Source organism: Paramisgurnus dabryanus, chromosome 6 (assembly GCF_030506205.2).
Source record: "Paramisgurnus dabryanus chromosome 6, PD_genome_1.1, whole genome shotgun sequence".
Lineage (NCBI taxonomy): Eukaryota > Metazoa > Chordata > Actinopteri > Cypriniformes > Cobitidae > Paramisgurnus > Paramisgurnus dabryanus.
In genome coordinates, this window is record NC_133342.1 from 27,979,131 (window position 1) to 28,103,536 (window position 124,406).

The 124,406-nt window shown below is 37.4% G+C and overlaps 6 protein-coding genes and 1 long non-coding RNA gene across 8 annotated transcripts; 4 read left to right on the forward strand and 3 right to left on the reverse strand.

Annotated features, from left to right (window-relative positions):
- Positions 1-3,857: 3,857 nt before the first annotated feature.
- Positions 3,858-7,733, forward strand: en2b (engrailed homeobox 2b). Its single transcript, XM_065276436.2, has 2 exons — positions 3,858-4,737; positions 6,395-7,733. Exons 1-2 carry the CDS (start codon positions 4,266-4,268, stop codon positions 6,709-6,711), a joined length of 789 nt encoding a protein of 262 aa, XP_065132508.1. The 5' UTR covers positions 3,858-4,265; the 3' UTR covers positions 6,712-7,733.
- Positions 7,734-11,537: 3,804 nt separating this feature from the next.
- Positions 11,538-24,615, reverse strand: cnpy1 (canopy FGF signaling regulator 1). The gene is made up of 6 exons (XM_065276437.2): positions 24,395-24,615; positions 23,661-23,772; positions 19,888-20,003; positions 13,788-13,997; positions 13,001-13,097; positions 11,538-11,983 (listed from the first exon to the last, which is right to left on the reverse strand). The coding sequence occupies exons 2-6, from the start codon at positions 23,758-23,760 to the stop codon at positions 11,943-11,945; spliced, it is 564 nt and encodes a 187-aa protein (XP_065132509.1). The 5' UTR covers positions 23,761-23,772; positions 24,395-24,615; the 3' UTR covers positions 11,538-11,942.
- On the forward strand, positions 17,613-19,427 carry LOC135766925 (uncharacterized). Of its 2 annotated transcripts, XR_010541845.2 has the most exons (5): positions 17,613-17,879; positions 18,208-18,305; positions 18,446-18,531; positions 18,612-18,726; positions 18,864-19,427. It is a non-coding gene; the product is annotated as an uncharacterized lncRNA (long non-coding RNA). The 2 variants fall into 2 exon arrangements; XR_012336852.1 differs by lacking the exon at positions 17,613-17,879 and having other exon boundaries at positions 17,933-18,305.
- Positions 24,616-25,749: 1,134 nt separating the features above from the next.
- rbm33b (RNA binding motif protein 33b) lies at positions 25,750-94,613 on the forward strand. Its single transcript, XM_065276246.1, has 14 exons — positions 25,750-25,913; positions 26,148-26,187; positions 28,859-28,932; positions 31,326-31,512; positions 32,384-32,479; positions 46,755-46,845; positions 47,865-48,115; positions 49,149-49,397; positions 50,270-50,821; positions 55,413-55,592; positions 63,645-63,679; positions 63,820-63,868; positions 91,837-91,898; positions 94,460-94,613. Exons 1-14 carry the CDS (start codon positions 25,906-25,908, stop codon positions 94,611-94,613), a joined length of 2,028 nt encoding a protein of 675 aa, XP_065132318.1. The 5' UTR covers positions 25,750-25,905.
- shhb (sonic hedgehog signaling molecule b) lies at positions 66,978-71,792 on the reverse strand. The gene is made up of 3 exons (XM_065276435.2): positions 71,288-71,792; positions 69,816-70,077; positions 66,978-68,835 (listed from the first exon to the last, which is right to left on the reverse strand). The coding sequence occupies exons 1-3, from the start codon at positions 71,594-71,596 to the stop codon at positions 68,156-68,158; spliced, it is 1,251 nt and encodes a 416-aa protein (XP_065132507.1). The 5' UTR covers positions 71,597-71,792; the 3' UTR covers positions 66,978-68,155.
- A 6,296-nt stretch (positions 94,614-100,909) lies between the features above and the next one.
- Positions 100,910-107,283, forward strand: dnajb6a (DnaJ heat shock protein family (Hsp40) member B6a). Its single transcript, XM_065276438.2, has 10 exons — positions 100,910-101,062; positions 102,825-102,917; positions 103,085-103,194; positions 103,705-103,761; positions 103,880-103,993; positions 104,349-104,492; positions 104,586-104,748; positions 104,842-104,912; positions 106,519-106,650; positions 106,738-107,283. The coding sequence occupies exons 2-10, from the start codon at positions 102,853-102,855 to the stop codon at positions 106,803-106,805; spliced, it is 924 nt and encodes a 307-aa protein (XP_065132510.1). The 5' UTR covers positions 100,910-101,062; positions 102,825-102,852; the 3' UTR covers positions 106,806-107,283.
- Positions 107,284-107,304: 21 nt separating this feature from the next.
- trpa1a (transient receptor potential cation channel, subfamily A, member 1a) lies at positions 107,305-121,468 on the reverse strand. The gene is made up of 27 exons (XM_065276317.1): positions 121,373-121,468; positions 120,828-120,978; positions 120,425-120,600; positions 120,205-120,312; positions 119,695-119,803; positions 119,466-119,611; positions 119,235-119,371; positions 119,106-119,154; positions 118,938-119,037; positions 118,696-118,796; positions 118,070-118,239; positions 117,790-117,954; positions 117,434-117,548; positions 111,186-111,352; positions 111,022-111,112; positions 110,166-110,225; positions 109,982-110,080; positions 109,831-109,901; positions 109,610-109,763; positions 109,406-109,495; positions 109,150-109,319; positions 108,945-109,074; positions 108,230-108,412; positions 108,080-108,148; positions 107,890-107,994; positions 107,700-107,809; positions 107,305-107,494 (listed from the first exon to the last, which is right to left on the reverse strand). The coding sequence occupies exons 1-27, from the start codon at positions 121,466-121,468 to the stop codon at positions 107,305-107,307; spliced, it is 3,312 nt and encodes a 1,103-aa protein (XP_065132389.1).
- Between the last annotated feature and the right edge of the window lie 2,938 nt (positions 121,469-124,406).

Below are 124,406 nucleotides of genomic sequence, written 5' to 3' on the forward strand. Positions count from 1 at the left end.
ATTGACCTCTTTAACCATGATGTTATCAACAATTAGTAAGACAAGCCGTGTCTTTCAATTGATCGGTGATTGACGGCTCGGAAAAGTCCATATAAGACGTGTGTTGCGAAAACGTACTTGTGTTCTGGGTTGACCAGTCTAGATAGACCATTGTCCAAAGAGTTTCGTTCAGACAATTTTCATGTTCATTGCAAATGACCTTGTTATTTTGCATTACAAGCAAATATGCATCTAAATCTAAAAGATGTAAGTTTCTTTTTGGCAAAACATCTAAAGGCACTTTATCGGAAGATATATGGCTATATATAACTATAGCCTATGTATTACAAATTTTGATTGTCGATTAAAGTATTTTAACTGAATGAACAGCATATGATGTAGGTCTACACCTGTTGCAAGTGGTTTATTCAAAAGGCCGTAACAGCTGTCTGTTTCCGAGTCCTGTCATGCTTATAACATCCGAAGTTAGCAAATAAAAACTAACTATATGCCTTAAAATATGCTTAAAACAAAAAGCCAACGTCACATTTTATTATGACAGACCTAATAGGTCATATTGATGTTGCTACATTTTTCAACATCCAGCAATATATTTCGGAAACAAAATTATTTAAGTTTCAAGCTATTATTCGTCAGACTAGTATTCGATAAGGTTGATTTGGCACTTGTTGCTGAGAATTAGAGTTTTGAAAAACAAGTCCAGACGAGATATTTTACAACCAAGAAGGTGGCATAAAATAAACACATGTAAAAGCTAAACTTTCAAAGTTAAAAAACGGATAACCTGATTGACCAATGATTTTGATATAAATAATGCGTGTCACAGTTCATACTCAGCAATCAAAAATAGGAAATGGTCAGTAACCTTTATCCTCATCCCTTGAGTCCCTCAAGGATTTTTTTCTATTTCTTCAGTTTGTTTTGTAAGACCAACAGGAAGCTGGGAGATCCCGTGTGACCCCAGTATTGTTATAGGCCCGATATCACATCCATTGACTGGGTCACATCTGTGCTGATCTGAGCTCTATGATCTGTGAGCTGGCAAAAGCCCTTGCCCGTATTCAAAGATCCTTTCAGCTTCTGTGCACGACCTTTTGTGAAAGAGAAAAGCAGAAATTAAATCTAAAAGTAAAGGAAAATTTAATAAATAAAAAATGTATTCTTAACACATTTAACTTTAAGATTTCTAAAGCACATTTTTTTAAATGAAGTTTATGAGCAATAATTTAACTCTGAGGAAGTTTTTGAAAAACATACAATGCAGCATATGCATTTATACTTTCTTGAAAGTACAGAGGACACAATTAAGGGAAGTAGAATCTTTGCCTATTCTTTGCTAGTTTGCCCATTCTTTGCAAAAAAAAAAAAAAAAACACTTTTGTTGGTTGTTGTTCACGTATATCACGGTAAGCTAAACAAATTAAAAACGTTAATCCTTAAGAATTTCTCTGAGAAAGACAAATGTGACATGATGTGATGACACATTTAAAAAGTTTTATGTGAGACATATGTGAATCCCCCTTCAATGTGTTTATGAAATAAACATTGCTCTTGGTTTAAATTAAATTAGAATAATAAAAACAGCCCATACTAAACTATTAAACGCTTAAATTATACAATCTCCACTGAATGATGTCATTTTAGTTAAAACAAATCATCTATAGCCTACATCAACAAATTAGTTAGAATGCCATAATTCTGAACCAATCACCCTTTAACGTTTTCGTTTTATAAAGCTACATTTTATCAAGCTGCCTTTTGAGTTTATATGCCATCGTGAATATGAAAATGATGGAATTTTAAAAACAACAGGAAACAAAAGTCTTTGACTTTGCATTCAAGAATTGGAGACCTGGTGTAATAAGATTTGACTGCAATAAGAACTAATTAATGCCACTTATAACATTTCTGGGTTAATGCAGAAATCACAACATGCCAACGAGTTAAAATGTAAAACAAACGTATAACAATGATACTGTTCAAGTAGCATATTAATTTGTATAATTGTGAACAGCCCTAAAATACAGATATTATATAAAATCAACTATTTTTAAATAAAGGTAAATCTTTATTATATTAAATTAGATTAAAGTTAGTCATTGTGTATTGATTCTATGACCAGATGCCCAGTTTCATACAAACCATGCCCAGCGCTGTCTGAAACACTAACGCAGGCCTTTTACGCACACTCTATATATTTGATAAAATATCTCAAATTTACTTGAATGTTTTACTTTTACATATTGATAGTATACTTTACATGATTCTAAATGGCCTGTTATTATGGCTTAAGGAAACTCAGTACAACAGTAAGTTTTAAGGAATAGCACTGCAGACACTAAAGCAGCATTCAACGATCACGTACTCAAAAGTATCTAAATCCAAAATAAACAAAATGCATACACACGTTGGGCTTTTTAAGTGTTACGTACATTTAACGCATAGCAAAAGTAATTTTATCTTTTTGCTGTTGTAAGGGCCAAGGGTGAACCCACAGCAAACTGAAATCGCACCTCAAACATTCAAATATCACGTCACAACAAGTCACGAGCTAATGCACAATTCTAAAAAAAAAAAATAATAACAAAAAAACTTATATTCCAACACTCCGTTTTATAGTATAGTAGTAATTTGTTATATTATATTTTTGTAAATATATCTGTTACCTCGTAATTTTCTTGCTTGATGGTATTTTTTTTAATTAAACGACGCATTAGCAGATACATGCATACATTTATCTAAACTTACGGTCCTTAATTAAAGCTGAAGGTCCCTCAGTAAAGTAGTTGAAAAAAAATTTAACTTTATTTGTCCATGAGTTTCCTGTAACGAAAAGGTGAGCACAAGTTATATTAGCTCTGCTAACGCTCCACTGCTAAATGACACAATATGGGCTATGCGTGCCTTTTTAGTTTGCTCAGTCGATTTGCACTAAGACCCAAACCTGTACTGAAACTTTTAAAGAGTTAACTTCTAAAGTGGTCGTTTTGTTTTATTTTGGCGCTCCAGGACATCATGTACGGTCCAAGGACCACGTCTGGTTTGCTTCGTTGGTTTCTTTTAGAACAGAAGCCTACACGCCACCTACTTCTGTTTAGGACTACTGAAGTGAATTGCTCTGCGATGATACGTGATGACTCTTAGCAAGCCTTTTTCTGTACAAAAGTGAAAGAAAGCTATTTTTAACGAATTAAGTGTTGTGACTAGCACATTGACCAGCATCACAGCTGTTTAATAACACTAAACATAATCGGGACTGATGGGGAATCGGAATAGTAGCCTTATATTTCAATCGATAGCAGTTTGTAATATTAATAACGATATTCTTAATAACACAATCATATCCAAAAGATGTAAAATAAAATAGAAACTTCTTAAAAAAAATCTCATTCGTTCAAGTATTTGATGAGTTAGAGTGCAAAAATCACGCCTTAATTTATAAAAAAAATATATATTTTGATGCTAGCGATAAATGTAAGAAAAAATGTACTGTACTGAAAACAGCGAATAATATATTGTACATTGACGTGTCTACGAATTTGGGCAGCATGTGACCCAAGACCGATTTAAAATGAACACACCCCTCCCCCAATGCGATTAATAAACGCTATTTCACCATCCTGGTGTAAAAGACAGCAAATTTAAAATGACAAAGGCAAAAAACTAAACGAATTTGTCAAATAATTAACTTTCTCTATTAAGAGAGGTTAATTGTTTATTTGTGAAAATATTGCCATGCTGAACACTTTTACGCTACAGAGTAAGCTATAGCTTGAATAAGGCGAGGTGGGGTGCTGTCATTTACTCCACAGTCATTGGGTCATGTGATAATATTTCGCTCTGTTGATTGGCCAAAGGCACGTGTCTAGGATACCGGACTACCACGTCACTAGGGGACTAGTATTAAAAATAAGAACAAAAATCGGTAGTGAAAGTATTCCAGAGCCAGTTTGCGCTCCTTATTTACTAGAGCAGGTCTGTAGCTTTGATACTGGTATATTTGGATGTGTATTAAAGTAGACATAAAGACAATTACAAGGCTCACACTGTGGAATTAATTTCGATAATTATGTTTTTTCTTTCTGCGTGGCGCTTTCGTCGTTAACCAACAAAAGAAAAAATGACTTTTTGTTTGTTGTTTTCATAGTGTTTCACTTTTCTGGAAAGGCCGACATTTAAGGAAAATATACTACAAAAGCTGGAACTCAACCATACGTGTGTGTGAGAGAGAGAAAGAAGGGTTAAAACATTTGGAGAGTTTCACTATGGAAGAAAATGATCACAGCAACAGAGATGTGGAGCGTCAAGATTCCGGCGATGAGTCCAATAGGGCTATTTTACCCCTGTTACAGGCTCCTGCAAACATACTACCGCACAGAATAACCAACTTTTACATCGACAACATTTTGAGACCAGACTTTGGCCGCAGAAAAGAAGGACCCAGGCGTGATGAAATTAACGTAGTTGAGAGAGAGAATCGTTGCCCATCGGGTCCCGGTTTAGGGCAGGTGGAAGCTCCGGTGTCAGGGGAAGGATCCTCGAGTCCTCACACAGTAAGCGCCTCTAAAAAAACTGATATAACCACAGACGCACCTTTGAATGCCCGTGCAGAGACTGGAGATCAGTGCTTAAGCTCAGATTCGGATTGCTCACAAAGTAACGGTGTGTCGGCTAACAAGCAAATGCTTTGGCCAGCCTGGGTATACTGCACACGATATTCCGACAGGCCATCATCAGGTAAGAATATCATTTTTATACAGTTTTTTTAAAAGAACTCATAGGCCATTATTATGTGATAAATTATCGCACGCCTTTAGGATAAAATAAACAATACTCTTTGGTGAGATTTTCGTTGATGAAAGGGGCACAAAAATATATTAAATTCGCTTTATGAATGTGAAATGGCCCGCCAAGAGTCAGGGAGTTTTCTTTTGTGAACTTATAGGTCGTTTTTAAAAACAATATAAATACATCCAATATTTATAAACATTCTCATTAGATTTGTAAGATATTTTTACAGGCGGAAAAGGTAAAATAGTTATGGCTCATATTATTACCTTCTTAGTATATGTATTATTTTAAAGCAGTACTATTTATTTATTTATTTATTTATGTATTTATTTATTTATTATTATTTTGTTATTAATTTTAAACATGCATATAGTAAGATATATGTAATTGGGGTAGAACATCCTAAATAATACAAAATGCTAGTTTTATAATATGCAATACGGCCCTCCATTAACATTCGACTTGAAATTTGTTTGAAAAAAGGCAAATTGATGAAATATTAAAGTTTTAAGGCTGGTCGTTAGGTATTTTGCCTTTATTTCAAACCAAAAGAAATGGTAGTTTTGCGCCATTGTTGCTTCGACGTCTTTGTTGATAAAATAATTTGCATATTTTTGACAATGGAGTTGGGCACACCATGGAGGCTAAATGCTAAATTTGATCTTTTTAAAAGTAGCATTTGAAATATATGTTATCCATACAGAGAACGCCATTATATTAAATTAATCTTCGGATAATTTTAGACATTAAGAGAATGCGAATTAGTAATTTATTGCAGATGAATTAGTTTCAACTGAAGTTCAAAAGGCGAACAAAGTAGGAACGCAAGTTTTTGTTACGTTGAAACTTGTAATATCAATGTGTTCTGAAATAAACTGGCTCATAAATCTTAACCAATTTTAACATGCAATCTGTGGAAGCATTAAGTAAAAACTTTTTAGTCAATTTAATACAGGGGTGAAATTTTGAGCAAGGCCATATTCCCTTAAAAAGTATATAAGAAGCTTGTTATTGTGCTGGGTACGTTTAATGTTTGCCAAAATGTATTTTTCGATCGCGCGAGCAGACTAAAATCACATAAAAGCAGTCGCAGCATGAGTATACGCAAAAGAAAAAAGGTTAAGCTAAATAAAAGGTGAAGAAATAGGTTGCGAGCAAATCTCATAGGCTACAGTTACATAAATGTCAGCAGTTAGCCCCGCGGAACCATGGGTAAATTTGGGTACTATATAAGACAAGAAAAGAAAATATAAAATGAGGTGGACCACTGGCGTTAACATCAGGTGTTACAGTTATAACAATTTATTAAAAACAGTCTCTATAAATGTAGTTCCTATGGTAACACAGATGGGAAAGCCTCTTTCACCCCTCCCTTTTAGCAGTCACCCCCACCCCCACCAAATCCACTAAATCAAGCATGCATCATGGTTCTATAGTCAAAACTAAACCAGATTAACAGAAACATATCATATTAATAACTCATTTTTTCAGTTTTATTTCGTTATTATTTTTATTATGGATATGAACATTTAATTAACACAATTCACAATTCAGCTTGTGGCATGAGCATATCGTAACCCTTCTTGTTGAATTCCAAATATAGGACCAAGATCTCGCAAACCAAAGAAGAAAAATCCAAGCAAAGACGACAAGCGTCCAAGAACAGCTTTCACAGCGGAGCAACTTCAGAGACTCAAGACTGAATTTCAGAATAACCGGTACCTGACAGAGCAAAGGAGGCAGGCTTTGGCCCAGGAACTTGGCCTTAACGAGTCTCAAATCAAAATCTGGTTTCAGAACAAAAGAGCAAAGATTAAAAAAGCTTCGGGAAATAAAAACACACTTGCATTACACCTGATGGCACAGGGACTCTACAATCACGCCACATCAGGAAAGGAGGACAAATCAGACAGCGATTAACGTGAAAAGAGGACATCTAAAATGCAATAATTTAAAAAGGGCCAGTGTACAAAATACCAGCATTAACGGATGAAACTTTATGTGTGACATGTGACTTTGCAATATTATATATGTATATATTCTTTATGTGTACGGTGGTGTAAAACTTTTTAATTAGTATCACTGCTGTACACTGAAACTTCAGAGAGTCTGCGAGGAAAAGGACGCTTCTTTATTTAAAAAGCGATTTGATTGAAACTTGACATTGAGCCACATGTGACCGGTTTAATCCATGCTGAAGTCCAAAGATTTTACTGCTGCATTCAGGCAACTGTGATTTAAATAATAAATAGTCAAATGTTTTATCATATTTCAATGTTTTTTTTTTATTTCCAAGCCTTATGTTATTACTCTGGACGAACGTTTGACTTGAATTTTGTTACGGAGACATGGTATTTAAGAAGACAACATTAATTATATCATGCTTAAAATAATTCAGTATATTGTATTTAAAGATGGTCTATGAAAACATATAGCTACAAATGTCTTAACATTTTCAGAAATTATACTAGACATCTGAATACATATGGCAGTAAACCCTCGAATCACAAATTTCCAGTTGTAATGCAAACACTTGACATTATTTGTTGTCGGATGAACTTAGCTGGGAATGTACAATAAAATGTTAATCTTTTTTCAAATAGATTTCTGGCAAAGCATTTGACGTTTTTTGGTGTCATGTTTTATTTATTTTTCGTATTTTTTATTATTTTGAGTGTGGATATATATTTTTTATTTAAGTCTTATATAAGCAGTACAATGTTGCCCTTTATATGACAATTTGAGATTTTGCACCAGTGGATATTAAGTTTCCGAATAGCAGTTTCGTCCACTTTCTCTAAAACATCGAAATTTACATATTATGTCAACAAAGGAGCCTTTCTATCACCAGCATCAAGAAATCCTGCAATACATTTTGTAAATAAACGTTTTGAAGTATCTGAACGTTCTTAAAAAGATTAAATAAATTAATTAATTTCAAAGCCTATACTTTTTCCACAAGAGCAAGCACTTGGGGCGAGCTTAAATAAGTTTTGACTGTCACATTTAAAAACAAAGACGCATATGAAAAAGTACAGAAGGTAACTTTATTTTCTGATTAGGCCACTGGTTTTTCATTACACAGATGTACATTTCTATAACGTTTACTTGTGTAACGATTTCAGACAAGAAAATAAAGATTTATTGTACCATTGTGGAGGGTTGACAAATATTGTTTTTAAATGGAGGGAAGTAATGTATGCATGGGAGTTGAAATCCATTATTTTAAATCTGAAGCACGATTTGTTTTTCAACACTGGATTCAAATTCAGCTGCTAAAGAAGGCGGGGCATAAACTTGAGTGTGGAGATTGGCATCAACAAATATATGAAAAGTTTAAAATAGGATAAGTAAAAACAGTCGTATGTCCAGCAATTAGAAAAATTAATACATTTAAAACATGCTTAAAACATGCGTATATCGAAAATTTAAATGACTCATTATTATAAGCATGCAGTAGCCTATAATTGCACAAACGTTTGAGAATGACACGTTGAAGGGTACGTGCTCCTAAACTGTCTATAGCACCAGCCCGATCTCAACCAGGGAGTCTTGAATGTGAGAAAAAACACCTGAATAATAAAGTTTGGTCACTATAGATCATTATGGGATATGTTACCCATCTGGTCCGCTCCAAAAATATATCCGGCGTCTCCTGGGATCTGGTTATAAATAAATAAACAAGACTTTCGTCCAAACTCAGATTTAGTCCAACTATCAACACTTGGGGGAGTCAAATGCTGCTTTTAAATGCAAGTTCAGTCAGAAAAGAATTAAGACGGCAACAGCAATCCAATTTTCCCTCAAAACTGAAATACACTGACGGCGGTAACACTTAAAAACTGCAAGTTATTTCTAACTCAGTTTAAAGTTTTATCTATTATTATAAAATAATAACGTTTTTAAGCGCTTTTACCGTTAAGAACTTTTTCCGCCAGTTTAAAATACATGTTTGGGTAGTTATTCAAGGAGTACATAAACAATTAAAAGCATAAATCAGTGCAAAATTAAAGGTTATATAACATTTATGATTCATTTCATATAACAATATTAAGGTAATTTTAGTGTTTGTAAATAATGCTGTGATGTACACTAGTCAACATTTGAAATGGATCAAAACAATTCATAAAAGTTGCCTTAAGACCAATACCGATTTAGTTTTAGGGCAACTTCATGAACTTTTTTGATCCACTTCAAACGTTGAATAGTACATTTGCAAAGTGGGCATAACCCTATGGGCACTGTTCAACAACAAACCAGAAAAACCTAACACATTCTTAAGTGTTACCTGACGCCACGAAAACATTTCTGGAAAAGTCGCATTAGTGAATAGGTCCAACACAAAAGGCGAACTATCTCTGAGAACCATTCCCAGCATTGACCTGTTCCTCAATGCCACAGAGTCTCATCTGCATTTCTATTCTTGCCAGGCTTGTATGTGGAAGTTACGCCCAACGGCCACTGACTCGATGAGTTTCACCAGGAAGAGAAAGGCAGTTGCTGCTCAGACGCACAGCTAGGCTTCTGAATAAAGTCTGTGGCCGGGAGACCCCGTTGAAGGTCAAAGCCTCCTGTCACAGCTGCAGGTGGCTCATTTCTTTTCATCCACATTTCATCACCTCCTTCAACACAGATCTTTAAGGCACCTCATTAATAGCTCTCACTATTTTGAAACTTATATTGAAATGAAAGTGTCTGATATTGGTCTTGAAACATTCAGTTCTGTGAGGCTAAGTGGGGTCATTTTTAGGATCTAATAATAAAAATTAAAAATTCCTAAGCTGTTTTGTCCAAGAGTCAAAAATAAAGCTGCTTCACAATGCTATAGAACATTATTTTTTGTCTTAATGTTTTTTAAAGCACCTTTAATATCTGAAGAACCTGAAGAAGGTTTTTCCGATTATAAAAATGTATAAAAGAAATGGTTATTTGAAGAACCAAAAAAAAGGTTCTTCTATGGCATCACTGCAAAGAACCTTTCAAGAAGCTTTATTTTTAAGAGTGTACTGCCAACCTTTGGGGTTCGCAAATGTTTGGAGTTAACAATCCAAATGATCACATAACAAACTACAGTTAACTCTAAAGTCCAGCAACTTCACTTCTTCAGTGTTTCAACTTACCTCATGAATGCACATTCATATTTTCTTCTCCCTAAAGAGGTCTTACCAAATTCTGAATGGCTGGGGTTCCTAAGGCCAGTCACTCTAAAAAAGAAAATACACATCAGAGCAGTGTTGATCTCCCTTGTCTGCGTATCACAGAAAGGCCTATCTTGTCACCTTTCCAACTGAGTCATTTATCTATAGTTTTTGAATGCTTCCTAGTCAAACTTGAATATGCAATGAAGAGCTGGGCTTTGTGGCGGAAATATAATTAAGGCACTGAAAGATGTAGAGGGTGAAGAATGGGGATGACATCAGGCCAATTTCACACTTGGCACTCGGATGGCCAAGCCAAAGCCAGGCTCTTGCCACGCAACACAGATCAAAGCGCACTGCCAGTTCAGAAAAAGCAAAAAAGGATTTAAGTATGCTAATCTCCAGGACAAATATATTTTAATCTTGTTAGAATACAAGTTAACGCCACAGCTCAGCAGTTGAACTTTATAGTGAATTTAAGAAAGAGATCAAATTTCATTTATATTTTTGAATGTGCATACCTTCTGGTCCATTTTGACTAACTTCACAAAATGGCAATGAAAGCATTACTTTCATTGGAAATGTCGTCACTCTTAGTGAAGTAAAGGTATGGGGTTTGTTGTCATCAAATCAAGCATTTCCCATGCATGGGAAATTAATGCTTATAGCTGTTCAGTTCTTTTTGTTTTAAGTCCTAGCCAACAACATAGTGGTAACACTTGATGTGTAATGTACTTAAGCTCAAACACAGTGTAAACACAATAGAAATAAGCAGCTTTCTAAGGCTACAACCAACTTTTCAAACAAGTGGCTTCCTGCAACCTGAAAAGAAAGTTGCGAGGCTTGGGAGTGTTGGGGTTCCTTATATACACACAGGATTTTAATTCAACATAAAAACACAAAAGGAAGAAAATGCCTAAACATCTTGGTAAAACAGCAATTTAAAGGTCATTGGCTGTTATAGTATTTCACACTGCAATGATAATAATAATTCACTTCATAGCAAGTTCTATTAATATTTTACCTCAGAAATTAAGTTTTGTTTTAAAGATCGCGTGTTAAATGTTTAATTCACAAAATTGCTTTATCTAGAAAACAGTCAAGCATTATATTTCCCATATGAAACTACATGACAATATTGTCATGTAAAATTTTTTAATTCTCCACTGCACACAGGGAACAGGCTTGTGTTAAACAACCTCACAATATCAAGGAAAGCCGTGAGTACTGTCACTTTCCTCTTCGGCGATTTGGCTGACACCCATATCGGCCCACTTGCCAAGCTAAGCAATCATGGCGTCTCCTGCTCTTTACACTCCCAAAACAGGACCTGCCCCTGTGCTGCTGCCACACTGGCGCATGCGTAGTTCTGCATGAAGGGAGCTGTGAGGGAAGGGTGCGAAAGACATGCCATCATGCTTACCCAGCGGCCATGTTCAAAAAGCCGACTTGGACAGACATGGGACATCAGAACAAAACAAGCAGACTGTGCTGTGAAATGATTTGGGATGATAAAGCCTGTCTTGACTATTTTGCTACTTACATTTCTTAACAGTTCTGAACAATGAAAAACATGCCATGTATGAAAAGATGCATTTAACAACCATATTTGATAAACTTCATATTTTTTATTTTTATGTGTTATTTATAAATTAAAAAAAGGTTCATTCTTGAATTAAACCTACATTTATAGATTAAATTGAATGCGAACAATGTACATTAAGTGTAGTTTAGCAATTTTCTGTATATATTTACACAGAATTTATATAATACATACAAATGCTAGACTATGTCCAGGATTTCATTTAGGAAAAATACATAATTTTCAAAAAAGAAAAAGAAAAAAAGGCTTTCACATCTCAGCAGTGAAAATTTATAGCAGTCTTTTGGTCAATTTATATTTTGTTTTGCTAACCTGCTAAATCATAATTGCATGAAAAAACAGCATTAAAAAAATTTAAGGTCTTGGTTTTCTGTGTTTTTGGTCATTCTTCAGCGGAGGTCAATAATAAACTAAAGTTCACTGTGCTGGAAAACAGAGCTCTTACAGTGACCTGGATATGAAAACAAAACAAAAAGGAACAAAATTATTCAAACATTGAAAAGATGCCATGATTAAAGAAAATAATTACTAAATTATCGTTTCAATTATTTAAAAATAACAAAAAAATTTCAAGTTATTGTGTATGAGATTATTTAAAAGTATTTGTGTCTCTGACAAACAAAACAAATCACTAATGTTTGTGACCTACTGTACCCTAACCTAACCTAACTAAGACACTTAACCCTAACAAAAGCACCCAAGAACAACATGCCTTCTTTCTTTCTTTCTTTTAAACGCCATACCAGCCAACATGCCTTCTAAAGTTCAAAGCTAACAAAAAAATCAATGCACAATATTTTTTAAACTATATCAAAATCATGCATTTGTATTAGTTATGTTCTATAATTGCAAATTCCACTAAACAAATGTAAACACTGCATTAAATGTAAAAGATAATTAAAGACAATTATTAGTCTTTTGCTAGGAAAATGTCATTGAGGTGTAATGTATTGATCTATTGGTATTATGGTGTAATTTACATGTTAATATTTCATGTTAATTTTTCTATATGCTTTCTTTTTCCAATCTTTGCCAACAACAATAGTGTTGCTTTAGTTAATCACATATTTTAATTACTTAAATAAATTGTCTACAATAATTTATGCATATCTTGAGGGTTAGAAGCATAAAAACATAATTGGATCACTTGAAATTCTAGCTATAACACTATAAAAATACGTCCAGTCCCCTTTATATCTTTATTCTTGTAATACACATTTGGCTTTTATTAAATATTACAGCTCATACTCCCAGTGTTATACACATAAACTGCAATGCTTTAAGCATTGAGAAAGCATAAAATGCATATAGTAGAAAACAATTATAGTAGAAATAAATTTTATACATTTATTTTATATTTTTCTCATACTTCAGTATGTGCGAATGTATTAGTTTCCTGCATACTCATACTTATTTAACAACCTTGTGAATGAAAGGATGTGTGTTACACCAGCATGTAAATATATACCTGATAATTCACTGCACAGCGTCTTAGCCACATCATCTGACTCAGTGGCAAAGAAAGAGATGATATCATCTTCCAGTTCTTCTACGATGCTTTCACACTGCAAATCACATTTTGATAATATAGTTAACAAAAAAAATGTCAGATTGACAGAAAAAGCTGAAGCAGTGGCCATTAAAAGTCAAAATTTAAACCGTAACAGGCAGCCACCTTTAGTAGTGCTGTTTGTAGATCTGCCATCTTGGATGGTCTAGAGGCAACTTACTGGCAAATGGCATCTAGCCATTTCACTGATTCGGCATGTAAAATAAAAATTATATATTAAAAATAAAAAAATGTGTTACTCAGATGAGAACACTTATATGTAGTCTACACTACTACACCCTTTAGTTTTTGAAGTTTTATAATTTAGAGCAAATATAAAACAAGGCTTATCTGAAAACAAATAGTAACACAATTTCTCTAAACTTACATTGGGGAACATTATACTGGGATGTAGGAACGAAGCTCAGTGTTGATGATTCGGAGGTTGTGCAAATAAAGAACGTAACAATTCCTAAACTTTTGATTCAAAGTAGTGTTTCGTTTAATTTAGTTTGTGAGGATTAAAATATCATTTACTCAACTCTCAGTTAACTGAAAAAATTATAAGCATTTACACTGAACATAATTTAACATTAAACAAGCGAACAAACAAACAAACTTGTATACACCTCAGCTTTTCATCTTTATTCATACCGAAATTAAAATGAACTCCGTGAAAAAATAAATAAACTGAATTGCTACTCACAGCAAATTTCAAAGCTGTGGAGCCCTCTGGTCCATCAAATTTAAAATTTTTAAAATCCGGAAAATTCCCGCCATCACTTTCTCTGGGTGCAAATCTCTTGTAGCTCTTTTCTTTGGAGACAGGGTCTTCATAGAGAGCATAATCACTCATGCTGTTACAAACTCCTTCCAGCAGTTCTGTCAAGTGAGTCTCTGACCTAACAAGAGGAACCTATCGAAAAAAATAAAACAAGAAAATATTAAAGAATTACTAAGTGACAAAGTTATCAAATCGACCCTTTTCCATTTCTTAATAGCAGGGCGGCAAGGTCACTTAGATGACCTTTTCCTTCCTTCCCTATCTAAACACATCCCCTGTGCCACAAGACTGACTTTTAACCTGCATCTCCAAAGTTAGAAAAGTAGATCCCCTTGCCTTGGCAACAGAACAAAAACACACTGTGGTGTCTAGACAGGTCAAGGTGCACCCTGCTCCCGCCCCTATGGCCTTCCCCGGAAGGAGAAAGGGGAAAGGGTGACGGGGGGCGGAGTGAGTGAAAGAGCTGGAGAGCGGGGGGTAACCGGTGGGGAGGGGAGTTGTCAACAGCAGCCAAGTGCAGGGTAAACAGTAGAGTCCCATCCTTTGGTTCTCTCGGGCAGCTCATCTCCTCCACCCTCCAATGATCAAAGCAGGAAGTTTTCCTTGTCAGGCCGGTCAAAAGAGGTGGCGGGGTTGGTCAGGGGTGGGGTGGGGGGTTATTGGAAAGAGGACAGGTTGCAGATGAGCTGGATTTTCCTTGCGATGTAGATATATCCCTGACCCCATTGTCCCCTTTCAGACACAGTATGGACCCTTCCGGTCTCACTGATTACATTATGAGGGCGTCTCTACCCCCTCCTCTATCGTGAGGCTTGGTGACATAAAGAAGCTTCCGTGGCTCACTGCCATCTGGTCACAAATAACATAAAAGGTCCCATGGAAGGACAGCAACCTAGCCACACATCCCCCATCTTTTTAATTAAAAAAGCTGAATGCACTCAGATGGACCAAAAGATAAGACAATGTATGATCAAAAATCTGTGAACTAAAATCTGCCTCTCTATCTATGCAGGATAAGGAAATATTGTTCACCGGGCCAAATAAACCCTATCAGTATTAAACATTTAGCATATAATGAAATCTGCTTTTTGTGCTTTCACATAAATTGGAATATCATACTTTTAATCTTCACCAATTGAAGCTCTAAATTCAACTCATTAAACTTCAAGGTACTTCAGCCATCTGAAAACAACAGGAGAGGATCTGTCTTGTACAAAAGTCAAAAAAGCAATCACATCTCCCCATTGGATCTAACAGAAAGGATGGGTGCATCCTCTGCCGAGTCCTTATCATGCAATCCTGAAAATGGTGGGGAATTAAAATCCTCCCCGTAACAGTCTGAAGGGTTTGAATAGAAGCTGTCAATAAAGAATTTCTGTAGGAATAAAGAAGGGGGGTCCAGGCGGCCCAGCCAGAGAAAAGGCTTCTCAGGGATGCCATCCTTCACTGAATTCCTATTGGAAAGCCAGGCATCATTGTGATGTTGGGACACAGGCATTTTGCCTCTCTTAACTTTGCAAAACTGCTTAAACACATGCTAAACATAGAAAAAAACAGAAAAAAGATGATCTGAAATTCACATTGGTTTATATACACAAAAAGAGACAGCGATGCTGTTAAAAACACTGCAGAGATTCACCTGCAGCTCCGGGGAAAGTGAACCTAGCAAAGTATGAAAAGAGAAACAGATTTGGGGAGATTTATTTAGCATTTATTTCAAAGCGAAGCCGATCACAGGGAACAGTGAGCGAGTTCTGCTACAGTGCTTCGGTTTCGCTTCCTTAAGATTGAGGAAAAGCTGTTTGTTATGTATTTTCATGATTAATTCTTACGATGGTTGTGCGCAATGTATAAAAAGATACGATAGACTTCATATAAGTATAATCTTTACAGTCAGCTGTCACTCTTTCTCTTTACAATGCTTATCATTTAAGTCAATCTGAAATGAGAAGGATGATAAAAAAGTACTTGATTTGACACCAAAATGTAACTAAATTAATGATTTGTTATAGCTTCATGAGTCCTTGTAAGAAATGTAATATGTAATTAAAAAAATACCTTTCTGACTTCACCCCAATGAGCTGATAAATGACTAAAATGAGGCAAAAACAGATGTAGTGTGTGCATCAAACAAACATTAAGTACTTCATTAATCAACTGTTTCAGCTGCAGTGATGTGAGACACAACAGATTTTTCAGGTATTGTAAAACTGAGACAGAAATCTGCAATTGTTGTGTATTTAAAACAGGCTTCAGTCCCACAAGCAATTAGCTGATGGTACATTTCTCATCAAAAAGGTTGACAAACATATTTAACCCACAGTTAAAACAGCCTGAGAGAGGAGGGGAAAAGTCAGACCTGAACAAACACTTATTAGGCAACAGTTACAATCAAAAGGGGATTAACCCCTGATCAATAGTGGAGTCAGGCACCTAATGACAGTCCCTGGATACCAGGGGTCAGGGCTTTAAGTTCATTTGGTCTGACCTTTACACATTGACACCACTTGCTGAAAAGGAAACTGTGAAAATGGCTTCCTTTACTCAAGCAAACAGTACAAGCTTGCAAACACCAGGAAATATTAAAGAGCTAACTACAGTAAACAAGCAACAACAAAAACAAACAAACCAAAAAAACATTCAAAGCAAACCATTACATCTGTAAAATGCATTTTAAAGTACAAATCTGTATAATTAATTAATATGCTAGTTGTGACATCAGGAGTTACTGACATTTCGATCTCTCTCTTTTAATGTTACTGGCATAAACAAGACATTTAAACATGATATACAGGGACTTTCCCTGTTTTTAAGTATCTGCTAAATAGCACAAAACTTATCTTAAAGATGAACATTTCTGTTGTTTAAAAAAATCTATTCGGTTGGTAACATGTTTAACATCACAAAATTAACTACACAGCAAAATCACCAGTGTTAAATTTTCAGGGATGGTGTTAAATACACAGTGTTGATGCTGTTTTAACACTATCTGGTAATAAAATAACACTGCCATTGCTAGGTCAGTGTTATATTCACGACCGTGTCAGTGTTAAACAAGGGTGTTATCAGATTTCACTCTGAGCGGTGTAAATCAAGCCACGCCTCCACTAAACATTTCCTGTCAGGGATTTTACCGCCATTTTCTTTCACAGGAGGACTGAAGAGATCAGGTAAATCAGTCTCATAATATTCACATGGTTTGGCTAAATTAAACTGTTATTTCTCTGTTTGACTCTACGCAGCCATATGCCAAAAAACCTAAATAAGATATTTTTCCCATTTTATTTCCCCTTTGTTCGTTATTTGGTTCAGTTTAATCAGAGCTACCTTGTGTTACGTTGTTCCCTTGTTAGTTTAGTATAAAGTTAAACTGCTAGCTAAAAGTTTAAAACCAAGAAGGGTAATTTTAACAGGAGATATGAACGAAAGAATTGAACCATGATAAAATGCGACATGCACTACAAATTGAAGGTATGAAATTAAGTTAAATGAAAGCTCGTTTATTCACCATATGATGCTCGTTATGAGGTAATCATATAGGCTAGATACCGTGAGTTAACGAGGTCGTTTACATGCACGTGAGTGCACGGGTATCGGTTAATTATTCAAATTACTGAAAAACACGGAGAAAACCGCAACCGCATCGTCATATGTTTTTCTAAGATGTATGCAAACAGGGGAAATATCGCCAAACCAACAATTAATTTGACCAAAACCTCACAATATATCATCAATTGTATGCACAGATTGGATGCATTGTGTGTTGTAAGCTTTTCGTGGCGCTAGATGTCAGACAGATGCAAATGGCAAATACATACGAAAGTGTAAAACGTGTATGGCGAACATTTGTTTTTTTCTGTCATTATAGATGCTAGTTTGGTGAAAGTTCACACTGAGTGCTTCAAATCATTCAGAAGAGATGCTGTTTTTATGGCAGTTTATTAAAGAAGACCTGACATGGATGACTTCCAATGAGAAACGACTGCTAATACTTATATCAATTCATTACAGAAGGTAAGTTTATATATTTATACATATAAATCATTTTATTTGACATAACTGAACAGTTAACCAATCTTTTTAGTATATGTAGTTTTGTACATATTATTATTATTATTATTATTAATCTGGAAAGAAACTCACATGACCTGCTGCCAACTTTAATAAAAATATATTATCTTCTCATACATCGTTTTGCTATTGATGTCATATTAAATAGCAATCAAATTGATTACTATTTTGAAAATGTATAAATGAAGATTCATATATTGTCTTGAGTGCTGTTTTTAATATAAAAAGAATGTTGAGTTTTCAGAGTCTTTATTGTCATTTTTTGTGATAGGACCCTACCAGACTATATTTGAATACGGCATACCCATGAATTCTGGAACTGTTATTCCTTAACCCAGTTTGGAGGATAAGAGCTTACCAACTAGTTATGTGAGTACACACAGTACATTAGTACTGTACACTGTCTCTAACATGATTTATTATACTGAGATGATTTTGATTCAAATAACTGTTAAAACTGCACCCTTTTTGGTATTTTCTTGACTCTTTTTGTCTTTGAAAATCTGCAGAAATATGCTGAGGTGATGTATTGCAAAATAGCCAACATACAACAATATGGATGACCCTCTGTCTGGTCAACAGGAGTTTAAATATGGTAAGTGTACATGGGTTTGCTACTTTTACGGTTTTAAAGTTTAACTGTATACTCATGGTGTTTAAATTCTGTTTTGCTAGGACGGGACAGTGATGTGGCAGCTCTTCCCTGGCTAATTCACCTCTTGCCTTCATTTGTGAAAGGAAGAAAGACTGGAGAGGGTCAATGTGCAACTGAAGCTACTGATTGTGCTGTGTAAGTTTTTTAGTATTTTGTTCTAGTTATTTATTCAGCAGTTAGTTTGCTTGCATTGTTCACCCCATGTAAATGCATACAAGTTCATAAATACACATCAAATACATTCATCAAATACACTCTTTTAAAACACTTAGGTGATGAGCATCAATCCATGCTTTGAGGGGAATGAATCAGCACAGCCCTGCCTGCACTGCGTTGGGAACAGAAGTTGCATCCAGAATTTTTGCATCATTCTGGACCAAAAAGCCATTCCCTCCATGATGAAGACCACTGATGCAGCCTTCCACTACATCATGAGTAAAACAACTACAGAACTAAATACCAGGTTGGAACGTATTTAAGAAAAATGAAACGTCTTTTGAATTGAAATGTCTGTTTTGTTATGGAAAAATCTTTAGTATTGTGAAGGATAAGCATTTCTGCCTGCCAGTAAGGTAATTGCAGTGTATTTTAATGTTCAAGTTTTGAGTAGGGTGGCTAATTTTTTTTAAACTCTCATTTGATATATTAAAGACCTTATAATAAGTGGTTTTCATGTCACTGCGCTGTGGTATAAGATAACTTTCATTATTCCATACTGTATTCTGTTTCTAATTGTAGCTGAGGTATTTAAATAAGCAGTGTTAAATGCAAAGTGTTGTGTGTATCAATGTAAATATTAAATGTGATGTACTTTAATAAAAAGAGGTTTTGCAATATTTCTTGTCATTTGTCTTTTATAGAAACAACCCATTAGCAACAAAAGTGGCTATTAATCAGTATTTTAACACTTAACATTGTTGAATTCACATTACACCGGTGTTGACTTTAAATTAGGAGTGTTAATTTTTAACACTGTATTTCTGTGCCAACACCAGTGTAGTGTGGAAACAACAATGAATAGTGTTGAACAAAGTGTAAAATGTAACAATATTGAGTGTTAAATTAACATATAATGAGTGTTGTTAAATTAACACTACACTTTTGACTAAATTAACACAGTGTAGTGTGGACACATATACACACTTTTCCAGTGTTAAATTTGACACCCTGGGTGTTATTTTAACACCAGTGATTTTGCTGTGTATTTTTGATTTGCATTTTGAAGTGTGACTAGTTGCTTACATTGTAAACTGATAAAAAATAATAATTGTATTAGTTGTAACAACTGAACGATACCTTTTTATCAGTAAGACTTCCGTCGGGGTTGAGTCTGAATCCACCAACATGAATTGTCTTTTTTGGATCAGTTTGACTGATTGAATAGTTCAATTCATCTGCAATTGCCAAGCAGGCTAGAAAACAAAAACAAACAATAATGGAAAAAAGTACAACTTAGCAAATAAAAAGCAGCCTTTACTAATATGTTGATCTCATTTATTAAAATCGGTCAGATATCAAAATATTTTTACCTGCAAACTCATCAAAATTGGGAAAAATCCTAAAAAAGTAGCATGGAAGTTGACAACTTTGGTGTTTGAAATATTAGAGGCCAATTTCAACAAATATACAAGCCTTTGCATTCTAAGAATGTTTGTACTGAAATCTTTTAAATGCAAATAATATTTCAAGCTACTTTTAACTGGATACAAAATGACAATAAAAGGTATCACAGACTATTGCTAATAAATACACAGCGCTAGCTTTGCTTCTGTTAAAAACATTAGTTTGGTGTCTAGTGCTTAGTCATGCTTGCTATATTTCCATGGCAACTGCCAAGCCTGGGCGGAGCTAAAACTAGGCTTTATCTGAGCCAAGCTTTTTGCACCCCTTGAATTTCCAAAAAGGCTTGGTCTCATCCCTAGTTTTCAAAAGTTTTATTTTGCCTTTTTAATGCTAGTAATGTTAACCAATAGGTGTCATTTTAAAAAGCTTTTTAAAAGAAAACATATTTAAGTGCTGCAGTAAGAACCAAGTGAAACACACTTGTGAATTGTATATATTATTTACCAATGAACCTCGGAAGCTTCTTACTGAGAGTAAGAAATTAAATCAATTCAGATAAATGATAGCCAATTCAAGTTTGGTGGAATGTTTTGGCTTTCAAAAGATTTGTCAAGATAATCCATATAAAATTTGTAGCTGGAATATTTGCTCAATATAATTTACTTAAGGCTTTATCAACAGTCATCTGAAGAACATACCAAAAATGTATACCAAAACTTTCATTGGAATTAGACACATTAATGACTGGAGGCTATGTTACACTATTGTTCTAAGAAGCTAACAAGTGACATGATAATACCCAACACTGATGTTGCAGATTTTAATGTAAGTCAATTTTTTACTCTAAGCTGTGGCAGACAGAGTCTTAATGCTATTAGATTTAATCAAGATTAGTATAATAATGATTTTAACATTTTTATTAAAAAAAAGTTAACCTTCTAAGACCTGGTGTGTCCACATACGTGGACATCAAATTATTTCTTGTTTGCACCATAATACTTAATTCTGTGAAACTGGAAACTGTTATACACAAAGGTAGACAATTACACTGCTTCACGTTCAAAGAAAAATATTTGGTTTAAAAATGATATTAAAATTATAAAATAAATTATATTTATTGGTTCTTCCTAACCCCAAATAGCTGGAAGAAATCTAAAATGCAAGCCAAACCAAAGCTCAGGTCTTAGGAGGCTTATGTAAGCAGTAGCCCGAATCTTTGTTTTGACTAACGTTTATTTAACATTAACAGATTCTGATTATTTCAATCTAATATTCACTGCAGAGTGCACACTACAGAGTTTACGATCAGATCAAGCTGAGATTATCAATTCTTTAAATTGCTAGTTACCTTTTAACAATTTTTTCATGTTTCACTTTTTAACAAAATAAAGGTGAACAACATAATAATAAAGCAATATTTAAATAAAATACCTACTTTGATGTAGAGGTAAATATTATAACACCCCGATTAGATTCTTTCAGTATTGTTTGGTTGAGTAAATCTTTGAGACTGACTCGGGAAAAATTTATAAAATATTATGTATCAACCTTTGTAAAACTACATTCATACTAAGCTAAAGTGTCAGATAAGATGCTCTTTCTATGATAAGTCAAGTTCAATGCTTTATGTACAATTTCAAAGAGAAAACACATTTCTCTCAAAGCAGAGGCTTCTGTTTGGTAACTATCCCATAACCACTTTAAAGAGAATAGAACTGACAGCATTGATCGCTTAGTTGTCAGTTAACCTCCTTAAAATTCTGTTCAGCTTATTCACTCAACTGTGAACTGAAGATTTATAAAAAAAAAAACTAAAAAAAAACTTACAAAATATTTCCTTATAATTTTACAATTATTTTAAAGACACTACTCCGAAAAAGAACATGTTTGCATTTTAAGCCATCTATTTATCAAATCATTTATTTGTCATACAAATGATTTCTAACGAATCAGCATTTACTGTGCATGGTTCCCATCATCTGCCCAGCTCTAATGTCATTTATAACATAATGGTGGCAGCAATTTGAATAGACTATACAGAGAGAGATCAAGTAATAAAAACACAAAAAATATATTAACCATTACAAATTGTACAGCACCTGACTTTTAAAATGAAAATTCAACAATTCTTTGGAATGTGTGAAATATCTGGGTTGGAAAATCAAGATGCAATATTGGGATAAATATTTGGATTGAATATTGCATGCAGAATACATGCAAATCACAGACCCTTTTATAGCCCTATATAAAACCAGCTACTAACAATTCTAGGCTTTTTAACAATTCAAGGTTTCACAGCAAGTAATTAACCAATAACCAAGAAATGGCTACATTGTTTTTAATATAGGCAAGATAATGATTGATTGTGAAAACAGCTTAAACTCATTACTGATCCATCATGCTATATAATTCATGGGGGTTTTTATGTCCATAAAACTGAAGATATATGATAGGGGAAATCTAAGGTAGAGACATGGATTTGAAACCACACATACAAGCTCCATAAAGGTCAGTACTGCCCATCTACTGTACCAACACTAAAACCTTCGGTAAAGTGAGCATTAACTGTGTCATTAAGGTTATTGAAAAAAAAAACATTTAAACACCACTTGTCACATTGTGCTTGTTATTTTGTGAAGTAAAATAATACTGAAACAATAAAGTAATCCTGTTTAAAGTATGTAAACAGAGTAAAGTGATATAGATGGGAAGTATTTACAGTAATTGACTATTTTCATGAAAATTAATGCAAATCATAATATTAAAAATATTGTGCAACTTCAGCTGAAGGTATCAGAAAAATGATTACATGTCAAGCCACAATGGTGTGTTAACCCTGTAGTAGGTCTATATCATCAATCCTTATTTAAAACTGAAGACATGCAATTTACTGAAGTCCTATAAAATCAAGCAACACCAAACATTTATTGTGACTGCAACAATACTGTATTATACCATCTTAAACATTAAGATTAAAAGTATTAAATAATATTAACAAATACAACCTTACTGTAAAGTGTTTCCTCTTATATGTATTATATTTATAAAAGGATCAACAGTCTAATTAGATATGACATAACAACAGAGTATCAGAGTATATGATTAAACACATAAAAAATTAGTTGGGAACTAACACCTTCAAGTAAAATTCAGTCACTGTAAATTACTGTTGAGGAAGCTGATTGTCTGATTGCATAACGACAATATGATATTTAGTAACAATAAAATTTGTATTTTATCGATTTGAAAAATCATATACACAAAAACTCATTTTTAAATGTACAGAGAACTATGTTTAAAAGAGCTTCAAAACACTAGTCACTTTCATAATATACTTTGATAGAATATGCATTGTACAACATGCTGCATACGTAACTTGGCTGCCGAAAAATGGTGGTGTATGCCAGCAGGTGTGGTCTTAAATTGCCCACTCAAAATAAACAACACTTGTTTAGCACATGGTAATACATCCGCATTTCTTCCATAGATAAGCTGCAAAATCATACCTGAACAGTAGAGCACTTCATCTTTCTTTGACTGAGTTGTTTTGGGCAAAATGAACACTGCCATAAGAAAAAGGCCAGCTTGTTTAATCAATGGTGACATTTTGGTCTCCTCCTGCATGAAAACATATGGGTAAAGAAAATCTCATATTTCAATATTTTATGTAATACATCAATATTACTCAAATTAAAATACATTGTAATAGTCTAGTTCAAGTAAGACGTCGTTAGAGCAAATACTTTTTGTTTACACCTGGTGGCTTGACTTTCTAAGTCCAGTCAGTTGAACTTTTTGAAAGATAAAGCTGTGAATGAACTGGCGCCCCCACCTGATCTCGACCCCTTTTTTAGTCATCATTTCTGTTTACCATAGGCCTAGCAATGTGTCCTTATTCTCTCTCCATTCATCACTAATGACATAAAGGTACTTACACCAAAGCACTGGCGAGATTGTTCTCAACACTCTATTATGGTATGCACTTCGTTTACTCTACAGCTAATGCTACATGAATAGCACTGAATACCGTGTGCAAACTCATGGATACATATGCCAGTATTCCACCTGCTGCACGTGTGACATATAATAAACGGTTATTTTGTCTGTAGTGCCGCTTACAATAATAACTAAGAAATCATAGATATTTAGAATTGAACGGGTACTTTGGGACCAAACTGTGGCCATATTTTTAATTTAATTAACACATCCTGAACAGTCAATAAGGTGTTTACTGCCTTACCTGAGACGACACGTGAGAACAACAACAAGAGGTGAGGCACGGTTTAAAGTTTTCGTTGCTTACAAACTAACGTTACCAAGACGAAGCAGACTTGAAGATACCAGGTCGTTTACACAAAACGTCCCAGTAACCTTTTGAAAATGTATTACACAACCTCTATTAATACAAAAGAAACAACTGTACGTGCCGGTTTGTCGTGCTGCCACGACCAGCAACCTTGCTGGCCACACTGTGAATTGACAGGTGCAGCATCCAATGAGACACAAGAGTTCCGCCGGTTATCCAATGAGAGCAACGCATTGCCTAGACGTCAAATACCCGGATGTGTCTCCAGACAACACCACACGCAGGAAAAAAAAAAGAGATAAAATACCAGTGCACACTGCTCAAGCAAGCACTGCCATTCATCAAGCGGAGGAATGTGGAATTGTTAATAATTCCACATTATTGAGTGAATAAGTAAATAAATAAATACACAGCTAATCGTTTAAATTGTAAAAGGACACTTCAAGGTAAAATAAATCCAGAGATCCAGAGACAAATCCACCCTTTTACATATTTGTTAAATCTAAAAAGTTACAATTGATTTGTTACAGTAATTTAAGAATTACTTCGTGCCACAAAAGTAGTTGAAGATAGCATTCTTTCCTATGGGGTAAGTTGGACAATGAACAGTGGTTCTCAATGCATGGTGCATCCCTTCGTGGCCCCCAAAGAAAATTAATGAAAACATTCCAAATCTTAAAATAAACAAAACATATTAAATAATACAATGTAGTGGTGTTGGTTAGTAGCATTATTTTTCCGAGGTTTCATTACACGGAATATCAATTCTTTTTTATATATAAAATGTCATTAAAATGTAATTTTTATAAAATTACACGATCTCAGGGGGCTACGGACTCCACTTTGAGAACCACTGCGTTATGGTATCTGTTCTGGGAACGTTCTGGAAACGTTAACACTTGGGAACCAAAAATTGTTAGCTGGGTACTGCAGCAGGTGGTTTAGTGTTCCCCAGTCTCGTGGCTCCAAAACTTTTAGGACAAATTTATATGGGTCTTGTTTTAGACTTAATCTTATATTTAAAATAAAATGGTCTCACTTGGTTTAAAATAAAGATTTAATTTAAACATGTAAATCAGCTCATAAGCAAAAAAGCGTTGCATAAAGTGACAAATTTTCTTGATTAATTCTGAATACATTTTTTAAATAAAAACTTTGTAGTGTTCTTGCTTGTGGAAAAGAAAATAAAGAAAAAAGTTGAAAGACCAGCGATAAGAGAACTGCGCATGTGTAACGGAAAAATAGTCCCGTCAAAAACAGGTAGTGATTAACGCATGCAGCGTGTTTAGTGATGCCGAAAAGTGACAGTATAAAACTGCAAAACTGTTAAAGTAAGATCAAATATAGATACAAAGAAATGATCATTTAGGTTTGTTCTCAGAGAACAATGAAAGTTACGACAAGCCAGGCAGAGATCCCTCAGAAAGCAGCATCAAACTCGAGATATGAACAGGTAACTTAATGCTACGTTCCGTGCCATTTGTTGAATAATAAATCGCGGTTAAATTTCAAGCGGTTAAAAGCCTTGTATAATATGGGACTCTTGTATTAACATTCTCTCATAATTTACATGTGTTTATTCATGTATTTTCTCCAGCAGTAAATATTGTCTGAGCATAATTGCAAATCCGTGTATTTCTAAATCCTAGTCCCAGGCCTTCATTTAATTCTTATTTTCTTTACACAGTGATTCAGAGATGGTGGATGATTGGCTAACAGCCAAACAAGTGAGTATGCGCATGCAACACCCAAAACTCACTGATAACATAGCCTACTTTTAATAGATATCAGCTCCATTGCTGGTTTACATCATTAATCAAAAGCACGTGAACTGATCTACGTACTGATAAACAAAAGTAAATGTCTTTTAAAATGCCAGCTTTGAGGTGATGGTGTCACATTCTGCCTCAGGATTGTGACAGGTGGCATCTTCACAGGGCCAGCTGTCCCTTTTTTAGCTAATGGTATATTATCTGCTAAATGTGTCCTATGGCAGAAATGTGTTCTGATAAAGACTTACTACTAGAAATAGCTCTAATAGTGGCAGGTTTGTGGTCTCTTGAGGACTGGTCAGAATTGAAGTGAAGGAGACTATGAACATTTACATAGCTGATGACTATTAACTTACATTATTAAAGAACCCCTTTTTTTCTTTTCCTTTATACATTTCTTTTGGTGTGTTAGCACATGTTTACGATCTGCAAAGTTACAAATCCCAAAGTTTACAATGACACGAGTTATTGTCTCAAACTGAAATCTCTTTTCTTGGACGACAATCAACTGGATTGTAGGCAGCAACGGTTAACTTCCGTAATGAGTCGATGTGGACTTAATGCAAATTATCAAAATTCCGCTCGGTTTTTACTCACAGCCTGTAAGAAGCATATGTTTTTATGTTTAAAGAATTTACTACTGACTATTCAAACCATGATTCAAATGTAAGTTTTGCACAGTCTAGAGTATGCAATGGTTTTAGTATCCTTACATTACCAATCTTTTATGTTCTGCTCAAGCCGCTCTGGTAAAGATTAATCAGGTTGGTCAGTTGCATTTTCTGGATCAGATTCGGGCCTGTATTAATAAGGTAGTAAAATGATATTAGATAGATAGATAGATAGATAGATAGATAGATAGATAGTTTATTGTCCTGTAAACAGGAAATTTGTTTTCACAAACTGTCATACAGTACACGCAGATAGTACAAACATATATACACAAAAACAACAACAACAAAACACAAGATGGTGAATGTTCAGCTTTGTAACTTATTCAGGATTGAGATCGCCGATGGTACAAAGCTCTTTTTGAAACGAGCCCTTCTCCATTTCAGGGTCCTATACCTGCGGCCTGAGGGCAGGAGAGTGAAGTTGAAGTTGAGGGGGTGCTCTGGGTCCGTTGTTATAGATTGGGCAAGGCGGGCTATTGCTCTGTCATTAAGTTCTGAAATGTTAGGTGTAGAGGAATGTATTATTTTTGAAGCTATGTGTGTGATTTTACTGAGTTTGTTTTTGTTAGTGACTGACAGCATAGTGTAAAAACTGGTGGAGCAGTATAACAAAATGGGCTGGATGATGCTCATATACAGAAGTAACAGAAGACGAGGGGCAATGCAAAGGGAGCTGAGTTTTCGTAGAACATGCAGACGTTGTTGTGAGCGTTTTTGGATGTCTGTTATGTGATGGTCAAAAGTGAGCTTGTTGTCCAGGGTGAGTCCAAGGTATTTGAATTTCTCCTGTTCTATGATGTTGCCATGAATGGAGATCTGACTGAGACTGGGTGCGTTAAAGACCAGTTCTTTTGTTTTCTCAACATTGAGATGGAGAAAATTGTCTATGCACCAGTGTGTGAAGTGTGATGATATGTCTTCCAAATATGGTAAGGAGCGTCACATTTAATTCACATGCTTGAGGTATTCAACCAATCACAACACACTGGATAGCTGGCCGATTTCAATGGCCAAATTGAAACTGCAACATTCCAAAGCTACTCTGCACTGCACAAAACTCGTGTTTGACTCATGGTTTAGTCAGTAGTAAATTCTTTAAATACAGACAAACATAGACTACTTAGAGGCTGTGTTTCAGAAATGTCGTGTCCATGTCAACACCAGGCCCAGTAAGTAAACTCTTGCCTACAATCCATGTGTTTGTCGTAGTCCAAGAAAATAGATTTACGTTGAAAACAAACATTTGAATCTTTTGCATATCATTAACATGCACTAACACACACTTGCACACTAAGGTAAATGTAAAATTATGAATCGGATAATATAGACCCTTTTACTGTTTGTACACAATGATGACGTGGCAGCGTATGCGCACGCATTTAGGCAACGGAAGTATCGTAAGAATCAACAGTGAAGCAACACAAACAGTAAGTTATTTTAAAAAAATTGACTTTATCAACATTTTCAATACAGCTACCAGATCCGTGTACTATAGTGGAGTGGATAAAAGACGTTAGCAGATGGCCAAAAATAAAGTTGCCAGATACATATATACGTATATTAGTATATTATATTAGTGCAACCAAACGCAACAACGGGACATTTTGATGTTGAGAAACCGTTTTAATAAACTTTCTGAGTTGATACCACGTTAGAACCAATGGGGAATAACACCACTTCTGTTGCCAAAATGCGCGCACAGGCTATTTGATCACGTGAGCTGTAAAAGGGTCTATTTGTTTTTAATTTTTTTTATTGCCTGTACGTATGATCACATTATTTTATGCCATCGTAATGAATTAGCTGCAAGGTACAACAGCTTGGATCATGTACTTTTCAACAGATTTATGATTTATTTAAAAGGGATGTCATTATTGAGCAAAGTATTTCAGAAAAGATCAACAACTTTAAGCGTTGAAGTGTTGTGCCTTAATTGAGCGTGTATTTCCTAGGATACCTTGGACACATCAGATGAAGAGCTGAACGATGACCTTTTGTGTAGCGATGAAGAGAACGAAACTATGAGGTAGGGTGAACTTTTCCTCTCTCTGGAGCAGCCTATAGGTGAACGGTTAGATAAAGGTTGATTCTTGATGTTCCCCAGAGCATTTGTTCTGAGTCCTGCTTAGTACAAACACAGCAAAAACACATCACACATAATGAGAATGTTGTTTCAAAATGCCCTTATCTTGCTCTGGCAAATTTCCAAACAAGAATTGCTCTGCTTCGAGAATACTGATTCAGACATGGCAAGAGTCTTGCTACCACCTTAATTTTGCACCATATAATGGTTTCTTTATTTGCCTTTGCTGATAAAGTAGTTGTGTTGGACCAGTACTGACAGCATGGCACAAAAGCAAAGGATTCAGGTGCTGTTATCAATGGCACTGTAGAAATGATCTATTTACTTTCAGCTTCAATTAATTTATTTTGCCACTCAAAGTGACATTAACAGGCGGTTACTATAATAATGCGAGTACTATTTAGCCGGTCATATGATCTTAACATGGCTGACTGTTCTATGTACAGTAAATTGAAACAGATGATACATACTGTCCTCCAATAAAACACCACCCCAAAGGTTGTTTGTGCAAGCAGATTAAAACGACCTACAGTTACGTTTTAAAAGTTTAAACACCCTCAAGCAGGAGTAAAATATGACAGCATTGTAATGCATGTGACATCATGAAACAACGTGACCATTGCCACCAATCAAAATGCGGGTTTGTTTATATATATACACCATAGAATACCATAGAAATATTATACATGGTCCCTTAAAGCAACACTAAAGAGTTATTGCTCTTTGCTCCCCCTACAGGTTAGACGCGTAATTGTTCATTAGTACTGTCATAAATACTGCAGCATAGCTGGCTCTGATTGGATTGAAGGTCTGCCGTGAAGCAAGTTTTTGTAGTTTTCACTCGAACTACAGGACCACTACCCGACGGTTGGAAACTTCTTTAGTGTGGTTTTGGCCGATAGAGGGCTGCAAAGCGAATGTGAAAGTGCCGTTCACCCTGTTTTGAGTGGATGAACCACTGAAACTTTTTTGGAAACGTTATTTTAAGGTAAAAAAAACTCTTTGGTGTTGCTTTAAGAGCTCATTATAATTGTGCGTAGGTCCTACGGCGTAGCCGCGATGGCATAGGTTACGCATCGGTTTTCATATATACTTCTGCATCGTCGTCCACATATAGGGATGGGCGATAATTTGCATGCGCTATCATGCGCATCTCGTCAGTAAAGCCGATAACTTTTTTTATTAGGAAATCGCAATCAGCTGCTTTCAGATTTACTACACAAAGCCGTAGTTCACTGAAAAGCTGGGCCATATCGCATACATATAGCAGGAGATACATCCGCAATAATTAATGCGAAATTGCCCCGATTGTCAGTGAACAACGGCTTTGTGTAGTAAATGCCGCTCCATCTGAAAACAGCTGATGGCGATTTACTTCTAATCACTGAACAGTCTTCACTGACGAGATGCGCAATGACCGTCACATGCAATTTATTTCCCATCCCTAGTTCAAACACACATGTAGACTGCTGTTGGGCAGTATCCACACGTGTAACCACAGTACCAGCGCGAGACCGTCAATGAAGAAGCAGCTTGGAAAGTTTAACCCACAAACGAAGAAGAAACAGCAACTTGTTGTGTATGTTTTGAGAAGACCAGCAGTGATGGAAGTAAATAAACAGTGACTTATGTTGCAGTTTGAGTTAAATCGCTCTTCAACTTGGCCCATCTTTGTTCTCACTGTTGCAAACGGAAATACCTATGACGCAGTTTTTTTACCTGATGGGAGGGGTTCTAGTGGACCAATCACAGCACCTGTGGTCTGCATAGAACTGACGTGCTGTTAAAAATTTGGCGAAGTGCATGTCAGGCTACGCAGAGCTACGCACAGGCTACGAATAACCTATGACGCAGCTACGGCATAGACCTTACGCACAACTATAACAGGGGCTTTACACCCCCATTTTTCCAGTTTTTAATTCACAAATTTTACTTTTAAATGTATGCATTTGGCATAAGCAATGTACAGTGAATTAAAGGTTTACTTTTAGCTGTATATGCATTCTCTGAGATCAAACTTGTGACTGTTGTGCTGCTAACGCGATGCTCCCCCAACCCAGCTATGGGAATTTCCGAGCGGCTTTCAAATGAAACCCCACACAGCATTAGGGCAAACGTTTATGTAGCATCGCCTGCTGCCAATTAGGCATGGGCTGGTTACTGGTTTTAAGGTATACCGAGGTTTTAAAGAGTCAAGGTTTTAAAAAAATCTCATACTGGCCCATGCCTACTGCTGATAAGAAAATATTCCTATATTTTTTAACTCAAGACCACAAAGCACTTTTTGTTTGTATTGTGATTCATTGCACAAGTTTAATTTATTGTTTTCTTCTCAGATGTCACGGCGAAAGCATTTCTCATCCAAAGCGGCAGGCAATTGCAAAGCCTTTCCTCGTGTGCAGGACCTCACATTTTGTTAAAGAACAAGCCACATGTGCTGAAGAAGAGCAGACCGAGATAAAGGTGGACCCCGGTGAAGTTTTAGACATTGAAATCAATGCTCCTTCTGGAGATGAATTTCAAGTGAGTTCTCCCTTTATCTGCTTCGATGGCATTGGGTTTGTTGTTTGGTTTCTTTCCCCTTAAGCTCTTTGGATGCTTTGGAATCAGGTCCCTTGAGGGGGCAGACAGAGGGAGTGACAGGGAGGTGAAATTAGATCTATTATCACTCTCTAGCAGTTTATTTGTCTGTGCCCTGACAAAGTTAGTGCTGACAGCTTGTTTGGTGGAAGGTAATGCCCCCCTGTTGTCTCCATGGCAGAATTGAGATCTGACCTTGAGGCTCGCTTCCCCGTGGAAAAGAACTCTTTGTGTTGTAGGAGAGACTCCTCGCCAATTATCAGCCGCAGATAATGCATAGGCTTCTATCAAGCTTTAAACCAAATCTGATAACGGCCTGTGTAGGTGAAAAGATTATTGACCCTTTAAAAGATATCTATGTGGCTTAGATATGGTGACCATAAGCGAAACACCTCTCTTGTTTTCCTGTCCATCGGAGAAAAAGATTTCTCCTAATATGGGTCTGATATGCTTTAAGGTCAATGATAAGGTCAGCGTATTATCATTCGAAAGACGTTCTTGTATCATTATTTGAAGGACATCCAAGACTTTCCCGAATAATGGGCTTGTGTTTAGTTCTTGGATAGAGACACCTTTTCATAGGTGATTGAAAACCAAACAGGGTCAAATAAGCTGTCACCGATAACCCAGATTGAATAATTCAATAGTCAATAGCTTTATTCAGAGGTACTATGTTGGATATGTTAATCAGATGCAGGAACAGCTTTATCCAAATGTCAACTGGTTAGATGTTGGACGGTCTGATGCTTGATCAGGAGAACATGGAGCCTTAGAGTCAGAAACACTTATATTTTATAACATTTATATTTTGCAGGACGTTGGTGAATGCAGTGACCATCATCAGACCAACATAACGAAAGATTGTGATTTAAAAGTGCTGTGCACCTCATCCACACAGGAATCAAGTAAGGTACGATGTTTTAGTCTTTCTGTTGACTGATATTTCAGGAAAAAATGTACACTAACTAGTGCATAATGCTGTTGCTGACAGTGGTTTTTGACCCTATTGGTTAAAGGGTACACCGATGTATGGCGTAATAGATTAACACTAGGATTGGCTATGTTAAATGAAAAACAGTACAAATGTCACAGTTTTAATAATATTTAAAAAAATTCACTAGAAGACGTCAAAAAGTCTGTTACGTTACAGCAAGGTTCATATGGTAAACATTTATACGCACACTTGAACTTTAAACTTACGTTAGTGAATTTGGAGTGTTCTACGTGTGCGGCCATGTGGACGAGGTTGCATACATTTTTGCATAAAACACGCCCAAACTAGCTCCATATAAGGGCTTTCCCCAGCACAGCACTGGTCCACAGAAAAGTTTAGAGCAGTTTGTCATAGAAGAAAAAGAGCTTGAAAAGAAATCCATGATCATATTTATTATCGGTAAAGTTTTTGTTTTGTATTTTTTATTTGGGAGGTTTTGCTGTTGCTGGAGAAAGCCAGTGCTGTCCACCGACCGGAGTAACATTAAATAAGTATAAGATGCTTTAACAAATATGAAATTTCATTAATACGACAGAGATGTGCATCTTTATCTAAAATAAAACAGACAGGAGATCAAGTGATTGATGTTTGGACTTCTCATTACATTTACATGACGTTTACATTAGGCATTAAGTAGACGCTTTTATATAGAGATTTAAAAAGTGAGGAAGGAAAGCGTGAAGATTTGTTATTACGTGCATCTTCATATGTTTAGAAAAAATAATAAGGCTATAATAATATATAATATAATGTATATAATAATAGTAATATAGATCATGTTTAATAATGCATAATATAGAAAGTATTATAATATAAAATATCATGTACATTTTAAATATCAACATTATTATAAACATTATAATTATAGCCTAGTATTTGATTATAGCATACATGATTATAACGTACAAGTGGTTTTATGTTTTCTGGAATTTTTTTGTACATTTTAGAAAAAAATTTATTCAAAGGTTTTCATTGAATCATGATTTGTTTGTGAACACATCCGTACGCACATCTCATGCACAAATTTGTGCATATACGCATGCTTAATGAATAAAACCGAGTGTCTCCTGTTTAGTCATTTCAATATGAAACATAGAGTAATATAAATTATGATCAATACAGAAAACATACAAATTAATGATGATTAAAATAAAGACTATTTGAGAGGTTAGAAGGTGGGATAAGGGAGTAAAAAACGTTCACATGAAAAACTATAGATCAGAGCTTCCCAAACTTCAGAGTGGTAAGCCCCTAAAAACATAGCAAAAGCTCCACAACCCCCACTTACTCATTTGTATATTACATATATTTTTAATAAAGCAGATTGTCTCTTTGCCCAAAATTATCAACATTAACCAGTTTTTAAGAATCTCATGTGAATTATGGGAACTACGAGAAATATTTAAAAATATTCTGGTAAAAGATGATATAAACATTATTTAATACATACTTTCTGCATACTATTTACCATAGTATTTAGTATAGGAAACTATAGAATTATTTCTCAACAATCATTTCAGAATGCACTATGCCCAAAACATAATGTCAGCCTCTACAGCTTAAAATGAGTATTACATGTAGTATTTAAGCATAGTTCAGGCACACTTTACGGACCCACATTGTGTGTTGGACAGCAAGCAGTGACGCTACATTACCAGAATTGCTTATCAAGTAACTTTAAGCAAAAAGTGCATAAAATGAAACATTTAAAAGCATTTACATTGATGTGACCCAACATCAGAAATATTGTGTTACTGTATGACGTAATGCTGTTTTGGAAAAGTTTTTTCAAGTTTTACACACTTGACAATAATTAATCACCTTCCAGGACATTTTTACAGTTAAGTTTTGCTAAATCTCTATTTGGGACAAAAATGTTATTTATCGATGTCGGAGAGCTCTGCTGGCTAAAACAGTACAGTACACATTAATGTGCAAAACTAAGGGGGTAGGGGTAAGGGGTTAGACAGAGAAATGGGATTAGGCCTTAGTCTGACCAACTAGCAGTAAGTCAGGGCTAATCAGTCTTTTGCTTGGATTTAAATTTACCAATCTTCCTTTTTATGGGTTTTGGCTAGATGGGGTAGGATCTTGTGTAATATTGTGTTTAGGGTTAGGTTTGGAGGTCGGATTAGCATGACAACAGTGCTTATCTGGCGAGATTTCACAAGATTTTGTCCATAGCTGTATCCCTTCTAGCCACAACCCTTTTATGTAACAAACTTTAACACTGTCTTGAAGAAAAAATAAATTTTAATACATTTTAGTTTTAGAAATGTATGCAACCAGTCTCAGAATTACCCTTACCACCTTTAAGGTTTAGCAGGTAGAAGACGAAGCATCCAACAGTGGACTTTTGATCCAGTGCACACAATGCATTATAAAACTAAAACTAAAAACACCCCTTGAGATGGAACCTGCAAGGGAAGCAAAGCTCAATTGACATTTCACTTTATGTTACAAATGTAATTTGCATTTTGTCAGAAGTTATGACCCTGTGTAGCACCCTATTTCCATTGAAAGGATGTGCTCCTTACCTACTGATTGGAGATGTCATGCGAAACCATTCTGTTACACAGAGCAGCGAAATTGATTGTGACACGTAGTGTGAAGGAAATAATTGCTGATTCATAGCCTGTTGGGAAGAAGACAGGTTTAGATATGATGCATGATGTATAGGTTTCACAACTGCCGTCACTAACCATTAGTGCAACACTACCTCAGATTTAAGCATTGGTTATGCATAGCTATGTATATAAAGTTTTCATTTTTCATCAACATTACCTGTTTGTGCACGTCTACACTGATCTGTGGAAAAAAATAAGTTTTGAATGATTATGCTGGCACAAAGATGGAGATAAATGAAGAGTAGAAACTTTCGTTTTTGCTTTGGAATAGAAAGGCTTTGGGGTTCATTCATAGACAAGATACGGGGATTGATAGACCCCCTTTCACAGCAGGGCAACACAGAGTGGGACATTATTAATCTAGTAAACAAAATGCTGTTCCTAACAATTAGCATGTATTAAATGCATAAACATGTAAATTTGCATTCTTTAATGTGTGTGTCTGTCGAGGTTTCTGAATGTGTTGAGAGGTTTTTTGCCATGTTGCATTATATAAGCATGGTGGGTTTGCTTAACAAAATTATTTCAATTATCAAGGTTTATTGCTCCACCGACTGGTATTGATATTTGGATTATGCAAAATAACTTGGCAGTTTTCCACATTAAGTCAATCAGGTGACATTAGCTTTGTGTTTTGCTTTGGATTAAGCGTCTCACATGTGGTAAAAGTCTTTGCATAGGGCATAGATTGCTTTAATTTATAAAATATAAAAGTTGGTGCGCATTGTGATAGCACTGTACTTTTCTTGTAAACACCCCTCTCTGATTGATTCATTGATGATGAGGATAAACTTCTTCCTCTTCTTCTCGATCTCAGGCCATATGTGGAAATGAAGTGATGCTGGTATAGCATTGACCGAAACTGATCGTTTAACATGTCAGGAGGAGCGAGAAAATGGGTTGTAAATTATGCATAGCTCCGCATTAGCATTATGTCCAATGTAGCTGAATGGAGTTGTGGATATCTTCATCTGTTGTAACTTAAACTGCTGTCTGATGTTACAGTATAGTGCATCAAGTGTGTATGTGTGTGTGTGTGTCTGCTTTCCTTACCTTCAATATATTCTTAAAGTAAAATGCTTATAAAGTAGTATCTATAATAATGATATAGTATATAATATGTGTTTATATTTGAAAACTTTCAGTGTTTATGGAAAAATATTTAGAATTTATTTTTAGTTTCTTTTTCAATTTTTCAGGCTTAGAAAGCATAAAAAATAAAAAAAAATCATAAAAAAGTGGAAAGGTTTATAATAGGAGTATAATTTCTTTAGTTTTACTTTGCTCTAAGATATTTACTTGGCTAGATATTCCAAGCTACATGCAAATCCCGGGATTGGGAGGTTTTTTATCTTATGTATTGCTAGTGATAATAATAATAACAGTAATATTCATATTTTTTATTTTAAGAACTGGTACCTAAAGCACAAATATAAACCTGGCCGACTTTGTAAAATAACTTCTAAAAGTTAAAAATCCTTATCCTGTAGAACGACTTCATGACATGGACATACAATACCTTGTTTGTATTTGTACTATAAAAATGTAATTTGAAGTGTTTTTTTTTTTCAATTGTTACACACACTTTACTGTTTAAAATGGTTCAGTTTTCTGTCTTTGTCCTTTCCTTTTTGTACTTTCCTTTCTTTCTCTCTTCCCATGTTCCCCTTAGTCTCTGTCTCGTTCTATCCCAAAGTCACGCTAATCTGTGATCATGGCATTAATAGACACAGACAGGCGGAGGAGAGGTATCACAGCCCCTCCCTCTTCCTCTCTACAGAACGAATGGCAGCTTCATTGTCTGCATTGGAGTAAAATGCTGAATCGCTCAGCTATATTCAAATTAAACCACATCTGATAAAGTTATCTTTCTAGAACATCAGAAATCATATAAAGATCTGACATTATTGTTACAGGAATACAGTAGCATTTAACATTAAACACTGTTTTTTTTTCATAGCAGCCAAATGTGGCCTTTCCCCTTTAATTGCACCCCTCAGGCAAGTGCAATTCACCCGTAGATCCCATTAGATCCCCAAGTCACACCCTAGGTCTCGGTGTCTCCATACACTTTTATCCAATCACCATCCTCTCCATGACCAGTGGAGCCCTCTTCCAGCAAATTCAGACTCAGGCTTGCCTTTGCTTTTTGCCTAAGGCCTTCTTAATGTTACTTCATTTCATCCAATATTATTGCTTTGAATTAAACAATGAGCATGTGTTGCATGGGGGTGATAGAGATGTAAGTAATTGCATAATAATAATGATGTTAAGTATATAGCCACTGAGTGCTTTATTTATTTGCTTCATGCAAATGCAGAGCAACCCACAGTATCACAATTTGAAATTCAGAACAAGGTTTAATTCAGTTTCCTGTTATTTGTGGAAGTTGATGTGGCTGCAAAAAATAAGTGTCAAATAAGCATTATTCTTTTCATTGCGGTGCCCTTGATGTCTACACAAAGCCAAGCCAGGCCTGCTGTGGATCCCTAGAGCATCCAAGAGCGTAGCAGCTGCTCGCTCAGTGTGTGTTTTAGTGTGTGTGCACGTACACGCTTGCAGACACGGCTGTGTGTAAATGTTTTCTACTTCTATTAATCACGAGTGCCGGGCTAAACACTGTTTGAGTTGAATCTGTAAACATTGATAGGCGTCCCTGCGCAACTGGAAAGGTTTGATATGGGCTTCAGGCACATGTTTATTTCATTTCTAAAGAGGAGGGGGATTTAATGCTAAATGGGATGTGAGGTCACGGGCTTGGAATAAATCCCCCATCCAAAAAATTTTTCAAGTTCTGTTCTATTCAAGTCATAATCCAAATGTCAACCCTATTTATTCGTCATGCTTAAAGGTGCAATGTGTAACTTTGGAAAGGATCTCTTGACAGAAATACAATATAATATGTAGAGATCGACCGATACAAATTTTTTTTTTAAACAATACCAAATATTTGTATGCTTATGTGCCCGATAACCGATATGCTAAACTGATTTTTATATACTGTTATACTACTGTTTTTAATACAATTACTACAACACTGAACTGAACAAATCCTTATATAATAATAATCACAATCACTCCATCTTTGCATACAAAGTAATAAATAGAGGGGTATGAAAAAGTGAAGCATAATATTTATTTAATGAATAATATCACTGGAATAATACATTGTCTGGAAAGTAACAAGCGAAACAGCTATGTGTCATTGAATTTCTCAACTGGTATTTTATGTCAGAATAATTAAAGGTCACGTTTTTTTCTGATCCCATTATTTAAACTTAAGTTAGTGTGTAATGTTGCCATAATAGCATAAATAATATCTGTAAAATGGTAAAGCTCAATGTTCACTGCCAGGCGATATATTTTCTTTAACAGAATTTGCCTTTCAAAGCCTACAGCGAACGGCTGGTTTGGACTACACAGCCCTCTACTTCCTGCTTTAATGACAACAGTAGAACATTTTTTTGACTAAACTCCGCCCGCAGAAATCAGTCGCCAGCTAAGCTAACAGCAAGCTAAGCTGCTATCGAATCACAATACACTAAACAAACGACACAATCAGAATCAGTGCCATTGAGCACGCATTTTTTTTCGTGTCACTCAACACAAATTTCTATAAATAGTTTTTTTTTGTTTGTGGCACAACTTTCTTTTCGTGTCATTTTTATGAAATATTCGAATATTCGTTCCGTGGGTTGACATTCGATTTTCAGTTTTGAGATTCGAATATATATATATATATATATTAGTGATGCACCGATCAGTGCTTTAAGTGACCCAAAAGAGGTGCCGGTACTCTATTTTTTTTTGTGGTTTTTTTGCTGATTCGACTCCTCCTATATTTAAGGGGTTTTATATTCAGCAGTCAACAGACGACCCTGTAAAAAATATATTTTCTGCGAGAAACCCTGTGACTGTTATGTTAAATGTCCCGTTCTTTCTGAGTTTTTGAAGCTTTGATTGTGTTTACAGTGCGCAATATAACAGTGTTCATGTTTCACTTGTGAAAAAAATTATATGTTTCACACAATTTACTTATCTGTATAGCGCTGTTTTCACTGTCCTCAAAACGGGCTGATGTCTTCCTTGTTTTATGAAGTCCATCCTTCAGAAATACATATAGAGTTCTGATTGTGTAGCTTGTTTAGCGTGTTGTGATTCGATAGCAGCTTAGTTTGCCGTTAGCTTAGCTGGCGACTGACGCATTCCTGTGGGCGGAGTTTAGTCGAAAAACTGTTCTACTGATGTCATTAAACCAGGAAGTAGAGGGCTTTAGTCCAAACCGGCCGTTCGCTGTAGGCTTTGAAAGGGGAATTCTGTAAAATAAAATATATCGCCTGACAGTGAACTTTGAGATTTATCACTTTACAGGTATTATTTATGCTATTATAGCAACATTACACACTAACTTAAGTTTGAAATATGGGATCAGAAAGAATGTGACCTTTAAATAAGTTGATTAATGAAAACAAAGTAAGTATACTCAGAGTCCTTTTAATGAAATCGCGTCACTCTGCCGTCATATTTGCTGTGCACCCTGCTGCTGTTGATGCTTCCAGCGCACAATTCTCAAAGCAGCCACAACATGGTCAATCCGATATTACAAAAACGATATCAGATAATGGATAAATGCTTAAATATTGGGAAAAATATTGTGAAACAGATATATCGGTCAATCTCTAAGGCTATGTCCACACGAAGCCGGTGCATTCCCTATCCGATAGATTTTTTCCCTTGCTCTAAAAAAATTATCCGTAAACACGAAACCACTGAAACCGACTGAAAGCGGTGTAGTATATATGCCGGACCAGTATGGGGCGCTGTAATTCTGCCACAGATACACTATACACGGAGAAGAAGACTTTGAGCATGCGCATAACCAACGTATGGTGTTGTCCATTATCGCTTGTTGGTCACTACAATTGCATAGAAGCAATAGATTTTGCTGTAATAAAGCTTGTAGGCCAGGGCTATTCAATTAGTTTGTCGTGGGGGCCAGTTCATGAAAACCATCTCAAATGAGGGGCCGGAGATATAACAGTGATGATGACTACATTTTCCTACAATTAAACATACTAATGTTATATTTTGAAACTGCATAAAAACAAAACCAGTGCATTGTACAATAGGTTTTTCTACAAACATGTATTTTGAAACTGCATTCAACAACAATAGTGCATTGTTAGATGTCAAAGTAGGCTTTATTCTACATTTCCATAGGTAAATAAGATCCATATCACACTCATTGAGAATTTAGCTAATTTACTCACTTCAGTACACATAACAAAAAAGATTAAAATATGGAACATAATTGTTTTATGCTGTTTTTTGTCAAAACAAATTATTACTGTAGCCCTATTTAAACTACAACAGCCATCTTAATAATTGGCAAACATTAGGCTAGCTTCTAATAAGACAGAATATGTTTTTAGATTTGGCAAGAGCAGTAAAATTAGGTGTATGTTTGTCAGCGTGATACGCATACAGTGGTGCAGGTGCTGGTCTGTGAGCGAGGGGCGATTAACTGTTACTCGTTTCAAATGCATTCTTGTGTGAGAACGATGACTCGCATAATATTTGAGCTTTTGTCTGCTTTGAATTTTGGAGAAACGGCAGGATCTTTTTGTCTAGTTCACAAAATCGTTTCAACGAGTTTCCTTTATTAAGACATCTAACGTAAATGTCATTGTGGATAAGCAAGTAATCATTGAGCTGACATATCAGACAACAATTGTGGGAAAAGGCAGTGTTTTTAAGCTGGAAATACAACAAATAAAGTTAAAACAGCCATAGAGTCCGGTCTCTTAACTCAGCACTGTCAGCTATCGCGTCCTGAGACGCGGGCGCGAGCGGGGGAGGCGATTGCCTTGAACTTGTGGACCAAAGCGCGAACATAATCACGTGACACAGCTGCTCGCACCAGTCACGTGATTCGCGCTCTGCAGCTCATGCTGTATGAAACAGACGCACGCGCATCAACTCGTAACTCCATGGCCCGTTGTCTAACTTACTAAATTTATTCTAAAGATGTCTTTTTTACAGACTACATGAAGGGCCGGATCAAATTACCTTGGGGGCCGGGTTTGGCCCGCGGGCCGCCAATTGAATAGCCCTGTTGAAGGCTTTAGTAGCTTCTGTAGCACGAACACAATCGCGTAGTCCGCCGTTATTGTTGTTGCTGTTACGTGTGACGCTTCCGACATGTGATGTGATGACGTTTTCGCTTCACAAAATATATGGATTGGCTGTACAGACGAAACCACAAGGGTGTCGGTTTCAGATTTATCCACTTTAGGACCCGGTTTCAAAAAATATCGGATTCAGTCTCCCAAAACGCCGGATCCATGTGGATGAAACGCCAATACGATAACAAATGTATACGTATACAGTGATACGCGTCTCCGTGTGGACGCCCCTAATAAAATGCATAACTATATTATCAGTGGTGTATAAAGACCTAACATAATGAACTGTATTGTTTTTATTACCTTAGAATGAGCCGCTTTTATCTACAAACACCGTGGGTCCCCTTACATGAAAGTCGATGCCATGTTTCTATAGTAGCCCTAAACAGACAATTTGTTTTACAGAGCGCATTTTGTCCCTACGTTGTCTTGGACGACGACATGTTTGTCCTGTAGCTTCTCATTGCGTTTTGAAATTGCGGATTGCAATTCGCAATCTTACCACTAGATGCTGCTAAACACCCATACTGTACCTTTAAATTAGTTTGGCTGTACATGTTAGTATTTAGCAAAAAAATGAATGGGATCACACAAATTGCAGTTTGTTTTAAATTAAGTCTTCAACTAACTATTTCACGTAGCAGATGCTTACATAAGTCAAAACACAAAATAATAACTTTATTTACAAAAATATCCCAGTTCAAAAGTTTACATACCCATGATTTTAAATACTGTATGATATTATCTGTCTTATCAATGACTGTTTTTATGTTTTTTATTGTTGTTTATTAGCCTCTTGTTTGATCTCACCATTAAACTGTCCAATGCTCTTCAGGAATAAGTCCTTCAGGTTCTGATGCTATTTAAGCATCTTCTGCATGTTTGATCCCTTTCCAAAATTGACTGTATGATGTTGAGATTTATCTCTGATGACAATTAAGATATTCAGACACAACTATAACAAAAGATACAAACGTTCACTGATGCTCAAGAAGGCAACACAATGCATTAAGAGCCAGTGGTACCAGGGGTGATCAGTGTTATTGGTTATTGATTTGTTTAAAGATCGACTCAAAAATGGCTGCGTAAGTCAGTGCATGGACAGATTCACACGATTGCCACATAGCGTCCTCATAGCTGGCTGAAAAGACTTGACTACCTAGTACGAGCTGGTTCTTTTCATATACTCTGGATGTACATGATGTAGTACTTAGATCCGCTCCCAAATGTGATTCTCATCAGAGTATGGCACTTCAGCAAACAGCTAAACCTCAGCCAATCAGCAGCGGTGTTGAATCAAGGCCTGGTACAATGCCGTTTAGAATGCAAGTGACAAAATGCCCCCTGGAAACTTCCATTTGCCAGTGGGCATCTGATTAATCACGATTATCATACCATTATCATACAATCACACACAGAGGGTCCCATCTGTGGTGTGTGTGTGTTACCCTGTGTGTGTATGGAATATTTTTTTGAAGAAAGGTATTTAAATATTAATCCTGTCTATCATTTTAAACTTCATTTTAGAACTGCATGGAGTATTCCATTGTATTGAAATGGATGAATTGCCTCCAGTGAAAGATCTCATTAATTCCATTAATTGCAGCAGAGAATGGGCTGGCTTCTGTTTGTTTGCACTGGCTGAATGACAGCTCTGATAGGGAGCGAGGCTGATAAAGCCTCTTTGCTATGGATCACTGGATTGCCCGCAAGTTTTTAATTCGCTGTTGTCACAAATCGTTCAGATGGGCGTTTGTGAATATATAAAAATGTCATCTTGTTGCAAAATGCATCGCAAATATTCAAGGTCATTTGATTGATAGTGGTGCATTTTAAAAATGACACACTTTTTATTAGGGCTGCAAGAGAGATATGTGCATATCGCAATATACATATGGAAATGGTTTGCAATAACTGAATGATTTTAATACTTTAAAAAGTTATGTACAGTCAAAGTTTTAAGTAGATGCAGAAAACAGAGACTGGTGAGACTGAGAAAGTGATGCTTTGTATTTAGTGGTGCTCCGATATATCGGCTAATGATGCTTGCTATAGACCATTTCGCGAGTAGACGTCACAGTTACATCGCTGCAAGCTGCGCGCGCAATGTGGTGGCAGAAAAACAGTGGAAATGAATTATACACAAGTGAAACGAACAATATAACTCACTAGAAAATGTCTTGTTGTGCTGTTGAGTGTCAGAATAGGAATGCCAAAAAAGATGGCCTTCATTTTTATAGAATATAATCATTGAAGACAACATTTGAAGATAAACTTAGGTGTTTATGGTTGGAATAAGCCCTTAAACGGACAGACTGGAGGGATTAAATCATCTGGAAATCTTTTAATAATTAGAATAGAAAATAATTAGAGAAGATGTCCGGTGTTTTGTCCAAGTCTGTTCCCTCTATGTGTCTCTTATAGCGATTTCCTAACGTTACGTTTATAATTTATGTAGAAGGATTAAAGATTTGAATGAGTTCATAATATCAATTGTATCACAACTTATTAAATATTTAATTAAATTTGTTTTCTATTACTTTTTTTTACCTTATATCTTAGCCTATGTCTTCTTTCTGTTTGTTCTAAAATTATGATGTTTACATACTTAATTAATATATAAATATAACAAACACATGATGTAAAGTATTTAAAGTAGTTAAAATTAATTTGTATGTAAACATAATAGTTTTATAATAGTTTTAGAGCAAACACATAGGCTATAAGTATAAGGAAGAAATGATAGAAAACAGAAAAATTGTGAATAATTGATAAAAAATAAATGATATTATATAGAATACATGATAGTATTGCTCTTATGTGTACTTAAGCGATTCATACTGTAAAAATAATTGATTTACCAATAAAGAACAATACATATACGTTACATACATGCACACACATCAGTAGCCAAGCCGTATAAACTTTGAATTTATCTAAAAAATAAACATAACTTGGTGAAAACGCTATAAGAAACAGTAAAGAGAAATATAGGGAAACAGACTTCGACAGAACACAGGATCCATAAAAATCATAGTTTAACACTAAAACACTTCACACCGTTATTGCAGAGCTGTCACTTTCTGACACCAGTTGGGCTCAGTCGTCTCAGGTCTATGCTTCTCAATGAATTACGGTGAAATGCCACTACATCCAAAAGCCAGAGGGCGCTCTTGTGCAAAAACTCAATATGTGCTGCAGAGGAACCATACGCGCACAGCTATGATACGCAGCTCCTGGTAATGGCTTAAGGATATATTTATATTACTGTTCTTCAAACTTTTTCAAGTATTTTTTAAGATAATAAAAAATATGTATAATGATTATGTTTGACAAGGGTTGCTTTTTGAAATGCATGTTATAAACGACTCAAACTAACAGTGATTTTAGATCGATAAGGACTTACTGATCAAAAGCTGTAGTACATGAAATAGCTTGAATAATATCGGCTGTGTGATTTTAGAATTGGTTCACCCCTAATTGTATCACATATTGTACATCACATCATCAAGTGAAACAGCTTCTGAAGTAAGAAAAAAGGTAGGGCGGGAGTTGAAATTGTCCATCCAGAATTGATTGGATCATTGGAAGTTGGGTCATGTTGCTATTTGCTAATTGCCGCAATCTTTTCCCGGGCCCCGCCCCCTCGCCATTCCTCATGAACGGAAATAAGGAGAGATTGATGAGGGGAGGAGATTTTTAAGTGAATTTTTTTTTTTTAGTAACAAAGCTCACAGTCATTTGTAAAAAACAAACAAACACAATATTGAAAAAATAGAAGTTTTTAATTTCAATTTTAATTTTCTCAATTTCAATTTTGTGACTTTAATTCCGTGCAGCCCTACTTTTTTCTCTGCTTTGTGCTTATTTATATCCAAAGATTTTTTTATTTAAATCTTGTTTATTGCAGATTATATCATTGCTAGTAAAAGTCCAACCTTTTCCGCAAACGCCCTAGGAAAATTCTTGACTTAATCATTTTGGCCTTATTTGACCTTATCAGCAGTAGCCCTACAGCATTCTCTTATTCAAAGTGCAATGAATATAAATATCTCTCTTATGGCTCTCTGATTCCGCAGCGGCACCTCTCCTCCAGGAACGAGGCCCAGTGGCGTGACCGTTTTCCCCATTATCAGTGCCGTTTCAATGGCGGTTCTAATACCGATAGTGGAAGACAACAGGCAGAGCATGATTCTAATGAAAGACCCTCCCATTGTCCTCTAAATCATCTCCGTTATTGAATGCCGTGCAATCCACACCTGGCTCCAGCCCTGGAGAGCTTCGGCAGCTCTCTACCTCTCTCTCTCTCCCTACCTCCCCGTCTCACACTCTGTAAATGCAGGATTAGCCATTGAAGGAGCGTGCTTGGTTATCAAATTCATACAAGCGGCTTTTGCTTTTGTGTAGTGTTTTTAATTAAATCCTACTGAGGGGCTGGAACTGACCTTTTGAGTGGAGAACTGATTAAGTGCACAATGGCCAGTTATTTCTGTTGCATAGAGCGGCTGATTAACTTTCTGTTTAGGATGACTTGGCTTGAATCTCATTCACACACAGGCCAAGGAGAGGCAGAAAAGAGGAGTAATCAATTCTGGTTTAGAATTTAGATTAGGAACGATAGCATCAGGTAATTAACAGAGGTAGGGGCTGCGTTTTTAAGCAAAGTACAGTGGAAAAAGGTTCATTTGAGAGCCCAGATGGATATTTAAGGGGATAAAGGTGAAATCGGGATGGTTAGGATGTCTTTGAAAGGATTAGCGGATTTGTATCGTGCTCTTTGTGAAAAGCTGAAGGCAATTACGTCTGATGGGTGTGATAATGGGTGCGAGTGTCGGCAAAGTTTCCGCTAGCTCTTAAAGTCTCTCCTAATGTGTGATTATTATTGTGTAACCATATTATTGTGTCTCTTCTTATGAAGTTAATGGATTTTATTTATATTTTGTTTTTATACTATTAGCAATATTTATTTGGAAGGAAGAATAAATTAGTTATGAAGCACCACAGCAATGCTGCCCTACAAAGGCAAAAGACCTTAACTCGCTAAAGTGTGGACATTTTAGTGACTTTTAGTTGTCATTTTTTCTTTTCTCTTGATCGTTATTTTCTCCACATGATACTTATCCACATGATACAGAAGGTCTTAAATGTCCCAAAAATATGAATAACTTATTTTCGACCAAAAACAAAGTTACGGACTTTTGCCTTTGTAGTGCAGAATTGCATCAGTAAGTTGAACTTAAATCATAGTTTTTTTTTTTTTTAAGTAAATACCAATCACTAATGTATTGCTATTAATTTTGAAATTAATCTACATTTTTATGTGTTTGAAGTTAATTTATGCATGTGAACTTTTTCCCTGCCGATGTTTGTTTGTGTTAGAGTGAAACGGAGTTTCGTGAGGATCACATGCACTCCTGCACGGGACTGCCTGCAGCAGAAGAGACCCTTGCCAGACACTGCTGCAGTCCCGGTGAGACCATATATCCCTGTGGTATACAGACACTTCAGACGGCTGAGCGAGTAGGGTTTCATATACATCCGGTCTAAGAAGGTGTATGCTTAGATCCCTGTGTGCGCTGGTTGTTGTTTTTTTCAGTACCTGAGCCATCTGTTACAGTGATAGTGTAGTTTAGGGTCACTTAGCTGAGATGTTTGTCATTCAGTTTCTCATGCCTTCCATATTTCATGTTAAAGGTACCTGTACAGTATAATCTTAAATGTTAAATTGAAATTATTGTGAATAATGTGAAATTATTTTGTAGACAAAAAAAATATAATATAATGCATAAATAATGAAGAAAAAGCTAAAAAATAAATAAGAGACATGTGTATTTCTTCTAAACTATTTAAAATGATTTCTGGCTTAAAAATCTGCTTGATAAAATAACTAAAGTACATTGCAAATTCTAGACAAAGGGTGACTACAGTAAAGATGTGAGAATATAACATATATACATTTTTTATTTTATTTAGTTATTCCATAGTTATGATCACTTAACGTAACCCTTAACATTAACATATGTCCTAATTATATGCATACTACATGTATTTACCCTACACACAAGATGCAGTACATCATGTATAATATGTAGTGCATTATTTTTTTCTGTACCTGAGCCATCTGTTACAGTAATGTTGTATAGATGGGACACTGGACACACACACACACACACACACACACATATATACGCTGTATATACATATAAATATTTAAACATACAGTATATGTAATACTATTACACACAGTAGCTGTTGTGTAATATTAGATAAACAATTACCTGGGAGTTAACGTGTTGAATTTACAATATTTGAATTGGAGAGTATTGCCCATTTGACCTTTGCTCCATCCTCAACACCTGCTGTATGCAGTCAGACACAGAGAATGCACACAGAAGTAGAGATGTCACATTAGATCAGAGGAAATGTGGCAATATGGCAGCCGCATGTTCACTTCCCCTCTTTTGTCTTTGCTTCACCCCTCCTTCAAAGAGCCAAGGTTCCCAGGACAGCATATGTTTGATCAACAACACCCTGCTTCAGTCCTGGACACTAATCCGCCTTTCACTGGACCAACTCCCAAGGGCTTCCTTCAGCCTCCAGCATGTGAGAGTGACCCCTGGAGGCCCAGTCCAACTTTGCAAGGGCCCATCGATCTTCACCCCGCACACGACCCTCTCCAAAACCATCCATTAGCTCAGTCTGTCCCCCCCTTTGCTGCGCCTTCTGGACCTCGGGCACAGGTAATGTCAAATGAGACACTTTGTAATTGATGTTGATACATTCATGCGGCATCTGAATGCTGCCGACTTCTGACATTGCTCAGTGTATTTAGCCCCATAAATAAAAAAAGTCTTTAGATATTTTACTTATTACTCGTTGTGATGTAATTCTCATAATTTAATACCTGATTGTCTAATTGTAGTTTATTATTTCACTTTGGTTGATGGACCTGTGTCCTAGTGGTTCGTTCATGTGCTAGGAGAGATTGAGCTGTGGGGCTCATTAAAGTGATGCTTAGTCATTTCACCTTATAATTTCCTCTTCTGGCCCCCAATGTTTTGTGGTAAAATATTAATATAATGTATTTAAAATGCATGAATGTACTTTAATGTATTTTAAGTAGTAGCCTAATTGGGTAAGTAATAATGAGCCCATTTCTCCTCAAGGATAAATGCACACATAGGCTACACTGCCCTCTAGTGTTTAAAGTAGTTTTGGGCAATATGCTGCTTTCAATTTCAATTTCATTATTAATTTATTACTTTTTACATCAATATCATTATACTGCTATTGCATTTTATATATATATATATATATATATATATATATATATATATATATATATATATATATATATATATATAAACAACGTCATCATTGTATATTAACATATTTATACAGTACACAATTAAGTTTTAGAACGTGTACCATTATTATCTCAGTAACGCAGGTTAAGTTGAGATTTTGACCATTTTAGTAGTTTTGCATTCTTTGTTCATTCCTGATATTAAAGTGACTTGACATATATCTATTTATTAATTTCAGTACTCTAATCTAAATTATTTTGCTAATATTTCCAAAAAAAAATTAAGTTAAGAAGGTCCAGCTCATCTTTCCATTTCTACCACTGATAAGGTCAAGTGTTTTGACATTTTTATGTATGTCATCTCCTAAAACCCAGCAGCCCTCAATATTGTTTTAGTATGGTTCAAAACCTAGATACACCAACTGCAGCAAATAGCCATCACTACAAACAACCTCCATCCCAAACAGAAACCCGCTGTGCTGGTACGAGCCGTTGTCAGGACGGGATCGAGTGCCAAGCCCATGGCTGTTGCCAGGGGGATGCCCATTGCTGCAAGGCAGCCAGCAAGTGCCAAGTCTACAATCTCTGCCAAAACTCCATCAGCGCCAGGGATGATGGGAAAAAATGTGGGTCAAAAGGTCGCAGAGGAGCCCCAAACTCCTTCAGCTCCTCAAAAACTCCCTGCGAAGCAACTAAACATCGAAAACAATGAAGTGGTCAGTATAATGTCCATCACAATCACAACTTTATTAAATGTAAACCTTGTTAATATGACATCACATCTGTGTTATTATAATGGCCATTAAAGGGATAGTTCACCCAAAAATGTCATTTACTCACCCTCATGTTGTTACAAACATGTATACATTTCTTTGTTTTGATGAACATGGAGGAAAAAAGTTAGAGTGATGTTTGTAACTGAACTGTTCATGAGCCCCATTCACTTCCATAGTATTATTTTTTCCCACTATTGAAGTGAATGGGGCCTCTGATCGGTTTTGTTAAAAACAATATCTGCCCTCATTCATCAGAAAAAAAAGACATTTATACAGGATTTAACAACATGAGAGTGAGAAAATGTGAATAAAGGGTGAATTTTCCCTTCAACTAATGTTGTGGAGTCGAACTTTCTTTCTTTTTGACTCTTTTAGGACTCTAGGTCTCTCTCTCTCTCTCTCTTTGGAGTTTGCTATTAAAGTGTGTGGTAATAGAGCCTTTCACCTAAAGCTCATTGAGCTCAAGGTCAAGCAAACTGAGTGAAAGCTGTTCATTAGACCCAATTATTACCTCTAACAATGCAGTCAGGCAGAAATCAATAGCCGTTGTCAGGGCCCTTTCAAAGCTTTGCTCTAAAAATCAATTTGTCTATCTAGCTTTTTTCTGCATTCTTCTTTTGCTTCTTGTTTAGGCATAAACACCAAACCATCATCAGATATTTTTGCCCATATCAACAAGGATTTAAAAAATAATACTACAAATAAAACAAATTAACCAAGATGCCATTGTATGTAATAAAGTAATAAATTAAAAACTTTTGCGAATAAATCGATTATACATTCATGTAACTTGTCCGTTTTGTTATCCTCAGTTTGGTGTTGAAGATGAGTTGTATAGGCAGAAGCTGAAGAATCAGATACAACTGAGGAAGAAGATCATCAGAGAGAAGGAGCAGAGGAGGCGTTTGCGGGCCATCAACAACAATCAGCATCAGCAAAAACACCCACTTGGGCCTCCTGCTTCAAACGTCCAGCAGACAAACCCGAAATCTTGCTTTCAAAAGATTACGTACCAGTCGTCATCCCACAATCCCTCTCTCTGTTCTGACCTGAATTGCCATCCAGAATACCAGCCCCTGCCTCCACAGCAGCATCAGTACCATGCTTCAGTGGCAACACCTCAGCCGCCATGGCAACAAGCTCCAGCCGCCCGACGCTGGGTGCCAGAGCTGCGGTACAATCACCCACATCAACAGAGCACAAATAGGGTGGCGTTGCCAGATCACAGGAAGCTTTGCCGCAGCAGTGCATGGCCATCACAAGCACAGGAAATTTGGGAAGGAGGGATGAGGATGCTAGAGATGAGAGATTCTGATACGCCTGTTCCTGACAAAATTGGAGTGGTCAGACACTGTAACCCAGGTGTAAGTACTACACCTTAAAGTACCTTTATTTGTTTTCTACTCAACCGTGTTTAAAATGAAAGTCTTGAAATGTGTACTGTGACAGTACGTACTAAATTAGATTAAGCACCTACTCATTGACCATTAAAGGGCACCAATTTCTTTGCTAAAAACGTTATTTTGTGTATTTGGTATAATACAAAGCGTGTTTCCACATATATCGTACATTTTTGTAGCTCCACATTTCCCTCTCTTTCTTAAACGCACAGATTTTGTACAAAACTCATCGATATGAAAAGCTCTGTGTCCCTGATTGGCCAGCTAATTGGTACGTTGTGATTGGTCAGTACCTCTGACGTCAGCCGGAAAACCTGTTTGAAAGATTCGCTTACAATGCATTGCTAACAGTTAACTTACAAGCTGTGAGTCCAAGCGGGAGGAATTATGATAATGTCAGTCTTTACTACATCACCAATCCAAGGAAGTAAACAATCTGTGTTTGTTGTAGGCCAAGAAAAAATATGTTTTATGTTGGAGACGATAACTTGCGTCATTGTTTACTTTGGGGTTTGTACCTTATGCATATAGTTAACATACTAATACACACTTACATGAAATGTAAAATCGTGAATTTGGGAATGTATAGTATGAATAGGTGTAGCATGAATGACATTCGGATGTACTACATCCTCTTTCCGACATTATTGAATATGGCGATGCCTCTTCTTCGTCTTCTTCTTTGGGTGACTCCTCTCGCGGGTGTTCATGGGACAGTAAAGTGTCCATCGAATGCACACTTTAAAGTCTTGCCATAAGTAGATCATCCGGGTACTTTTCACCTACTGTTTTTTGAATAGTATGAATGAATTTGGACATAAATCTCACTTTGCATACTAGTATGGAGGTTAGCGATTTCGGAGACAGTGTTTGTTTCTTCGATTGATTTTTACATATCCACAAAACGTGACACACTTTTTTGTTACTGATGAAAGTTCCTGTATTATTTTCAAGTGACAGCAACATAGAATTGTTTTTTAATGTGGTTTGACCTTTCTAAACAAACCCAGCCTTTACACAACATTCTGCCTACATCTCTGTCTTTCCGTAACCCATCCTGAGAGGCACGCAAGCTTTGCCGAGCGATGAAGATAACAGGGTGTCAGTCTTAATAGAGGTTGTGCTGGTGGCGGTGGTGGAGAAACGTCTGCAGACTGCCGAATTGATGAGCTTGCGTTTGAGTGGTGCGGCCCGTTTGAAAGACAGATCAGCAGGATGCTACCCAGGGACATTGTTCGGCTGTCAGTCTCATCCGTGCTGACAATGTTATCTCATTCCCTCTCTCCAGTATCAAGTATCTTTCAGGTGTTCAGAATTGGATGTCACCCCCTGAAGACGTGCAATTAATCTATAAGTGTTTGCAGGAGAGAGTGATTGTGTATGTGTGGGCACGTTCTCTTAATACTTGTAAATAAAGAGTTGCTAGTGTGGCGGATTTGGATTGAGGAGCTTAGCTATAGATAAGGAAAATTAATTCTTCATCAGGAATAATGGCAGACGTGCCGTCAGGCAACACAAAGCAGTAGTGAGGGTGAACAGGGAATTTGTCAAGTGTTGTCACCCCGGGATAATACTGCTTAGTGTGTGATTGGTGTAATGGAGGATTGTGATTTCGATGAAGGGGGATTATTTACTTTACACTTTGCCGAGAGCAATGGAATACAGTTTGGGATGCTTGAATGCAAACCATGCATTCCTTTTGTGCTTTAATGTTTTCCCATTTTACCTGGCTATCAAACATACAGATCTAGGCTCTAATGTAGGTTGCATGCAACTACTATTTGAATTATGTAAGCTCTTTACATACACTGAGGATTTTTTTTAGACCAGTTAGACTGAAGAATCCAAGTTGTTGTAATATTTTTCCTAATGATACCACAGGATGCTGCATAGGCCATGATAAAAAAATCAATTATGTCCAAGTCTGTTCTCTCGCAGTGAATGTTGTGTCGGGCATTGTAACATAGTCAGTGGGAGTGACATTGTTGTACAACACTGTTGGCCAGTTGTTTTGACTGTGGGCCTGGAGTGCCCACTGCTATCTCAGCAGTGTAGTGGTCAAGTGTGACATTGGGCCCCGTCCAGCCGAGAAAAGTGCAGAGCTGGTCGCAGAGATTCCTGATTTGTTTTAGCTCATTAAGGGATGAGGTGGGACACTCTCTGCAGGAGGACAGCAAGGTGGATAAAGCATAGGAAGGTCGGAAGGACACATGGAAGAGGACTAAAAATATAGAGAGTGTGAAAAAAACTAATTTTTTACTCTAAGGCTTTGAAGCATTACTGTAGGTTTGGAAGATCTGTATGCTTGCGTATCCTTAAAATGTAAAAAAAAAATCTGAGTTTAGGTTGATCTACACAATAAACACAAAAATATTGAGAACTTGTATAGAGATATGAATTATATTTATACTGTATATACAATATATAAAAGAGAGATTTGACAATAGAGGTAGTAGTGTGTCTGGAATGTATTGATGCTATACAGTGTTGTGAAAAAATATTGGCCACCTTCCTGATTTTTTTGCATGTTTGTCACACTTTAATGTTTCAGATCATGACACAAATTTAAATATTGATCAAAGATAACAGAAGGAAAACCCTAATGCAGTTTATAAATGAAGGTTTTTATTATGAAGGAGAAACCAAACCCACTTGGCCCTGTGTGGAAAAAGTGCTTGCCCCCTAAACCTAATAACTGGTTGGGCCACCCTTAGCAGCAACAACTGCAATCAAGCGTTTACAATACTTACAATGAGCGCTGTGGAGGAATGTTGTTCTACTCATCTTTGCAGAATTGTTGTAATTCATCCACATTTGGTGGTTTTTGAGCATGAATCGCCTTTTAAGGTCATGCCACAGCATCTCAATAGGATTGAGGTCAGGATTTCGACAAGGCCACTACAAAGTCTTTATTTTGTTTTTCATCAGCCATTCAGAGGTGGACTTTCTGGTGTGTTTTGGATCATTGTCCTGCTGGAGAACCCAAGTTCGCTTCAGCTTGAGGTCACCAACAGATGGCTTAACATTTTCCTTTAGGATTTTTTGGTATACAGCAAAATTCATGGTTCCATTTATCACAACAAGTCTTTCAGGTTCTGAAGCAGCAAAACAGCCCCAGACCATCACACTACCACCACCATAATTTACTGTTGGTATGATGTTCTTTTTGTGAAATGCTGTGTTACTTTTACGCCAGACGTAATGGGACACAAAACCTTCCAAAAATTTAAATTTAAGTCTTGGGGATCATCAAGATGTTTTCTGGCAAACTGATATGTTCTTTTTGCTCAGCAGCGGTTTTCGCCTTGAAACTTGCCATGCAGGCTATTTTTGCCCAGTCTCTTTCTTATGGTGGATAATGGCTTTCATTGTGGTTCGCTGAAGTCCCAAAGCTTTAGAAATTTCTTCATAACCTTTTCCAGACTGATAGGTCTCAATTACTTTCTTTCTCATCTGTTTTCTGAATTTCTCTGGATCTCAATATGATGTGTAGCTTTTGAGGATCTTTTGGTCTACCACACTTTGTCAGGCAGGTCCTATTTAAGTGATTTCTTGATTGTGAACACGTGTGGCAGTAATCAGGCCTGGGTGTGGCTAGAGAAAATGAACATAATGCAGTATGATTACCAAAAATGATTTTCACAGACTGCGCATCATGAATATTTATCGCAGCCACACTTGGTTACTTTGTTAAAGGACAAGTTCGGTATTTTACACTTAAAGCCCTGTTTTCAGATTGTTTATGATGAAATAGAACGGTTTTGACTGAAATTTGGACATATGATGCTGGCCCGAGAATTTTCGCGTGTTTCTTGTATCACCTCCCACCTCTATAATGGCTTTATAGGTGCATAGGAACAATCCTTCCTAAAATGCATTAAACTTTCGTTTACAAAGACGTGAAACTCACCGAGTGGTCAGGGGTGTTCACTGGTATGCTCACACAAAAATCGCTGCAAAAGACGCATTCCAACAGGTTTTATCATAGTTTTTGTCCAACTCCATTGACTTGTATTAGATGTCCTGTGAGGTACGGTATTACTCCACGCCGGGAACTTTGTTTCTATTCTTGCAATTGGCAATGGCGGATTAGCGCCCCCACCTGGGCTGGAGTGTCTATTATTCAAGCTCTCAGCGGAAGGATGTACGGGTGTGAGGCGTTTAAAAAAAATAGGTCCACAAGTTTACAACGAATGCTAAAACAGCTGTTGTAAAGCATCTTTTGCAGCGATTTTTGTGTGAGCATATCAGTGAACACCCCTGACCACTCGGTGAGTTTCACGTCTTTGTAAACGAAGTTTAATGCATTTTAGGAAGGATTGTTCCTGTGCACCTATAAAGCCATTATAGAGGTGGGAGGTGAAAAACAAACACCCGAAAATTCTCGCGGCAGCCGCATTGTCAAAATTTCAGTCAAAACCGTTCTATTTCATCATAAACAATCTGAAAACAGGACTTTAAGTGTAAAATACCGAACTTGTCCTTTAAGCTGCTGTTTTTAGATACAAATATGGCCTTTGTAACATTTTGAGATACATTTTCTGCTTTTTTACAGGCTAGACAAGAGAGTACAAGCTTCAATCTTACACCACAGATGAGTAGAGAGTCCAGCACGGTGATTGAAACTAAGTCCAGAGTTGTCACCTTCACAACACCCGGTTCATCTCTGCAAGGTCCAAGACTGCGCTGCCACAAACGCAGAAGATGGTCCACCCTAAACCAGTCCCAGCACAAGGTAAACCGGTCTCAGTCTGTATAATTATGGCAAAGCTCTTGATTTTTACTCTGATTAACACTAAGTTAAATATTAGGTAATGTTCATCTGGAAAAAAAAAGTTTTTGTTATTCGCCAATGAGTTGTAATAAATCTCCATGCTGGTATTTTCCATAAAACTAAGCAGTTTATAGTGACCCTGGGCTGTCCAGCGTCCTACACTGTCAGAACAAAGATACAAAACTGTACCTTTTCTGTCACTGGGGTGGTACCCCAAGGCTCAGTTTTGTACATTTACAGGTATACTTAACATAATACAATGTTGTAACTTTTTGGTACAACATTTCAATGTGTCGTATACCCATAAAGGTACAGAAATGGTACAGTTATACTTTTTTTACTACGAACAGAAAGTATAGTTTAACATCAATAGCTTCAACCTGATCAGATCATTCATGCAAATCATTATACAGCTTCAAAATCAAACATGGAGCCTGTAGTGTCAGTTTGACGTCATAAGAACCATGTGAGAACCAATTACATTTGATTTGACATCCAACCAGTGTCCTAAGTGCCATATTTAATTTAAAAGCAGCATAATGATTCCCATGAATGATTTAATTTCAGAGAGAATAATGATTTATATTTAGTTCTGTTCCTTATACTGCTATCATATGACTTCAGAAGATGTGGGACGTAGCTGACAGATCATAAATACAACACAGAGATTCTTCAAAATTCCACTTTTGTGTTTTACAGAAAATATAACAGTCAGTATTAACCTTAACTTGAATGCTGTTAAGTGATATTTAGTTGTCAGTTAGTAGACTTCCTGTCAGTATTGAAACATCAGCAGACGCCAGAAGGGCAAACAAAATTGCCCGTCTCGGTGTGTGCTTGGCGCTCGCTGCAGGTTGTTGTTCAGGGGCGCGGTAGAGTTGGAGAGGGCCAGATGGGCAGTGCCCACTTGGTGCCAGGCAAGCAGACGAGCAGTAGAGCAGGGAGGGGGGAGGATGGGAAAGGCTGCAGACCTGGTGTCAGATGAAGGGCTTTCTTCATCAACCGCTGGGGTCCATCTGAAAAACCTGCTGATGTCAGTAAGACTCATTCAGGTAGGTCAAATCCTCGCTCCCCTCCCAACTCCACCACTCACTGTCAGGCTGCTCTTCTCACCCTGGAAAGCTGATACAATCAGTGCAATTTACTGTGAAACTGCTTAACCCCTTTGTGGAAGTAATTCCCAGTTGTGCAGTAAATGACACACTGGAATAGAAGATTTAGTAACGCAATTTTAATGCTGAAATAGGCACGAGTGACAGTAAGCAGGTAATATTATTTACATGTATTTATTCAGCAGACACTGTTTTTCAAATGTTCAACGTTTTGTTTGCTTTGATTATTTTTTTCTGTAACTTTTTGCTATGGTTGTGATTTTCAAATGAGGAAAGTTTTTTTTTGTTATGGTTTTGTGTGTTTTTTTCTTGTTTTTGCAACTTGCCCCATTGTTTTTGCACCAGGCATGCCACAAATGTCTTAAAAAGTGAAACCTCTAGGTGTCGGGGTGCAGTATAGATCATAAGCCCCACCCTCTTCATATAAAGGAATGGGACTTGACCCATACTTAAAAATCGAATTACACTTCAAATGAAATTTTCCCAAAGATGGTTACTGTTACTTTAGTTATTTCTTATCATGCTGATGTACTTCGAAGAGTTAATTTTTCTAAAACATTTGGTTTTAGTTAGTTATAAGATGTTATTTTAAAGGGACGTGATGACATAATTTGTCTGTATGTGTTTAAGTCAAATTAAAATATGGGCCTGACCTTGATACCGTGGCTCTATTCATGATAACTTCTGCGTAGACTCCAAATTCGCCATCGGAGTAAGATGTCAGAGGATATTTTTGGGAGATTTTGGCTGTTTTTCTGTAATGGAAGTCTATGGAGACATTTCGTCCATCTTTTTTATAGTCTCTGATTGGTACCATGAGGCACTGGTAGAGACAGAGCATTTTAAATAAGCTTAAGTGAACAGGCAATATTATTTACTTTCATTTAGCAGATGGCTTATCCAAGCAACTTTCAGATGAAAAAGGTTTTGGTTTTTGTAACTTAATATGTTGGTACCACAAATAAGACAGACCCCATATGTACGTGACTGCTCATCCGAGGGGTGCTAATTCAAAATATGTGTTCGGGGTGTCGTGTGTGTTGCTTGCGTTTTCAAAATATGTGTTTGTTGCGTCATGTAAACCATGTGCATCACGTGTTTTGTCAAAATAAGTGCCTGCTGAACATGTGTGAAAACCGTTTATGATAAAAGAGACGTTCACGTTCACAAAATACACGCAAGACTCTCCCTTAACAGTAAACTCTGATTACGCATGAGATTATGCGAGTATCTGGCTAATGCGAGCGTCTCTTTTAACATAAACCCTTAGACGCATCTGCAGCAGGCACTTATTTTGACAAGACACGTGATGCACATAGGATCTCTAGACGCGCAGAACACATATTTTGAAAAAAGGAACCACACACAAGACTGGCTACATACTGTTGTGACGAACCTCGCGTCGAGCTCCCTCGAAAAAAGAAAACTCTGGCCGCCACTGACCTCTATGAATCACCATGCTACATTTGGTGGCCATAGTCCCTCTTTACACTTAAAATACCCCATTACCTTGGTGATAAAGGCATTGCACCTGTGAATGGCGGCAGGAATTAAATTATTGCCCCCCCAGTGCATTGCCTCCTTTTTAGGTAAATTAGAGCTGCACAATTATGGCTAATTAAAGTTACTTTAGTGCTGCTCATTCACCAGTGTAGACTTCTTCATTTCACCTGGGTTGGATGTCTCTGTTTCTGACATCTACTTTATCCGTTTTATGAGCTTGTCACAGAAACCGTTGTTAGGCTTTGATATGTAATTACTTGTTATACACATGGCTCTCAGATGACTGAGCAGGAAGTAGGAAGCTTTGAGGATGAAGAATTCCCCCCATAGTTTCTCATCCTGACTGCAGCCAATCACCTGCTGTTGCTTGGTCTGTTGATGTGCCTGTCTGCGCAGTATGACTCTATCCCTGGTGTGTGCGGATCTAAAGACTTGACAGGGTTGAGAGGCGTTCGCCTGTCATGTCGTGCATTACTGCACATGGAGTGAGAGGTGAGCATTCACTCTCTGATTCTGAGGTATCAAAGCACTGCCTTGAGCAATGTTTGCTTGATGCCACTCACCTGAATCACTATTGTGTGTTTTTCCTCTTTCACATTAAACAATGCAGCTATTCGTTCTGTGGCTGTCACAGTTCATAATATGTGGTTAAATGATAAACTAATTAAGTTGAACCAATTCAAAATAAATAACCCAAAAATATGTTAAATGAAAACAAAGTGAGTTATTAATTAAAGTAGCAATTGCATCACTGTGTGGTTGTGTTTTTAACTAATATGCTAAGCCTAGTAGGGATGCTCCGATCAGGATTTTTTCAGGCGATACCGATTACCGATTTGTTGTCTTTGTGATTGGCCAATACCAATGCCGATACGGGTTCTTCAAGCTGATATGCTATATTTGTGTTGTATACGCTGTTTGATGGAGATGTGAAGACGCGCTGCGCTGTTAGGACCAAAGCACGTCCTCATAGAAAATACACATATCTCTGTAAAGGCAAAGAGAGAAATCCAAATCTGCACGTCACACATGAGAAACGTTTATAAAAATGCTCACACCGTGTAAAAATGCTCTCGAATTTTTACAGGAGTCGTATGATGACAAAAGTAAACGGAAAGATCAGTTCATGAGTTCGGCAAATTTAGCGAGTATTGATCGAGCCATTTAATGACGTTAGCAGCCGATACGGATCGGCAGCCGATTGATTGGAGCATCCCTAAAGCCTACTAATTTAGCTTACTTTATTTTTAGCATTTTGTTAAATCTGAATGCAGTTCCTGATGCTGCCACATCAAAAAGTTTGTTCAATTAACTTAATTAAATTAGTTTAGGCTTGCACAACAAGAATAGAATTAAAGTTAATTTAAACAAATAATCTTTTGTTGCACCAACTTAATAAATTTACATTTCTTGGTCATAAAAATATCGTGTTCAATAAACTTAGTTCAGTTAGAAAAAATTTTTTCCACGCAATTGGTTCTGGTTTGTTCAACAAGGACAAAACAAGTTAGTTCAAACAAAGAAATATATTGTTAAACCCATAGATATGTAAAAAGGCTAGATGTCTTACCGCCGAGTTCCTAACGGCATCACCTGGCGGCCATCTTACCACAGGGCGCTCGCTCACTCGTAGCATTGAGTTTAATGGTGCAGGTACTTTTAAATGACCATAACTTGCTCAATTTTCTACCGATTTTCAAACGGTTTGGTTTTTTACAAACGTTATAAATGTGGCTATAATTCTGGATGCTTTAACATGTTTCATGAATTTTTTATTTATTTTTTATTATAGGTATGCAGTGTCATAGGTACATCTTTGACGTTTATAACAAACCAAACCGTTTGAAAATCTGTAAAAAATTAAGCAAGTTATGGTCATTTAAAAGTACCTGCATCATTAAAACTCAATGCTACGAGTGAGCGAGCGCCCTGTGGTAAGATGGCCGCCAAAATGTGGATGTTCCACTCAATTGGCCAGCAGCGCGGACGAGACATCTAGCCTTTATACATATCTATGGTTAAACCTACTTAATAAATGCCAGTTTCTATATAATACCAGTTTTGCATGTTAGCATGCTAATAATAATAATAATAATAATAATAATAATAAAAGCATACACTGAAAGAAATAAAGGCTGGATTTACATAAAAATATAGTGCATCATTTTTGCATTCATTTTTTGTTAAGTTAGTTTCACATGGAATTTTAAGCAATTTATGCAATTGCTTAAAATTTCAAGTAAAACTTACTTAAAAAAGTGGATGCAAAAATTACTGCCCTATATTTTTATGTAAATCCAGCATATTATTTTTTACAGTGTATGATAAATAAGATGAGCATGTGAGAGAGACTGATCTCCATACAGGCATTAACACAGCTCAATGAAAGAAGTATCTCACATCCACAACTTAACCACAAGCGCCACTTTTCTGCAAGATGGTAACCAAACAATTCGAAAAAATATAACACAAACTCTTAAAAATCAGTAAGAAACACTATAAAGTCTTTCCTTTTATCTAAAAATGCATGAAATAACACTTCATTTTAAACATTTCTCTACAAATGCAAACATGCTGGGAAATTCAGATCCAGGCCAGTAAAATCAGCAAAAATCATTAATGTAGTCTTAAAGGACAAGTTCGGTATTTTAGACTTAAAGCCCTGTTTTCAGATTGTTTATGGTGAAATAGAATGGTTTTGACTGAAATTTCGACATTTTCGGCTGCCCTGAGAATTTTCGCGTGTTTGTGTTTCAGCTCAGACCTCTACAATGGGTTTATAGGTGCACTGGAACAATCCTTCCTAAAATGCATTAAACTTTCGTTTACAAAGACGTGAAACTCACCGAGTGGTCAGGGGTGTTCACTGATATGCTCACACAAAAATCGCTGCAAAAGATGCTTTCCAACAGCTGTTTTAGCATTCGTTGTTAACTTGTGGACCTATTTCCCCAAACGCCTCACACCCGTACATTCTTCCACTTAGAGCTTGAATAATTAACACTCCAGCCCAGGTGGTGGCGCTAATCCGCCTTTGCCAATTGCAAGAATAGAAACAAAGTTCCCGGCGCGGAGTAATACCGTACCTCACAGGACGTCTAATACAGTCAATGGAGTTGGTAAAAACTACGATAAAACCTGTTGGAATGCGTCTTTTGGAGCGATTTTTGTGTGAGCATACCAGTGAACACCCCTGACCACTCGGTGAGTTTCACGTCTTTGTAAACGAAAGTTTAATGCATTTTAGGAAGGATTGTTCCAGTGCACCTATAAACCCATTGTAGAGGTCTGAGCTGAAACACAAACACGCGAAAATTCTCAGGGCAGCCGAAAATGTCGAAATTTCAGTCAAAACCATTCTATTTGACCATAAACAATCTGAAAACAGGGCTTTAAGTCTAAAATACCGAACTTGTCCTTTAACACAAAATTAAGTTAATGTATTTTTTTATTAAGTGGGTTCAACATTAATTTAGGTTGAGACTAAAAAATGTAAATAGTGTTGTATTAACCTGTTTTAGTTAAATAAATTGGACAAGGCACAAAATATTTTAGTGGAATATTAAGAATGTAATTTTATGCAGATCCAGTAGAGGGCGGCCTTGGTTGACTTTTTATACAATACAAAGTCCAAAGGGGCCATTTTATTGGGAAGGGGGAAGGGAATTATACTGTGAAAGTGACTTAATGACCAATGTATGGCAGAATGTGACCTCTGCAATTAATCCATCCCAGTGAGTAGTGTTCACTGCATGTCATATTTAAACAAGCACTGGGAGCTGTGGGCAGTGCCCAGGGAGCAATGGGAAAAGGTGTCTGGCTCAAGGGCACCGGCAACTCTTGGGTTACAGGCCAGACTCGCTTAACCATTAGGCCACGACTGCCCACTACTGTTGATATTTTATTGAAGTGGATAATGGTCTTCTACCTTTCAGTTTTACCCATTCCTGCACAAACAATATTTATCTATATCTTCTTTTTAATTCTATGTTTCATTAAAAAATTGTACTGTTATGACTTACACTAAGAGAAATGTAGTTATAACTTTTTTTAACTATAGCTTGCAAACAATATTAAAGGCAGACAATGAAAGTTTAGAATGACATTTAACACTCATTGTGTGCTGTGAAGTATTCTAATTGATGACTAAGTGATCTAATTCACAGAGTCCTTTACAGTTTTCAGGGCTCTTACACCAGGGGTCTCCAACCTTTTTGTAAGCAAAAATGGATACCACAATAGATAAAACAATCTGGAGGGCTACTTTTTGATATAGTTTACTCAAAACATTTTTGTTTTACTTATTTTACTTGTTGGATATGTTTTATCATTGTTTAAAATGTTAACATGCATAAAAGAAGCCAAGCTAATATAAAATTATGTAATAACTAAATATTACAATGGAGACTAATAGAATGTGCTTTGGCAGACACCTCACAGACTTTGTGCGGGCACCATGTTTGAGACCACTGTCTAACACAATTACCAGGGACATTTTTTCATTGCTGTAGAAGTTCTCTTTACTTGACACATTCTTTTTTTTCATATGAAATACCCAATGTCATCAAATACCAGCCACAATTTAGCATTTTGGTGGTCTGAGTATAATAAATGAAAAATTACACAGCTAGTTATAAACATAAATATAACATACATTCGTGACCCTGCTTGTGAAAACCCAGCTAAAGTTTTTTTTATAACTTTATCTATTCTATAATAAATGCATTTTATTGGTTGCATTTTATGTGCATGCACAACTGCCCAGCCAACCACTGCTGAAATAAATGAGGTTAATTAAAACTGCTGTTCTTAAAAATCGTGTTCATCATATTTATTTTAGCCAAACATCATGTGGTGGTCAAGAGGTGAATGCACGTCCATTTCTTTTGAAGTGATATGTTTAAGCTCACTTGTTCCCTATGCCATTTGTAGTGCCTTGCAGATAGCACCCCCTTCCTACAATTGACAAAATTACAGGACGATTGGAGCATACCCATTATCTTATTAATTCACTGGTACAGCAGTTTGCAGTCGAGAATGCATGAGCTTGTCCATGGTGACAGGATGGGATCTTATGCTGTAGACGTATTAGGATCTATACCACCCACAGTGTCCTGCAATGACCATACAGCTACCTAGTATGTTAAAGCATTGGCCATTACATGCAACATTGCTTCCCAGTGGCCTATAATGAGCTGGCAGTTTTATGATGTCACCACCCGTACAAAAACACCATTGACCCTGATAGCCACCAGGCCCACTATCACCCTATAAAAACAGACAGAGTACGGATACTGGAACGTGATAATGGTCGCCAGCCCGACATCATTACTTTTTAATGAGTGTCCCTCTCGGGTCATACCTTTGATCTGACCTTTATAACCTTCTTTTGACACAGGTGCCAGTCGGGAAAAACCAACGCCGCGCTTTCATGTAAGTAGAACTTCACTTTAGTACCATCGTTTCCCAGCATGCCCCCATTTCATTCATATTTGTTTATGTGGTATTGGGCACCGTACACCATGTCGCTTAATCAATGCCTCTTTTTTCCTTTTCTGTTCCGGCTATTATAGACCCTTCAGTTCCGAGTCTGTTGATGCTCAAAGCAATGTCAACTTCATAGTAAGACTTAATCATTAAACCTATCCGAGTTCAAGTTCTGTTCAATAGTAAGCTGCTAATGTTCTCCCTGTTTAGGTGACTTTTTGTTATGAATGTGTAATATGATTCATCTCACAATTAGTCTTAAAAGTGCCTTTTTTTCCCTCATTGTTAAGAGATGTTGGTTTTGCAGATGTTTACTGGTTGCTCCTTGGTTATCATTAAATACATACAAACTTGCATGGTACCGAGTAGCTGTACATGTCTTTTATCTAAATTATGTATGCGTTTTGGTATATACAGATTTAATATACAGATATTGAGTCCGTTATATACCAATTTTATGGTTTTATCCATAGTGCAGTTTTGTCTTGGTGGAAAGTTAAATAGCCTAGTGAAAATGGTACATGAATGTGCATTACTTTCTCTTCCTCCAACTAGGGTTGTAATGGTATTGTGATAAATTGTGAAATTTGCATTTACGGTTAAGGTACAGTGAACATTTGCTTATTCGCGGTTTGGGGGGATTAATAAAAGCATATCAAACCTGCAGTGCTGCGCATATGCAACTTTATTTTACGTGACTCCAAAGCTGAGAAAATGTTATTCTTGGATTCATCACAGTCTAATCTAAAGAGAAATAACCTTTTTTTTTTTTTTTTAAAGGTAGACTAACGCTTCCATAAAAAAATTTTTTTCAAAAAAATTGATATAAATTAATTTTCATTAATTTAAGGGTCAAGTGATGATTATAATAATAATAATAATGAATGTTTAATATCATATACTGTAAAACCGTGATATTTTATTCACTTATTTACCATAAGCACCCCCTAGTGGCCAGTTGGCAACTTAATTATTTTCAATCAATCAATTTTCACATTAACTTTGAACCGATTAATATTATTTAATCTCTCACAGCTTAAATTTATTTAAACCGACTGCTAATAACCACTTTAATAAAAAAAATGTAAAATTCATAAAAATGATTTATGTAGTGATGAAGTTTAACATTTTGGTATTTATTTGGATCATTATAGATTTTGCAGCTTTTGACAAATTCAAACACTAAGTTATGTGGACTGTTTTTGAATGGCATTGTTGGTTTAACTTCTTGATTCACAAAGACCAAAGAATATGTGGTTCACTGCTCCTTAGATATAACAAGACCGCCTCATCTATTGTGCTCCATTCTTTAGCTCGCAACAGACGTTTCATTCTAAAATATTTTCCGAGACCCGACGTCTTGTGTTTGGGAATGTCAACATTTGCAAAGAGTGGCCCTTCTCTAATCCGGCAGACTGTGGAATAGAGAGAGGATTAGGGTCTAGTTTGTTTTCCTGGTCTCCTGGAATGTTCCTTTAGCAGCGCTTTTGTACCTGGGCCGGGCCCAAGGTCATCCTTCTGTCTCCACGCAGCTCCTTTTGTGTCTTCTAGCAAGTCTCAACCACACAGAGTCAACACGGCTCCCTCCTCAAAAGCAGAACGCGAGTGGAATTTCAATCCTTGTCGCAACACTCGTTAAATGTTACTTAGTTTTCTCATTAAGCAATTTGAGTGCTCCCACTCCCCCACTGATGTTTGACTTAAATGTAGAGGGGAAAAAGATCAGCATTCCAGTGTATCTCCCAGTCTGTCTGCATCATTCATCACGGGTTTTGTAGCTGGTGTCTGATTGAAGTCTGATGGATTAACTGACTCGGGTGGGCAGTGGTATTGAGCCGTTGTCACCGCTTTAACTTGTGCCACAGTTTAACTTCAATGCTTACGATTATTGCATGGCTTTATGTCAGTGGATCTCTACATAAGCTTGTGTATCTTCAGTGGTATCTTTCATTTCTAAAACATGACCTTAGATGTGTTCGTTATTGTGCAAGAAGTAAATTTTTTTGTTGCTATTAATAGTTTTGCCAATATTGTTTTGACCGCTCTGCTCTTTCATTGATATTTTTTGGTTATGTAGAGTTAATTTGGCTAATAATGAGCCTACAAAGTTATTGATTTTGATGATGAAGAAGATTGTGGTGAGTATATTCAGTGCTTCCCTAGCGTCTGTTGGGCCAACTGCTATGGGAATGCAAAAGCAAGGTCAAAGTACTAAATATACATTATTCATTTGACCGACTGCAAGTTTTTCTTATTTTTTGCTTTTAGCTACTGATGTTTCATTAAGTCATTATTATGAACAACTGGTTTAATAAGTAATTTGCTTTTCATTTAGTTTGTTGATGATTTAATTTAGCTGTTGTTGGGGCAGTTGGCTCTGATCTAATAGATTTTGTGTTGTGTTTCCATTAAATGAACATAAGAAACAAGAAAGTTGCATTTTATAGTGGACAGACCATAAGTATGACATTATGGGGTGGTTTCCCGGACAGGGATTATTTTAAGCAAGGACAAGGCCTTAGTTTAATTAGGAAATATGACTAGTTTTAACATTTTGTAAGTTAAAAATAGATCACAAAATATTTTATAAAGAAGGATAAAATATAGGTGTTTCTTTTGAATTTCAGAGTGGTTGTCCTTAGTGTTTCTCAACCAAGGGAGCTAGCCTGGGACCTCGACAAGCATACATATAATGTAATAATATGCTTCAATTAAAAAAACAGGCTTTTTTAGTGTTTGACTATTTCATAATGAATACACATCTTTATTGTTATGCCAAGGTTACAATCTCAGAAAATAACGCACAAAAGCTGTCATTGGGGTGGTACTTTTAAAAAAAAGTTAACATTTGAAAAGTTTGGTTCCAAAACTAGAAAACTCCAAAGATTTTTTTGATTGTGCATTCCAATTAATATTAATCACACTGCATTTTTTTTCTTCTGATTTTAGCCTACATTACGAAAAAAATAAAGCTAAGTAGCACAATAAAATACAATAAAAACATGATAACATAATAATAAACATGTTTTGACAAACATTTAAAAACTGAGCTATCTTGTTTGTGAACCAAACTCTTCATTTGTACCTAAAGAGTGCATATTAGTACACAACACATACGTACCTACTGTAAATGGTACATACTGGGACCTTTTTAAAGGGTACTGTCCCAGTAACAGCTTTTGTACCTTTTTAGAGATTGTAAAATATTTTATCAAGTAGAAATTGTGAGCAAAAGAGGCCTTTATGTATTGTTGTTATTGACAGTGGAAGTCATTGAGGTTGAGATGCAGTGTCATAAACTAATATGAGATAGCAGTCAATACAGTCTGCACATTACGACAGATCCTTAATTATCCAGCAGATGTCGCACTGCCTGCACATTACACACCATCAGCTGATCTACTCTTATTATGGATACAAGAGAATCATATTGTGCAGTTTACTCTCAAATGTTTAACCTAACAATACTAATGCGTTTGGATTAACGACAGATACTCGCGTAAAAATGTTATTTGTTTAATTAGATTTTGGAGTTATGCATTTTGGTGTTTGCACTTTTCAACTCAAAAATAGGATACAGTATAATATACATTCAAACACAGGTTTTATGCAGCTTTGAGAAAGAACAAATCTGACGTCTGGGCACTATACACTTTTGAATTGCTGCTTATTCAAATTAATCTATGTTGTTTAAAGCAGATAAAACACGCTGTGCTCTACAAACCTTTGGGCAATTTTGTCGTACCATTCATTTATTTTAAGTACTTAAGGTACACTTTATAATAAAAATATCTGAAAGTGTGGCAAACACACAAACGTTAGGACTGCGGTCAAAACAATGACACTCGACATAATGACACGCGTAAACAGTTCGTTAATAATACATCGCACTTTTTTCCATTAATCTTAACTCCGTACTTCTCACTATTTCAAATAACGAAATATGTTTCTGGAAATACTTTAAATCCATCAAAATCTAATAATATACAAATCTGTGTATAAAAATATATATTTTTAGCGACACTCTATATGCTTATCTAACAAAATAAAACAGTCGCACATGGCACAGCGCTGTAGATTCAATGGGTGTGTTGGACTTCATGCGCCACTCTGCGCAGACCGAGCACCGTATGACATCAAAGTATCGCGACAGGTACTTTGATGTCATACGCAGTTCAGTCTGCGCAGTGCCGCATCAAGTCAAACAAACCTAATACTTTCTCTAGAGATGTAAGCCTACATTTGTTCTATAATCTCTCGTAGGTTTACCAGAATGCGCAAAAAATACACATCATGCTTGAATAAGTGTATACATTTCCAGAGACAAATTATCCGATACAAATAAATTACTTAATGAACACTTTAAGGCTTCTTGCAGAAAATAAAGATACATTTGAGTCTGTTCATTTAATGTATGCAGTCTCAACTCGAGTGCGAAATCCCCAGTGGATGGAAAGAGTCTCTGTCCAGCAGCCAAGAGCCAACGTGCACGAGCATATTTGAGTACCAGTGGACGCCGTCCTCCTGCGATGTGACGTTTGAATCAAGAGCCGGAAAGAGCCACGTCATCAGCGCGTGACTTAATCGGACCGGTGCAAAAGCCCAGTGCGCCCATTTGTGATTTTCAATAACCGCGTAGCAAGAAACCAGCACCTGATCCACTATTATAGTTCCGAGCGCGGTGACCGGCGCGTACGAGCCCTCGTGCTCTTCAGTGTAAATCCTCTTCACTGTAACGCTCGTGAGGGTCTCGCGTGTGCCATCCGAAACTAAAAGCTTATCTCCAGGCTTCACATTGCTGGCAAATGTCGCTGTCATACCTGAAATAGATGTACCGTTCCCAATGAAAACTAGGTGTGCTGCTGTGAGGGTGAGCTTTTTATAAGGCTCTGCCGTCTCGATGACGAGGAATTGCCGTCTGGTTGTGGGATCGTGGTCGATGAACATTATAAAGTCGCTGAATAAAATATTTCCCTTCTCGTCCGCAGCTAAAACCTTATCTCCCAGTTTGAGATCTTTGATATGTGTACTCCTCCCATCGGCGAGTGTCACCTTGCTAGATCCAGGAAAACATCCTCCTGATTTAGCAGCCACTGAGTTTTCTGTAAACAAACGAGGAGTTAGATGAACACTTGTATAGCAAAGAGAAAGCAGTTTGGCTATGAATTTGTTGTTTTATGGCATTCTACAATAGTCAAATAAATAAAAGTCCATTGACAAAGGATTGACGTGATGGTGCTGAATTGGAAATGTTCCTCAGTTGTGTTAAGACTGTCCTGATGCAAGTGTTGAAAGTGTCTGTTCTGTCTGGGTTGTGAATTAACACAAAGTGACCATGCATTGTCATTTAAATTAACCCTGGACTTTGCTTTTCCCTGATCCCTTTAGTTTTGTGTAACTGTTTGCACAGGTGCAGAAACCCCAAAGTGCCAATTCGCCTGGCGTATTACTTTCACTTTAGATGGCGCAAATACAATTTGCCTTACTGAACTCCTCTTATAAGGATTAGTTTTTAAATGGCTGTGTTTTATTAGAATTTACTTTTTATTGCTGTTTCACATGTTGCGAATCATAATTGTGAATCAACAGTCTGTATTTATATCCTAGAAATCAACCCTTTGTAACAATTAACACATTTTTCACTTCAATCTGGCTGATATGATAGAAAAAATGGTTAAATAAAACATGGACAAAGCAAACCATTAGTTTAAGTTAACCTAGGTCAACTATCCATATTTGACTCAAATATACATTGGATATTTGAATTTAAACCCTTCCTGAGTTTGTGCATATTTTACCCAACCATGGGTTGAACCATTTCAGCATTTTAAGGAGTGTATTGTCATCTTTTCCTCTTTTTGGATATCCTAAAAATAATTTCACATTATTCTGCCACACAATTTGCTCTGATTTGGCTTCTTGTTTTGTTGACATTTTTGGACATGATTCTCAAATCATGGGCATTAACCCAAAGACAGAGCCATGACTGAATTTTACATAATGCATGTATAACCATGGACGCAAAGTTTAGGGTCTTGCGCATTAAATTGGTTGGGAGACAGTGTAACAGTGATGCACTCACCTGCTTTCACAGAGCAATGTATGTGAGCTTTAGATTCGTAATAGACCCAGTCAAATCCTGCCTCCACCGCAAGCCTTGATAACATCCCATACTTGCTTTTATCCCTATCTGATGTAGTGATGTCGACCGCCCGGCCCTCGTAGTGCAGTGACTCTTCGAAGTGATGACCGTCCTCATCCCAGCCTTCTGTCACGCGCAGTTTAACACCCGGCCACTGGTTCATCACAGATATCGCCAATGAATTCAACTTGTCCTTACAGCGCTGAATGGATGAGAGAGACAGTTTGTCAAGTCAAAATACCGACCTTGATTTTAAGTGTTAAAAAGCAGAGGCCAAAAAGTTACGCACGCGCATGCTCACCCAAAAGGGTCTATTAAAAAACTTTCAGTTGTGCGCATTTGGACCCTGTGAATCAATGAATGTCGTTAACGAGTAGTTTCTATTGCATAGTGCTGATTGCAGACCTTGCAAATGCATGATATTTTACAAAGCCAAATTCTGTATTTTTATTTCACAATCACCTTATAATGTTAAAGTTCAAATGCAACTCTTATGTAGCCTAAAAAATTGTAGATCTCCGAGATCTGTTGGTTGTTTATATTGTTTGTATCTTCAGTCCAAATCACAGACACCCATCGATCGATAGCTGAGAGTTAATAGAGCTGAAAATTCAAGTTATTCATCTCAGCCGGAGCAACGGCAGTCAACTGCAAATTCATTGCCAACGACTAACGCGTCTCCTGCTGGATAGCTTTATTGAATGTCAGCATCTTATAGGACACTGAAGATATGTGCTGTTATTATTTGCACAAGATTTGATGCGTGAGTTTGTGATGAAGCCACCTACGCGCCCTGGTTGTTATTGGAAAAGCTTTACCGCAAAAGGCATTTAATCAGAGAAAACAGCAGCTGATTGAAACGCAAAACAAAACGCGCTCACTGCGGGAGCCAGTCATTTTCAATAATAGACGCGAAACATCAGTGTCAAAGATCGACCCACAGTCTCTATTAAGTCCTCAATACAAGCAGGTCATGCAGAAGATATTTATTAAACCCAAACGCAGATGGAGGAATGGAGGAGGAAATTTTTATTGATTATTAAAACCATATTACGCAACAGTCTTAAGCGTAGCATAGGAACTGAGACGGTTTTTTTCCATAATTATATTGTTAAATTAGCTGTCTCAAAATGAAGAAATAAAGGTGAACGCATATGTTGTTAACCGCTGCATAAATTATGCGCAAGGTGCAAGTTTTGCGCAAATGGCCAAAAACAACAATCTTTCAATTCCCAGAGCAACAAATGATTGGTTTTCTCTACATTTAACAATTGTTATGATTATTTGGATTTGCCTTCATTTAGCGCAACACCGTTTTTAAACCTGTTAAACTTAATATAACCGCGCGCATTCAGCGTCTCCAAGTGCACGGCAGCGTGTCGCTGCGCACTTACGCAGACATGGGTCCATACCTGTGTCATCAGTCTGTCAGCATTTGTGTTTTCCTCGTCTTTAAAGATGATGTCTGGATTATAATTGGGAATCAATTCCTTAAATCTCTCTGAATTTCTTGTAATTTTGCCTTCGTATTTGCCGCTGGCACCAAGGGTTTTCTCGGCAACATTGGGAATGAACTGCTTGTAAGCCAACGGGGTTAATTTCTTTGGGTGTCTTCGTTTTCCATGACCTCTACCAGGACCACAAGCTAATCCACAGGGCGTTAGGAAAAAGCAGATAAAACACAGAAACGCAATTTGCTTGAGATGCAGCCTTACATCCATGACGCTAAATGATCTCTTCGGATGTTTAAATTTGGTCACCAGTGGTCTCGTAGCGCGTGGCGGGTGGATGTTACCAAACGACCACTACCGAAGCAGGTGCAATAACGACCGCTCTCGTTAGCCACTGAGTAAGCACATTGGAGGATGGCTGTCACAGCTAAGTGGGAGACGAAAGAGCGATTTAGTTTAGACGGGAGGTAGGGTCAGACGCTTATGAGCAGAGGCAGTCTACCCATATGAATTACAGAGGAAATCTTTGGCAAGGGGGAGGGAGTCTATTGACTCGACGGAGTAACTGTGATGCCATCCAGGCTAAGACTCTCTGTACTATCCTAATTGTTTCACATATTAGTTAAATGCGTTTGCATGGTCAACTTTTATAAATAATTCAAATGTTAAATGTGAATAAAATTAAGAAGTGTCCTGCCCTGCTCATCAGATGATGAATTAATTAGGGTACATTGTTTAAAGGCACAGATAAGCACTTTAGGTGGCTCAGTTAGATGTTAGCCTGTGAAATGTTGCTTCTCCATTCCTTTCTAATGACTAACCATGTTTTTTATTATTAGTCAGTGAAACTGTCTTTATTAGTCAGGGATCTTTCTTCAGTGCCTGTTTAGCGATCACACAAAAACTTATCATTAGGTACTTAGAGTAGCGGAGGATCTAAAAGCTGCCCTTGTTTTGATAAGCTTGTGATGTTATTGTACATAGTGACTTTTAGGTGTAGGGTAATCCTTTTTGCATTTGACTTTGTTCCATGTCAGATCCATTATCAGGTGATTTAAAGTCCAGTCATTACTGACATGCTGTTTTAGTTTAAATCCTGTGTGAAAATACAAATATAAGGCGCTTTTATCTAAAGCGACTTACGGTGCATTACAAGCTATACATTTTTAACAGTACTTGTGTCCCCTGGGTTCGAACCCATGACCTTTTGGGTTGCAAATGCATTGCTATTCCACTGAGCTATACAGGAACCGAAATAATGTTAATAACAAACTTTTTATCATCGGCATGATCAAGATGATAAGGCGCTTGTTTGTTGTTTGAAAATTTATTTCTTGATTTTCATTGAAGTATCATTTTGTGGAATCTGAACGAAAATGAACGAATTGCGCATCTCTGGATTTATAACACCTACCTGGTTTGGAATTTCAAGGGCTTCTGAAAATTGGCAAGTTGGTGAGCAAAAACACACCCTTCTGCCAGTCTGGGGTTTGACCTACAGATGACTTGGTTGTACTTGAAACCATGTCTAAACTTATTCCACTGTATTTCAATAATTAATTGTCTTATTTATGACACTGAATTTCAGATAAAATTACAGTTATGTTGAGTTTTCTCTCTCCAAACATGTATGTGAAAGAATATGCATTAGATGTTTTTATTTATATGTACAGGTAACTCACATTTAAATGTCCCATGGTAAAGTGAATTCACTTAAATTGTATTTAAATAGCGCTTTTCACATTTGTTTTTGGCTTCATACCAACTTTACATGAAATAGAAAAAAAGAAAACCGTGAAAAGCGAAGAACAAGGAAAGCATGGCAGTTTTTAAAGAACACCAATTATCTGATTCATGATTTTACATTTCCTTTGGTGTGTAAGGGTATTTTCACATATACACTGTTTAGGTCGGCCCAAATGACGTGTCGCTCCGAGTACGGTTCGTTTGGGTCAGTGTGAACACAACAGCCGCACTCGGGTGCGCACTAAACGGCCGCTCCGAGACCGCTCTAAACAGGTGGTCTCGGAGCGGCTGTCGCCGAACTCTGGGGCGACCCACCTGTGGTGTGAACACTGCTGGACCTCAGGCCGAACCAAATACAGGAAGTTCTCCACATGTTTGAGCCACTGGGCTTCCGTCGTGACGTGAGCCGGGTGTTATATTGTGGGTTAACAACAAACAAGCCAATCCTGGTCCGTTGCTGAGATTCGCTGTCTCCTTTGCGTTTGAGCTGATGATTTTTTAAATGCATAGCTGTCCTTCACACACAAATAGTGACATTACGGGCTTTTTAGCAAACGGCTCTGTGAGAAGGCTTTAATAGAACAGCTACGCAATTCTGCGTTAAAGCAAAGAAACTTCGCAAAGACGGGCATCGTTTATCTCCACATCTTGATAGCTGAGCTCTCCCTGTCAGGCTGGTTGTCGTGGAAACATGGGGGGTGGTCATGAGACGGTAAGAGCTGTCAGAGACCAATGACAGCGCTGACCGTTGTCACATGGTGTACGGTGCGGCATTTCGAGTACAGTAAAAAACAAATATGTGAACACGGACCGCACTAACTGAAAAATGATACAATGTATTTTGGTGCGCTCCGAGGCTGCACCACGGTGCTCACCAACATATGTGAAAACACTCTAAGATTAAAACACTCAAAAGTTTGTGAATCTGGGGGGAAGTTCAAGGCCTTGGGAAGTTTTTGAAAATATACATACATAGATATACAGGTCATTGAAAGTGCTTTAATCTATTTTATGCAAGAAGTTTTCTTAATAAAAATCCATTCCTAGTGTAGGATAATATCAAAAAAATTCTAGACTTTTTAAGCACACGTTCTAAACTGTTCAGTTTAAAGCTGTGGACAGTAAGATATTTTTAATCATATTCACTGAAACTGACAATATGTTCTGATAGAACAACATAGATTAGACTGTTCATGAAAAAACCCGCCCTTCTACCTCCACCTAGAGACTGTTATTTGGTTAGCAAAAATCCACCGCTCCCGGTCAATCTGGTCCAATCAGTGCAGGCTGGTTCATCTGGTCCAATCAGCACATGTAAAATCTGCCTGTCAATCACAGTTCCTGCATGCGCCCCAGATCCCCCTCGCGCGTGATAATATCACATGCATCCGCCTGAAGTTCATGGGTGTGCTGGATTGAACGCAGCATGATAGCGGAGAAAACATTCACTAACAAACTTACGATTCCTTGGTTAACAACCAGTGAAAAGAAGCAAACAGAGATAGAAAGCGACCGTGCCCGTAATAAAACTAGGATCAATATCAGACCGGCATTTGAAAGGTGGAGGACTCCACGAGATTTTAAAGGGTTCAAGCTGGATGCAGAGCTTGCCACATTTCTTCTCGACAGGTAATTATGCTTTATCAACCATTGATTGTATTTCTGAGTGTTATTGAAGTAATCTAAGTATGCTTGCTAAGTATGCGTTCACAAAAAAAACTGGTGCACACACACTGACAAGGACGAGCTCGAAGGGAGGTTGCTTGCTGGTTGTGTGCGGGAGCATGAAAATTGTAAACATTCAAAATAGGGCGATATGTCTGTACGATAATTAATAAATTGCCCCGGTTGTCCGTGAACTATGGCTTTGTGTAGTAAATGCTGCTCCATGTGAAAGCAGGTGATGGCGATTAACTACTAATCAAAGAACCGGCTTTACTGACGAGATGCGCATGACAATCACATGCGATTTATCGTGCATCCCTAATTCAAAATCATCCCAATCCTCCAGAGTTGCTTACCACAGCTTTAAATGCTTATATCTTTTGTATGCGAATGTTGATTCATACCAAAATGCTTTTTGCATAGTTGTGTTTGACACATGAAAACATCTCTGGTTACATATGTAACTGTTGTTCCCTGAGAATGGAACGAGACACTGCGTCTCCCTTGCCATACTTCCTGCGTCCCTGTAACGCCGTCTTTGGCAATATTTCAAATAGCAATATACTTCCTGGCTCCCGCATCACCCTGTCTTTGTCGTTAAGCCTCACAACTTGATATACAGTACAAATTCAGACGCACTTACCCCTGGAAGCGTCCCCAAAGTGTCACCGCAGTGACGCAGCGCAAGTTCCCTCGAAAGGGAACTGCAACAATGTATCTTAAAATGTAACACAATGTAACCTTGCTCTCACTTGAAATGGGTCCCCACATTTAGTCTTTGAATTTGAGGGTATTGGACCTGGAATATCCTTGAAAGGTCCTTGAATTTGAAGTTAACTAAGGTGTGGGAACCCTGATGATTGTATTCAAAAAATTTTCTTACAGAATTATGTTTTACGTCATTAATACAATATAATAATATATGAAAAATACTAAAGTGAAGTAGTGATATCTGTAAGAGCGTAACTTATAATGAAACCATATGAAAGCAAAAACTCATTTGGTGAGACAGAAAAACTGTGAGAACATCAGGCTTAGCCAGGAGGTACAGTTCTCATCTGACACATTCCAGCTGCAATTCGTAAAAGATGATAGAGACACATGCTGCGTACTACATCCGGCATGTTGATGTATCACGTGACATACGTCATCATAACAACAAGTTAGTAATTAAATGGAATGACGTTAAACAAGCTCAATTTAATCACAAGGGACAGCTGTTTAATTTGTATTTGCAATTGATTAGATCTGCATTTCCGCTTTCTGACATTTTTTTATTAAAACTATCAAATGAACACTTCTGTAGAAGCCGGAAATAGTAGGTCATCCGGGTACTTTTTGCGTAGTGCCTAGTGTCAAATTTACTATGAATTTGGACATATAGTACTCGCATCGCCTACTGCTTTTTGCCTACCATGTAGTACTGAAGTAGGTGGTTCGGAGGCAGTATGAGTATTACTGATTCTATCATTTATTACTGTAACTAAATATATGCTTAATACAATATAGTGAATATTTTATAGAATTTAACATTGCTGCAAGTGCACAAAGGAAGTGGTCAGTTGTCGTTAGGCAGTCATCAGTTTAGCACCATGAGGCATAGATATATATATACACTAGATGTCGCTTTGGGTTCTAAGCATGCGCCAAAACCGCCGCCATCTTGGAAAAGGGGTCTTGTCATAGGAAGTAGCAAAGCTGCTATCTTCGCCTGTACTTTGAATTCATGGACGATGCCAGACTTTTGTGCTGCGTATTGATGCCTACTAGCACTATGCATTATGGATAGAAAAAGTAGATTTTCATAATATCAAAACTTGTATTTTTTCTGGACTCAATGCTAAATACATGTCTGACTGTTGAAACAAACCAAAAGAAAACCAAGAAAATCGCATTCATGATGATTTATGGTGATTTTATTTCCGTAACATTGCCTACAATGAAGCTGATGCGGGGTTCCCCTGTTTCAAGATGGCGGCTCTATTTGACACATCCGGTCCAATGAACTGGCATAGCCAAGGCGACATCCAGTGTAAATATCTATGACCATGAGGAAAGGCATCAGGCGGATAGGTGGTGGAATGAGCATCACACCAAACTGCATTTGCTGGATCAGATTTGACTCGTATTGATAAGGTAGTAAAGACGATATTAACTCCTGTCAGCATTGCATTGTGAGCTAATCTTCAAATAATGGTAAGGAGCGTCACATTTCCAGCTGACGACAGAGGTATTCAGGCCAATCACAACATGCAGGTTAGCTGGCCAATCGGAGGACACAGCGATGAGCTTTGTACAAAAGCAACACATCTCAGGGAGGCAGTGCATAGAGGAGCAACAATAATGTACGATATGTGGAAAATAATGTGTTTTTTAAACCATAAACCATGCAAACACATTGTATTATACCAAATACAAAAAATTGTTATAGCAATGTAATGGATACTCTTTAAAAGCACAAACATACAGCATAAAAGTGGTTTGCCGAGTGTAGAGATATCCTTGTTGGTATCTTCTAAATTTACTTTAAGAGAAGCAAATAACATAGAGTATGGTTAGTATTAGGTCAATATAGAAGTTTACATTAAAGTTTATGTTTCTGTAGCTTAACTAGTAGAAAATGGCACCATTGCAGTTCACATTCTTATGTGAACTGCATTATTTTCCGCGTGTGTGCATTATTTTCAAATAATTCAAAGGACCGGAGTCAATTATTCCTCTTATACCACGGTTTCCACAAACATTGCTCTGGTACCTATTTTAAGACATTTGACAAGTTAGGTGTGCGGTTATGAGAAATTAATGCATACCCACGGAACATTTCTCAGCCAATCAGAATACACCATTCAACAGACCTGTGGTATAAATATTAATATTTTATGATTTGTGTGTTTTTTTCTACGTTTAGATTCCAAACTTAACTTAAAAGCATACTCTGTATCCTGTATTGTCCAGTGCTACACTTGGTTATATACTTCCATTAGTTCTTTTCACAAAATGTACTAATATATAGACTAATATATAGTCTTGCAATGTGTATTAAAAGTTTGAGGTGCTCTTAACTTTACAAAAGCCCAATTTGTGAGATGAACCCATTCTTGCATTTGATTTAGATGGTATGATTTAAAAGAATAAGTGTTTTAATGTTTAGAATCAAAAATTAAAAGTGTTACAATATTTATGCGCATTCTGTGTTTTATATACATGAACTATGCCATTATACTGGGCATGCCAATTAACTGGTTGACAAGTTAATTCTATAATCTATAAACGGGGCAGATTTCTTACTTAAAAGTTAATTGAGAATTTTGATTGTAAATGTTCTGTTAGGAATTATTTAATTTCAGCAATGCATTTGCTATTAATAACGATTAATAATTAATTAACAGTACTATTATCATTACATTGTAATGTGCTATACAGCAGCATTTTATCAGACTGATTTACAGTCATTGAAATCTCCATATTAGTTAAAGTACTATTAACTGCATTTGAAACTGTGTTGTGATATCAATAGTGTTTCACTTTTTCAAGCACACAGTGTGCACAAAATAAACAAGAGCAAGAATGACACATTCCTGTTTGGCATACTGATCTATTTGTTATATGTCTATATAATTTAGTTTAAAAATGCACAGCAGCATACTCAACCCTGTTCACCTACAGACATGATGTAAGAAATGCAAAAGAGCACCGTGCATCAGTTGTTGTTTTATTTGAATGCTCAGTGGTGACCATCCATCTGGTCAGGTCTTAAAATGCCTGTTTTAACCACTCTCATTAGTCCCTTAAAATACCTGTGGACAGATGGGTCATTGGACCAGTTAAGCTGTTTCAGATAGCTATGGTTTATTCTAGTCAGTCACAAAGCAACAAAAAACATTTGCATCCACAGGAAATACCTGGCTTCACTAATGGGAGGCCTCCTTTTTAAGTTTTGACTGACTCTTGTTGAAGGTATGACCTTCCAGTATCTGGTGGTAAGACTTTAGTGGTTTCTGACATTGGTATTTGGTTTCGTGTGATGTATTGAACGTTGTGAGTAGTGATGATTGAAATATTTCATCCTAGTAAATCTAGCTGGCTATCATAGATTACATTTTATATAGAGTTGTGAGAATCATTTGTAATCATCTCGGAAGCATCAGTTAGTACAGTTAGACACTCGGTAATGTTTTGCTTCATTTTTCAGCAAAAGTTTACCCAGTCAGAAAAAATGGTCCCTAGATGTCACTGGGGCAATACTAATACACATTTGCACCTAAAGAGTTAATATTAATACCTCAAATGTACATATTGGTACCAAAGAGTGCAGTGTCGTACCTCTAAGGTACTTATTGGTATTAAATGTAAACAGTACATGTACCTAAATGGTACATATCAATTTAGGACTTTTTAAAGGGTAATGCCCCATGCAGGGACAGCTTGAGACCCTTTTTTTCTGACAGTGTAAATTGTAGTGTAAATTTGTAAACAAAAATACTTAACAATTGAAGTTAAGACAATTTAATGTTAACGTTAAAAATGTTTAAAATAATTTGGAGGGGTAAAGACTTGAATTATCTTAAAATTGTTCTCTTATAATGCCAGTATGTTTGTGAAATGAAAGTGCTGACTGAGGCTGATGTCATGTTGGTGAATCAGCATAGTTACCATATCAATTTATTTACTCACCTGGCACGCAAGCTTACCGTTCTCCTGCCAAAGCGAATCTCACCAATAATGTCATCTAATTTACTCAAACGGCATCCCGTGGAGCCTCGGTACCATTAAAGACATTGAAAGTGTCATCATTGACACTTGACCTGTCATTTTCTTCAGATTTGGCTCAATTTATTTTTTTAAATAAAACACTTAATTTGCATACACTCATAATGACCTAAGCAAAAATTTACGTTCCCTAATAAATAAAAAATAAATAATTTATTTCATTCTGTCAGCTACTAACAACTTGTCTGCCAAATTCTCTAATAAAAAAATAACGTTATTATTTGCATAAAATGTTTCCAAAGTTAGAAAACAACATAATGCTATTGTTTTACATGTATTTCTAGAGCATTTCAAAATGATTATTTAATGGAATAACCCTGATTTTTAATCACGTCTTTAATCCCATCACATCTTGGCGTGCGCTCAAGCTTTTACATTGCTATTGGGTGACTTTGTCACTCCTGAGGTTGGCTTTTGTTGAAATTCAATAGACACTGGACTGGACTTGCAACAATACAGCATGTAGCAAAGCAGATTAAAGGCAAATCTGGAGTGGTCTCTCATTTTTTCCACAGCTCTATAGAATAGACATCAAAAACCATTTAAATCCTGAAAATGTATATGAGTTTGCATGGCACAACATATCATTCTTCAAATGATTATTAGTATGCAATGTCAAGATTTTTGTCTCACAAAAGTGTTTCTACTTGAGAATAAATGATATCCATTGCCTTGTCCTGTTTTAATTTTAGACAGGCTTTATTAAATGAAGAACACAATCAAACACCAATAGGAATGTGAGAATTTCCTCTCCCAAGCCTCAGGCCTGGAGGTTTCGGGAGCCGGGGTTTGTACAGGAAAGCAGTTACTATGTTCACATGTCTCAGTAATTGAGAACACTGCTTGGCAGCCAATAGCGGCCTCTTAGACAAATGTGTTCAATACACTCTAATTATTCGGTGAAACATCGGGCAATCTATACTTGAATGAATAAAAACCTCAAGAAACAGTAGGCCTCTCTACCATGAATGTCATCGCTTTTCATTCAACAATGAACAGGGATCTTGTGCCACTGGATATGCTGTCACTCCCTTCCTGCAATAATTATGGGGACCTTATAATAAATAAACTTGACCACATTGTCCTTCACGTTCAGTGGATACTGTACAGCATTTGCTCTCATACAATCACTTTATATGTATATAGTATTATAAACCAAGGCGCTTGTTTGATTCTTTTGGTAAAGTCACAGAAAAGTTCTGCTAAATTTGTTTTGTTTGTGTTGTCTATTATATTTGGTAATTGCTTAAATTTGTGGTTGTTTTTCCCTTTGCCTCTAACAGAGCAGATAAATGGATAGATAAGTAACTACTGTGGTCTATTTCTTTTTAAAGAAGAGTAGTCTTTCCATTAGCCAGTAGCAATTTTTCTCAGGGTGTGGAGTGGATCAATGGTCTGTCGTTATGGCAACCGGAGGATAGTGATGGGTAGTTTCACAAGGTGAGGGGAAAGATCCTGTGAGGTGGCAAAGACCGGACGGATCAATACGCCCAAGATAATAAATGTCAATACTTAATCCTGCGTTTGCTAAGTCAGATCTTCACTGAAGGCAGGTGCAACAAATTGTGACAGACAATTAGTATCATTCATTTAAGCCTAAGTAAATAAGTAAATAATACATAATTCTGTTTTTCACATATTGCTTTAAGTCTGGATTTCACTGTGCACTCTCAGAAAAAGGTACAAAAATTAACCTATTTTAACCACTTTTTCTGTAGGGTGGGATCCCGCACACTCTCAGAAATAAAGGTACGAGAAGGTACAAAAGTTGTCACTGGAATGATACTTTTTAAAAATGTCATTTTATGTACCATTTTGGGGGAAAAATGTACCGTTTATGTACCATTTTGGCCCCTTCCTGATTTTTTTTGCATGTTTGTCACACTTTAATGTTTCAGATCATGAAACAAATTTAAATATTCATCAAAGGTAACACAAGTAAACACAAAATGCAGTTTGCAAAATGCACAAGTAAAAACATTATATAATGTTTTTTATTATGAAGGGAAACCAAATCCAAACACACATGGCCCTGTGTGAAAAAGTGCTTGCCCACTAATAATTGGTTGGGCCACCCTTAGCAGCAGTGTTTGTGATAACTTGTAATGAGTCTGTTAAAGCGCTGTGGAGGAATTTTGGTCCACTCATCTTTGCAGAATTGTTGTAATTCAGCCAAATTGAAGGGTTTCGAGCATGAACTGGCTTTTTAAAGTCATGCCACAGCATCTAAATAGGATTGAGGTCAGGACTTTGACTAGGCCACTCCAAAGCCCTTATTTTGTTTTTCTTCAGCCATTCAGAGGTGGACTTGCTGGTGTGTTTTGGATCATTGTCCTAGAACCCAAGTTCGCTTTAGCTTGAGGTCACAAACAGATGGCCGGACATTTTCCTTTAGATAGACAGCAGAATTCATGGTTCCATTCATCACAATAAGTCTTCCATGACCTGAAGCAGCACAACAGCCCCAGACCATCACACTACCACCTAGCCTGATGTTGTCATATTCAATGTCAGAATTTGAGTCTGATACCGCTCCATTGGGCTATCATTATGAGGCTTGTTTCAACCGAACCAGGACAAAAAACGCCTCTGCACTCAATTGGATAGACCTACAACCAATCAGAGCAACCGAGTGTGTGACATATGTTGAAATGGCGTTTTTTGCAGCCTGACCGAACTGCTAGTTATTTCACTACAATGAAACTAACATTATGATTGTACTAAGTCTGAGTTAGCGAACGTACATTGACATCTACTATGTTTACAACATTTCATTCAAATCACAACATTGTGAGTTATTTACTATGTCATACAGTCAGACTATCTCTTACCATTTGTAAGTTAGATAAACTTCATCCACGGACTTCCGAAAAAGGAGCTGCCAACAACCGCTAGTTACATCCACGTTGTCGTGCACTCTGAGTTGCACGACAGCCAGCTGATAAATTTAACTTTTGTCAAATCCCGTAGGAGGGACAGCAAAACCATCTTTACGATCAACAAATGCCTTAATCGCGTTTCTTTGTTCCTTTTGTAAAATCAATGCTCTGTCGATATCTCCTAGAAAAGACCCGATGGCAGAATCTTCACATCTCAATTCTCCAGTGGCAGCGTCTTTGTTGTAAACGGATTCAACACTAGCGCTCTTTGGTGACGTGGTTGATTATGTTACTGTTGATCATCTATCCATCATCGTATAAAGCCCATTGAATGACAATTTGATTGGTTCGACCAGCTTTGGGTCGAGCATAGTAGCGCCACAATGGAGCGACTCCAGACTGAACTTCCCGTCCTGTAATCTTGTGGGCGGGGCTAAGTTCAGCTGGAACCCAGGCTAATTACCACCACCATATTTTACTGTTGGTATGATGTTCTTTTCTGAAATGCTGTGTTACTTTTACGCCAGACGTAATGGGACACAGACCTTTCAAAAAGTTCAACTTTTATCTCATCAGTCCAAAGAGTATTTTCCCAAAACTCTTGGAGATCATCAAGTATTTTCTGTCAAATTGAGACGAGACTTTGTTCTTTTTGCTCAGCAGTGGTTTTCAAATTGGAACTCTGCCATGCAAGCCATTTTTGACCAGTCTCTTTCTTATGGTGAAGTCATGAACACTGACTTTAACTGAGACGAGTGAGGCCTGCCGTGAGTCGTCGCTGCACTCTTGGGGTAATTTTGGTCATCCGGCCACTCCTGGGAAGGTTCACCACTGTTCCATGCTTTCGCCATTTGTAGATAATGGCTTTCATTGTGGTTCGCTGAAGACCCAAAGCTTTAGAAATGGTTTTATTACCATTTCCAGACTGATAGATCTCAATTACTTTCGTTCTCATTTGTTCCTGAATGTCTTTGGATTTCAACATGTTGTTTAGCTTTTGAGGATCTTTTGGTTTACTTCACTTTGTCAGGCAGGTCCTATTTAAGGGATTTCTTGATTGTGAACACGTGTGGCAGTAATCAGGCCTGGGTGTGGCTAGAGAAACTGAACTTAGGTGTGATAAACCACAGTTATGTTTTAAGCGTGGGGTCAAGCACTTTTTCACACAGGGCCATGTGTGGTTGGATTTTGTTTTCCCTTCATAGTTAAAACCTTCATTTGAAAACTGCATGTTGTGTTTACTTGTGTTATCTTTGATTAATATTTAAAGTGGTTTGATGATCTGAAACATTAAAGTGTGACAAACATGAAAAAAAACAGGAAGGAGCCCAACACTTTTTCACACCACTGTATCTTTGAGGTACCAATATGCACCTTAAAGGACCTAAAGTGTACTTTTGTGTTTGATCTCATCAGCGTGAGTGAGTGCTGGGTCCCATCCTACAGGAAAATTGAAAAGAGGGGAATCTGACAGAGCAGAATACAAAAAGGAAAGAACTTATGAGCATTTTATTTTTCAGCATTACAAGTAGGCAGCAACATGTTTTGCAACTTCTGAAGTAAACTTTTTGTGGTGTGTAAATTTGTACTTTTGGTGTCACAGAAATGAGCCACGATCTCTTGACCTCTACAGATTAAGCTATTTCAGTCTAATTACATGCAACAAGAAAAGAAGATTACAAGTAAAAAGGAATGCTAGAAATTCTCCAGTGTGAGGTATAAGCAGTGCATTAAGCTGTTACGGTGTGATGTTTATGATTTATCCCCCAATACTAAATTCAGTAAAGGCTTGTTTCCAAAGAGGATGATGTTGATCTATTTTTCATTTGAGAGTCACAGTTTGGTTAAGGGTCACCTGCATACTGTTACTCAGTGTTGGGGAGTTACATTTAAAAGTAATGCATTACAATATTAAGTTACTCCCCAAAAAAGTAACTAATTGCGTTACTTAGTTACTTTTTATGGAAAGTAATAATTGCGTTACTTTTGCATTACTTTTTTTCTTCTTCTTTCTCTTATGAAAAGTTGTGCATTCAGAAATAGCATTTTCCATTGCAAAAAATCAAGTTCTGGCATGCCATCTCCGTTTCTGATTCAAACTGTTCCTGCTCAGGTGCGCACATATAAAGTGCGTAATTCTAAGTGACTATATTCAGTTTAATTCAGTACATTATTATAATTTTTAAAATCAAATTAATTAAACTGAAAAGTAACTGGCATTACTTTTTTTTAAAAAGTAACCCAAATGTTAGTGTGTACATTTATAAAGTAATGTGTTACTTTACTCGTTACTTCAGAAAAGTAATATTATTACGTAATGCACGTTATGTGTAATGCGTTACCCCCAACACTGCTGTTACTGTATATTCGTTTTTCACCAGATGCCACTAACGGGAAAAAACAGGAAGAGAAATGTCTAACTAAAGCAATAGTTATGTTTTTAAATAGGTGATAATATATTATTATTTATAACCCATAAAGTGTTTATATTTGACCCAACAATGGGTTAAAATAACCAAGCAAATGTTAAATTACAACATTTACATTTAGGCAACTTTTTTTTAACCTTTTGGGGCGGTTTCCCGGACAGGGATTAGACTAGTCCTAGATTTAAACACTTTTAAGAGCTCTCCAAACTCAAAACAACTTGCACGTACATATCTTAAAATACATCAGGGCCCTTTGTTTTACCTCAAAATGCACACAGGTAATGTTTTAATAAGGCATGTTTGTTAAAACTAGTTATATTTCCTAATTAAACTAAGGCCTAGTCCTGGATTAAGCTAATCCTGGTCCGGGAAACCGCCCCTTTAAGTTATAATTGATCTTTGCCATGCTTTACTGTAAATACTTTAACATTACCAAATACACAATCCAATATATAAAACTGATGTTAACATAAGAAACTGAATCCCCTTACATTTGAAAAACAGCTGTGAATTGAATTTCCATAATGAATGTTTGACAAAAGAAACGCAGATTTAATTAATGAATATTTGGTCTGTCAATGCATGAAATGAAACCCATTGAAATTGAACTATTCCATGCACCCAATCCATCCTTTTTCTTAAAACATAAAGAGTCATACAACACAACACAGAGCCATGTCGAGTCTTGCCTACCTGGGGCAGACGGCAACGGAGGAACTTACGAAATTACATTCAAACAAAACAAAGGAAGAGGAAAGAAGCCAAACGGACAAACGGTTTTCTCCACTATGACTTTAGGATTAACCACTGATGGTTTTAATGCTGTTTTTGTTTGGCTTTCTTTGGTGCTACACTGTCAGAAATAATATGCAAAATGTCTACCTTTAGCTTTTCACTGGGGCAGAACTGTACGTGCACTGTTCCCGTTAACACCTTATAGGATGTACTAACATAAGGCACAAAAATACACTTCCGACTGTGGTAAAGGGCACGACGGACTGCCCTGGTGACACGCATGCTTTTTGACAGTAAATAATACGTATCAAAAGGCGTACCAGCTTTAGAAATATTTATGTATGCTCGATGTAACCGTGCCTCAGTTTTGTATCCAATAACAATAGAGTTGTTAATTTTGCCGAGCTTGGAAAAGCTGGAATAATTCCATGTGGTAGTGACCTGTATGCTCCTGCAAAGTCAAGCAAACAAAAATAACATCAATGCAGAACTTGTGAAGTATGTGCACTTCATTTCTTTAATGGTTCACAAGGAAAATGTAAGTGTGCGTTTTGTCAGGGACATATATTACTAATTGTTCCCATTAAGCATCTTCAGTATGTGAAGGAAAGTATTTTAATGTACCTTGCGCATTAGGAGCATTTCTGTGATGTATCGAATTGTTGATGCAGTGAAGATGCTAATATTATGAAACTATGAAAATCAATGTGGTTCCTTATGTTTATGTCTACAGTCTTTAAAGTAAAGGTGCTTAAAAGGTTCTTATAAGAACCATTTCCTTTATACATTTTTACTACAACAAACCTTTTTTGAAACTGAAAGGTTCTTCAGAGGTTAAAGGTTCTTTATGGAGACGTTTGGCCCAAAAAAATTCTGTGTGGCATCGTGAAGCACCTTTATTTTTAAAGCATCCCTGATGTTTGAATGGCATAGTGAAGTGTTATTAAAAAGGATGCATTCAATGTTTAAGAGGGAACATCAGGTCATTGATGGTTACACTAGGTTGCGGTTTTTCGAGACGTGACCCCAGGGCTACTAAACATGAATGTAGTAAATGATTAAGAATGCAGCATCTGAGCGACGTGAATGTACAAAGTCAACACAAGTTGCCGGCAAATCTTTTAAACACCATACGGATAGAGCCTCATTAATGTTTTGTAATATTTGCACGATTTGTCCCAGCCTGTTAGAAAGGGGTCTAAGCATGACATTAAAACATGTTACAATGGTGAATTGTTAAAAGTGAAATGCTTAGTCGGGATCGCATTTTGCACAAAGCTACTTAAAACGTGATTAGACAAGAAGGCCTCATTCACAGACGCAGCTATAGTTGCAACATGCACACAATGCCTTTGCTAAAGCAGTAAGCCAAGCTTTACAAACATAATATCTGTTATAAACTTTTCCACTAACATCATATTTTATGATCCTGTTTGGCCTTTATATCATGATAAAGTCACGTTTAGTCATGCTTTTCATCATGTGGATTTGAACAGTGTCAGTTCATTATGATGAATTCCCCAATGATATTTTGTTCCGTTCGTGTTAAAAAACATACTGTGATAGTCACATGTAAACATGAATAGTAAAAATTATTGAGCAACCGACCAAAATCCAAGAGGATTTTATGGGAAATGTGTACAGGTATTATTCCTAATTCTTGCTGATCACTAATAAGGTTTTGTTTCTATTTCGTAATCTTTTCTCAGCCACTTCTCTATGGATCAGGGTGCAGGAAAAATGCTCTAAACTGCATGACCTCTCACCTCCATACTTTTTTCAGTTTTACAAATTACACAAATCAAGTCTGCGTTGAAACTTGAAGGCAGTTAATGAACAAAATCACTTCAAGAAATACTTCTGCCTCTGTTGACGAGTAAATAAAAGTTTAGTATGATATTATACAGTAGTACATATTCTTCTGTAAGTGTTGTTTTCTCAGTCGAGTCACAATTATACTTCATCTACTCCTCACCACTGTCTCTGGACACTGATATTACAAAAGCCCATAAAATATGAATCAAAACTGTCCGATCAATAACTTCTCAAAGGCTAATAAGTGCTGCCGTATTTTCTAGATATGTGGAGCCCTCCATCATTTACAGCGTGCCGAGATTTATCGAAAATCCATTGCGAGGACGAGAGCATGAGGTAATGCAGCACTTAGTAAATGAAGTAAAACCGAAGTCTACTATTAAAATTTATGATTTGTATTTAATTTAAAGAAGTCGCATCTGTTCATTTGAACTCCTTCAACCCGGTCTGCTTGCCCTCAGCCAATCACAGGCGTGCATTTGATTTGAATTGCGCGTGTTTTGTTGTCACGTGGTACGGTATGTGTCACTCCACATCCGGTTATGTGTCATCATGAAATAACTGTGAATTAAATTATGCAATTTGGTTTCCATTTGTGTCACATGCCATATATGGAACAGAAATTGAGGCTTAACTTTGCCCCGCTGCCTGACCGTGCTGTCCATTACATTGCTTATGAATAACACGATAGCTTTGAAAATACATACAATGGAATTTGTCCCGGTTCTTTTTAAAATGTATATTTATGCTGATATTTACTAATATTTTTTACAAATCATAAAACACCAGTTTTGATTCTGTTTTACTGTCCTTAAGACTGAAAATACAGTCTGATTAATATCTCTCAGACAGACTTTTTATGGATCTTGATAATTACCCATAATACCCTGCTTCAGTTTCTCAATCTTTTGACTGGGTCCATCACTCATTTGAAGTGTCTCATAACACTTGCGCCACAGTTCATCTGTACCGTATCGCAGAGGCGTTCAGGTGCCCGGCTTCTTTGGGTCACCTTGTAGACTGTCAGCAACTCAGGTCAGTAAAAGTAATAAAAGATAACAGCCTTTCAAGAGTAGGGATTTTATAGCAAGGTTGAAGTTAGCCTTAAAAGCAGTGCAAGTCCAAATAAACCTGTTATGGTTGAAATTGTAAGATTTTGTTTGGGCATCTCTTACTGTACTGTATTCTCTATTGAAGTATTATGATTTATTAGTATAGTCACATTTATATTTGCAAAGCATTTCAACTTTCGGTGTAGGTATTACATTTATACAGCCTGCTTATGTTAATATGTACAGACAGAAAAAAAGAGGATTAGGTGTCTCGCTTTTTCTCCTTAGATCTGCTGTCTGTCATCACAACATTACCTTCTTTATCAATCACCCTCCGCAGGCTGTTTTCAAAGAGTAGTGAGTATGTATATTTAAGCTTAAGTACTAATTTATCAAGGAAATCATTGTTGTGCTACTAAAAGCATTTTCATATTTTTAACATCTTATACTTTAAAAAAATAAAGGTGCTATGTGATGCCATTCAAGAACGATATTTGGCTTTATGGCTCCATGAAGGTCCACAGAACATTTTTGTTGTACAAAATGTTATTTAGACTATAAAAACCTACACAAAAAAATGGTTCCTCTAAGATCCTTTGACCGAATTTAGTTGGGGAACCAAAAATGGTTCTTCTATAAGGTTTTGTAGCACCTTTATTCATTTATTTTTAAATGTAGCAAAGAGCAGGTGCACATTGTCAAACTGTGCACTGAAAAATTATGCATTCAATTTACTCATTTTTTTTTTATGTAAGTGGTTGCAATCAATTTATTTATAATTCTTTTTTTTTTAAATATAGCTTAAATAAATTGATTGCAACCACTTACCTTAAAAAAATTGAGTAAATTGAATGAATAATTTTTTCATTGTGTCTGCTAATAAGACAGTTCAGTAAGACATAAAGTCATTTAAAATTTCAACTGAATTTCCAATACTGAGCAAGCTAGAATTTATAATAAACATTTGTTTTTGTATTTTTCTTGGTCATGCCAATAACTATTTGTCATCAATGAAGGCAAAAGAAAGCAGGTCAGGGGTAGTAGTAAAGATGATTTATGACAAGTAACAGTCGGTCCTGTTTTAATGGTTCCTTGGCCTCACACGAGACAAGAAAGCATCGATCTGGCTTTTACGACACGTTAACCTCTCGAGAATGAGTGTTAATAGATTTTGAAGCAACTATTAATAGCAAATAAAACATTTATGACCACAGTATTTATATGCACGGTGCAAAAATCGATAGATCTTTAACAAAATTAAACTCATCATTGTGGTGAACATTTGCTTGAGAGCTTATTAAGAAAAAAATGATAAAGTTTGCAGGGCCACTTAGAGAAATTAACATTTTATATACAGACCTGTGCAAAAGTCTTAGGCCACCATCACCAACTTTGTTGTTTTAGCAAAGTTTTAATGTCCATCCATATTTATTTCTCATTCTTTTTATTAAGATACAAACAGAAAATGGCGAAAATATGTACACAAAATTAAAAACAAAACATTTTCAGAACTAAACGAATTAGAAAATAGGATTCAATTTCATAGGTTTAGGAGATCCTGCACCTGCCTGCTATTGGTCAAGTGAAAGGGGAGTTTACCCTAAATACTTGACACTTCAGTTTTTAATACTACATACACATTTCCTGAATTTTTTGATTGTATTCTAATAAAGAGACTGAGAAATAATTATAATCACTATAAGATTGCAAAAACAACAAATCTAATGGTAGCATGGTGCCCTAAGACTTTTGCACAGAATTATAAAAATGCTCTGAGGGAGAGAGAAAGAAACTGAATGCTCATCGTCAATTGCAGATTCTTGCAGAGTGGTCTTTCTTGTGTCTCAGTCACTAAAATGGCAGTCCTCATGGTTGCTATGCCACTGTATTAAAGTGGAGGATGGCGCATGGGAAGGATTGTGGGAATGTAAAGCTGCACAGCAAACAGAGGGTCACCCAGCCGGATTCAAACAAACACGTCTAGCGCTCCTATTCAGTCAAAAGTTCAATCAGTTACTATAGAAACTTTCTCTTCTAATGAGTTACAAATGTTTCAGTTGTTGATTGAATTGTTTTACCAGCCAAAGATGTTTATTGGAGTCTTAACCCGTCGTGCTCAAAGTGTTTTAGCTTTTGTAATATTTGATACGTTTGCATGTCATAAGATTAAGTGCTTTTTTTATAAGAGCTTACGTGAGTTGAATAAACGAAACTATAGCACCAACTTGTGCATGAAACATTTAAATAAAGTTTGCTTAAATTAATTTGTAATGTGTTGCAAATATGTGACCCTGTCTGTGAAATCCATTCTTAAGTCTCATGAACTATTTATTTTATATAGAAAAAAACAATAAATCACAATAAATGACTTTAGCTGGGTTTTCACCAACTGAGGTCATATACTGTAATAGTATTTAAAGTGTTAAAAGCTCATATCTTGTTGAACAAGCCCAAAATCATGTGATGTCCCATTAAAGGGCTTCCAATTTGTTTGGACATCTACAGTGTCAGTTCCATCTTGGAAGTATTATCCATTAAAACCAAACCTTTCTGCTATTTAGCGCTTTATCCGATTTAGCCCTGTCAGAAAAACTGTTAGAACATTGCTGTGTTCGTTTACCACAGAATTCCTTTCTTGGTAGGTTGTCTGTCACCAATTATATCTCTCTGTTTATCCTTTGACAAGTTAATTCACATGCATGTGGACCGACGGCGAAGGCTTGTGGATCTTTCCCATCACACTTAAAACACGGCCGACCACCCTCTCCTCTCTCAAGTAGGCTTTTCACAGAGGCTTTAAGAAACTGTTTAAGGTATTTGCCCCTTTTTTCATCTATTCAACTGCAGCAGGCAAATCCTGGGAGGCAGAACCTGTTGATATCCCATAAGGGGCTTATATGACTCATCGTAGCCTAGATGCAACATGCTTGTTATTTGAACAGCTGCATCTCCACTCCACACTTTTATCAGGCCTATTGTGGCCCTGCCAGCCTGTGCTTTTTCTTCTTGTACGAAAATCTCTTGTCAAACTAAAAAAAAGATTGGTCATACTTTTTAAACAGACGGCTAGACAGTTTCTTGTGCGCAGGCTTGTATGATACATACAGCGGTTCATTTTGCTTCTCGTGCTCCAGCTTTAGGAACGTCTTTGTAGATCTTCTGGAATAGGAGAGACGGATGGCAAAGATAAATAGAAATGAGCAGTTTGATGTATGTGTATCATTTGAAAACACAATCTAGTGTTTTACATAAACATTCTAGGTGCTCAACAAATTAGATAATGATATTGACAATGCTTTCGGCATGGATTATATATTCATCAAATTCTTTCGCTTCAAATCTGCTTAATCCCAGCCTTAGGCCATTTAGGCATACTGCTATGTAGCCAGAATCCACTAAATGCTTTTTCAATTTTTTAGCAAAATCCTCTAAAGGGGGTCGCACACCGGATGAGAAGCGCGGCATCTAAGACAACTCTGAGGTATTGTACATCAGACTTGCACATTTAAGGGATAGTTCAGCCAAAAATGAAAATAATGTCATTAATGACTCACCTTCATGTCGTTCCAAACTCGTAAGACCTCGGTTCATCTTCAGAAACACAGTTTAAGATGTTTTATATTTAGTTCGAGAGCTTGTTTGACCCTTCATTGAAATACTATATACGGTATACTGTCCATGTCCAGAAAGGTAATAAAAACATCATCAAAGTAGTCCATGTGACTTCAGTGGGTCAGTAAGAATGTGTTGAAGCATCGAAAATTTTGGTCTAAAAATAACAAAAATTACGACTTTATTCAGCATTGTCTTCTCTTCCGGTTCTGTTGTGAATCGCATGCTTGAGACTAAAGTCACGTGACTGCAGTGACGCGGCTGACATACGGCACGGTGCGCACCAGCCCTTTTGGGGGGTTTTTGTGCGCCCACACACAAAAGTTTTGTTTACAGTCTGAGGGAGACGCATGCTGTAAGTAAAAAAAAAAACTTTGCAAACATGGCTGAGGCATAACACGTCAGCCACGTGACTTTAGTCTTGTGCACGCTGTTTACAACCGAACCGGAAAAGAGGACAATGCTAAATAAGTCTTAATTTTTGATAGTTTTGTACCAAAATGGTCAGGGTTTCCCGCAGAAAATGTGTTAGTTAAGGTGGTAGGGTTGTGCCGGTGGGCGCGCCGGGGGCGTGGCAATCAAAGGGGCGGAGCGTACGCGTCATGATGAAAATATTTTTTTTATTTAAAACACCCAAATTAAACTAAATTTTAAGAAACTATGACAGAAAATGAACACATACTAGATTATTATTTAATTAAATGTTTTATCAACAGGCTAGTTATCCTCCAGACAGTGACGGACCATGTCTTTCTCTCATTTCGGCCATGTGGCGTGTGCCCGCTCGCGGTGTGAAGCGCGTCCACGCTATTCTCTGAGATGCACTTGACAGCCTTTTGTGCAGCGATTTTTTTTTTTTTTTTTTTTTTTTTTTTGGACGACCTTAGGTGGGCCGCCCGAAGTGAAAAGTGCTGCGGGAAACCCTGATGTTTTTTCGATGCTTCAACACATTTAAACTGACCCACTGTTGTCACATAAACTACTTTGATGATGTTTTTATTAACTTTCTAGACATGGGGACAGTAAACCGTACATAGATTTTCAATGAAGGGTCAACCAGCTCTCAGACTAAATCTAAAATACCTTAATCTGTGTTTCCGACGATGAACAGAGGGAGGTCTTCTGAGTTTGGAACGACATGAGTCAATAATGACATTATTTTCATTTTTGGGTGAACTATCCTTTTAAATAAAGAGAGCTTAGTCATATAGCATCTACTACAAAATTCTAAATATACTTTAGCAGCCAATGATAATCGCTAACAATTTGGCACAGGGATTTGAGCAGCGTCCAGAATCACAGCGGACAGCCGCCTGTCAGTGTGCGTAAATTCATAGAAAATAATGTGTTCTGTTTTTAGATTCATGGCGCGATGCTGTGCTTCTCGTTCAGTGTGCGACTCCCTTTAATGCAGGGAAGTCGAACTCGATGAACGATGGCATATTCAAACTTGGGTCCCTTGGGCAAGGGTGAGGGCCACATGGATCACAACGTCCCCTAATGTTTGGTTCAGTTTCTTCATCTTTACATTCTGACTTATAATTGCATCATCAATGATCTTGCAACTCTTTACTATGTCTTGTCCAAAGAAGTGGATTTTTTTAGAAGTGAAACCCTGCATGCACTTAGAGGGGTTTGCAGCAAAAGACAGTCAAATTTGTTAAATACCAATAAAATGACTAAAGTGACATTAAAATAATAATTTTACTTACTGACTTATAACCTTTTCATTGCCATTTAAGTGAAATTATTGAACCTAAACATATAAGCCTGATAAAAACGCTCATTTACAGGAAAACATTTCAGATGCACTTAGAGGTTTTTGCATACTTTTCATGTACCGAATGCATACAAATAAATGTAACCGTAACTGTGCACTTTTCTCAGAATCAGAACGTTGAAAATAAAAGTTTGTCTTGTATTTCACAAGGGCATTTGATGGATAGAATTGAATTTAAGCACACATACAGTATATGCACACACACACACATAAACCTCCTCACACCTCGTCTGGCCAAATGCATTCCTCACGCAATTACTCTCCTTCTGAAGTTGCTTATTAGTTGGATCTTCTTTGTGGATAGTCCTTTCACTGAACTGTCACAGCTCCTGGACAAGCCTCTCCAATCCACAGCCATTTACAAATGAATGGGGCACCAAGCAAACCAAACAGAGCACATCCTTTTCCTGCTCTTTCACATCTTTGCTGAAAAGGAGGGGGGAAAACTCAATTTGTATTTGCGCAGACCATAAACAAACATCGGTCAGATCAAATGAGGCATTCAGAGACTGAAGAAAGGTCAGAGAGAAAGGGGAGGGCGAGAGAGGATTGAAGATACAGGACGGAGCTCTCCCAAGCTCACCAGTGCCAATTCACAAGCTCGGGCCTTTTATGAATGTGTCAGTTCTGCTGTCACGCTCATGATATAGAGAAACAAATCAGTGTCAGGGCGGAGGACAGCACACCTTCAACAGGTACCTGCTATGTGACTGTTCACTGACCATCAACACCCGAGGCTACAGCGAAATCACCGTTCCCATGAAACTTCACGGTTGTGGTGTTATAAAAGTTATTGTTTTGTGACAATTGGAGAGCATCCTCAAAGAGATCTCAGTGAAAGCCTTACAAAAAACCTGAACTTTTCTATCAGAGATATTTCACAGAACAAGGCCCAATTTCAGGAAGCATCCAGACACCTGGGAAACATAAAATAGCTTCAAAACAACGGTACATCTCTAATCCATGCAAAAACTACTTCTCCCAATAGTCTCAGCAGTGCGTTTCTTGAATGACATCACTCTGGGCGTCCGTATCTGTTTGGCTAAGTGCTTGGGTTTGAAGCAGTCAGTCCAGCATCCGATGGCTGTCACAGTCTCCTGCCAAACACACTCCATATTCACAATGCAGTTTAATTAATGACATCACTAAAAGGTTTGGTGCAGTGAAGTTTGCATATTGTTCAATTTCCTAAGTGCTTCTGTATCCTTCCCTAAGCAAAGGCAACATGGAGGGAGATATAAATAATGCACCTTTTCCCCAAAGTCCAGAATGAGGATACGGCAAAAAGGAGGAGATCCCTAATTATGTACCGAAACTGTTTGCGCTCTTTGATGGTTTTACAGGCCCCATCAATTTTAACTATCCCTCCTCTTACATGTTTACACACAGATAAAACAAAGTGGAACTGTTCTGCCAATTGCTTAAGCATTTCACATTGAGTTGTGTCTGCTGCTGTCTTGTAAGCCCGAGGATTGAGCTTGTAGCGACTTGTCAAGTGAAGATAAAAGGGAATCCTGTGGAACACCACAAGATCTCCTGTATAGTTGATTAATCCAGTTCATTTAGTCACAGCTGCAGCCTTTTTCTCAATATCGTCTCGTTCTGTGCACAAAGGTCATACTGTGGTATTTTGACGTATACACATTGTATAATTGACAGACTAAATAAGCAAAAGTATAGAGGCAAAATTATATGTTTGTAATATGGAATAGTTTAAAGGTAAAGATAGGAGTGCCTGATGGCCCGGGGCAAGCATGAACAAAGCTTGGGCCAGTTGAGATTATGATTAATATGGATTAATCTATATTTCAGTGATTCAGTTTCTGTACCTGTAACGTACAGTATCAATCTGAAAAACCTGAACAGCAATGTTTATTTCATTTGTAGCCCATGTTGTTCTGTTGTGTTTATTTGTGCTCATAATTTGATAATTTGTTGTTATCACTGACTGTTTATTTGTCTTTAACATTATTTTACATTTATACAAGGCTAGTACACTTTAAAAAATGCTGGGTCAAATAGGGATGAGCCATTTAAACAACCCAGCATTTTGGGTTGAAACGACCCATAGGTTAAATTACAGCCCAGTGGACTGGGCACATCCCTTTTCGACCCAACAACTGGTTGACAATAACTCTGCATTTGCATTTTTAGAATGTAGTGTTTGATGTCATATCCTTATTTATTAAAGGGACACTACACTTATTTTGAAAATATGCTCATTTTCCAGCTCCCATAGAGTTAAACAATTGAATTTTACGGTTTTTGAATCCATTCAGCCAATCTCCTGGTCTGGTGGTACCACTTTTAGCATAGCTTAGCATAATCCGTTGAATCTGATTAGACCATTAGCATCACGCTCAAAAATAACCAAAGAGTTTTGATATTTTTCCTATTTAAAACTTGACTCTTCTGTAGTTACATCATGTACTAAGAACGACGGAAAATTAAAAGTTGTGATTTTCTAGGCAGATGTGGCTAGGAACTATACTCTCATTCTGGCGTAATAATCAAGGACTTTGCTGCCGTATAATTTGTGCAGCAGGTGCATTAATATTACGCAAATAGTCCCCAGCTACTGAAAGTTACCAAGGGGACTATTTTCCGTTGGTCTTAGTACACGATGTAACTATAGAAGAGTCAAGTTTTAAATAGGACAAATATCAAAACTCTTTGGTCATTTTTGAGGTGTGATGCTAATGGTCTAATCTGATTCATTGGATTGTGCTAAGCCATGCTAACAGTGGTACCGCCAGACCCGGAGATCGGCTGAATGGATTTCAAAAACGTAAAATTCAGTTGTTTAACTCTATGGGAGTTGGAAAATGAGCATATTTTAAAAAAAAAGTGGATTTTCCCTTTAAGGTTACACAGGTCAAAAACAATAATCAGGAATATTTTAGTGGGTTTTTTTTGTGGTCATGCCAGTGATGAAATTTATAAATTGAAACTGACTTCCTAATTTATTTTCTGAAATAGAAGTAATTCAGCCGGATTATTCCTCCTCAAAGCAGATGTTGATTTGAACATGAGATGTGAATCTCATACTGTAAGTGCATCTGTACAATTAAATCAACAATATGTAGGATTTTCACCACTAGTGGTCGCTATTACACAATAATAAAAAAGGTAAGACTTCATGCCATAAGGAGGACAAACCATTATTTAAAACAGGAATTTCTTTAGATTAACAAATATTTGGAAACTTTTGGCATAATATAAGTACACAACTGCATTAAATATATCATACTGTGTAAGTGTTTTTTGGATATTTTATTACAAAACTCTTACATATGGTGGCCTAAATTTAAGTATATCTTAATAGTAGCAGGACACTCATATCCTACTTCTTCTCCAGTGCAACTGCTTCAGTTAATAAGCGCAAATCATAAATTAAACCAAAGATTTAGATAATTTTGGGGTGGTTTCTCCGACACGGATTATTTTAAGCCAGGACTAGGCCTTAGTTTAATTTGGAAATTTAACTTGTTTTAACAAACATGCCTTACTTAAAACACTACTGGCGTTCATTTTGAGGCAAAACAAATGGCACTGATGTATTTTAAGATATGTCAGTGCAAGTTGTTTTCAGTTTGGACAGCTCTTACATTTATTTTAGTTTAGGACTAGTCTAATAATCCCTGTCCGAGAAACCGCACCTTTAAAATAAAGTGCCCGTTTTACTGAATGTGTCAATACTTTAAGATCACTTTAAGTAGAGCAAAGTTTTCAAAGTACGGTTTACTTCCAATAGCCAAATGTAATTTGGGCTGATGACATTTTTTTATTAAATTAAGGAAACGTCTGTTTTACTGACATTAACAACTCTTATTATTGTAAAAGCCAAAATATTAACTGGGGCTTTATAGCTGATTAAAAATGTGCCAGACTGATGTCTGAGGTCTTGTGAAGCCCTCAAGTGGTGAGCTGAAGTACTGCAGGTGTTAAGGTGCAAATGACTAAAAAGCCAATGAAATTGGCCTCTAACCTCTACTGTGCAATACACAGTTAAGATTTAATAGACTACACTCTCCAAGCAGCTGTGAATTTATGTGTGATGCTATATTTCCAAGTAATCATCAATGTGCCAATGTTTATCTCTCACCAAGCAATATAATGTATTCTTATTGAATGATTTGCTTATCTCTATAGCATACAGAATGATAGGTATGCAATTTCTCACAATGATATGTCGAAGCAGAGAAAACCTCTTCATTATCTGATGAAGCACTATGCAGAGAGCTGTGTGATGAATTACTCAAGATGACTTTAATTCTGCCTCCTAAAGAACTGTATAGTCAATAACTACTGATACAATTTTTTTTCTAGGATTGTCACAACAGGTTAAACAACAACCTTGTCAGGTATTTAGGTAAATGCCTAGATAGACACTCACCTACACTGTATGAAAAGTCGGGATGCTCCCTACCCACATTTGTTTATTATTTCATGAAGAATTCATAAGCATATCCCAGAGGAAAATGTTTTTGCTCAGTTGTTGCTGTTTTATAGATTTGATGGAGTTCTCAGTTGTGTTGGGTTTCAGTTCATAGTCAGAATTTAAGTATTAACTTAGTCTCAGATGCTTAGGATAAATAAAAATAGAAATAAATTAGATTGTTAAATTACAATACGATAAAATAGATTTTATACTGAAGGTAAAAATAATCTGGATTTGTGTAAATTTGATGAGAAATGTCTGAGTTCATGTTGAAATTTTGTATTGACTTTTGATTGCAGACTTCTGCACATCTGACCTCAGTTTGTGACATTGCTGGATTCTTTTCTGAAACCCAGGAGAAATATCTAAGATGCAGGAGATAAGCTAAAATGTATTTGCTGTTCTTTTAATAAAAAATAGCTGAGATAATTAACAGGCGGATGATCCAAAATAACAGCTGAAATCTTTTTTAGTATGACAAGATGTTTAAAGCTAATCCAAAATCCAAATTGTTACACACTTGGTTATTTAGAAATCATGTGAGACCAAGCTTCTGCATCCAGCACAGCAGTAGGCTTGCCGCGATAGTCGGTGAAACGGTGATAACCGGTGCTTCAGCCTCTCACCGGTTAGATCACTTGCCCACCGCGACACCGTCTTTCACCGTCGTTTTGATATTTTCGTGTAATTAAATCATTTAGTTTCGTTAGAGAGAGCAAACACTTACAACTGAATGTGTCTGTTGTCTGAATTTAGCGGAGCTGAACGCGCATCACGTCACAGAGCAGCAGGTGTCAGATTTCATTTATTTCTGTCAGAGTTTGCGAGACGAGCTGACTGACCAGATGATGACAGAAGCCGCGTGCTTACTCGTTTTTGTTATAATATACATATATGATGTTTAATATAAGCGAGATCATTTTTGTTGTTGTGTTTTTCATCAAGAAAAATAATAAACCCATCATTCAAGCCGCGCTTTATGGAGAAGTAGCCGGTTGCTCTGCTTGGGACTGGCAGGTTCTGTGAGAATTACCTGCCCACATTGACTCGAGCACTTAATTAAACCAGCTGTTGCACTCACATTGCATGCAAATTCATACGCGATTTAACGCAGCGTACCCAAGCACTGCATTTAAACAGTTGCGTAATTCAAAAGTGAAAGTAAAATGTGCACATCTGAATGCGCATTTATAAGCCCCTCCCACACGGTGAAACCGGGATCACCGGCTTTGTGACGCGCCGATTAACCGGTGGGAAAATTCTGTCACCGCGGCAACCCTACACAGCAGGGCACCTTTAATAACCCCTAATACCCGAATGTGTAGCTAACATGAAGCAGCCCTTCCTTGTTTTCTACCCCCTTAGTCATTTATACTGTAGATGAATGGTCAGTTGCAGAAACAGCTACAAGAACCAAAAACAGAGCACACACATAAAAAAAGAGACTTGAGTTATGCTTCCTCTGCTCAACCCCTGACACAGGGCCCCTAAGTCGATTGCCTAAATATCATCTTAAAACATCTCAACTTTATAGTCACTTAAAAGTTTGTGGTAAAAATAATGATGCAAATTGGAAATAAATGATAATTAAACAACTTCATGGATGATTATTGCAAGAATAAATAGTATCCTATTGGCATCTCTTTGGCACTTTATACCAGGTTTAGTGCCAAGAGAAGCTTCCCACTCGTTATTTGTATTTGAAAATGTATTGACAGACTTGCTGAATTTGGACTCTATAAATTATGGGTCTCGAAAAAGCACTTGCTGTTGAATTTCTATCACACCTGTTTCTATCGGAAGATCCCTCTTACAAGTTCTGTTGTATAATATTGGGTTTTTAAGAAAACAGTTTACAAATGCAAGTCTTTGAATACTAAAAATATTCTTTAAATATTGACTACAATACAATTAACTGGCAAATCAACTTTCTGAGCACAAAACTAAAAATATATCTGATATTTTGGCTGATACATTATATACTCCTACTTACTATCATAACTATACAGAAAACGTTAAATCAACATTTCAAGTATTGCTCGTTTTTGTAGTGGGGACTGGACAGTCGGTAATTGCTTAATTGCTTGAACCTTCTACACATGCGCAACTCAACGATCCGCCAACAGGGGGCGCCAGTATATAGCGAATAACGGAACAGATAATGAGACAAGAAACTTATTTAAAAGTTAACATTTTTGCATTCTTTCTGCCAACATAAATTACGCATTAGGCTTTGCATCGGATCCCTGATCACTCACTTTGTGTTTATTTTGTGATAACAGAATGGATGTAGGCCAGCCCTACATTATCCCACTTACACTGCTACATACACACTCACACACAGAAAGAGAGAGTGACAGGCTATTTGAATTATTTTATATAGCAAAATTTGACATAAAAAGAGTGATGCATTAAACATAAGTACCAGTCAAGATTACCCGTAGTACCCGGATGATGGGTGAGCTATCAAAGGATAACAGACCTCTGAAGGACCAAAATTCAAGTACGGTATTCCAGAGCGCTGTGTAATAATAAAGCATAACACAACATATAAAACGCCTAATAAAAAGCGTTTGTACGAATCTAAAGTGTATAATCTACTGTACTGACAGTTTTATTTCGCCCTATTAACTGGAGCCGAAAGCGCGAATACATGAAATACCTTAAACAGGATGTGACGTCAATCTTCACAAAAACTGAAAGATTCGCGTTATTTCCGGACACATCGTTCCTTGTCACTAAACGCATCGTCCCACAGCCTGACATTACTCGACCAAAGACATCACGACTGACTCTGGCAATTAAACACAAGGTATGTAAACCCCTCAGTGTGTTGTCGTGCGAGACGAGGTCTGTATTGTGAGATAACAGTAATCCGTGTTAGCCGTGTTGCTAGCTGGCTAGCTCATCTGAAAACAACAAGGTTGCCAGATCGAGATATAAATACAAGTGAAATCGGTTGTGGACCCCGGGAAAAAAACGTGTGCTAAAGTGTAATGTGGCTAACGTTTAACATTTTTAATGCGAATCGTAAAAGGCAACGTTGATTGTTGGCTAGCTTGTTGACATAGCCCGGCTGCAATTCAGTATGTAAATACACGTACTCGTGTCACCGCTGCACCGAACAACGATGCTATGCTTTGCAGCAATGCATTTTCTGCTTTTATTTAACTTGCGTGTTTAATTAAGTGCATACTTTTTAATGGTGATACAATGAGAAGTGTAACTTTATGCGAGTATGTGATAACCATTATCTTGCATATGTATACTTAGCAGCAGTACTCCCTAAGAGATAAGCTGTGAGAAAGTAAAGCCATATTTCATCCAGTTATTGCCCTAAAGGAGTTTGGCACACGAATAAGAGCTGAGCCGAATCTGATCACTAAAAGACAAAATAGAGGCATCAGATGCTGCTATTTACATAATCACAGACAGTCACAAGATTTTCCTGTTACCAGTCATAAGCACGTTGTGTTTATTGTTAATATATGAAGAGCTTAATCAAATGATTCTGCCAATAAACCTGTATTTCTGAATGACCTGAGGCCAGGATTAAGCAGATTTGAAGCAAAAGTATTTGATGAACATATAATATGTGTCGAGAGCATTCAGTTAATATCCTTATCTTATTTTTGACAGAGGTGGCTTTTGAATCTCTTAATGTTATTTAGGGATTCTTAGACCTTGTTTACACTGGGTGTTCAAATCTGATTTTTCTATATATCTGATCATATTTAGCAAGTGTGAACGGCAGAGATACACATGAAATCCCGTTTTTACAAATCCATTTTAAGCTACAATTATATGTGGTTTGAAATCCGTTTTGGTTCTGAACCTTCGAATTTGGGATAGCTTTTTACTTATTTCACATTCACATAACACGTAAAACCATCACGTCAGACGTTCTTTTGTCAAAAGCAAGTTTGTTGTGTTATTGTCAATGTGCGAGTGAAAAAGGCAACAAGGAATAAAACCACATATGCCAGGCCCCTATTTCTGCTGCTGCTTTTTCAAACGCAGTAGTCCACAACCTCGCCTACACGTTTTCATATTGTAAGATAACAGTCTTATCCTTACGGGGCTTATCCTAGTCCCAGACTAAAGTGCATGTTTGAGCTGCCTTGGTTTAAAAACATTTTGCACTGACATATCTCGACATATATCAGTACCATTGTTTAGTCTCAAAATGCACACCAGTATTGTTTTTTGTAAGGTTTGTCTGTAAAAAAAGTACTTAAATCTACTAATGTAATAATAGGCCTAGTCCTGGATTATTCTAAACCCTGTCTGGAAAACTGCCCCTAAGTGTTTGAATTCACGTGGCACTGCGCAGACAGAGAATTTTATGAAATCAGAGTACCATGAGAGTGATGTGACAGCACTTCGTTTTTGCGGTACTTTAATGTCACACATTTGCTTAAATGTTCTGTAATTTGTAAATTAATTTGTTAAAATGGCAACGTATTTACTAATTATTCCTCTAATGTTTAGGGAGGAGCACATTTCACATTTTCAATGTCCCAATCTTAAACTTGTCATGATTGTTTTTGTGTATTCCCATTTTGGTTAACCAGCCATTGAAGTTGGTGGCCCTCTGAAGCCATGGTGGAATATTACCAGATTTTAGGGGTGCAGAGAAATGCTTCTCCAGATGACATCAAAAAAGCGTAAGCTTTATTTTTGGTATTACTTTGTTCTTGTTACATCCCTAAAAGCAAGCTATGAGACAGCATACTTTTATTCCAACCATCTCAAAAATAAAGTTTAAGTTGTACTGAATTTTTTTTACGTATTTCTGGCTGCATAGTACTATCATCATGCTTTTTCTTTATAGTTACAGGAAACTAGCTCTCAGGTGGCATCCAGATAAGAACCCAGATAATAAGGAGGAGGCAGAAAAAAAATTTAAAGAACTTTCAGAGGCTTATGAAGTCCTTTCAGATGGTAAGTCTTACAATTCATCATTTAAAGTAAATCCTGTTTCTTGTTTTCTATCTTGCTAAAATAACAGCTGATCTGTTTCACTGTGATGTAAATAAAGCACCTTTTCTAAATCTTTTTTTTTGTTCGTTGCCATTATACACCTAGTTATCCGCCTTGTTCAGACTATGTACATACTTTTAAGACCCTCCTGCAGAAGGGTGGAATTTATAGCTAATATGGTTTTTCTGATAGCTTTAAAAAAAAAAAATAATGAATCATTATGCACAGCCACACACATCTGGGGTGTTCCAGGTGTGATTCAGAGCTGAGGCATGCATGAGTGGGACAATTTATTCAGATTATAAAGTCAGATGGTCTTATAAATTCATTGTTCTAAATGAGATTAGCATTAGAGTTGCTAAATTGATACTGTTATGTAGTACTGCCCATGGTGTGCACCGTTTATATTTTGTGGTTTTAGTAAATGTAGAGTCAATGGCATTGCCTAATGTTTCTTTTACAATCCTTTAGCAAACAAGAGGAACTTGTATGATCGATATGGTAAAGATGGATTAAATGCAGGCGGAGGTAATTTTTCATGCAATCATACATTTGATTATAATGGTGATGTCAGTTGTGGTGATTATTACAAAGCATCAGTTTTATTTTATTCGTCGTGATGTTTGAACCTGTCACATTTGTACAGGAGGTGGAGGAACACACTTTAACGGTGACCACTTTGGAACATTCACATTCCGCAATCCAGAGGATGTATTCAGGGAATTTTTCGGTGGAAGAGATCCATTTGCAGACTTCTTTGGTTAGTGTCTTTGTGTGTTGACCATGAAAACGATGCTTGTTAATGATGAAATCTGTGTTTTTTGTTTAGTCTTAAGAATTTATATGCATGAAATTCCTGAAAAAGGCACAAAAAAAATGCCTAAAAAGGACACGCATTGTTCCTGCTGTGTTGATTGTATCTTAAAACGATTTACATTATTTGAATCACAAGAATTCCAGCTTTCTAAAGATATGTGAAATGTTTAGCTTTATGTTTTTGAGTTGTTGTATTTTATGAAGTTTTCTGTCAAATAATGTAGGGTCCCTCCCACGGTACCCTGAAATTTTAATGGGCTAAAGACAATTTACAAACATCTTTTTTTTTGGACTTCCAGGTGGAGATCCATTTGGCAATGACTTTTTTGGTGGCGCTCGAAGGCACCAGAGGGGCATGAGTAGGAGCCGAACAGGCGGGTCTTTCTTCGGGGGCTTTGGTGGATTCCCACCTTTCGGGGGAGGATTTTCATCTTTTGACTCAGGTCGGCTGCTTGCCTGTTTCACACTAATAATACTTTCCACCAATGGGATTCATTTGTTCCTGATATAAGCTATTGGAATAATTTCTACTTTAGGTTTCACTCCATTTGGCCATATGGGAGGAGGTGGCTTTACTTCGTTCTCCTCAACCTCATTTGGTGGAGGGGGAGGCGGCGGTGGCGGCGGCGGCATGGGTAGCTTCCGCTCTGTGTCAACATCTACTAAATTCATCAACGGCAGGAAAGTCACTACGAAAAGGTAAGCACCATTTTCAAACCCATGGTTTGTAGGGTTGAGTTACAAAGCAGTGTATTTGTATTTCATGGATGCGCTGTTTATTTGCGTCCGTAGAATCATTGAGAATGGTCAGGAACGGATAGAAGTGGAAGAAGACGGACAGTTAAAGTCTCTAACCATAAATGGTAAGGAACAACTCCTGCGATTGGAGCACAAGTAAGCTAACGGAGCCGTTTCAGCACAAACTTGAGCTTAATAAACAATGTTAGTACTGTCGTTCCGATGTCTGTACATTTCGTTTTCCTGCCTGCCTGTTTGTTGGTTGGTTGGTTTGTTTTTGTTTTTCTCCGTTTATAATTTTATGGTTGTTTTTTCCAAGCAGTTTTGTTACTATATTTATAAATAAGACTGTCAGTATTTTGCGCAGGGTACGTTTTGTTTTTTACTTGTATTTGGGACCATAATGTGAGCTCACTTTTTTTTCCGCAAGCACGTTGTTGTGTTGCAGTATCCTCATGAATGCACATTGGCTTTAGAGTAGCGCTTATGGGGCTGGAAGGTAAATGAGAACTTTTGAATTGTGCAATTGTGCATGAGTTACCCATCTGAGTGTGTTGAATTGGAATACGTTACTTGCTGTTCAAACCTTATGGCAACTTGTCTAATTAGTTTGTTAAATATAATCTGTGTAAATGCTGGTAGAACGCTAGATTTATTGTACTGATATGCAATTTTTTATTAATATTATTATTATTATTATTAATTTAATTGTTTTGTTCATTACTATTATTGCATGTACAACAACAAATGTTGTTTATAGTTCTAATGTCTTTACTAAATAACCTGATAAGAATCAGCGTTAATGTTATGACTGATATATGAACATTTCAAGGAACTTTGTGTACTTTGTAAAAGAATTTGAACCTAAATAAATGAGTTTCATCCTTTTTGGGGATGTGGCAGCTCTGTGGTCTGTGTAGTGTTGCTTTAACAGAGAGTGATTTTTGCTTTTCCTTCAAATCCATCTATTGGGGAGCGTGTTGTCACGTGGTTGCTCAGACTAATAATGCTTGTAGTCTTTTAGTCAACTCAAAAAAGCATTGTGTGTTTTTTTTTCAAATGCATGCATTTGCTTTAGTAGTAAAGCAAAACTAAATATGTTTCAGTTTTTGCAAAATGTGGTTTAAATACTTCTTGTCTGACCTTTCAATTCACTAAAACTCCAAATATAGGCATCTAAAGAATGATAAGAATCTATTACATTTATATTTCTTATTTATTTGGTGTATTTATTATACTTTAAACGTATAACACATCAGGAAATGGCTGATGCATTATTGCAACTTTTATTAATAATCTATTAACAAACATTCTGTTATGCTTAACAGATTAATACTCAAACACTAAATAACATTTAACATATAATCTGTTAAGCATTATTTAACAACTCATCTGCATTTTAAGGTATTCCTGCAAAGTTAAATTTATAGAGCATTGAAAAGTAAATGTTAAAGTCCCTAAATCTATATTTCATTTAAATGTCTTGGTTCAATGCCTTGCTAAATTTGGCGGCAGTACTACCTGAATGCATGGCTTTGTACTAACAAGCTTTATGATTTTGTTTGTGCTCTCTAAATGCATATATCTGGATCTCAGAGGTGTAGTATACCGAATGCAGATTTTTTTATCATCAAAACAGGTGAAAACTGACCGGTTATAGTAATATTGCCTCCGAAAACTATATAGGCAGGTGCTCTTCCCCTTCTTACTAAACCACACCCCTTTCTCTAGGAAATGCCCAGGATGTAAACATGCTGGATGGTCACAGACAGAGAAGGGAGCTCCCTAACTCTTCCTCCACCTCCTCACATTCTTCAAGACAGTCAGCTCAAAGAGAGGAGCAAAATAAAACGACAGGCAAAGGTCAGAAGCTGATGTTTTGTGTGATATGTCTTGAGCTCTAGAATGACCCATGACTCCTTTGATATTAAAAGTTGTGTATCCCAACAGAGCAAACTGGATTCAAGAGGAAGAAAATGACAGTAAAAGGAGAGACCAAAAAGGCCAAAGAATCCTAAGATTATCTCTGCATCTGAGCTAATCTGTTACTGATATATTTTAGCTGTAGATATTCATGTTCACCTTAACCAATCTACCATTCTGTTTTGTTTTGTTGTTTGTTTTTATTTTTAGATGATATTTTGCTAATAATCAGTAATTACTGCTCTGAAAAACTGTGACCTTATTAGAAAATAGCAACGAATTTTCATGCAGGTATGTGCAACTTAGCATTTTCAATTTCATTGTTTTGTTATGACAGAATCAGTGCTCATTCGGTTATATGAAGCAGGCCTTAAATTTACAGTAGTATGAGCAAACTATCCTTTAGTAAAAGTTAAGAGCGTAACACATGCGGTAAAGGTTTTCTTGTATTTGGTATTGACCTTAATGTTGTGCCCAAGCAAGTTAATACTGAAAAATATAAGCCACACACTACCACAGTTCACCTGTAAATGCAAGTCCTGTCAATAAACTTGATAACTTTTGCCACCTTTACACGTGATACAAGATGCAAGCTCATTTCCTTTTCGCAGTAACAGCCCTGAGCAGAGGTCCCCATTTGCTTCTAGTGAGGAGTTTCTCTTTCAACTCTTGAAAGATTGGAGGGCCATCGTGGTCTTCAGCCTCTGAGCTGATCTCCATCTTCTGCACTACGAGCTTCAGCAGGTTGTGTTGTTTTTCCAAAATCTCTGCTATCTCCTTCAGCCTAAAAAACAACAACATTTGGTCTGAGATTAATGATGGGCTACAGTTATACATTTACATGCATTCGGCGGACACTTTTATTCAAAGAGACTTAAAATGCACTTAGCGACTTAAAAACTACTGTTTGCGCTGCTAAAACAATGTATTAATCACTGACAGGGACACCTTATACAGCCCTGTAGTTTTTGTGAAGCAGTTAACTTTACCTGTATTTTTGTTTGGCTAGCTCCCGTTCGACCGGAGTGCACTGAGGTGTTGTGGGACTAAGACGAGTCCTGACACTCTTCACTTTATTCCCAAAGAAAAACCACTTTTTCTGTTTAAAAACACATTAAGTATTAAGATCATAATGGCTGTACGGCATAACTAAACTACCTTAAGGCACACAGTAACTACCTTTCCTCTGAAGCATCTGTTTGGGAATTCCTTAACGGAGATCTGGTCCACCCTCTTCATAAACCAGTAGGGAAGCCTCTCCTCCAGATTAGTGTGAAGTTCAATCTGTGGAGTAAGAGTGCTTGTGGAGCAATGCTGTTTTTGAGAGAGGAACTATGTACTTCTTAGGACAAAAAATAATAATGGGTACCTGCATTGCAATACGCTTCAAGCAAGCGTTTGTCTGAACCTCCGCGATGTCACCGACAGCCAAACCAATCTAAAGTCAATGGTTTCATAAGTGAGTTTGACATATTGACTCGTACGTTGGGGTTTCATGTCAAATTCCAGTAGGACTTACCAGTAGGTTCATGAGGAGAATGGGTACGAGTAAGACGAACCAAACAAACATTGCCAGCGTCAAGTTCGGGAATGGAAGAGTTCCCTGCAGGAAGGGTTTCAGGAAATTGTCCTGGTAGTTGATTTCTCCTACCATCATGACAAAGGTCTGCATCAGCGAAAGGAACAGCCTACCGAAGTGTCGCTGTAAAAATAAACATACATTTTAAAGCATTATACATATACACATACACATATACATACATATATACCAAATACGTATATATATAAAATGTTAATTTTTATTAATTTATTTTATTAGAAAACAAACAAAAAACGCATAAAATATATTTGAAATGGACTTAATAAGGACCAAATAATGAAGACAAAGCAGTCAATAAAAGATAGGATCAGTATTTTTGGCAACTTCTTGGCAAAGGGTGACTACTTTGAATATAACACTTTTGATTTATTTTAGACACTTACAACATTATTTTATAGATACATTTGTGTTATACAGTTTCGATGAGTATTCATCTAAAATGTGGAAAAATATAAAGAATGACTCTCAGAAAAATAGGTACAAAAGTTCTCACTGGGGTGGTACCTTTTCAAAAAGTACCTTTAAGGTACATATCTGTACCAAAATGGTACATATTAGGACCTTTTCAAAAAGGTCCCGTCCCAGTGACAACTTTTGTACCTTTTTTCTGAGAGTGTAGTGTATTAAGACCCACCTGTTCGATCATCAAGGCATAGAAGGACAAAGCAAATGCCAATATCAAGCAGAAAAACAGCACAATAATGCTCAGCAGTGTTCTGGAGATCTCTCGAAACATTACCACATATATACCAATTCGTTCAAACCTACAAAAATAAAAGATTTTTTTACACTCTGACAGCTTGTGGATTACAAAAATCAAATAAATAACAGATGAATACCGCTGGAGATAAAGGAGGAGATTGATCCAGGAGGCCAAAGCGGCCAGCGCTCCAGCCTGCCAGTTCCAGATCCTCTTTGTGTTCTGCAGAAGCGGCACCACAAACAGCAGGGCGGAGATGGCAGCGGCCCAGTCCATGTAGTTAGACGAGTCTCGCAAATAATTCACTCGCTTTCAAACGTAAGTCTCATTTGGTTAGCTTTATATGGTTATTCACAAAATGTATGTTTAGGGTGGCAAAGTGCATGTTAACAAACCTGATGAACCATTTGCAGGATCTCCTTTCCAACTGCATACAGATTCATAGCGAGAATGAGGAACATGCTTGTTGTTATAAAATATGATTGCTGTGTAAATCAAAGAAAATAATCACCAGTGGCATCAAATGTTTCTACAACATAAACCGGTACTGTATACTTTTCTATGAATTGTTTTGGCTTGGCCACGCATGACCACAATACCTGCTGCAGGGATGTGCAGACCATGTCGACTGATGTCACATTGTGTGCGGTGTTTAATGTGGGCCTCAAGCTCACGATGAGGTATGTTAAGGGAAACACCCCGAGTGCGTACACAGTCATATTAAGGAGATGTGCCTTGATGCCATAAGCATTCCTAAGAAATATTTTAAACTCAAAATCTTGAATTCAGCCTCATTCAGATTTTGAATATAAAAACTTACCATTTCATCTCTAAATATTTCTTGCAGACTGGATGGGTCAGCAAGCTGACACGATTAAAATGTACCATAGCCTGCGGAGAGACAGATTCTCGAAACATGGCCAAATTTCAAAGTGACACGGTATTAATGTATCATATTGGGAAGTACAAACGTTTAGTGCATTGAGAGGTTTGTAGGTGCCGTCTCTTGTCCCACTTTCCTTTTTAAGCTTTTGCAGTGGATGCTGAAGCCACCTGAAATTGTATTCAATCTGTGAATAGAAAAAAATAAACGGTGCAAGAGTTTAAGGAAAATTCACAGGTGGGTACAACAGACGTTATTACGAGGAAACTTACAAAGTAACTGCAGGAGTTTACATCTTCCTCTGCCTCCATTATGCATGTGTCTAGAAGATGCTGCGGACAATATATGCAATGCTCTGTCAGTACCTACATTGTTAAAAATAAAGGTGCTTCATGATGCCATAGGGGCCAGTCACACCAAAAGCGTTTATGGCAGTTGCAGGCGCCTTATTTGAATGATACTCTATGGTCAGGGAGCGTTTGCGCGTTGTTTATGCGCGCTGAGCGCCTTGCGGTTTTGCCGCCGGTCGCAGCACGCGCCTTTGAAGGAGCGCTGAACCGGAGAAGCGCCCGACGTCATTCGCGTCTTTCCATTGTCCAATCGAATGAGGGGAGAGGCGGGCCTTACGTTGTGGTGAGGGAAGTTAACAGTTGCTTTGAAAAACCGAACTCCACTCGCTCACTCTCTCCTGCGTGTTTGTGCACCTCTCACCCTCAAACAAGGTCAGAGCAAGCGCCCTCTTTTTAAAGTTTCTGATAATATAACAGTTAACAGCAAAAGAGCGCTCACGCTTCAATATTTGATTGACAAGACAGTTGACTCAGTGGTTGCCTAGCAATATAAAAAGACGCGTCGCACTGCTCTTTTTTTAAAAAAGGCAGTGCGTCGCACCTTGCGTTTCGAAGCGTTTCAAGCGCGGTTGGTGTGACTGGCCCCATAGGAGAGCCATCACTGGGTGAATGGTTTCATACAAAACCTTTCTGTTTCACAAAGGTTTTTTGTAGTGATTAAAGGTTCCTTAGAATATAAAAAATGGTTCTTCTATGGCATCATTGTAAAGTACCTTAATACCTTTATTTTTAAGAAAATATCAATTTAATTTTGGGGGAACAGTGAAAAAAACCTCACTTTAAAGGATTCTGGAAGAAACTCAATCATGTCCATAACGATGCAGCGTTTTCCTGAATTTGGTTTATATGTTGTCATAGCCTCCTCACACCTGTGTTAAACAAAGCTGAAATAAGTGAAGACACTGTAAAAAGCTGGTAAAATCTAAAAACAGTTAAGCTGACCTATCACTCTCGATCACAGCATCAGTAACCTCTGTCCTCCCGTGATGTACAGCCTCATGCAGGAAAGAAGCATCACTCTTGTTCAGGATAATCTTGGCTCCTCTGTATAACAGCAGTCTTACGGCAGCCACATGTCCTGCCCTGGCTGCCAGATGTAAAGCTGTGTTCTGATAGAAGGATCAATATTCAGACAGTAATATTCAATACAAGATAAAGTTATTTCTTATTGTTTGCATACATCTCTTTATAAACAACTGTCTACACAGTAGAGTCCAAATATCTGAGATCACGCTAAAAGTCTTGGATTCATAACAGAAAACCAGAGGAAAAGTATTTGTGACTTTAAAAACCCAGCTAAAGTAATTTTTTGTGATTACAGTTCCCTTTCAATACGGTTCACTTCGCATTGCGTCAGTTAGCTGACGCTATGGGGGGGGAAACTCCTGTTTACTCCGTGACTGAAGCCTATTGGTTAACGTCTGTACAAAGTACAGACCAATGACGTTTGAACCCGCGCGCGGGAGGAACGCGTCCTTATATAAGCGCGGTTCAATCGTCAGGAGCTCTTTATTTTCTCCTTCAGCGCGAACCTCTCGCTGCTCCGAAGAAAAAGAAGAAGCCTTACCTCGCCGTTGACAAAAGCCCTGCAGCGGAGTCCAGGCCTAGCGTCTTCCCCTGCCGTTTTCCGGCTGAGAACCGAAGATAGCAGAGTCCAGGTCTAGCGTCTTCCCCTGCCGCTTTCCGGCCGAGAACCGAAGATAGCCTTCGCTTGCCGTGGTTCGAGCCCTGTGCAGCGGACACACGCCTGACGAGGTCTCCCCTGCGGCCGCCCGGTAAGATCAATATTTTTAATATAAAGCTATAAGCTAAAAGAGCAGGCGCTGTTGTAATAGCGTCCAGCACAGCGGCTCGGTGAGCCTCTCTGCTATGAATTTCCTCCGAGCGCGTTACCGGTCTGGCACCTCCCACGCCGGGACCGCGCTTATGCTTTGGTTGTCTTATCCAGGTTTCGTGCTCCCCCTGCTGTTCCTCTCTCGCCGGGATGAACACACGGCGAGCCATGAGACTAGATGGATGCATAGACAAGCACACACGGACTAACCCCCCCTGTGTTCTGTCACACCGCAACCGTTCATGCTTACAGAGTCCCTTCGCTCCTCACACATTCAGTGGCGAGATCTCTGGCACATATATTAATCCCCCGAGTGCATCGGGTGATACCGTCACGACGCATGGCTGTTCTGTCTGTGTTGCTGCTCCCCTCTGCCGTTCCTCTCTTGTTGAGATGAACAAGCGGGGAACCGTAGACCTGGATAGATGCATACGACAAGCAAACACGGGCGGTCTGCCCCTGTCTCTGTCATAGCACAGCCACTCGTGCTCCACGCTCGCGGAGTCCCTCGCTCCTTTCCCCACAGTGGTGAGGTCTCTTAACGGCTTAGCTAGCACGCGGTATTACGGCTCGCTGCCTCTAAATGCAGCTGTCCAGTGTTCAACGATTACAGAGCTTCATGCCCCTCCCCTCCTGGAGCGGCGCGATCTCATTCGTCTGCTCGATAGGGCCGATTCGCCGCTATTGGAGCACCAAGAACACTCATTATAAGAGAGCTTCATGCCCCTCCCCTCCTGGAGCGGCACGATCTCATTCGTCTGCTCGATAAGGCGGACACGCCTCTATTGGAGCGCTAAAACACTTATTATAGAGCTTTACTGGCCTGAGCCGATCTCACTTCAGATAGCTCATTTTTCGTCTGCCTGGTAATTTCTCTCTGGTTTAGACGGAATCAGAGGCAGAACGAATTTGTTTATAATATACTGAGGCCCGAATACCTCCCTTTATTCAGTCCCGTCCTATATCAGTGCGCTGAATATTGGTACATTCTTATATATATATACCCGGTTTTTCTGCCCTTTTAATAAACGGCAAAACCGCGGGCCTCGCGGCAGACTTCCTCTCTGCGATGGGTTCAGTCTGACATTAAACTACCTAGACATACTACCCTGCTCCGTGAGCCGTTCGGTCACCGTCACTACTGAGGCTTGTGCACCTGAACGGCTGAGCTCTGGTCTCCGCAGCATAGCTGCATCAACAGAGAACGAAACTGTCTGGGAAAAAGGGGTTATGTCGCGCCTCGGCTGGACTGCCCTGAAATGTTTTCTGTGTGCTGTTTATCCAAACATACTGTGTAATACTGTCGGCTATGCGACCTCACTATAGTGGCGAACGGTATTTAATTCCTCTAAAAAGAGTAATTTCCGTGCTTACTATACTGTGTATTGACACCCACGGTTGTACGGTGTCTCTAAACACTTTATCGCCTTACTGACAAGCAATCAGTAATACGCACACACGGCCCGCTGTCCATAATTCTATCGACGCTAGCCGAAAAAACCCCGGTTTGGCCATATACTGTGTATTGACACCCCACGACTGTACGGTGTCTCTAACACCTTTCTGCCAAATTCGCTCGCAGCCCACCTCAGTTTCTCCGCTACGATGCTGATGGCGCAAACGAGCACGGTCTTACGGCTGTTATTCTCTCTTCCTAGAGGAAGGACAGCCTCAGACTTTTGCATGGCTCCAAGCGTTTGAATCGCGCCCTCTCCGGACGGCCACTCAAAGGCTTACAGCCAAGCGGTTTATGACGTTTTTCGGCCATATAGCTGATTTATATTAGCGGATCCGAAGACGCTCACACCTCCGCTCCAATACTCGGAGATATTAAGGGTAATATCAACCTCAAATGAGCTTGCTACCCGCCACAATAAGTTTCAAAGCTTAAAGCGCGCGCACAGTCAGACGCGCGCGGCATCTCGTTTAAGACGGGCGCACGTACCCCTCTAACGAGCCCCAGAAAGCTGAATATCGTGGCATTGTTCATAAGTCCACTTCAGTTTGACTAAGCAAGGTCCCGCCCCGAGCTGACGGCCGGGAAGCTTGCTTAAGTTACACACTGCTGCATGAAGTGCTGTCATTACGAGCTAGCCCAGCATTTGCTGTGGGTTGAACACGCTTTACGACGGCAATCAGCCTTCGGCGCGTGGAACGCCGTTTGTCTCATATAAATCACCTTGTACTGTGAATACGGTACATTAAGAGGATGATTTAGCACTGCAGCACTCTCGACCGTGTTATTGTGATAATGCGGTCGGGCAATCTACGGTGGTTTCATTATTTACCGAACCAGACTGAGATCTCGCCCCCTGAACAAGCTGACGAGTCATCTCCTTTATAAACTCATTGCATCGCTTTATAAGCTATGTATCAGAGTGATACGCATCTCATGCTTAAACTACCAATATTAACCCATTACGATGGGCGTGCGGAGATGGCATCCGTGGGACACGACCTACATTACGTGCCTTATGACACATTGACACAAGCTGCTAGGACCCCTTTCACGAGGCGTCCTTATGCAAAGTCTGATCCATTCTGTCTAGTGACATTTGAAAGTCAATACCCCCCGCGAATCGTGGGTGGAACACTTTTCTCCTCACTACAGAGGCACGGCGGCTCTCTCCCCTACCTATATCTATGTGGCCGTGGTAACAGCGAACCACGCTTTTACGACCGACCATTCATTTAATTCACAAGCCTGTCATCTCTCAGACGCAGACGGCGGCGGTAACAGCGAACCATGCTTTTACGGCTGGCCATTCACTTTATTCATAAGCCTGTCATTTCTCAGATGCGGACGGTGCCCGAGGCACAGCGCTCTGGAACTGTCCAAGGTCCTGGATGACACATACGTCTGACGTACATCAGACGATCAGCTGTTCATCTGCGTCACAGATCACTCACTAGAGCACCTGTCAATACAGGCTATTTATGGATCGTTGACGTTATCACCTCCCGTGACAATTATGCTCACTTGTCTTAGAGCATGGGCATGGTCTTAGAGGTTTCTCATTTGACAATTGTGACACGGCCGGCTGGTCCCCGCCGTCCACGTTGTCAGTTTACAGCTTCGACATCCCTGCTTCGCACTACTGAGGTTTGTTGCATTAAAGGTGCGCCCATTAGCTCACCTGTATGCACGATATGGTTTTTAATTATATGCGTCCACCGTGCGCTTAGAGAAGCTCACATGTACACGCTATAACATTTTGGTATACAATAAGATGCGCTTGGGAAAGCTCACCTGTATACACAGCTATGTTATGATTTGTGACACATACATTGTTGTTCATCTGTGTACGTTCACGGTGCGTTGGGTGCCCACCGTTACGTTCATCAATCATATTTGTACACATTCACGGCGCGTTCTGTGCACTGATTTATCTATACGCATTCACGGTGCACTGAAGAGTTCACCCGTGTGCGCACAATTTATTATCAGAACACATGACGGCGCGCTCGAGAATCTTGCCGGCCTGTGCATTATAACACTCTGATTCATCTATATGCATTCACGATGTATTCAAGTGTTCACCTGTGCCCGTGCAATTTATAGTCAATACACATTTACGGCGCGCTTGGAAAGCTCACCGATCTGTGCACTATAATACTACCTATATGCATCCCGATGCGCTCGAGGGTGCACCTGGGTTCACACTATTGTGGTATCTGTATAATCCCACGCTACGAACCGTTCTGCCGCATATTATAGTCAGATCGGCCGTTCGTGAGCTTCGCAGATCACTCACTACGTATGTCTGTTGCTAACAGTGGTAATTTAGATGGATCGTTGAAACCATCGCACTGGCTCACGCCCCTCTATGAGCTATGTCCTATATAGAGCCCACTCTCTGCGAGTTTGGCTTCTTCATGAACTTGGTCTACAGGGGTATCTATATCTATATTTGATATCTGCTACGCGGCCGGCTGGTCTTCGCCGTCTACGTTGTCAGATTGTACAGCTTAGACGTCCCTGCCCTACGAGCGCAGGTTCTCTCGGCTCAATCATGCACGCTCATGCGTTTTATGTGTACACCACGGTGCGCTCAGCGAGCTCACCAACGTGACTCTGAATTTACTTATCTCGCACAGCCGCGGCGCGCTCGGTACCTCGCCGTCTTGTGCTATGTTATGTGCCCCCGGTGCGTTTAAAACCCCACCGTGTGCGCGTCAACAATTTATATGGTGCTTACACATTTGCTTTTTAAGCTGTGAATATGCCGGGTATAGGGCCACACGCAGTGTCTCTCCGGTAAGGCACTTCAGTACGTTGTGTATGCACGGCGTGATGGGATTACGTTCCCCCATAGCGTCAGCTAACTGACGCAATGCGAAGTGAACCGTATTGAAAGGGAACGCTTAGGTTACTCACGTAACCCCGGTTCCCTGAAATAACGGGAACGAAGCATTGCGTCTCTTGCCGTGCTACAAACGTCTACGCAGCGAGTGTTATTCGGCTGCGCGCTTCAGTCGAATATAATGAGCTCCTGACGATTGAACCGCGCTTATATAAGGACGCGTTCCTCCCGCGCGCGGGTTCAAACGTCATTGGTCTGTACTTTGTACAGACGTTAACCAATAGGCTTCAGTCACGGAGTAAACAGGAGTTTCCCCCCCATAGCGTCAGCTAACTGACGCAATGCTTCGTTCCCGTTATTTCAGGGAACCGGGGTTACGTGAGTAACCTAAGCGTTTTCTATATACAAGCATAATGCAAAGAACATTCTGTGACCTTGATATCTTTAATATTGACTGAGTAAAGTCATGCCAAAGATTGAAAATCAAACTTTGATGCTCCTAATCTGATTATTACATTATGGATTTTAGCCTGGATTTCACAGACAGGGTCACATTTTAGGACTTTGTGAGGACCAATGTGAATAAGATTCGCTAATAAATAATCAATGTGCAACCAGTGTTGGGTTAATTACAAAAGAAAGTAATTAACTACTAGTTACTGAGTATATCTTCAATCATGTAAATAGATTACTGTATAAATTACTATCTCCAAAAAGTAATAAATACTAATTACTTTCTAAATCCTATTAGTAAATGATACAACAATAGGCTTGAAACAGCTTGAATAAGTAAGGAATAATTGAAGACGGGCCATTGAATTATAAGAAAATAATGCACACCCAAGGTGAATGGGAAGCGTCAACGCTTACGCCCCGTGTGAATGCGCCGTTAGTTCGCCAACGCTTGACGTCACCCATTAAAAGTGAATGGGAAGCGTCAACGCTTACGCCCCGTGTGAATGCGCCATGAGACAGCTTGTGTGCATGTTTTCAAAGTGAACACGACTTTTACAGATTCTGTAATAATAACTGACTAAATTGGGCTATTTTACCCCATCTCCTTCAGTTGTGTCCAGCAGTTTAATGTTAGATGCCAGCAACGTGTCCATGGTCTGTGTGTATCCTTCAGATGCAGCATGATGCAGACACGACCATCCTCTGTAATCACTACACACACACAGTACACAAATCAAATATGCACATTTAGTTGCTTGGTTGCTCAGTTGAGAATCAAGCAGGGCTTTGACTAAACTATTGGCACAAAAGGAACAATAACTTTGTGTAACAGACAACATGCACAGTCTAAAATCTTTATTTCAATACCAGCTAATAAATGGTAGGTAAATTATGAACATTTAGGCTACTGGACCAAAGTAATGTGTAGATATGAAGTGTGCAAAATAATGACCTGTGAAACAACGCCCCCTTGCGGAGAAGAAGTTCGACAACTTTAACATGACCGCCACAAGATGCCAGGTGCAGAGGGGTCAGTCCGTTCTCATCCCCTTCATTCAACAGTCTGGTGTCTGTCATCATCTCCAGAAGCCTGTGGCATGTGTTGATCCTTCCATATCTACACACAAATAAACACCGATTACTAGAAGTATTACGGATCAGTAGCTTTGCCATGTATATTAAGATCAAACTTGCCATTTCTAAATCCTCATATTATCAGTTAACTGACTTACTCAGCTGCAAAATGAAGTGCAGATTTCTTTTGTTTGCATTTTTGATCCAGTGAGACCTCTAATCCCAAGATATTCTTCACACTCTCCGGTATTCCCAGTCTACAGGCATAATGAAGAGGAGTACAGCCCTCCATATCCTCATCATTCAAGAGCTCTCTTACACTCTCATGCTGTGGACAAACCAAAACAACACTGCAGTGAAACTTCATTTTGCATCTACAGTATTTGCATTTGGCAGACATATTTATCCGAAGCAACGTACAAATGAGGGAGCATTCAACATTTTTCAAGAGCCAAATTGAATCTGTGGCCTGCAGGCTGCATACGTCATCAAGCCTGGTTTATTTCAGTTAACTGAGCATTACATTCACAAGTCATAAGCATATTTCAACAATTTACAATAAACTAAAAATAATAGTCAACTTTATAATGGCTAATATTCTGAAATAACGATGACGTATGCAGCCTAGAAATGCGACCTTCGAAGGATGCATCCTTCGGATTGAGATAATGCTTGTCAAGCTGTCAGACTAAATCTATCAGCCTTAAACAGTAGATGGCAGCAATTACTTAATTTTAACATTCCTCAGATAATGCTATGCGATGGAAACCAGTGTATTTTTTACCTGCAGTACCTCTGTGGGCAGATTTTTCAGCCCCCTGGGTTGCAAAATTGCGAGATGCAAGAAATTGCATCCAGATTTATCTTTCTTCGTCAGATCAGCCCCTAAAACACAAACCCGGCCATGTGCTAATTATTATTATTTTTATTATATCATTTTAAATAAGATAAGAGTACGATTTAGGAAATGATCTATTGTGAAAATTATTATTTTTAATGATATTGACATTCATTTAAGCAGTTCACCGTGAGAAATGAGCAGATTAACAGTTCTCCATGCTCCACAACTTGTTGCCAGTAGGAGGGGTGAATTGCCTTTGCAGTCAACAAAGTCAATATCAGCACCCTGAAAGAACAGTACACAGGTTTACAGTGACTGTCATGATGCAATACAGTATCACTTATCAGTCATACCTGTGAAATGAGGTACTCTGAGAGTTCAAAATGATCAAAAATTGCCGCTCTGTAAATAAAAAGGAAACGGTCAGATATACTGGTTTGTTTGCTGTAATTGTTCAGTGAGCAAATGTAAAGCTATTGTACTTGTGTAGAGGTGTCTGGTGGGCTCCATCAGTGATGTTTATAAGTTCACCCACTTTACTGTAAGCCGACAGCATGACTCTAACAGCCTCAACGGCACCCTGGCTGCATGCAAAATGGAGAGCGGTTGACCTATCACACTGTGAAAAAGAGAAATGTGGTGTGACGGAAATATAATTTATTGTTGATTGTCTTGATATTTATATTTATATTGATGTAATGGTTTTTCCTTACCTGCTGCTGATGAATCTTTGCTCCGTATGCAATGCAGAGTTTAATCACTTCAAGATTTCCTCCACGTACAGCCAGGTGCAGTGGACTGCTGCAGGATTTATCCACATAGTTTATATGGGCATCAATGGACATACCAGCTTCTTCCCCTGTAAAATCAAAAGAAAGAGAAATACAAGGTAGGTATGGCACTTGCTTTAGGCTGAAAATACTCGGTAATGTAACATCTCACCTTTCTGAAGAATGACCTCCATTGATTTCTTAGCTCCAAAAAATGCAGCAGAATGAATAGGGAAATGTCCAAGTTTGTTTTGACGACACAGTTTTGCACCATGTGTGTACTAAAGCAGAAAAGATCAAATAACTTTGCAGTTATAATATATAATAATACTTTACAATGAGTCTAATGCCTAATGCATTGATTTTAATGCAGCATATCACAGTATAATTAACAATAAAAATAATATATATTTTATCTTCATATTTTTCTTTTTCATTAATCATATCTATTTCACATCCAGTAACCACATAGAATATTTATATTAATACCAGCAATAATAATAATAATAACAGCAATTATAATAACAGTAATAATAATATTAACTGTTTTACTTCTTTAAAATAAAATAATGTATGTTACTGGTGTGCTCAAAGTGCCCTTTAAGTTTGCAAAAATAATATGTTTTATTAAGAATCAAGGGAATATTTATTGGTGTTATATGGTAATCCAGCATCATCTTACCAAAATGCTTAGAGCCACATGGTTATTCAAACAAGCAGCTAATATAAGAGGCGTGTTTCCCAGGTCCCCTTCCAGGTTCACATCGGTTTGTTCATGCAGGACGAGTTGCTTTGTGGATACAAAACAATTATTTATTTATTTTATTGAGAGGGTAAGTGCAAATGTTTCTTAAAATAATGATCCCAACCTACAATAAGTCGATAAAGACCTAAGGACTCACTTCTACCAGGGCATTATTGCCTAGGCTGACAGCTAGATGTAGCGGTGACTGGTGGCTGTTATTGAGGATGTTCGGATCGGCTCCCAGGTTCAGCAATACAGAGCAGCTCCGTGCCTGGTCCCTCTGTACAGCCCAGTGCAATGGAGTATTGCCGTCCTCGTCCCTGATATTCATCTCTGCAGGATCAAACATTCACATCTGTATATTTCTAGCGTTCTATCATTTTCTACTTTATTTATTTCGTTCTTACACTTTTCTTTCTAGCTTGGCTGCTTTCAGTCACACGTCATATAACAGATTGAATATATAAATGTATGGCAGACCTAACCTGATTCACATTCTGCATTACTTTTCTTTCTTAGCTGATCTAGATGACAGCAACAAATATCAAAACTGTCATCACCTTGTTGTCCGGTGATCTGCACAATAAGTTTGATGGTGCAAAAATGTCCCCTGGATGCAGCATAGTGTAGTGGGCTGGCACCGCTAGGGTCACGTATGTCCAGGTACCTGGCGTGCTTCTCCAGAGCATCCGTGTTTCCTTGCAAAGCCCACTAAAACAAAAAACAACAGGATCCAGTCATTTCATAAAACAAGTACATGCAAGCAACGAAACTACGTACTGAGACTAATCCATATAATAATATATACATATAATCCATATAATAATTAATGTATTAATAATTAAATAAATAATTAATAATAGTATTAATAATTTAAAAAGCATATATATGCACACATATGTATCCACTGTAATGTAAAAAATTTTGCACATACAGAGTCTGCGATAGTGTTGATATTTAAGAGACATTAAAACTGTATTGCACATGCGACACACACTGATACACAGTAATACAGACCGGAAAAACGATAATGATAATACAATTTCTGAACTAAGATAAAAAGTCAGACAAACTTTAAACAAGTTAGTTCAGAGTTGCAGAATACCTCAAATACATTTGTGTGTATATGGCTGTTGTCATCCCCATCCATAACACTGTCAAAGGACTGTCTGGACTTGTTGACGAGTGTCATTTCTGTCATTTCGTTTTTTTAAGTCATCCTGCAACACAAAAACATTGTATGTCTTATGTTATCTTCCTTAAATAGCACTGAACATTTGAATGGCTTCCAAATGCAAGTTTTAAACAAGACAATAGTTATTTAAAGAAAGAGATCAAAGCATCAAAGATATTTTAAAAGAAGAGAGAATAAAATCAGATGTTTGATCCATTCTTACCCATTCAGTATCTCCTCTGTATTGGCTTAATGTGTGGCTTTTTTGCTATTAGTGAGTGGGTTTTTATAGTGTGGAGAGATGTGTCTTTAGGTTATCAGATTACATTGTTTCACTGAGAAAGAGAAACGATGGGAGGGGGGGTTTGGCCATAAACATAAAATTTTCTATTGTTCTGATGTAACTAGCTGGCTTTCCTCCATCTAATGACACTTACAGTCCACTTAGAATTGAAGAAAACATAAGCATATGGATGCTGAAAATCCAATTTAAATCTCGCTTTACAATGTTTTATGTATGAAATTGCAATATAATTGTGATATTGTATAATTTTCTCTAATTATATTTCATTTACGTCAGCGTTTTTTCTTACAGTTAACTCGATAACCAGAGCATTACTTACGAGATGCTTATAGGATGTTGCAGTTAAAAGGTAACATGTAACTATCTAATGGTCTAACTTCATTTCCTGTGGCTACCACAAAGGCTAATTTTCGACATAAACTGCCAAATTTATTTATGAGTCTTTCCACTTATAAGGAGAGCTATTTGTCATATTTGATAAGCGTCAGTGTAGTGCTTACACACAAAATGTCAATATAAGGTTAAGTAGCATTTTAGTTGTATTTTATTTTATACCTAGCCAAATCACAGTATGTTATAAAGAGTATTCTTTTAGTGCGCAGGTGCAAATTAAAATTCAAGACTCTATGACTGATATTACCCACAATTCATTACAACTTCATGCTACACTGCATTAATTAATTAACTATGTGATGACTCATTGAATTAATACATTTATTTCTAATCATTACATTAGAAATAATTAAAAAAGCTTGAATGCAAGGATGAGTTTATTTTGATGTGTGTGATCTTTACCGGCATCTTAACAGCGGTCACTTTGTTAATTTTAGTGTGTGCCAGTATTTGCATACTCTTTTGCAACTCTCTAATAAGTATATTCTCCAAATAGTGCATATACTTTTAAAGCATATGAGTAGGTGAATTGGGATAGCATGCAGTTTCTGTTGTTCAGGTGTGTGTTATCAGAAAAAAATGCTAGAACTCAGAAGCTGATATTAAAACAAAATGCAAAATATGACATCTATAGAGCAACATCAAGAGCTGTTGTTTTCAGGGAATGCCTGAAAGTTTAAAGGGATAGTTCACCCAAAAATGAAAATTCTGTCATCATTTACTCAGCCTTATGTTGTTACAAACACGCATACATTTCTTTGTTCTGATGAGCACAAAGGAAGATATTTTGAGAAATGTTTGTAACCAAACCATTCGTGGACCCCATTTACTTCCATAGTAGGAAAAAAGAGTATAATGGAAGTAAATGGGGTCCACAAACGGGTTTGATTACAATCATTTCTCAAAATATCTTCCTTTGTGTTCGTGAGAACAAAGAAATTTAAACAGGTTTGTAACAACACGAGAGTAAGTAAATTATGACAGAATTTTTATTTTTGGGTGAACTATCGCTTTGAGAGCAAAAACATTTCTGAAAATATGTTTGCTTCAATGGAAAATCTCAAACAAAGTTCTGCACACTGTAAAAATATGATTTTTAAAGAACATTTAACTGCAACGTGTATTCCATATATTAGCACTTTAGAGTTTAAGCATAAATGAAACACAATTTAGCTAGGCTTGTCTAAAACAAGCAAACATATTATTTTATACATTTTAGTGTACATTTATATACAAAATATTAAGTTTTTTAATGATGTATACTTGCTGACTCATCTGGCTCTAACTAATAACCGGCGCTCTTCGGAGACTGGATGGTTTTGAGTTACTCTCATTAATCTCTAATTTTCTTTCAAAGTCTCAGTGATGTGAGAGCTTTGGGTAAAACCGCACCGCCCCAGAGGGTTTCACTGTTACAATCGTTTTGTCTCTCTACTTCTCCAGAATCAACACACCGACATTAGTTGCGCTTACATCTTTTTTGTTTTGTTTTTGATGTTAAAGGGCGAGACAGTCAAAATTGGGATCAGACAAACAATCACCATCTGATTGACGATTTTGTTCCTGTGATAATGGTGCAATTCAGAAACCATTAAATGGTTACTAGCCTGTAAAGGCATTACAATCTAAAACACATCATTGACCAACAATAAAACAACATTCAGTATTTCCACCCAAAAAAGTGACGCAGTAAATGTATTTTTTCAAACATATTCAAGGAAAACAGATTTACGTTTTCAACATTACAGAAATTACATTTTTTTATTATTATTTTTAAGATTTTTTATTTAATAAATGTTTTAATGAAGGGAAGTTTAATTGTTGGGGAGTCTCTAAGGATGACTTCTGAAAACTTTGTACTTGACCTTTCCTTAGCTGTGAGTGTTTGGTTTGCAATCGAAAACCATATTCACTGTATTTTTAATGAGTTCGGCACTATTGAGAGTTTTAAAGGGTCCAAAGGAACAGAGAGAGAGAGAGAGAGAGAGAGAGAGAGAGAGAGAGAGAGAGAGAGAGAGAGAGAGAGAGAGAGAGAGAGAGAGAGAGAGAGAGAGAGAGAGAGAGAGAGAGAGAGAGAGAGAGAGAGAGAGAGAGAGAGACTGTTGAATATCTGTTGACAGCCACATACTTTACATTGTATCCCAGACAGGAGAAAGCTGACAGTAGGACAAATTGTGATGGAGGGTGGGCACATGTGCACACTGCAGAAAACAAAAGGACAACATCACCCTCTAGTGGTCAACTAAAATACAACACTAGCACTTTATC

Coding starts and splice junctions, on each gene's coding strand:
- cnpy1 (XM_065276437.2), bottom strand. CDS start 23,760: ATGTCACCATTGATTAAACAAGCTGGCCTTTTTCTTATGGCAGTGTTC. Junction 20,004..23,660: donor TGAAGTGCTCTACTGTTCAG/GTATGATTTTGC, acceptor TTTGTTTTCTAG/CCTGCTTGGCAATTGCAGAT. Junction 11,984..13,000: donor GCTGTGCAGTGAATTATCAG/GTATATATTTAC, acceptor TTTCATATCCAG/GTCACTGTAAGAGCTCTGTT.
- dnajb6a (XM_065276438.2), top strand. CDS start 102,853: ATGGTGGAATATTACCAGATTTTAGGGGTGCAGAGAAATGCTTCTCCA. Junction 103,994..104,348: donor TCCATTTGCAGACTTCTTTG/GTTAGTGTCTTT, acceptor TTGGACTTCCAG/GTGGAGATCCATTTGGCAAT. Junction 104,493..104,585: donor ATTTTCATCTTTTGACTCAG/GTCGGCTGCTTG, acceptor TTTCTACTTTAG/GTTTCACTCCATTTGGCCAT.
- shhb (XM_065276435.2), bottom strand. CDS start 71,596: ATGGATGTAAGGCTGCATCTCAAGCAAATTGCGTTTCTGTGTTTTATC. Junction 70,078..71,287: donor CTGACAGACTGATGACACAG/GTATGGACCCAT, acceptor TCATCCATTCAG/CGCTGTAAGGACAAGTTGAA. Junction 68,836..69,815: donor ACATTGCTCTGTGAAAGCAG/GTGAGTGCATCA, acceptor GTTTGTTTACAG/AAAACTCAGTGGCTGCTAAA.
- trpa1a (XM_065276317.1), bottom strand. CDS start 121,468: ATGACAGAAATGACACTCGTCAACAAGTCCAGACAGTCCTTTGACAGT. Junction 120,979..121,372: donor TACACACAAATGTATTTGAG/GTATTCTGCAAC, acceptor TTTTTGTTTTAG/TGGGCTTTGCAAGGAAACAC. Junction 118,240..118,695: donor TGCCCACAGAGGTACTGCAG/GTAAAAAATACA, acceptor GTTTGTCCACAG/CATGAGAGTGTAAGAGAGCT.
- en2b (XM_065276436.2), top strand. CDS start 4,266: ATGGAAGAAAATGATCACAGCAACAGAGATGTGGAGCGTCAAGATTCC. Junction 4,738..6,394: donor TTCCGACAGGCCATCATCAG/GTAAGAATATCA, acceptor TTCCAAATATAG/GACCAAGATCTCGCAAACCA.
- rbm33b (XM_065276246.1), top strand. Junction 55,593..63,644: donor TAAACCAGTCCCAGCACAAG/GTAAACCGGTCT, acceptor CTTTTGACACAG/GTGCCAGTCGGGAAAAACCA. Junction 63,680..63,819: donor AACCAACGCCGCGCTTTCAT/GTAAGTAGAACT, acceptor CGGCTATTATAG/ACCCTTCAGTTCCGAGTCTG.